The 136,320-nt window shown below is 44.7% G+C and overlaps 1 protein-coding gene across 2 annotated transcripts; it reads right to left on the bottom strand.

Annotated features, from left to right (window-relative positions):
• Positions 1 to 15,939: 15,939 nt before the first annotated feature.
• On the bottom strand, positions 15,940 to 68,255 carry FAM83A (family with sequence similarity 83 member A). 2 transcript variants are annotated; one of them, XM_068234939.1, is made up of 4 exons: positions 67,548 to 68,255; positions 31,543 to 31,710; positions 27,805 to 27,929; positions 15,940 to 15,992 (listed from the first exon to the last, which is right to left on the bottom strand). In XM_068234939.1, exons 1-4 carry the CDS (start codon positions 68,028 to 68,030, stop codon positions 15,974 to 15,976), a joined length of 795 nt encoding a protein of 264 aa, XP_068091040.1. In that variant the 5' UTR covers positions 68,031 to 68,255; the 3' UTR covers positions 15,940 to 15,973. The 2 variants fall into 2 exon arrangements, with proteins under 2 accessions (XP_068091040.1, XP_068091041.1); XM_068234940.1 differs by lacking the exon at positions 15,940 to 15,992 and having other exon boundaries at positions 27,801 to 27,929.
• Positions 68,256 to 136,320: the final 68,065 nt, after the last annotated feature.

Below are 136,320 nucleotides of genomic sequence, written 5' to 3'. Positions count from 1 at the left end.
TATATCTTGTTTGTTCCGCCACTAATTAGGCTTTCTTTGGGTGGTACATTTTGCTAAGAATTATTTTTTTATAAATGCATTTTAACAGGATTAATAAGAAAAAAATGGGAAAAATTCATTATTTCTCCGTTTTCGTCCATTATAGCTTTAAAATAATCCACGCTACCATAATTAAAACCTATGTATTTTATTTGCCTGTTTGTCTCGGTTTTGACACCATTTAAATTTTGTCCCTATCACAATGTATGGCGCCAATATTTTATTTGGAAATAAAGGTGCATTTTTTCCGTTTTGCGTCCATCACTATTTGCAAGCTTATAATTTAAAAAATGTTCGTAGTATACCCCCTTCTCCTTGTGCTCCTTGTGCTTCTCGCTAACCAGAAGCACAAGGGGGACGGGGAAATTTTTTTTTGCAGAAGGACTGAAGCCTCTAGTAAGAGCGCTTCGGTTTTTCTGCTGGTGACACGGATCGGTGATCAGGAACCATGTTCCCGTTCACTGATCCCAGGGCTACCCGGGGACAACACGTCCGGCGGCAGAAATGGTTAAAGGGAATCTGAAGCGTGTTAAAATACCTGTTTTTATGAAGCAGGCTGCTTCAACATTATAATCTAAACTAATTTGCTGCATCCCCATGGCAGAACAAGGTCTTTATACCTCCCAAATCCCGTGGCAAAATTCAACGACTTTCCAGGTCGTGGATTTTGCTGCCCGGGGGAGGCAGAGCTTTCGCTGTAGCTCTGCCTCCAGTCCAATCAATCTCAGCTGATCTCCACCTCTCCCTGCCCCTCTCAGTGAAAGAAGACTGAGAGGGATGGGGAGAGGCGGAGATTGACGTGAGTAGAGATGGAGCTACTGCGCAAAGCTCGGCCTCTACCAGGAAGGAGCCCCAAATCTTGCCCCGAGGATTTAAGGGCGATAAAAAAGACCTCGCTCTGCCACGGCAATGCGGCAAATCAGTTTGGATTACAATGCTGAAGCGGTCTGCACCATAAAAACAGGTATTTTAAAACACTTCACACTCTCTTTAACTATTACACCCTCCAGCCACAGCACTATGTATGTATATAAAACAACTGTACCGCTTGTTACCTTTACATTTCATTTGCATACCATATGTATCGATTACAATAACCCGCTATTTAACAAATATTTGTTTCTAATCTGTTCCCTATCCCTATGCTTTCTTATGGCCCATACTCACGGGCTACATAAGTGGCCTGTCGCCAGCACACGTGAGCGTGTGCGCGACAGGCCAGCGACAGCTCGTCGCCAGCTCCCTCCGCGTACACACGCGGAAGAGGGATCAGCTGTGCGACGGAAGCTGTCACCGATGTTCCTCCCCCCTCGCCGGAAGCGCCGTCTATTTGCAATTATGTTGCTGTCGCTAGTCCGCATACTCACGCGGACTAGCGACAGTTGCGGCGGCAACTGTCGCCAGGCGATTGACCGCGGTCAATCGCCTGGCGACATCAGGGACGAGCGATGGAGCAGGGTGCGCGCCCGTGCAACGCCTCATACTCACGGGCGACCTGTCGCCACAACACGCGCGCGCCACGTGTTGCGGTGACAATTGTAGCCCGTGAGTATGGGCCATTAGAAACAAATTGTTTACATTTCAACTTTTTGCACCACCACAAGCAGCTTTCACCTTTTTCAACTGTTACAAATATTGTTTTTCAACAAACCTACTTAAACTTATATACCAGGGAAGTTAAAGTTAGGCACCAACGGGGGGGTCTTAGGGTTAGGTATCACCAGGGAGGGTCTTAGGATTAGGCACCGCTGGGAGAGGGGTGTGTGACTTAGGGTTAGGCACCATCGGGGAGGTTAAGGTTTGGCCCAAATATCGTAAGGTTCTGTGTGAACGTAGGGAGAGCTTAGGTTAGTAAAATATTGGTAAGTATTAAAGATATTTTACTATATGAATGAAGTAGTACAATATCACTAAATTAACCAATATTTTATCACTTTTACTGGTGAACATTTTAGTAAACATAAAAATAGGGGTTACAGTGGGAAATAGTAAAGTATCGGTATTATAAACAATATTTTACAGCATATCCTGGGGCCCATTTCACTAAACAATAATTTCAATATTGTTAATCCTTTTTAACTGGAGCCTTTAATATTATTTCATTTTTATACATTGTACTAAAATATATTTTTAATTATATAACATTTTACAGGAGCTAAAGCTTGTGACCTGGCAACTAATACATAAGTCATTGTCTTTTGTGATGAAGATATCTTTTTTTTTTGTTACACAGCAGAAAAACAAGAACCTGTTTTATCCCATAACAGTTGCCAGTCTAACCGGCAGGAACAGCTAAAAATATAAAAATATTTATTTGTAATATTTCTGGTTGTCATATTAAAAAATACAAATATTTGTTTTATCATAACAAAAAAAAATAATACTATAAATTTTTTGTAAGCGAGCTACAAATATTTTGATATTTTGCGATAATTCTGAAATGTAATTGACTTTATGCATTGGGATCAATTATTAAATCTGAGTAACATGACAATGGTAAAATACTAATTTCTGTTAAAGCAACAAATAAGCAACACACACACACACACACACACACACACACACACACACACACACAGACACACACACAGACACACACACACACAGACACACAGACACACACAGACACACACACACACACACACACACACACACACACACACACACACACACACACACACACACACACACACACACACACACACACACACACACTAATTCATGAAGTATATGATGCCGAAATGTTAACTTATATTCATATCAAAAACATAAATAATATACAGGTGAGACTTGAAAAATTAGAATATCTTGCAAAAGTCCATTTATTTCAGTGATTCAACCTAAAAGGTGAAACTTATGTGAAATAGGAACCCTTTGCAGGCATTTTGGATTAATTAGCTGATTTGAGCTGAGAATATTGAACATTTTCACAATATTCTAATGGTCTGAGATTTTGATTTTGGGGTTCTCATAAGCTGTAAGCCATAACCATCAAAATTATAGAAAATAAAGCCTTGAAATATCTCACTTTGCATGGAATGAGTTAAAAGTTTCACCTTTTAAGATGAATTACTTAAATACATTAATCTTGTTCATACTATGTGAAAAAAGGTCTCTCTCTCTCTCTCTCTCTCTGCGCACACACACACACACACACACACACACACACACACACACACACACACACACACACACACACACACACACACACACACACCACACCACACACACACACACCACACACACACCACACACACATATACACACACACACACACACACACACACACACACACATATACACACACACACAGACACACACACATATACACACACACACACACACACACACACACACATATACACACATATACACACACACACACACACACACACACAAATACACACACAGACACACACAAATACACACACAGACACACACACACACACACACTAGTTGATGTTCCCTTATGATTTATGTAATTTTTACATTTTTTACAGTGCATTTATTTGTATTTGCAATTTGAACAACATGATTAATAAAGTAAAAAATGAACGTATTTAATATTGTAGCTTTATTTGTGTGTATCGTGGCTAATTTAGCCAGATCAGTGTAAATAAAGATGTACAGTATAAAGTGACTTGATACGTGCTCAAGCATGTGCGTACCTGTATGTGCAGAAACTTGCGCACAAGGCATTGCTGGATCCCCAGAGCCTATTTATTTATAATGAGTGCGATTGTGCTCACTGTGAAGCAATGCGAACCCTAACGATTCACATTTATACCTGAGGAATCAGGAACATGCATATGCGCTCCTTGTCCTTTCAGTGGAAAGAATCTCACAGTGATTTCACTGGTAATTTGTTACAAAAAAATATTTTTTTAATTATATTTTATGTTAGTGGATGATGTTGTTTCCCAGGACACGGGGGCTCATATGCAATTCACTTTTTTTCACCGGTTTCTCTTAGGAGATAATTTTCATCTTCTCTAAAAAACACAACTTTTCAGCATTTTACAATTTAAAAAAAAGTACCCAAAAGTCAGTGAAAAAGTACTACCAAATTTTTTTTGAGTGTTTCTTGCTTGCTGGCGATTTAAAAGGCATTTTATGGCAAGGTGCAAAAATATCACCTAGGAGAAAACTCAGGTAAAAAAGTTTATTGCATATGGGCCCTGGGCCTTTTCTCCTGGGTTTATTACTAGGTAATATATTCTAATAAAATGCCTTTTAAAACCACCAGCAAGCAAGAAAACACTTAAAATAGTTTTCTGCCTACTTTTTGGTACTTTTTCAATTGCAAAGTGCTAAAAACAATATTCTAAACAGAAGTAGAAAAATTATCTCCTTGGAGAAAAACACTGGAGATAATAAATAAGCGCTGCAACGGAGAAACAGAGGAGGATGGGGGAAATCTCACTAGGATCCAGAGACTTCCCCCTCCTGAGGAAAGTATCCCTCAGATGGGGATTTTTGTCATGACAGATTTTCTTTAAGGGCCTGAGCCCACTGCTGCGTTTTTAAAAAACACATTAAAATGCATGTGTTTTTCAAGCATTTTTGAAACGCGTTTGATGAGTTTTAATGCGTTAAAATGCTTGACAATGGATTAAACCGCCCGAAAACACATTTTAAAAATGCTTGAAAAACGCATGCTTTTTTATGCATTTTTAAAAACGCTGCAGAAAAGGGTAAAAACCAACCTCTTTTCCTGAGTCTTTTACACCAGTGTTTCTCAACATTTAATTGGTATGTACCCCTTTTCAAACCCTGTACTCATCAAGTACCCCCTAGCATAGTAAACATTATCACAAGTACCCTTTGACAAATATATATTTAATCGTAGTACATGATAATTGGTTCTAAACAATTTTCAAGCATTTGTTATTGCATTTAATTAGCTAAAATACTAATTTGGTGTTTAAATCTATATATATAAAATCGGATGTGTGTGTGTGTGTGTAGTGTGTGTGTGTGTGTGTGTGTGTGTGTGTGTGTGTGTGTGTGTGTGTGTGTGTGTGTGTGTGTGTGTGTGTGTGTGTGTGTAGTGTGTAGTGTGTGTGTGTGTGTGTGTGTGTGTGTGTGTGTGTGTGTGTGTGTGTGTGTGTGTGTGTGTGTGTGTGTGTGTGTGTGTGTGTGTGTGTGTGTGTGTGTGTGTGTGTGTGTGTGTGTGTGTGTGTGTGTGTGTGTGTGTGTGTGTGTGTGTGTGTGTGTGTGTGTGTGTGTGTGTGTGTGTGTGTGTGTGTGTGTGTGTGTGTGTGTGTGTGCCACGATCACTCGAAAACGGCTTGACCAATTTGAACGAAACTTGGTATATGGATCCCTTACTACCTGGGATGATATGTTCTGGGGGTCTCGCGGCCCCCCTGCACACCCGGGCGGAGCTACAAACAGCAAATCAGATTCCACCCATTCAAGTCAATGGAAAAAATGGAAAAGGCTGCCATTCTCACAGTAATCAAGCCAGAGTCCCCACACTTGGCACAGTTGGTCGCTTGGTGACCGAGGTTACAAATCCAGGAAAAGTGGGCGGAGCATAAAACAGCCAATCAAATTTCAGCCGTTCATTTTAAATGGGAAAATGTAAACTGCAGCCATTCTTACACTGTTACTGGCAGGGTTCTCAAACTTGCCACACTTGGTCACTGGGTGAATGTGATTAAGATTCAAGAAAATGGGTGGAGCCTACAACAGCCAATCAAAATTCACCTATTGATTTTCAAGGGGAATATTTGAACTGCTGCTATTCTTACACTTTTAATGGCAGAGGCTTCAAACTTGCTACAGTCGGTCATTGGGTGACTGGGGTCCAAATTCACTAAAGGGGCGGGGCCACATGCAGCCAATCAGATTTCCTTGGTGGATAAACTGCTTCCATTCACACATTTTTGATGCCAGGAACCTGACAGCTCACAAACTTGGTCATTGAGTGACTGTGTGTCAAGGTTACAAAAAGTGGGCAGAGCCAAAAAACGTTTACTGGGAAAATATAAACTGCAGCTATTCTTACACCGTTAATGGCAGGGTTCTCAAACTTTGCACAGTTGGTCATTGGGTGACAAATTAAGATTTTGGAAGGTGGGTGGAGCCTACAACAGCCAATAAAAATTCACCTTTTGATTTTCAAAGGGAATATTTCATCTGCTACCATTCTCTTATACTGGTAAAAGCAGATGCCTCAAACCTGGTACAGTTGGTCCCTGGGTGACTTGGGTCCAAATTCAGGAAGGGGGCGGAGCCACAAACAGCCAGATTTGTTTATTTTTCAATGGGAATATACAAAGTATTGATACCAAGGACCCCAAAGCTGATAAACTTGATAATTTAGTGACTGTATGTCAAGGTTAGAAAAAGTGGGCGGTGCCAACAACTTCATTTTTTACATTGCAGGGTTCCCAAACTTTACACAATTGGCCACTGGGTGACTGTAAAAAATATTCAGAAATGTGGGTGAAGCCTACAACAGCCAATCAAAATGTACCTATTGATTTTCAAGGGGAATATTCACGTTGCTACCATTCTTACACTGTTAGTGGCAGGGGCCTCAAACCTGATACAGTCAGTCATTGGGTGACTGGGGTCCAAATTCACTAAAGGGGTGGAGCCACAAACAGCCAATTAGATTTGTTAGATTGATTTCAGCCATTCTGTTATTGGCAGGGTTCTCAAACGTGACACAGTTGGCCACTGGGTGACTGGGACTAATATTCAGAAAAAGTGGGTGGAGCCTACAGCAGCCAATCAAAATTCACCTTTTGATTTTCAAGGGGAATATTTACATTGCTGCCATTCATGCTCTCTTAATGGCAAAGGCCTAACATCTGCTACAGTCAGTCACTGGGAGACTGGGGTTTAAATTCTGAAGGGAGCGGGCCAAAAACAGCCAATCACATTTGTTTAATTTCAATGGTAAAATGCAACTTATTGATGCCAAGGACCCCAAAGCTCATAAACTTGGTCATCAAGTGACTGTATGTCAAGATTAGAAATAGTGGGCGGAGCCAAAAACAACTAACTTTTTACATGGGGAAATATAAACTGCAGCTTTTCTTACACTGTTAAAGGCAGGGTTCTCAAACTTCACACAGTTGGTCACTGGGTGACTAGGATTAATATTCGGAAAAGTAGGTGGAGCCTACAAGACCCATTTAAAATTCACCTATTGATTTTCAAGGGGAATATTGAAACTGCAGCCATTCTCACACTGTTAACCCTCCTGGCGGTCTATTAAAAACCGCCAGGGGGCAGCGCAGCCGTTTTTTTGAATTTTTTCTTTTAAATCATGTAGCGAGCCTAGGGCTACATGCAGCGGCATCCCCCTACTCTCTTCGATCAGGAAATCCCGTTCAAAGAACGGGATTTCCTGGAGGGCTTCCCCCGTCGCCATAGCGACGAGGTGGGATGACGTCACCGACGTCATGGACGTCGTGACGTCTAAGGGAGTCCCGATCCACCCCTCAGCGCTGCCTGGCGCTGATAGGCCAGGCAGCGCACGGGGTCTAGGGGGGCTCTGCGGCGCGGCGGATAGCGGTGAATCGGCGCAGGGCGGCGGCGATCGGTGTGCTCACACAGCTAGCAAAGTGCTAGCTGCGTGCAGCAAAAAAAAAATACGCAAATCGGCCCAGCAGGGCCTGAGAAAACCTCCTGCGCGGCTTGCCAGGAAGGTTAATAGCAGAGGCCTCAAACCTGCTACAGTCGTTTGTTAAGTGTTTGGGGTTCAAATTCAGTAAAGGGGCGGAGCAAAAAAACTGCCAGATTTCTTTGCTGGATAAACTGCGTCCATTAGCACAATTTTGATGCCAGGAACCCAAAAGCTCACAAACTTGGTCATTGAGTAGTGACTGTGTTTCAAGGTTACAAAAAGTGGGTGGAGTTAAAAACAGATTTTTCTGGTAAATTGTAAACTGCAGCCTTTCTTCACTGTTAATGGCAGGGTTCTCAAACTTAGCATAGCTGCTTAATGGGTGACTGGGATTAATGTTCAGAAAAGTGGGTGGAGCCTAAAAATGCCAATCAAAAATCACATGTCGCTTTTCAAAGAGAATATTACAATTGCTGCCATTCTTGCACTGTTAATGGCACAAGCCTCAGACCTGGTACAGTTGGTCATTGTGTCACTGGGGATCAAATTCAGAAAAGGGGACAGAGCCACAAACAGTGAATCAGATTTGTTTCATTTCATGGGAAAATACAAATTATTGATGCCAAGGACCCCAAAACTCTCAAACTTGGGCATTGAGTAGTGACTTTGTGTCCAGGTTACAAAAAGTGGGCGGAGCCAAAAACAAATTACATTGGGAAAGTGTAAACTGCAGCTCTTCTTACACTGTTTATTTCAGGGTTCCCAATCTTTGCCCACATGGTCACTGAGTGACTGAGATTAATATTCAGGGAAGTGGGTGGAGCCTATAATAGCCAATCAAAATTCACCTGTTGATTTTCAAGTGTAATTTTTAAATTGCTGCCATTTTTACACTGTTAATAGCAGAGGCCTCAAACCTGCTACAGTTGGTCATTGGGTGACTGGGGTTCAAATGCTGGAGAGGGGTGGAGCCACAAACAGCCTATCTGATTTGTTTAATTTCTATGGGAATATACACATTATTGATGCCAAGGATCCCAAACTCACAAACTTGGTCATTGAGTGTTTGTGTGTTAGGGTTTGAAAGTGGGCGGAGCCAACACCAGTCAAATACATTCCCTGGCAACGCCGGATCATCAGTGGGTGGAGACAAATACAAATGTCACTGGGAAAATGTAAACTGCAGCCATCCTGTTAATGGCAGGGTTTTTAAACTGTGCACAGTTGGTCACTGGGTGACTGGGATTAATATTCAGAAAAGTGGGTGGAGCCTACAAAAGTGAATCAAACTTCACCTGTTGCTTTTCAAGGGGAATATTTAATTGCTACCATTCTTGAACTGTTAATGGCACAGGCCTCAAACCTGGTACAGTTGGTTATTGGGTGACTGGGGTTCAAATTCAGAAAAGGGGGTGGAGCTACACACAGCCAATCAGATTTGTTTCATTTCAAAGCAGATTATTGATACCAAAGACCGCAAAGCTCACAAACTTGGTCAGTGAGTAATTGTGTGTTAGAGTTAGAAAAAGTAGGCGGAGCCAACACCAGCCAAATACATACACGGGCAACGCCGGGCAATCAGCTAGTAAGATTTATAATTTTCTAAAACTCTACATTTCTTATTCTTGGTTAACCATTTTCGCTTTTTGGACGTGACTTTCACATCCAAAAGGATGCTGCTCTGCACGTTCGCCCACCCCCGCGCGCGATCGTGCGTGCTCCCATGCTGCCCCCCGATACCCTGGAGATCAATGAATGGAAACATTGTTCCCATTCATTAATCTAAGTCCCCGGTACAAAAACCGCTGTCTTTCGGGGAAAAAAATGACGTCCTCCTTGTAGTTCCTGTGAGTGAGCGTCCTCGCTCACAGGATAGAAAAACAAAAAAATCTCACTGTGGCCATCTTGTGGCCAAATAGTAAAACTACATGCACATACATTTTTATTACAAAAAGACACAATAAATTACATTTAAAATTAACTGTTTACCTCCCACACCCAAAAAATACCAAAATATAATGTTTAACTAAACAAAAAATAAAAAAATTACAATTTAAAAAAAAAAACATAAATAGTTACCTAAGGGTCTGAACTTTTTTTTTATATGCATGTGAAAAGGGTATACAAGTAATATTTTTTAAATTATAAGCTTGTAAATAGTGATGGACGCAAAACTAAAAAAAAATGCACCTTTATTTCTAAATAAAATATTGGCGCCATACATTGTGATAGGGACATAATTTAAATGGTGTAATAACTGGGACAAATGGGCAAATAAAATATGTGGGTTTTAATTATGGTAGCATGTATTATTTTACACCTGTAATGGCTGAAAGCTTAGAAATAATGATTTTTTTTCTATTTTTTTCTTAATATTCCTGTTAAAATGCATTTAGAAAAAAAATTTTTTTGCAAAATGTACCACCCAAAGAAAGCCTAATTGGTGGCAGAAAAAAATAAGATATAGATCAATTCACTGGCGATAAGTAGTGATAAAGTTATTGGTGAATGAGTTGGAGGTGAAAATTGCTCGGATGCATAAGATGAAAAACGACTGAAGGCTGAAGAGGTTAAGTATATCAAGCCTGATTACCCCCTGGAGCCATCAGAACCACACCACATGTTGAGAACCTAGGTTTTAGACTACAGAACGCAAGGTCACAGCACTTTGAGTCCCCAGGGAGAAAAGCGATATAAAAATGTTATTAATATTATTATTTGTAGCTACACGGCTGTGTGACACGTGACCGGTGGAGTTGTGTAAGCATGAATCTGACTTGCTAATAATGCATTGATCTGGATGTGTCTGAATCGCACACCTGTGTTTGTAAATTAGTTGAGGTTTTGTATGAGAACGATAGATCATGATCCCAGCTGTGATGGTAACACCCATCCCTGGCACAGATTCCTCCGCTGTGATCCAAAACACACTCTGTACAGAGGAGCTGCGGCCAAGGGGCGTTCCCCTAACCTGTGACTGCACCACTGTAAATCAAACTTATTTTACAGATGAATACTTCAAACATGGATGAGAACAAATTAAATACCTACTAAAGATCCACCGGAGACAAATTAAAAGCAATTATTGTTTTCTGCAGCTTAGCTTAGCATTAACCCATTGGCAACTTCAAACAAAATTTTTAGTTTGAAAGCTGCTGGTGCATTCTAAAGATAGCCATACATCTAGCGATGATGGGCAGATTCATCCAAGAGACAAATCTCTATCTAATAAAATCTGATTAGAGAGGGATCTGTCGACAGCCCATACACCGCAGGTCGATTCCTGATCAATTTCACGCTGAAATTGATCTGGATTCAAGCATGGTGTGCCGCATCCAACCGCCTCGCCGCCCCCTCTAATGTGTAATGAGCCCCCCGTCCCCGGGGCCCAGTGCTATATGTATGAAATATTTACCTGGGATCGAATGGGCCGTTGGAGAATTAGTTCTTGTTTGCAAAAAGTTGCACCACGCTCGTGTCCTGTGGACATAGATGGAACTCTTTATCGCCGCAATCGTGTGGATTTATGAGTGGCAGAAAAACCTACGTCACAATACCTTATTCTCTTAACACGCGCCCCTTGACTGTGAGGGATGTACAAAGGGGGTGCCTCAGACCAATGGTTGCTGACAGTCCTGAGCAAGCTACTGCTAGCCACACCTACTAGCCATCAAACGGAGAGCATGTCAGCAGGAGATGAGCATGCGCAGAAGACCCAGACTGGACTCGACTGAGAAAGTCACCAGGGTTGATTGCGGCTAAACGGCAGACCGTGGGAAGACGGCGAGGGACTCACACATGCTTATGGGGCTGGAGGATGCCGCGGGTAAGTAAAGAATCTTGCCTTTCAGAAATCTCGGGTACACTTTAAGTCTCTGTTGCAGCCTAGGCTTAGGGTCCCATGTCATCTTCATCCATCTCTGCTCTACCATTAGCCATTAAAGGCCTTCAGCGATGCTTCTACTTTTTTTTAACCAGAATCGCAACGATTTAACCCTTAAACAAAATAACTGGTCCCATATGCACTTTTTCTCCTGAGTTTTCTCCTAGGTGATAATTTTTCATCTTCTCTTTAAAATACGTTTTCAGCATTTCACAATTAAAAAAAGTACCAAAGTAGTAGAAAAAGTACTGTCAAAATGAATCAACTAAGGAGAAAAATGTGAATTGCATTTGGGTCAATGACCCGTATTCAATTAACTTTTTCCCTGAAGTTTCGTCCTAGGAGATCATTTTTCATCTTATGTTTAAAATATCTTTTCACCACTTAACAATTGAAAAAGTACCAAGAAGCAGGTGAAAAAGTGCGGTTAAGTGTTAAAATTATTCTGAGCATTATCTTGCTTGCTGTTGGCTCAAAGGGCATTCTATGGATAAAGGCCCTTATTCAATTCACCTTTTTTCTCCTAAGTTTTCTCCTAGGTCGAATTTTCACACCTAATCAATAAAATGCAATTTAAGCCAAATAATTAATATAATTTTTGATAGTACTTTTTCAGCTAATTTTTGGTAGTTTTTCAGTTGCCGAGTGACGTGGTTGTTTTACCACTTCGCATCCAGACCTTGTTTCCCACTTATGGACCAGAGCAGTTTTGACAGTTTAGCTATGTCCTTATTTAATCAGAAATAACTTTATCCCTACTTATGACACAGAAATGAAATATATATTGCTTTTTTCTAGACAAACTAGGCTTTCATTGTATGCCATTTTTCCCCTCAAACAATTTTGTTTTCTATTAATTTTAACCACTTGATGACCAGTGGATTTTCCTATGATCTGTGCTGCGTGGGCTCTCCAGCCCGCAGCACAGATCGGAAAAGAGCCAGGGCGATCAGACTTACCCCCTTTTTTCCCCACTAGGGGGATGTCCTCCTGGAGGGGTCTGATTGCCGCCGGCTTGCTGCGCTTTGCGAGGGGGGGGGCTCTTTAAAGCCCCCCTCCGCAGCGTTCTCGGCGCTCCGTCCCTCTCCCTTCCCCTCTGAGCTGCGCAGGACGGATATCCGTCCTGCGCATTGTAGGATAGGCTTCAGCCTATCATATTCCGGCGATCCCCGGCCAATCAGAGGCCGGGGATCGCCGATCTGCCTTACGGTGCTGCTGCGCAGCAGCGCCGTATGATGTAAACAGCGGGGATTTCTTCCCCGCGTGTTTACATTTTGCCGGGGAGCCGCGATCGGCGGCTCTCCGGCTGTTCACGGAGACACCCTCCGTGAACTGACATGGAAAGGCCGTTTCCATGGTAACCCGCAGACGACCAGTTTACGCCAATCGGCCTTAGCTGGTCGTCAAGAGGTTAATGGTAAAACAAAGAAAAAAATAGAAAAAACACATTATTTCTAAGTTTTTACCAATTCCAGTTTAAAAATAAAAAGTGCTACTGTAGATAAACAAAACAACACAAATGCTGTATGGCTATTCTTACTGCTTATCACAAAACTTAGATTATGTTCCTGTCACAATTTATGGTGAAGATATTTGATTCTGAAATAATGCTACAGAGTGTATTTTTCACTATGAACTGAGAAAATAAAAGTATTTTTAATGGTAAGCTCATTAGCTCAGGAAACATATATTCCCGTTCACCAATTAGTGGTGCATCAGATAGTGCCAGAAATGTGCACAGCAGCAAGCCCAATCCTGCACAGCACTGCTTCTGCTACAAGACGTATATCTACTGACTCGTGGCTTAGATGAAGTCACAGAGGATGTAGATATACCGTAGTGGTGGATAAAGTGGTTAAACAGAAGATTAAAAATTCTCTCCTGGGAGAAAACGTAGGAGAAAAAGTGAATTGAATAAAGACCAAGCTTGCCTTCCCAATAACCCAAACTGTCTTTGTATGCTGTACTTTGCTGTCTTTTTTGTTTGTTGCAGTGTAGTTATTTTTCATTACTCACACACGGATGGGGCCCTTCCCAACCTGACAAACTAATTGAGGTGTCAGGCTGCAGAAAAAAATGAAGCCACTAATTGGAACACCCTTTGTACTATAGTTTCTTGGTATGTTGATCTTTACGTGCTATTACAATCATTTTTCAGTGAGCCCGGCATATGATCTGACACGGGCTCTCTATCTTGTCTTACTAGTGACTTTCCAGCTGTCAGAGAGCTAGTAACCCCTGGGGCACAGGATCCATCACAGTCATTGTGCATGTGCACCAAAACATCTCAACCAAATCACAGCCTCTCCCTCTACGGGGAAATGCCGTGAGAACCTTATTTTGGTTGGCTGCACATCAAACTGAGTGGAAAACAAGGTAGTTCACCCCTTGTTCTTGTTCAGCATATGGGGCTGTGCCGACAGAGGCTGGGCTTCAAGTAGTTGATATAATATGGTGGGTACAAGAGATGATGATGGAGATTTATGAATGTTTCTTTTTTTAATAAATGTGTGTACAGGTAGTCACCGATAGGTAGTCACTAAGTAGTGGACTTTTTTAAAATCCAGTCGAGGCTTGCTGGGGCACAGAGTTCACTATTGTCCAGCCATGAAAAAGGTCTAGATCAGTTTTTGTTTTTTGGTGGGTTGGTTTTTGGAGCATGTACGAAATTTGAAATAAAATTGTATTTTCTCACTTTCCTCACCTTTTGAATTGATTGCTAATTTTTTTCTGATAAAATTGAATCTTGATTCTTCATAACATAAGCTGACTTTCTAACATTTCAAGCAGTGATGAACGAAAATGCAGATATTCTTTTTATCGAAAACCGTATAAAATTCAACTTTCAAGCGAAAATGGCGTTAAAAATCATTTTGTAATAAGTCTGAGATTTTTCGCATTTTCACAAATGTTTGTGCAAAAAATAAATGTTTTCAATCCTTTTCGCAAATGTTTGTGGTAAAAAAAAAATCAGGTTTTTTTTAATTAGAAAGAATTTTTTTTTTAGTACTGTATTGCGAATATACAATGTATTTTCAACAAATTAAACAGAAAATAAAAATAACTATTTACCTTCACTTGAATTTTTATAAAGATAAGTATCAAAGTGAATACATAATGTTACTCTTATATTAGTGTCTTTATTTATTATGGTTGGCACTAAAAATACATTTAATGTATGAAAAATTACAAATGTATGTTTTATTTGCTCCTTTAGCTGGTTTGAAGCTTTTGTAAAACATTTTACGGCTATTGCAGGCAAGCTTGTGACTTTACAGTAAGCAAACCTCATCATTTGGGGACTTATAATTAAACCAAGTTATTGAGTATACATTTTTTTTATACAGAGCAGTAAAACAAGAATTTCTTCTAGACACTGATGAATTTGTGTCAAAGCAGTCATTGGTCACACCAGCTCAAAGTAAAAAATTAATTTGACTGATTTAATAAAATATATAATAAAGTATATTACCCAAAGTGATAATAAAAAGGAAGCAATAACAAAATAAAAATGTAATATACATTTAATTAAAATAAATCCTATGATTATTTATATTAATATAATTTGTACTGAATAAAAATAAAACACATTTTTGGATAGTGAGAGATCAGATTAGGTTACAATCTATATATGTAAAATCGGATGTATGTATGTATGTATGTATGTATGTAAGTATGTATGTATGTATGTGCCGTGATCACTTGAAAAGACCTTGACCGATTTGAACGAAACTTGGTATACCAATCCTTTACTACCTGGGATGATATATTCTGGGGGTCTCATGTCCCCCCTGCACACCTGGGCGGAGCTACAAACAGCATATCAGATTTCACCTATTCATGTCAATGGAAAAAATGTAAAAGGCTGCCATTCTCACAGTAATCAAGCCAGAGTCCCCACACTTGGCACAGGCTACAAATCCAGGAAAAGTGGGTGGAGCATAAAACAGCCAATCAAATTTCACCGATTCATTTTCAATGGGAAAATGTAAACTGCAGCCATTCTTAGACTGTTAATCACAGGGTTCTCAAACTTTGCACACTTGGTCACTGGGTGACTGGGATTAATATTCAAGAAAATGGATGGAGCCTACAACAGCCAATCATTTACAAAGGGAATATTTAAATTTCTGCCATTCTTACACTATTAATAGCAGATTCCTCAAACCTGGTGCAGTTGGTCACTGGGTGATTAGGGGTCAAATTCAGAAAGGAGGCGGAGCCACAAACAGCCAATCAGATTTGTTTAATTTCAATAAGAATATACAAAGTATTGATACCAAGGAACCGAAAGCTCATAAAGCTCATAAACTTGAATGACTGCATATCAAGGTTAGAAAAAGTAGGCGGTGCCAACAACTACATTTTATACATGCAAAAATATAAACTAAAACCATTCTTACACTGTTAATGGCAGGTTTCTCAAACTCGACTCAGCTGGCCACTGGGTGACTGGGATTAATTTTTTAGAAATGTAGGTGGAACCTACAACAGCAAATCAAAATTCACCTATTGATTTTCAAGGGGAATATTTACATTATTACTATTCTTACACTATTAATGGCAGAGGGCTCAAACCTGATACAGTCAGTCATTGGGTGACTGGGATCCAAATTCACTAAAGGGTGAGGAGCCACAAACAGCCAATCAGATTTGTTAGATTGATTTCAGCCATTCTGTTATTGGGAGGGTTCTCAAACGTGACACATTTGGTCACTTGATGACTGGGATTAATATTCAGGAAAGTGGGTGGAGCCTACAACAGCCAATCAAAATTCACCTATTGATTTTCAAGGGGAATATTTACATTGTTACTATTCTTACACTGTTAATGGCAGAGGGCTCAAACCTGATACAGTCAGTCATTGGGTGACTGGGGTCCAAATTCACTAAAGGGTGAGGAGCCACAAACAGCCAATCAGATTTGTTAGATTGATTTCAGCCATTCTGTTATTGGGAGGGTTCTCAAACTTGACACCTTTGGTCACTTAATGACTGGGATTAATATTCAGGAAAGTGGGTGGAGCCTACAACAGCCAATGAAAATTCACCTATTGATTTTCAAGGGGGATATTTACATTGCTGCCATTCTTACACTCTCAATGGCAGTGGCCTCAAATCTGCTACAGTCAGTCACTGGGAGGCTGAGGTTTAAATTCTGAAAAGGAGGTGGGCCACAAATAGCCAATCACATTTGTTTAATTTCAGCTCTCTCTTAAACCTATTTATTTAATTTGTTAAATAGTTCAAACCTATTTTAGGATTTTATTCCGAAAACCAGGCATACATAGCACAATCTTTCAAACAGATGTTAGAATCAATCTACATGTTGAATAAAAAAAAAAAAATTAAGGAACATTTCAATCCCCATTCAACCATTTTATCAATTAAACATTGATCAGGCATGTTGGGGTGCAGTGGTGGGAGTAGATTTTAATCATTTACCTGAACAACTACAAATCTGCAGTGTTAGCATATGGGCAGCCTAATGCTGGGTAGGGTACACACTATGATATTTTCTGGCCGATTTACTGTCAGATCGGTTATTTCCAACATGTCCGATTTGCTTTCCGATCGATTTTTTAGCATTTTCCGAGCAATTTCCTAGTAAAGGGAACGGAAATTGATCAGAAAGCAAATCGCACATGTTGGAAATAATTGATCTGACAGTAAATCGGCCAGAAAATTTCATAGTGGGTACCCAGCATTAGTGTTATATATCTCACTAATATTATAAATCTGAAAGATTGGATGTTTGGACATTTGGATGTTTGTTACTCGATCACGCAACAATGGCTTAACGGATTTGAATGAAATTTGGCACACACATAGTCCATCACCTGGAATAACATATAGGATACTTTTTATCCCCATAACCAAAACGTGTGCAGAGAAAATACACGTTTCACTGGGAAAATATAAACTGCAGCCAATCTTGCACTGTTAATCACAGGGTTCTCAAACTTTGCCCAGACGGTCACTGAGTGACTGGGATTAATATTTAGAAAAAGTGGGTGGAGCCTACAAAAGCCAATCAAAATTAACCTATTAATTTTCAAGTGGAATATTTCATTGCTGCCATTCTTGCACTGCTAATGGCACAAGCCTCAATCCTGGTACAGTTGGCCTTTTAGTGACTGGGCTTCAAATTCAGAAAAGGGGGTGGAGCCAAAGCCAATCAGATTTGTTTCATTTCAATGCAAATTATTGATGTCAAGGACCGCAAAGCTCACAAACTTGGTCATTGAGTAATTGTGTGTTAGGGTTAGAAAAAGTGGGCGCAGCCAAAACCAGCCAAATACATACCCGGGCAATGCTGGGCCATTAGTGGGCTGAGACAAATACAAATTTCACTGTACCAGGTTTGAGGCTTCTGTCAGATTTCTACTAAATACTGTAAGTGACAACAACATAGGAGAAAAGTAATTTATGGCTCATTTTACTCTGGAAAAAACGTACTTCTTATTTGTTTACGTTTTCACATATTTTAAATTTTACAATTTTTCGCCACAGTGCCCCTTTAAACTCTGCATTTCCAACAGTGGGCCATATCCTATTGGCTTTCCTCCTGAGTTTTGTACAAGGAGACATTTTCTAAGCTTACCAATAAAATACTTTTAGGGCCCTTTTCCACTAGGGCGTTTGCGACTGCTTAATCGCAAAACCGCAAACCGCTAGTGATTTTAAAATCGCTACGGTTTGCTTTTTAACATAGGAATCGCGGTAGGTAATTTCCACTACCGCGATTCGTTTTTTACTTGATCGCGATCGCGCCACGGAGCGACTTTTGCCGCGATTTTGCTATGCAGTGCATAGCATAGCAAAATCGCGGCCGCAAACGTCGGGAAATCGCTGGTCATTTTTTACATTTTGCGATTCAGCAATCGCTAGCGTTCAGCGCGAACGCTAGCGATTGCTAGTGGAAAAGGGCCCTTAAAGTTTCTACCAAAACAAATTTACTCAAAATAACCTACATTTTAGTACATTCTCAGTTGCCAAGTTCTGAAAAGTTATTTCAGAGATGAAAACTTATCTCCTTGGAGAAAACTGAGGAGAAACTGAGGAGAAAAGTTAGTAGGACATGGCGCAGTATGTCCTATGTGTTGTGTATTGTATAACATGGATTTGGGAAGTATATAAATAAAAAAAATAATAATAAATAGAAGATAGTGTAAGTCTTTTCCCTCTTCTTCCCCAATGTTGATTTACATATCTTTGTTGTTTTTTTTTAAATAAGCAGTCATGGTGAAGGGGCCACATATGACCAGACATTGATTGATTGATCCTTTCACCTCCACCTGTCCTCACCTGTCCTCTCTCTCTCTCCTGCTCTGAAATGAAGCATGTACTGCCCTGAGCTTGTGCCTGTTCCAGTCCTACTAGCTCATTTCGAGATTCCATTTATCAATGTCAAGAATGAGTTCTCAGATATTCCGTTTTATAAACTTAGCCACAGCCCTAGGTTCCATACCAAAGAAGGAGGAAAAATGCAAGTGGCAGGTGCGCTACGTACGTCCCAGGCTCTGAGAGCAGCTCTGCTGACCAATGTGCGCCATGTGACGGGAAAACATTGCACCAGTTTATGTAACGTCATCCACAATGATGAAGATACAGCGAGACAGTTCCCTGAAGCTGCAGCAGATGGGAAAGCTGGATAGTTTCGGCAAGGGGTTCTAAAGTGAAAATTCAGCTTTGCTCTAAGAAATTGATCAGCTCCAAAAGAGGTGCCAAAATAGAGTAATAGACTATATATATATATATATATATATATATATATATATATATATTAGACAAGATTAGGTATTTAGATCAAGTGAAATGGTACTCACAAGGGCGGGTTACCACCAAGGTAACCACTGTGGATTTTAGCCGAAAATAGTGCCTCTGTTTTGGCTAAGAGCTTGGAAAAAGCTGCTCTTTCATTGTTTGAAGAAGCGGGTGAATACCCGCAAAACGTGTTGCTTGCTTGCAGCATACATCTTAAGTTTTATTTGAACAGATTCTTGACTTTCTGAGTCCTTTTGGGGTAAATCCACCAATACCTCCCTTTTTAAACTGCTTTGGTGCCTCTGTTCCAACCCATCAATTAACACCTCTCATGCTCAACAAAAGTCTTTTACTATAAACAACTTTACAAACAACTACAATTAAAAAAGTTGGAAAGATACGTCTTGGCGTGCAAACAACTGTTATACACACAGAATGGCTATCATTCATAAAGCATTTCCGCATGCGGAAATGCTTAAAACAGCTCACTTTACCGAACACTTAGCAAATTCGGCATTCATAAAGGTTCTTTCCGCATGAAAAGCTGACATTACCGAGCAGAGCAATAAATCACCGTGGTGATTACCGTAAAAAAATTAACAAAATGTTAATTCATAAAGATTACTGCAAGCGGTATGAGGTCGGGAAGTACCGCTCCCTCTGATGTGGTGATAACAATGTTAAGTTAATGAAGACACAGACCTCCCAGGCAGCTGCAGTAGAGCGGAACACGGAGAAATGTATCAACTTGGCAGCTTCCTGTGCTTCCGCAAGCCTACCGTCTGCCTACCGCCAGCCTAGTTCGGGGAATCTCCGCACTGCTATCGCAACTGGATACTTTTTTATGAATGAGCAGCCAGAAGTCTAAAATACCGCCAGCGGTGTTTTCCCGCATGGATTTACTTTACCGGCAACCCCTTTATGAATGATAGCCAATGACTTGACGGACAACTTGACAAACAACTACAAATTTACATATTGTTACTCAACTGGTGAGCGACTAATAATGGAAGTCATTGAAAAGTCATAGCAGACTTCTGTACACATTGCCATGTTGGACTGACTAGGCAAACAACTGAGAGAAGTTGTGTCCAACAGTTGGATTGACTTGAGCTTTGTCTTATCAGTTGTTGGTCACTTCTTACCAGTGATAATGCCTTGACAAAAGTTGTCCAACTTCTTCAAGTTGTTTGATAATTGTGCATTTAAAAGACTTTTGTTGAGTGTATGTATGAGCCTTAAATCAATTACTGCACTATCAGAAGCTCTCAATCGTCTCCCTGAAATCAGATTTATACAGGGATTCTCATTCTATGTGCTGAAAGTGTTGCCCAGTACCCAGAGCTAAAGCATTTCCCCAGTTTTGAGATTTCTTTATTGGTTGCTGGTAAAATGGAGAATCCAAGTCTCAGATTAATGGAGAAAACTTAACTCGGTACAAACGTTAACTAGATGATTCCCAGCTTGGATCCTTTTAAATAATGGATGGTGCACAAACTACCTCTCATCACACCAAATTTTTATCCCCCTGAATCTCAAAATAATTTTGACAATTTGGTACTTTTTTCAGTTGCAAAGTGCTAAAAGGTTATTATAAAGGGAAGATGTAAACTTAAAGTGAACCTCCGGACTAAAAATCTACTCAGCAGAACTGAAAAGGCTTGGCGGTTCTTTAACAGTTTCACAGCGTCAGAACTTTGTTTTTCTTACCAAAGCACCATTTTTAGCTGCATTTTTAGCTAAGCTCCACCCATCAAAGAAAAAAAGCCCGGGCTTTTTTTCCCTGATGCTGTGCAGAGCATGATGGAATTTCCTATGTTGTTATTCACATTGCCTAGCAACTGGGAGAGGTGTTCAGGACACAGGACAGTTGGAACTGTGTCTAATGCTCCCTGTCACCTCCTTTCAACCAAATAGATGGCTGCCATCATGAAATCAAACATTTGCCTGTTCTTTTAAAACAGGGTGGGTAAGAGATTATATTACCTATCTATTTTAATTAACATAACTAATGTAACTTAATGACAGTATGTTTGTTTAGGCTGAAGTTCCTCTTTAACTCCTAGGCGAAAACTCAGGAGAAAAAGTTAATTGCATATGGGCCTCTCTGTCCATTATGTTGGAGGTATTAAGATAAATGTTGGTCTTGCACCACCTTGGGCAGATTTTTGGATTACTTTGTATACAAAATTTTAGTACCGTTTTGGACATGATAAAATCATCATCTGATCTTTCCCTGTCCTCTTTTGGTACAGTCTGTTCTCATGAATATTTTCGATACGTTTTTTTCCAAACCTGCGTCAGCCCACCCCAGGCTTTTCCAAAAGAACAAGATAAAGTCACCGCAACAATGAAATTTTATAGCGTTTTCTAAATTACAGCCGAGCGCCGTAACATCACACCTATGCGGTAATTATACCATAATTGGATCCACGGCTCTGTCTCTAGGGCACAGGATCCTGTGATTATGGGATATGAAGGCATCAATTTACCGGATCAGAATAAAAACCTGTCTCCACTATTAGCCACATACCTGACTGGAGGACACTTTGAAAAGCTTCCAAACAGAAAAGATGATTTTATTACGTAACAAGCTGTTGTTGATTTGTTTTTCATAGTTTCAACAACACATTTATTCCATCGTTGTGCCTATTTGTCTCCAAGTCAGTCAACACATCTTCACACATGGCACACTCATGATTATAGCTCATCACCCCCAGAGTCTACCTCAAAACCTTTGGAGACAGATCCTTCAGTCATGCTGCCCCTACACTCTGGAACTCCATGCCACACCCAATCAGGACATCATCTTCATCCCTGGAAGCATTTAAATCCAAACTGAAAAGCCACCTGTTTAATCTGGCGTTTATAAACACCTGAATGTATACTCTGTAACACAGTCCAGCCTACAACCCTGTATTGACCTGAGACATATCTATGCGCTTTGAGTCCTACGGGAGAAAAGTGCTTTAAAATGTAATTGTATTGTATTATAGTGATCAAATCTGTTGTTAAAACATCGATGCATGCATGGTTTGTTATAATCTAATGTCCCTAACAATCTAAGACCAATTTAGGGAAATCTATTCATTCACCAATAATAATAAAGATTGTGAGCCCCTCTGAGGGACAGTTAAATGACAAGACACTATACTCTGTACAGCGCTGCGGAAGATGTCGGTGTTAATAAATACTAAATGTTAATATTTCAAACTATCTCAAAGAAAGTTTGAAAAGTCAAATTTTTTACTACACTTAATAAGTAAAACAAAAATGGTGAAAATGAAGGAAATGACTGTGGCCTCAATTCACGGAGCATTATCAAACGTTTATCAAACACTTTATCAAACGTTTGATAATTTACCTCATGGGTAAAATCTTATTTTGAATTCACTAAGGTGTTATATATTTGTTGAACGTTTTATCAGTAAAATATTCAATAAATATATTACACCTTAGTGAATTTAAAATGAGATTTTACCCATGAGGTAAATTATCAAACGTTTGATAAAGTGTTTGATAAACGTTTGATAATGCTCCGTGAATTGAGGCCTGTGTGTTGCCGTGACAGCAGGCGCTGTGACGACGGCTTGTGGCTGGTATAGGGTACACACACGGTTACACAGGGACAATGTGTGGCAGAAGTCTCACCCACTGCCTGCAGGGCTGCACTCCACACCTCTACCTGTCTCATTCATTATACATGCTTCCCAGCAATCAGCAGCTGCATAAAAGGCTCTTTATGTGCTTGTTAGTTCTAGATTACACGCTGGCTTTGAAGTCTCCAGTCACCACACACACGATAATACCTGTTTTTTCCTGATGTAATCAGCAATTTTTTTTTTTGCTATTTGCATCTATAAGATGGGAGATAAGCATATGATTGCTAGATGATTGCATATAATTTCCACTTGAAAAAGAACTATTATGGAGGCATGCAATGCGATAAAACACTTAAAAACAGTTTAAAGTGAAGCGAGGTGATGGTTATATGGAGGCTGTCATATTTATTTCCTTTTAAAGTGGACCTGAACTCTTGCACGGGACACCAGAAAAACATAACAGAAATGCACCTTGTATGTATTTAAGGAGGTTAGCCTGTGTAATTCCCCCTCATTTGTGTCTAATCACTAGTTGTAATCTGATCCCTCCCCTGTGTCACATGACTGCCTATGGTAGAGAAACCCATTTGAAAGCACAGGCTGTACACAATATGTCTGCTTCCATGAATCAGGAAGTAGAAACAGTGCAGATTTATTGTAGTATTTGTATCGGCTGTAACAAAGAAATGTTTTTCGTTTAAAGGTTGTTATGCTGTTCTGTTTCTTTTAGAGCAGAGAGGAGTTCTGAATTCAGGTCCCCTTTAAGTAATACCAGTTGCCTGGCTGTTCTGCTGCTCCTCTGCCTCTAATAACTTTAGCCATAGACCCTGAACAAGCATATGCAAATCTGGTGTTTCTGACAATATTGTCAGATCTGACAAGATTAGCTGCATGCTTGTTTCTGGTGTTATTCAGACACTATTGCAGCCAAATAGATCAGGACTACCAGGCAACTGGTATTTTTTAAAAGCAAATAAATATGACAGCCTCCATATCACTCTCACCCCGGGTTCACTTTAACATGTAGAGGTAGTGTTGGTGTTACCTCTCCTGAAGAATTAGGTCAGCATTATATGGGGAAAAAAAAGCAATATACCGAGCACTAAAATAGGGCAACGTGTTTTGCAAAACCTCGTCACTTATTTAGGTGAATGTAACAACAGCGCCTCATAACTTACTTGAAGTGGAATGATCAAAATTGCATTTTTGCTTTTAAACATTAACCATTTCATCCCGCAGGTATTTTTCACCTTATGGATGAGAGGAATTTTCCCATTTCAGCGCTCCTCCCTTTTATTCCCCAATAACTTTATCACTACTTATCACAAAGAAATGAGCTATACCTTATTTTATTTTCGCCACCAATTAGGCTTTCTTTGGGTGGTACATTATGTTAAGAATTATTTTATTCTAAATGCATTTTAACGGGAATAATTAAGAAAAAAGGAAAACAAAATCATTATTTCTCAGTTTTCGGCCATTACAGTTTTAAAATACCACATGCTACCATAATTAAAATCCACACATTTTAGTTGCCCATGTGTCCCTGTTATTGCAATGTTAAAATTATATACCTAGTATAATGTATGGTGACAATAGTTTATTTGGAAATAAAGGTAAATTTTTTTCAGTTTTACATCCATCGCTAATTTTTAGCCCATAAATTTATAATAATTTAATTTTTTTTTATTCCCTAAAGTCAGTAGGTGTAATTTTACTATTTGGGCACAAGAAGTCCCTGCTGAGCAAATCCTATTAGCGTATAAGTACGCTACACAGGAAACAATTTGTTGCTACATTGTAACTAGGGAAGTGACGCAGGCTTCAATTGAAGCCTGTGATCACGGGTGACCTGCGTGGAGGTTAATGATCGGCAGTGGAAAGAGGAGGCAGAAGGAAGCGCGGCGGCTCTATTTAAGAATAAACACTGTTTTTGAACAAAAACAGCGTTTATTCTCGGCGGACATGTACGGATTGGCACAGGGGACTTTTGTCACCTGCAGCCAATCCCCCCTGCTCCCGGCAACATCGGGATCGCTGGCATCTGCCTGCACGATCGTCCGCAAAGCACCCCAAACTGCAGGGACGTGACTAGCGCGCCCCTGCGGCTGTGGCAGGTCCACGCGGCATAAATGGTTAAAGAGGAATTTTAACCAAGAATTGAACTTCATCCCAATCAGTAGCTGATGCCCCATTTCCCACGTGACAACTTTACATTTTCTCAAATAGATCATTAGGGGGGTCTGTGTAGATGATATTGTAGTGAAACCCCTCCCTCAGTGTGATGTCAGGGCCATGGTCCTGACAGTTTGCTGTCTGTGAGCCTTGTTGCATTGTGGGAAATAACAGCTTTTTCCAACTGCCAAGCAAGCATATCTCCCTCTGTGCATAAAAGTAACGAACATTCTGCATAGGTGACTTGGCTGTACTAAAGATGTCACCAGCAGTGATAAATTTTAGAAAGTAAAATCGAGAGAAAAGATTTTACAATGGCAAACACAGTCTAGGAGTTGTCTAAATGAATATTGTTAAAAATACGCAATTTTATTCATTATGTTATTTTCACTATAGTTCCCCTTTAAACACCACAAAAAACAAACAAAAAATCAATAAAAACAAAAAAAAAAAGCACTACAAAAAAAAAAAAAAAAAAAAGAAACCTCATGGAAAGCCAAAAAAAGACTGGTATAATCACTGGAAGGAATAATCACTGGTAGGAATAGTTACACTGAAGCTCACTGATAACATTGCTGGTTGCGGGAAAAATTATCAGATTGATTTGTAATTAACTAATTGCTGAGCAATTACAGCAGAGAAAGTGCCTCCTACCTGGATACAGCAGAAGCTTTTCTGCATTGCTTACTAAGCTCACTACAGCTCAACACAATCTGATAACTTTGGAATGGCTATGGCAATCTTACCAATTACTTTCTGAGCAATTAGAAGTTTGAATTTTTAACCCTTCCAGTAATTTGAAAACCAAACATATTTTTCCCCCTTAGTTTTATGCTGTTTTGTATGGCCTGCTCTTAAAGTAGTATTTTATCTATGGTCTAGGGTTTAGACCATAGATGAAATATCACTTAATGTGGATCCGAGATAAAATTTTACTCATTGCATAATTGTGTCCCTTTCGTATAGCTTATAGGGCATTCCTTAAGCCAAATATTTTTTTTTTGTTTTAATACTCTAATTCGCTATAAACTAATCAAGCCTCGCCCACAGCTTCTCCAGAGAGCCTTGGCACTGTAGCAAGGGCTTATTGGAGATCAGTCTGGGCAGGAGGAGGAGGAGGTTACTAGCCAGAGATTTCAGAGACAGAGGGGAGGAGGAGAGGGGAGTGAATTTGTCACAAGTTGAGGGCAGGAGATGCTATCAGCTTGCCTGTGTGTAATGTGACAAACAGAACATGGCTGCTCTCATTGTATCACAGGAATATATCATCATAAACTGTTGAAGTTGTTTGCAGCTAGATTTGCTGTTTAAACTATCTAAACTTTAGATAAGATATATAGATAAGTTACTTGTTATAGTTGGTTTTTCATCTCGGATCCGCTTTAAAGAGTAACTGTCAGGCTGCAAAAGCTAATTTAAACCTCTATTCTCCTATGTTAAACAGTTTAGAAGGAAGCCAAAAAGGCAATACTGCAGTTAAAAATCTCTCTTACTTTAGATGTTTGCTGACAGCAAGGCTCTGTATTCCCAGGCTCCTAAGGAGGACGCAAGCCGAATAACAGATACTGCAAAGCATTCTGGGGCCCTCCCCTGGCTGCTAGTGAGGCTCAAGTTTCAACAGCATGTAACAGTCTAGCTCACAGCACTAATAAATCTCGGGCAGAGTACACTGCAGGAGTCCGCTATTGTTCCTAGCCACATGGCCAATTAATATTCACTGCACAGTAGTGTTATTCATTGCCAGGGTATTGTGAGAGTGGAATCATCAGGAAGCAGGCAGGACATGACGACACATTTGGCTTCATAGGAGACAGACAAACATGGAACCTGCCATGAGCTGTCAGGAGCATCATTCTCTGCAAATACTATATGAAAATTATGTGAAGTACAAACGTGGACAGTGAAATGCATATGTAATGTAAGTACAGCCAATCTTTAGCTACTGATATATGTGTTTATTTTCTCTTAGACCTTATACCTAACAGCTCCTCTTTTAAGACCAGACCATAATACCCAGTAAAAAGAAGCTGAGATGGCAACTCCGTACTCAAGACTTGATTTGAGATTTTCAAAATATAAGTTCAGAAGAGTTGGATTGTACGACTGCCTTCTTCGTTCAGCTTTATAAGCACGTAGCTTTGGGCAGAACAAGGAACAGGCACATACGGAGACAGTTTATTGAGCAACATACACTCGGATTTCTAGATCAGCGAGTGTTCAGAGAATTTATGGATTTCAGGCTGGCTACCTCCATATCCAGATGTGAAAAAGTTCATTATAGCCACAGAAGGGGGGGGGGAAAGGAATTATTTTGTACTGAATTTTTTTTATTTGTCTTAAGAATTTCCTTCTCTAAAAGGAGTGCAATTCTTTGAAAATGTTGGAGTGCCAGTATAGTGACCAGGGCCAGATTTCTTGCAAGGCCACAAAGGCCCAAGCCTTAGGTGGCTGCAGCCCAAGGGCGGACCTGGACCTGAAAGAGGGTATTTTACATATGAAAAAAGGGGAGGAACACATGAAAAATGGAAACTGATCCTCAAGGGAGCTGTTGATAAAAGAAAGGGACTGATGTACATGGATGTTACACATGGAAGAGGGGGCTGCACATGGAATGGGGTAGCGCAGCTGCACAAGAAAGGGGAACCACAACATACTTGGCCTAAGGGTACAAAAAGTATCAATCCCGCCTTGGTAGCAACTCATGCACAGCAAAGCAAGTTTGTATTCCACAGTGTCAGACCAGCACCACCTACCTGTACGTCCCCGAAAGGACACATCTCCAGTCCGATATGATGAACTTTTCATGGATCTGACCATAGAACTTCCTTCCAGACTTGGCACAGTAGACATCACCCGTTACACTCCTGATGGATATATTCTGGAAGGTCAACAAAGTGAAGCGTCAGGTTGGGTGTCATCATGAACATTAAAGTCACTCAAAAGTTATTAGTAGCGCTCAATAGCTTGATTTAACAGAGGGAATTGAAAACAGTCACCATCCAGCTGCTTGGCAACCATCAAACTGAATGTCCCAGGATTCAATAAGTTTCCTCACAGATCAGCCGACATGTTAAAGGAAAGAGACAAAAAGCACATAGCGTAATCCGGTAACAAAAGTGTTGCCCATCACCTACATTGAACAATCACCTTGTGCTGGAACACACTCCCCCTATGTGCCCGCACTCACCCAATCAGCCTCCAACAAATCCGGAGGTATGGATGTATAGCGTAGTCAGGGGATAGGATTCAGTTCACCATGATCAGGTTCTAAAACTCAAGAAAGCGCTGTATAGTGTAAAATCATTTAATGCTGTAAAGTTTTTTAAAATCATCAAACTCACAAGCGTAAGAGATCAATAGGCATGTAATCACACAAGTGGATGCAGTCCCGGGTAGCCGCTCACATGCACGCTGCCTCAGACCCTCACGTCCTGGACTTCCTGGTACTCTCGATCATGTGACGTGGCTCCGCCCTGATGGTTGCCAAGCAGCTGGATGGTGACTGTTTTCAATTCCCTCTGTTAAATCAAGCTATTGAGCGCTACTAATAACTTTTGAGTGACATTTGACAACAACATACAGTATTGTTTAGTTTAGAGCGCTCCATGTGATTTTGTGTTTCCATCAGCGCAGCTTTTTCTTGTTTTATGAACATTAAAGTGCCTGAAAAACTGTCATCATCAAAGGTAAACTGTAGAGTGGAGATGGTAAAGGAAATGCGCATAATTCCAGGTTGTTGCAGGATTATGCCATTTTTGTATGGAAATTTATGCAGCTTGAAAATGAACCTCAGTGGAACGGCACTGGTCTATTTTTTTAAGTTGCGTAGGTTTGTATTCATAATTTTCATAATCCTGCATCAACTTGGAATTATTTGTATCTCCGCTCAGGACCGGATTCTGGGAAGGCCACAACGGCCATGGCCTAGGGCGATAAAATCAGATAAGATAAGAAGGGCGGCAAGACTTGGAGAGAGAAGAGGTCATATGTTAAAGTAAAGCATCTCTTCTGGTCCTCAACGCAGCGCCCTGCTCTGCATTGATGTCTAAATTCCAGAGTTCCCGTACTCCCTGCATATCTGATGATTATCCCGTCCTTTGTAGGATGGACATACAGTACATGCTGCTGTGTGAAAAGTGCCAGTTTACAGTAATGCAGACAGAACTGCATTCAGTTTTAATGCACACATTCAGGGGAATTCAAGAAGTTTTGAATCAGGATGATACACCGTACAATGCTCTACTGCCACAGAGGAATTTCAGCTCTGCTAGTTACTTCTCCCCCTCTCCTACAGCTGTCAGAATGACTCCCGTTAAAGACTTTCTTTGATCTATCTTAAATTTATGACTGTTTAGCTAGCCAGACATGTTTATGGCAGCAGTGATCTCCGCTTCAGTTGACTCTTTCCTGACTCATTTTAAGATCTGTCTTTCTGTTTTAAGCACTATATTGTCACTGTTTAAAGGACATCTACATCTATGCCATTGTATGTAGTTTAGGATCCTTCTAATTACCTGTAGTAGTAGAGTATTGTACTAGGTTAGCCCTTAGTGAAGGCAGAAAGTTTTCAATCAGGTTTTGATCATTTACTGGCTATTATGGTTACCTTAAATCTGCAACTGGTGCAAAGACAATCTCGTCCTCAATGCGGCAAAGACTGTTGAACTGATTGTGGACTATAGGAAGCGTCCGCCCCCCCTCCTTCCAGTTCACATTGGGGAGACCGAGGTTTCCAGGGTTCCATGCGTTAGATTCCTCGGCACAACCATTACTAATGACCTAAGATGGTGGGAGACCTCCACTAAAACCGTGCGTTAGATTCCTCGGCACAACCATTACTAATGACCTAAGATGGTGGGAGAACTCCACTAAAATCCAAAAGAAGGCACAGCAGCGGCTATTTTTCTTGCGCCAGCTAAAAAAATTCGGCATCCCGCGTGAACTGCTTAAGAGCTTTTACACGGCTACCGTGGAATCCATCCTGTGCTCCTCTCTCAGCGTCTGGCATGCAGGGGCATCTGCCAGGGACAAGTACAAACTGCATAGAGTAATCAGCACCGCAGAAAAGATCATCGGAGTACCCCTGCCACCCCTTGATCTTCTCCACACTACCAGAATGAGGACAAGAGCCATCAAGATCTCGCAGGACCCCTCCCACCCCGGCAACCGCTTCTTCAAGCTTCTCCCACTGGGCCGCCGTTTCAGAGCCATCCCCTCCAGAACCACCAGATGCTGGAATACCTTCTTCCCTCAGGCGGTACACCTTCTGAACTCAAACTCGAGCCCCCCATGACCAGTTCAGCCATCCCCTGGCCCTTGCCCTGAATGCATGTCCCCTAGGCTCACTCCATGTGTGTTATGTTATTCTTGATGTAGTGCAATGCTATGTTGTATATATGTTTGCTATGTTTGTATATGTTCGACTGCCATGCCATGCGTACCAAAAACAATTCCGGGTACGTCATTCCGCGTACTTGGCGAATAAAGCTGATTCTGATTCTGATTCTTAAAAGTAAAAGAAAAAGCTTTCTGCTACTAAGCCGCCTTCTTCCTGTATACTGACAAGATGTTATTTGTTACTTACCTGTTCTCTGTTTTGGGTGGGCTTCTCTCCATTGCGCTGCATTGGCACCTGTCTGTGGCTCTGACTGACAAAGAAGCAGCACATGCTCTGTCCACTCGCGCTCCTTATATTTTGGCGCTCCTGTCTGGATGTGCACAGGAGGCAAGTGTTATGGGTATGTGTACTTGACAAATACTGCTCATACACGAGCGTCATTTCTGAAGGATGCATGCCCAGAACAGTATTGGCTGCTGTGCACATTCTGGCAGAAGCGCGGAATTGCAGGGAGCACGAGTGGACAGAGCATGTGCTGCTTTTTTGTTGAATAGAGGGCAGAGCAGCGCAATGGACAGGACCCCATTCAAATGGGTGATTACTAGTAAGGTTTTTGGACAGAATAGTGTTGGGGAGGGGCGGTTGGGGGGGGGGGGCGGTCTAGTGACACTTGGCCTTGGTTGATGGAGAGTACAAATCCAGATATGTCTCCGCTTGCTGATCGCACCACTACTGTACCTACTGCTGGCCTGTTCAATAAGACAAACAAACCATTTACTGTGTCTTTAAACACCTATTTTAATAGATCCAAGTTGGCATCACATACAGCAGGTAGCAGTGGGGGTTAGGTAGATGACAGCCGTTTCGCGTTCTAACGCGTCATCAGAGGCAGTAACAGGTTAGTATGCGAAACGGCTGTCAGGCCATCTACCTAACCTCCGCTGCATGTGATGCCAACTTGGATCGATTAAAATAGGTTTTTAAAGGCACAGTGCCTCTTCATCTTTTCTTCGCCCTCCATCGCTAGATCTATGGGCACCTTTAGGGATGACGCTCCCCTTGCTTTGCGCTACCTGCGTACACCAAATTTCATGCATTGGTCTCAGTGCCTTCCACTGATCATAGGGATGTACATGGCAGTCAAGTTCCATACCTTGAGATGCACGTCCTTCACCTGCAGCTTGTCACACATGTCGGTGAAACTCTGTATTTTGGAGACGTCCAGGAGAAGATAGACGAATACATTCCGTTTATTAGCAGCCTCCAGAATATCACAGAATATCTCTGCATCTGAGAACTCATCCATCATTATAGCGAGGACCTAAAGGCAAACATAGCACAGAGGTATCAGCAGAGAGACAGCAAGGGAGAGACTTAAAGTCAAATGAAACTCAGCATTTCTTCTTCACTCTAAAACATACATGTCAAACTCTGGCCCGCGGGCCAAATCTGGCCCCTGGAGCCATCAAATTTGGCCTCCAAGTGGTTTCTCCACTTTGCAGTTATGTTTGGCTCTCTCTAGACTACCAGGTAAGCTATATTGGAGGTGAACCCCTAGAACACCAGGGAAGCCATATGGGGGAGGGGAAAGCACTAGACCCCAGTGAACTGTACAGGGAAGGGGGCTTCTAGAAACCAGGGAAGTGTATAGAGGGGGGAGGGGGCTTTGAGACAACAGGAAACTGTATAGGGGAGAGAGGGCCACTAGACACCAGGGAACTGGATAGGGGATGAAGGAGGCCACTAGACACCATGGATCTACATAGGGGAGGGTGGGGGCCACTAGACACCAGGGAATTGTATAGGGGAGGGAGGGAGCACTTGACACCAGGGAACTGTATATGGGAGAAAGGGGGGCCACTAGACACCAGGGAACTGTATGGGGGTAATTAGACACCAGAGGAATTTATAAAGGAAGAAGGTGGCCAATAGACATTAAGGTTGGCCCGCGACTAGGTCCCACTGTTCACTGTCGTCCCACTTTGTATTTGAGTTTGACACCCCTGCTCTAAAAGATTATTTACAGCATAAAATCCACACAGAAAAACTTGTAGCTGAACAGCATTCAAACAGTTAAACACAGCACTTTGTTCTTCAGTGGGAAGCTCCTTGCTTCAGTGGGCAGCTTCTGGGCACATCCAAAGATGTGATAACCTTATCTTTTGTTTACATTCCTTTGTCAGTTACAATTAGTAAACAGCCAGCAGATTGCTGAAACTGAACTGCACTGAGCTGAGAAACAGAGAGTTGAGAAGTGATCACTTTATAGATATTAATTTATTAATACAGCAGCTATGCAATAAAATGCAATGGCAGCTTTAAGAGCAGATAAACTGTACTTTGGGATATTGTAATTTGTAAACAAGCAATATATCTTGTGCACAAAAGCAAATATGACAACTGTATGGGTAATATAAAGTAGGAAAAGACATTTTTATCAAATGTTAAATTGAAGTTTTATCCCACTTTAAAGAGGCCCTGTAGTGACGTATATTAGAATGCAATACATTATTCAGGATACCCACTTTTATGGGCATTTCCCTGGTTTCAGCATCAGAAACACTTCTTATATCTATACATTTCTGTACAGTATTTTGGTATGTAGCCCCAGCCTCCCAGTGATCCTTAAGGCTAGTACACACTAGCAATTTTGATTGACCAATGATTGCTCAATTTTACCACCTCCATGTAGTATGAGGGCCAAACAGATTTTCAATTCTATGCAGCTTATATAGGTAAATGGTCATACTACATGGAGGTGGTAAAATTGAGCAATCATTGGTCAATCAAAATTGCTAGTTTGTACTAGCCTTTAGCCTAGGCTGTTTAGATATGCGGGATTCTCCTTCCAGAGCATTCTGGGAGACCAGGCATATTTTCTACTGGCTTCAGAACTCTCAGTAAACAAACATTCCGCATAGATCACCTGGCAGGACTAAAGATGTCACCACCTTTGATACATTTCAGAATGTAAATCAGGGAGAGGAAAGAATTTACAATGGGCAAACACTGACTAAATCATTTATACAAGAAATTAAAACAATTGGCCGTATGCAATTCACTTTTTCACAGCTTTCTACCAGGAGATATTATTAAACTTGTCAATAAAGTGCCTTTTAAGGAGCCAATTTGACAACCCAGGTCCAGGAACAGCAGATCGATCAGGTTTTGATCATAAAGCTGGCCATACATACGCATCAATCTATACTGGCAGATTCAATGATTTTGATAGAATCTGCTGGTTATCTGTAACAAAACGAGCAGCATTGTTTGCAAATTCGATTGATTTGCGGTAAAAATCGATCTGAATTATGTTCAGATTCTGATCGGAGAGGGATTGATCTGTTTGAGACATTTGGTCAGATATGTATACGTGTATGGAGAGTGGAATGGCATAAACACGTGCAGATCTGCTTTTATGAAATAAAATGTCATTCAGCTGAAATTCATAGGATCACTATCACAAGAAACTGTAAAATTTTAAATGCATTGAAACACATACAATTAGCATGTTTCTTTCAGAGAAAAATGAGCTATAAATGACCTTTCTCCTATGTTGCTGTCACTTACAGTAGTTAGTGGAAATCTGATGGAACTGACAGGTTTTTCACTAGCCCATCTCCTCATGGGGATTCTCAGTATTTTATTTATTCCTTACAAATGCACTCCCTGCAAAAGCTATACAAATGTGCAATATGCCATTCAATTTGGAGGTCAGTCAATGTGTATGCATATAGTGCAGTTCCCATTGCTGTTTTAGTGGAGTTCCTATTCAAGCTGTGTAATAGAAAAGAATAGTAGAAATAAAACTCCAAATATTTACTGGATTTTTTTTACAAGGGATGCCTATAAATATACTTTTCATAGGTTGCTACATAATCAAATACACCTTCCCCCTCCAAACAAACAAAAAAAACAAACAAACAAAACAAAAACAAAACATCTTCCAAAGACTATCCTAACTTAAAAGACAATTATTTATTTACTGCATGCTTACCACTGAAATACTTCACGTTTTACCGCACTTTATGCATGTTTTACTGCATGTTCTGAAATGCAGAAAAATCTTTCAGAATTGCTAAAAAAGAGAAAAATATCGTATGAGGTATTTTACCGACAAAAAAATATTTACCTCACATAGCTTCCAGAAATGAGGCCAATGAGAATCCCCCATGATGAGATGAGCTGGTCCAAATTATGTCAGTTCTGTCAGATTTCTACTACCTACCGTATATGACAGCATCATAGGGGAAAATACATTTATGGCTCGTTTTACTCTGGAAGAAACTTACTTTTTATTTATGTGTTTTTATGTATTTTAAATTTTTGCAATTTTTCACGATACTGGCCCTTTAAAATCAGAGGTGGCCGTTTGCTAAAACAATCAATATTAAGATTTTTTCACACAAAATTGGCCATATACACCTAGTACCTCTCAGTTGTATAAATGATTCTTTATTGAACATAGAAAGCTGCCGGTATACACCTTGCACAACCAATACCACAGACAGAATTAACCACTTCGCATCCAGACCTTGTTTTCCCCTTATTGACCAGAGCAGTTTTGACGCTTTAGCGGTGTCCCTTTTTAACCACCCTGGCGTTCTGATTAAATCGCCAGGGTGGCTGCGGGAGGGTTTTTTTTAAATAAAAAAAAAACTATTTCATGCAGCCAACTGAAAGTTGGCTGCATGAAAGCCCACTAGAGGGCGCTCCGGAGGCGATCTTCCGATCGCCTCCGGCGCCCAGAATAAACAAGGAAGGCCGCAATGAGCGGCCTTCCTTGTTTTGCTTATATCGTCGCCATAGCGACGAGCGGAGTGACGTCATCGACGTCAGCCGACGTCCTGACGTCAGCCGCCTCCGATCCAGCCCTTAGCGCTGGCCGGAACTTTTTGTTCCGGCTACGCTGGGCTCAGGCGGCTGGGGGGACCCTCTTTCGCCGCTGCTCGCGGCGAATCGCCGCAGAGCGGCGGCGATCAGGCAGCACACGCGGCTGGCAAAGTGCCGGCTGCGTGTGCTGCTTTTTATTTCATTAAAATCGGCCCAGCAGGGCCTGAGCGGCAGCCGCTGGCGGTGTTGGACGAGCTGAGCTCGTCCAGACCGCTCAGCTGGTTAATCAGCAAATACTTCATCTCTACTCCTGCCACTTAAATGATCTATATATCGTTTTTTTCAAGACAAACTAAGCTTTCATTGGGGGGTATTTAGTACGAAGTGAAATGTTCCTTTCTATGCATTTTAATGGGACAAAGTGGGAAAATTTTAAAAAATGCATTATTTCTACATTTTGACCAATTCTATTTGGAAATAAAAAGTGTGATTTGACATAAAAACTGTGCCGCCAGTTAAAGTTGCCCCAGTATAGATATCCAGATATGTCCCCAGTATCACCGCCTCCCCCAGTATAGCCAGATGTGTCCCCAATATCAGCCCCCCTAGCATAGCCACATATGTCCCCTGCGTTTGAAAGCCCCAGAAAAGATTGACAGACGCACCCCCAGGAATAGTGCCCCTCTTCATGGCCATATGTGTCCCCGGAACAGGATTACCCCCATTATGGCCAGATGTACCCCCAGGATTAGTACTGCCCCCCATTATAGCCAAATATGCCCCCAGTATATGATTATTGCCCCCCCAGGTGCCCAGATGCACCAAATTAGTAAATCCCCCCTCCTCTTAGTCAATTAGATGCCCCCCAGCAAACATGAACCCCCCCTTTTATATATCCTGTCCCCACTCCCCAGGATCGATAGCCAGATGCCCCCCCCCCTATAAGGGCAGCCCCCTCCGTGCAGAAACAGTAAAAAAAAAATGCACAAGCAGGCAGTCTCACTCACCTTACCTCGGTCCTGCGACTGTCCTGAAGTCTGATCCTCCGATCCCCGCTCTGCAGTCAGCCGCATATTGCCGGTAACCCGGGTCCCGGCTTGATGACGTCATCAAGCTGGGACCCGGGTTTCCGGCAATATGCGGCTGACTGCAGAGCGGGGATCGGAGGATCAGACTTCAGGACAGTCGCAAGAACGAAGTAGGTGAGTGTGACTGCCTGCTTGTGCATTTTTTTTTACTATTTGTGCGCCGAGGGGGACAGATGAAGGATCGCTGCAGTTCACTACTGCAGCGATCGTTCATGGGAGGGGGGTGGACTAATTAGCCAAAAGGGAACATGTTCCCTTCCGCCAATTAGTATTGCAGCTGACAGTGCCGGAGGGTGCGCTCTGAAGTGCACCCGACGGTGCACAGCAGGGCTGCAGCCAGGTCAGTATATCTACGTCGCTGTGGCTTGGAGGATGCCACAGCTGACGTAGATATACTGTAGTGGTGGGGAAAGTGGTTAAAAACCTATTTCTGCGCAGAAATCAAAACATAAAAACCAAGGAGCCTACCCACTTGTTCCCTAGTTCAATACTCTGGGCTTATCTGCATGGAGTCCGTCCATTGACTCTCTGCTCCATGCACGCAAGCCCAGCCCACCCACAACTCACACACCGCCTTGGACCATGCATACAGCAGCTGCCTCCCCCTAATGGGGATAGGTCCTGTGTTTTCTTGGCAATAGCAAGCAAGCGTTAGTCTGGGTAAAGGGATGCAAGCCAATATGCTGTTAGTTGGAGCAATGTCACTCAAGCATCATTCTCCCAAATACATGCGACAGTTTGTTATACTTGCAGTGCCCCACGATCTGAAGTAGTTAAGGTTCACCGTTCCACTCCACTCCTCTCCAATTGTCCGCAGGCTAGTCCACCGCTATAGTGACCTGTCAAGCTATTGTCACTCTCTAGTCCACTCCACTCCAGCTATCATTTGTATGTTGCCCGGAGGGGTAGTGTGTAGGGCATTCCCATTCACAGTCCTAGGGCGGACAGCTAGGCAGAACTCGGATTTCCGCATGCAAGAGTCTCCAGACACTGACTGCACGCTATCTCACCATGTCAGCCATGAGTATTGCGGATGTAGGTGCGCATGGTATGCGCCTCTGCTTCGCCTTAACAGGATGCGGCTAGCGGGCGCTTTGCCGGCTGCGATGTTGTGGGCAGCGGGGAACGCTGGATGCGCGTGGTGTGGCGATAGGCTCCTCCCACCGACGTTTTGCGTCGCATGACGCTTATTCAGCGTCATATTCCCTGTTAGGTGTGTTGACTGGAAAGTGTTAAATCGTCAGTTGGAGAGCTAATCCCAGAGCTAATAAAAAGGCCAGTTTAAATACACTTAAATTGGTTTGGATAAACAGGACCAAGGCTAATTTGACTGTCAAATCTTCAGCCTAAGATAAGAAAGATGAACAACTTCTGGCACGAAACATCTGAGGCTAAGGACACGCCCCCTGCAAAACCTCCAATTATGCTGATCTTTAATAATTCATGAGCAAAGTTCAAACTTTAATTGGTCCTTAGATGTCTCAGCAAAAGGCTGTGAGCCAGAAAAGGCACCAGAAAGTGACCTAGGTGTGCCACACTGCTGTAAAAGTTGGAAAACATTGTCCACCCCACGAGTTAGTTACGTGGGAGCTGCGGAAGGTGTTGGAATGGGACCATTTTGCTTCCCCAGCCTTGCAAGGACATCACACCATACAGGAACTATCTTCATATTTATGCTGTGCACAAACTATGTATGTATCTATGCAGGCCCGGATTTACAGGAACCTATAGGCATAGATGCCTTGGCACCCTAGACTTCACCGTCCATGAAAGGACAAACACTCGCTAAACTACTCCGTAAGTGTGCTGACTGTCCCAGCTGTAACTTCTCCCCTAGTTCCCTTGCCCGTCATAGGTACCTACAGGTACACCATAGTATTAGGTAGCCAGAGCTATCCTCAGTATTAAGAAGCTAGAGGTGCCCCTGACTGCAGGGAGATCTGGTCAGTGGAATGCAGAGAGCAGGGTAAGTAACCTCAGATTTAACTCCACTCGGGACTCTGCATATGGAAGGTGGGAGGGAAGCATTTGGGGAGGGGAGTGAGCCCTACATGCCTACAGTGCCTTATGGTAAATGCGGCACTGTATTTCTGGTATCCACTGTTGTCTATACTGTACACTCTACAGTGCCATGAAAGGTGATGTCACTATATAAATAAAGACTAATAGCAAATATGAAAATGTGAGGATAACAAGCTAGGAATGAATGAATGGACCAAAATGGACAGCTGACCCAAGGCAAAGCTAACTAAGGTGTTCATGCTGGTCCCAGGTGGTGGCTGGATAGTGTAGGTGGTGGCTGAATGGAGTAATGGTTAAGGGCTCTGCCTCTGACACAGGAGACCTGGGTTTGAATCTCAGCTCTGCCTGTTCAGTAAGCCAGCACCTATTCAGTAAGGAGTTCTTTGGGCGAGATTCCCTAACACTGCTACTGCCTACTGAGTGCACTGTAGTGGCTGCCTCGAAAGCGCTTTGAGTCCGACAGGAGAAAGGCGCTATACAAAAAAAGGAACTATTATTATTACCTCAGAGAGATCTGTTCCTTTCCTATTACGGGGAGTGAATGGGGCAGGGAAGAGGAGGGAAAGAACTAGGGGCAAGGAGAGGCGGCGATCGACGGTGATTGAATGGACTGGAAGCAGAGCTCTGCCTCCCCCAGGCAGCGACTTTGAAATTCGTCAAATTTTGCCCTGGGATTTGATGGGATAAAGCCCTCGTACGGCCGCGGGGATGCGGCGAATCATCTTTGCTCTTAAAGAGAACCAGAGATGAAGCACCCTCATGTATTTTATTACATTTATCAGTGGGAACATGACAGTAAACACCTACCCTGCTTTTAGTTTTATTCTTCTCAGTCTAATCTATCTGTTATCAACTGTGATAAGAATCCACCGACTATTCAGTCGAGGTTTGACCTGGAATCATTATAGCTGAGTCACTCTTCTGTGGAGTCTTTTCAAGCCCAAGCCTGCCCCCTCCTGGCTCAGATTTCCTTACTCAGAGCTGTTGACATGGGAGGGTCTGCTGCTGCCGAGAAAGAAGCTCTGACACACACAAGTGTATCTGTGTGCAGTGTGCAGCCAGTCATTATCTACTGTATGCAGTTTCATTTCTATGAGAGACACTTCCTACAAGCAGCCACACAGCATACCAGAATAATAAAGTTGAAAGCAGACAGATGAAAGCCTGATGCAGCCCTGCTTGTCTATAGTCTATAGACAGCACATCCAGAACAGCTTATAACCTGGAAGCAGAAGAGATATGAGCCGGCAACCATATTGGATATTTCCTGGAGCAATAATGGATAAAAAACACTCAAAAAGGCACACCAGAGTGGCGAAATTATCAGGTAGAGCATTTATTCTTTACAAGCTATCAACTGATATGTTTATTTTGTGTGAATCGTTCATCTCTGGTTCCCTTTAAGGCTAAAGACCATTCTGCAATAAAAACAGGTAATTTATAAGGCTTCAGACTATCTTTAATCATTTATATTTAATTGCACTAAGGCTTTTAATTAAGGCTGGTACACATATCTAATTTCTATTGGCCAATTTTACCACGTATGTGTAGTATGAGAGCTTCCCTACACAATCTGTTCATAACATTCATAATCAATCGGCTCACATGCTACAGGGAGGGGGTAGAATTGGCCAGCGATTAGCCAATCAAAATGAGATGTGTGTACCAGGCTTAAGGCTAACTCCTGGAGCTTCTAGACCACAAGTGTCAAACACAAGGGCCACGGGCCAAATGCGGCCCTCCTTGCCAATATATGTGGCCCTCCAGAGCTTCCAATGTTCATCATTGTAAGCAGTAAAAGACTGCACCCTACCTTGCAGTCCAAAGGAGCACACCAGTGACAGGGTTTCTGATGGAAACATTGTCAGTTTGCCTCCTTGGATCCACACCCCCCTTGTAACTGCTAAATCAGACACACACCTACACACCTCCCCCCCCCATCTTCTCCCATCTCCCCATATAGCAGAGTAGCACAGTGGAGCAGTGTAATGTTTGCCTGCTCCAGCGATACATTATCTCTTCTGTCCTTTCTAGCAGCCATATGCTCTGTGCTTCCATACTTCCTTCTCTCAATCATGGGACATGCATTCGGAGCGAGAGGTATACAGCGCAGAGTGTTTGCCTGTCAGGAAGAACAGAGGATACGCAAAGCAGTACAGGAGCAGGTCAATGGTAAGCTGCTCCACTGCGCTACTCTGCAGAAGGGGAGGAGCAAGCCATTCACAGTCAATATAGTTACCGGTAAATCACTTAGTTTTAGATTGTTCAATTATCTTAATATACAGTTTGGCCCGCAACTTAGACTTTGTTGTAGATTATGGCCCCTCACGTGATTGAGTTTGACACCCTTGTTCTACAGTAAATAGACAGCTTGAGGGTAACTGAAAGATTTAGCAGTTAATCATTTTTGAAGGGCAAACTTTTTGTTTAAGAAAGTATAATTTACAAATGAACTTCTTCTTTGGTGCTCAGTCTCAAGAAACTTCTCTTTGCTGCTTTTTTTGCCTCATTAGACAAGAGATATTGGTGTTTATTTATAGGACGCGCACATCTAATATGTTGGAATGTGGCGGACAGGAATTCCTGTGCAGAAAACACCCAGGAGGTGTCAATCTGCACCTCATAACCTCTGATCATGAATTTAAAGGGTAAATCAACATAAATGAGCTAAATCATAACTTGTCAACATGGTGTACATGTACCTCTGGGGTCCTTCAGCTGGTTTCAGTGGGTTCCTGGGCTTGATCCTCCACCAAACACCATATGATGATGACATGGGTGGTAGTACATGTGAGATGAATACTCCCCTTTTTGCCTTTAGTTGTGGAAACACCAGTGCGTTATAGCACACATGTGGGCCCATTAGTGTTGATCCGAAATTTGCGTAATTTTCTGTAAGAGAAATTTCCATCACGTAATTTCGCGTTTCGCCACAAATTCGTGTTTAATGCGAAATTTCATAATGTTGTGTTTTCTGGCCGAGCGGGGGGGCTCTTCAAAGCCCCCCTCCACAGCATTTTCTGCGCTCCCTCCCTCTCCCTCCCTACCTCTTCCTCTGTGGGCTGCTATCCGTCCTGCGCAATGTAGGACAGGCTTCAGCCTATCATATGCCGGTGATACCCGGCCAATCAGAGACCGGAGATCGCTGATCTGCCTTACGGTGCTGCTGCGCAGCAGCGCCGTATTGATGTAAACAGCGGGGATTTCTTCCGGCTGCTCGCACACTGTTCACGGAGACACCCTCCGTGAACTAGCATGGAAAGGCCGCTCGAACGAGTGGCCGTTTCCATGCAAAACCACAAACGACCAGCCGCCGCCAATCGGCGTTAGCTGGTCGTTAAGTAGTTTAAATAACAAAAATGGGAAACTTTTTAATTATAGAAATCACAGGTTCTGCCAAAGAAGGTGGCACTTTAGTGAAAAGTTTTCTAAGCGCCGAACTGTCAGTTTTGCAGCTCTTTTACCTCGACTGTATAACACTAGTTACATTATGGTAGTTTGTGCCATTTTGTGCCGTTTTAAAACTGTTTAAGTTGGAAATTTTCAAGGCCATTAGTGAGAATACCATAAAGGAATATAATCAGGTAATTGCCTGTACATCTACTGTCATTAGTTGTCAGAAAAGACCATAAATATGTTTTCAAAGGCCTTTTGAATGGGTCGCCAGAAGGCAGAAACCGCTCCGAGCGCCGCCCGCCTGATTTGTTTAATGGAAAAGCAGCGAAGGACACGTCCAGCAATTTTCAGCATTCCAGGAAGAGGCTCTTTTGTATATAATTGCTGCAGATTACCTGTTGTGTTACTTTGGTTCAGCAGGTAGCTGTTACAACACAGCTGTGAGTCACAACTACAAACCGAGGATGTGTTTACCCAACATCAAGGGGTCTGACAATACCGGGCTGCTGGGGGTGTATGTATTGTGTGTGTGTGTGTGTGTGTGTGTGTGTGTGTGTGTGTATGTGTGTGTGTGTGTGTGTGTGTGTGTGTGTGTGTGTATAGTGTGTGTGTGTGTGTGTATAGTGTGTGTGTGTGTGTATAGTGTGTGTGTGTGTGTGTGTGTGTGTGTGTGTGTGTGCGTGCGTGCGTGCGTGCGTGCGTGCGTGCGTGCGTGCGTGTGTGCGTGTGTGTGTGTGGTGTGTGTGTTGGTGTGTGTGTGTAGTGTGTGTGTGTGTGTGTGTGTGTGTGTGTGTGTGTGTAGTGTGTGTGTGTGTGTGTGTGTGTGTGTGTGTGTGTGTGTGTGTGTGTGTGTGTGTGTGTGTGTGTGTGTGTGTGTGTGTGTGTGTGTGTGTGTGTGTGTGTGTGTGTGTGTGTGTGTGTGTGTGTGTGTGTGTGTGTGTGTGTGTGTGTGTTTGCGCACAGTTTGTATATGTGTGTGTTTCTCTGTCAAAGTGTGGCTTTGCCAGGGTGTTTGTATGCCATTGCCAGTGTGTTTGTCAATGTGTGTTCATATGTGTGTATTTCTGTGTATAGAGAGCAGGGTCGTTTCAGTCCACAGACAATCCAGGCATAATCCTGGAGCGCCATTCAGTACGAAGGGTGCCATTGTACAGTACACAGAGGTATAGTAGAGACAACTAGCAGCAGGTGACAGTTCAGAACTTCAGACATCTGGGTTTGGCCAAGTGGCATGTATTGTCCTATAGAAAGGGAAATGAAAGGAGAAACTTGACAACCCCCAGCAACACAGCAGAGACAAGGCACCTGGGTGAAAATAATCCACCAGGGCTGCTTGCTTGTTGGCTCTGTTGTGATGGGTGCAGAATATGGAGGATGCCTGTCCTGACATTAGATTTATGGCTGAAACGGTCACAATGGTTTCAGGTGTCAAAAGTATAATGTTTTCATGAACCTTTAGTAGCTGCACATACCTTTATTATGTGTCACTAAGCATACTCTAGTCTCTTATTAAATAGCGTAAATGACATCCTTTCTGCGACTCCGATTATGACACATTCTCCACTGGAGGACAGAGGAAGGCAGAGAACCAGATTCGTGAAGAACATATAATAACAGGAAATAGAATATGAGAAGATAACATAGGACTGGATTGTCCTCGTCACCATGGATTGCTACATATTCTCCCCATCAAAGGTGTGAAATGTGGTACCACAGGAAGTGGTTAAAGAGACTCCGTAACAAAAATTGCATCCTGTTTTTTATCATCCTACATGTTCCAAAAGCTATTCTAATGTGTTCTGGCTTACTGCAGCACTTTCTACTATGACAGTCTCTGTAATAAATCAATGTATCTTTCCCCTGTCAGACTTGTCAGCATGTGTCTGGAAGGCTGCCAAGTTCTTCAGTGTTGTGGTTCTGCTATGAACTCACCCTTTCTGGCCCCTCTCTGCACACTGCCTGTGTATTATTTAGATAAGAGAGAAGAGAGAAGCTGCTCTAATCAGCTGGATAAATCATCCTCTGAGCTGGCTGGGCTTTCACATACTGAGGAATTACAAACAAGGGCAAAGCTGTTTGCAGGAAGAAAAGAGCAGCCTGAAACTTCAGTGCATGAGAACAGGGGGAAAGAAACACACAAATGATCTCTTGAGATACAAAAGGAAGGCTGTATACAGCCTGCTTGTGTATGGATGTATTTTCTATGTGTGGACATACTGTACATCAACCTACTTCCTGTTTTGGTGGCCATTTTGTTTGTTTATAAACAAACTTTTTAAAACTGTTTTTAACCACTTTTAATGCGGCGAGGAGCGGCGAAATTGTGACAGAGGGTAATAGGAGATGTCCCCTAACGCACTGGTATGTTTACTTTTGTGCGATTTTAACAATACAGATTCTCTTTAAGTAATTCTATATCTGCAATTAAAAGAACATTAAGCCGTTTTCAATTGCAGTTGTAGAAAATACTTAAAGTAAATCTGTGATGAACACAACATAAGGATTTATACTTACCTGGGGCTTCCTGCAGCCTGTGAGCTACCTCGGTGTCTGTCTGGTCCGGTCTGTTCCACCGCTGTCCACACAGGTAAAGTAATGCACATGCGGGGCCCTGGCTATGCGCCTGCTTGGTTGCACTCCTATGGCCAGGTATTCTGTGCCTTTGCAGTTACTTAGGGCTCTTTCACATCAGACAACGCGAACAGGAGCCTTTCTCCTGCACGCGTTGTCTGCCTGCGGCGTGTCGTCGGGTATCTGCGGTGCGACGCAATCAGCGGCGGTAGCTGGTAATTAAACCCGATGGAAAAAGCCGGCTTGCGGGTTCGTTGGAGGAAAAACTGCGCCCGGGTGCGTCGGAACCGCAATGCATCGAAACGCAGCGTCGAGTGTGAAAGGTAAAATGAAAGTCTATGGACTTTCATCTTACCTTGGTTAACGCAAACGGCTGCCGTTTGCATTAACGCACAAAGCCTGCCCTAATGTGAAAGAGCCCTTAACCACTTGCCGACCGCACACTCATACCGCGCGTCGGCAAAGTGGCAGCTGCAGGACCAGCGACGCAGTATTGCATCGCCAGCTGCAGGCTGATTAATCAGGAAGCAGCCGCTCGCGCGAGCGGCTGCTTCCTGTCAATTCACGGCGGGGGGCTAAATGTAAACACAAGCGGAAATAATCCGCTTTGTTTACATTGTACGGCGCTGCTGCGCAGCAGCGCCGTAAGGCAGATCGGCGATCCCCGGCCAATCAGCGGCCGGGGATCGCCGCCATGTGACAGGGGACGTCCCGTCACTGGCTGCACAGGACGGATAGCGTCCTGTGCAGCCCCGATCACCTAGGATGAGCAGATAGGAGAGGGAGGGGGGAATTTCGCAGCGGAGGGGGGCTTTGAGGTTCCCCCCCCGCAACATGCCAGACAGGAGGAGCGATCAGACCCCCCTGCACATCATCCCCATAGGGGGGGAAAAAGGGGGGCGGTCTGATCGCTCTGTGTGCCAGCTGATCTGTGCTGGGGGCTGCAGAGCCCACCCAGCACAGATCACAAAAAATAACGCTGGTCCTTAAGGGGGGGTAAAGGGTGGGTCCTCAAGTGGTTAAAGGACACCCGAGGTGAAAATAAAGTGATGAGAAAAACAATCGTGTCTATCCTCCTTCTCCTAAAATGACTTTTTTAGACATCCCACAGTTTTATTTTATATTTCAATCTAGTTTTTAAGTTTTTTCTGTTTCATTGTCTCTGCACAATGACACTTTCAGTGAAGTATGCTAAAGCTCAAATCTATGAATTATTTCCCTGTAGTAGCAGTAGGGTATTGTACTGTTTTACCCTATTCATCTCTTTCCTGCTATCAGAAGCCATTTACTGATAGGAAAATATTGTATGGCTGCAATTACTTATCAGTGAGGGTTATGCTATAGTGTGACCCGGTCCCGAACCAGGCAAAAACTGTCACTTGCATACCTGTTGTTTAAGGCTACGTTAACACTGCACGCATTTCCGTCCACGTTTCGGCAACGTGTGCAGGAGGCTGACACGCACGACATCAGACAGTGCATAGACTGCACTGTCTGATGTTCACACTGCATGCGTTGCGGACCAGTGCGGTCCGGGAATGCATGCTGCACGCATTTTTTCCCGAAACGCGCAGCTGACTCATTCACTTCAGTAAATAGGATCAGCCACGCAACGGATACAAACGCGGATGACGGCCATCCGCGTTTGCTGATGTGAACAGGGCCTGACTCTTTCAGGCAGTGCTGCTCGGATACCACTTTTCACTATCTGGATCTAATTCGGATCCGGATACCCAGATATCCAATCCACATCGGATATCCGAGTTTAAAAATGTCCAATCCATGGCATCCCAGTAGAATACTATAAATTATATAGAGAGGATCTTAGCTCTCAGCTGGCTGATCTCTTTAACTACATGCAGACCCGTCGCCTCATCCCAGACTCCATGAGAACTGCTCTTATTGTGTTGATCCCCAAGAAAGACAGAGACCCCAGGTACTGCGCCTCCTATCGACCGATCTCCCTACTGAATGTAGATATTAAAATTCTCGCCAAAATATTAGCTAGAAGACTGGCCCGGGTGGTTGGGGTTCTTATCCATCCTGATCAGACTGGGTTCATGCCGAACAGAGGTACGGACATCAATCTGAGGCGTTTATACACCAATCTGCTGGTTTCTCATGACAATGCTGGCACAAGAGCCATTGCCACGCTTGACGCTGAAAAAGCGTTCGATTCGGTTGAATGGCCGTACCTCTGGGAGGTGCTACGTCTGTTTGGGCTGGTTGACAAGTTCATCTCCTGGGTTAAGCTCATGTATTTATCCCCTCTGGCCAGAATCAGAACCAATGACGAAATTTCAGATCCATTTCCACTGGAGAGAGGCACCCGGCAGGGCTGCCCACTCTCCCCTCTCCTTTTCGCATTAGCAATCGAGCCGGCGGCTGCTTTGCTTCGCACAGCACCCGAGGTTGTTGGGCTCTCGGTGGGGAGATTGGTCGAGAGGGTGGCGCTCTACGCAGACGATATGCTGTTATTCCTAGGTGACACGGGACCCTCACTTACAGCAGCACTCCGCATTCTAGACCAGTTTGGTGGCTACTCAGGTATCCGCATAAACTGGGATAAATCCCTACTCTACCCAATTGATAGTGCAGGTTCACCCTTACTTCCACATACCCAACTGAAATGGGTCTCAAGCTTCAAATACTTGGGAATTCTGATTGATAAAGATATTAGCCAATATATTTCTATGAACCTTCAACCTGTTATTGACCACTTTTCTCGTAGAGCTACCTCATGGAAGTCTCTTCCGCTCTCAGTCGTGGGGCGGGTGAATCTCTTCAAGATGTTATTTCTTCCCAGGTTCAATTATGTTTTCCGCCAATCACCAGTGTGGATCCCACAGTCCGTTTTTCGGAAGGTGGACTCGATACTCTCCAGCTTTATCTGGGGCGAGGGGGCACCGCGGCTGTCGCTTGCCACACTGCAACTCCCCATTGATAGTGGTGGGCTGGCTCTTCCCAATCTACAAAGGTATTTCTTAGCCTCGGTTCTCGTGACCACAAGATGGTGGTTCAGTCAGGACGAACGTAACACTGCAGCATTATTGGAAGCGGCAATTGTCGGTTCTCAAGAATCTCTTACCAACCTTCCCTTTAGGGGAATCAACAAATTCTCCACTACTACAGCCCCAATGAAAACCACTGTCAGGGCATGGGAGAACAGCAGGTCTGGCCTGCGGAAGCCGTGCACCCTCTCCCCCTTCACACCACTCTGGGGCAACCCTAAGCTGGCAAACTTTATCTCCATTCCAGACGCACAACTATGGGCCTCTAAGGGTATCAAACAGGTGGTCCATTTGGCTCCAGCTGGAACGCTGCTAACTTTCCCACAATTGAAAGCTAAATATCACCTGCCGAACAGAATGCTCTTTCGGTACCTTCAGGTCCGACATGCATGGCAGACCCAGTTCCCAGGCTCTTGGACGTGGGAATCTGACCCAATAGAGAGTATCCTCCTGCGGGAACACCTGGACAGACCCCTTTCTGAGGTCTATGCTAGACTGAACCCGCTATCCACCCCTAGACTTGACAAAGCCAGAATTAGGTGGGAGGCTGACGTGGGTCCCCTGTCCGATCAAGAATGGGGGGATTTCCTTAGCTGCATGGATGGGGTCTCGATCTCTGCCGTAGATAAATTTTTGCATCTTAAACTAATTTACAGAACCTATCGCACCCCACTTCAGTTACGAGCCATTTATGCAGATAGATCGGAACTCTGCCCCAAATGTAAAAGGGAACCTGGATCCTTCTTTCATATGACCTGGTCTTGTGACGTAATTTATGATTACTGGACACAGGTGGCCGCCCTGCTGACCGAGGTTCTGGGGGAGAGGATTGTGGTGGACCCCAGGAGCCTACTCTTAGGCTTGTATACTGATGCTACCCTATCCACACACTACATCACTCTATTCAATATTCTGTGTATGTATGCTAGGAAGGAAGTTTTCCATAAATGGTTTTCTGACGATCCTCCCTCTAAGACTTTATGGATTAAGAAAATTAATAGGGCAATGACATGGTATAAATTAACATACTTAAACAGAAATTGCCCCCAGAAATTTGATTTGATTTGGCTACCCTGGTCGGATTATATTACCTCTCATGATGTTCTCAGTGATGCCTAAGGTTTTAAAGAATAGTCCTAGCCTGAACTTTCCCTCTGTTTTCTATTATACTGCTATTAATTTAGAATTGTGTCCCTCTAAAGTGTATCTAATGCTGACAGCCTTTACCTGCACACTTTTATCGCTGGAATGTCCAACCGGCCCATGGGTTCTACCTTGATATTTAAGATATGATCCTTGCGATGCACACCTGGGAAGGGGGTGGGGGGGAGGGAGTCGGGATAGGGTGGGATGGGGAATGTATGTTATGTTTGTATGTTAACAAAACTCAATAAAATACGTCTATAAAAAAAAAAAAAAATGTCCAATCCGGATCCGAATCGGATATCCAACCTCAGTGTCCGGCCGGATTCGGATATCCGGATAGAAAACCGGAAGTGACCTGAAAATGGCAAAAAAAAAAACTTTCGAAGGTCTCTCTCTCTCTCTCTCTCTGTCTCTTTCTCTCTCTCTCTCTCTCTCTCTCGGCCTGGATGCCTTCCAAAGGGATTTTTGGCATTGAAGGTGATTTTGGCTTCTGCTCGGATATCTGAACTAACTATCCACCCAGATTTCAGATGAGAAATCCAAGTTATAGTCTATTCAGATTTTAAAAAATATCCGAATTGCTATTCAAAGTTCGGATACTGGAAAAAGTTCGGATTATCTGGGTAGTTCGGATATCCGGAATCCGGGTGAGCACCACTGCTTTCAAGCAGATAAAGAAAAAAAGGAACACAGCCTAGTTATTTGTGTGCTAGGCACTGTACATACACATGTCTGTCTCATCATGTCACTTCGGGTATCCTTTAAGGCATGTAACTGGGCAAACAAAAGTGTGGCCAGGGGCGCACATGCGCAGTACTTTACCTGGGTGGACAGCGGCGGAACAGACTGGATTGGATGGACACTGAGGGAGTCCACTACAGGGTTCTGGAGGAAGCCCAAGGTAAGTATAAATCCATATGTTGTGTTCATCATAGGTTCCCTTTAACTACTGCCTGTGGTAAGATAATTCACAACTTGACCACTCTTGCTGTAAGGAACTACTCTCTAAACAGGCAGTAAAATCACCTTTCCTCCATATGCAGTTGTCTACTTGTCTTTTTTGTGTTTTGTACAGACCAGGGCAAAAAAAAGCCAATTTGTCAAGCTTTCATACCCCACCTTATGTTTACTAGATGACTTTTATGTTGACTCTTTTCCAAACTAAATAAACCCAGTTTATCCGACCTTTCTTGGTAAGTGAGACCTTCTATCCCTCCGGTTTATTTAGTTGCCCACTTTTATACCTTTTCAAAAACTCCAGTGTCTTCTCTGAAGTGCGGTGCCAAAAACTGTATCCCATTACTCCAGATGTGGCCTCACGAGTGAATTACACAGAGGCACCATTACTCTAGAAACTTGTGTTTTTGTGACCTTTTTTTTACACATCCGAAAATGTAATTTGCTTTTGCAGTTGCTGTCTGGCATTGAATACAGTTGCTTTACTAATTGGAGTTGATTCAATTTTCTACAGTATAATGGATGGCTTTACATGTGTTATTAAGGAACAGTTCAGACAGGCGGCTTCCGGGTTCTCGCCTCGTCTGGCTCGCGGCGTCTCGTTCAGGGGCTTTTCTACAGCGATCGTTGGCGTCCCGTACCGATCAGCGGTTTTCATGAAGATGCGGCAGTGAATCGACTCTAGATGCCGCATGAGGCTATTAGGGTCTGCTGAAAAGAAGGGGAAATCGGGAACGCCGACCGATGGTAATTGACGGTAACCGTGCAATGTTAAACGCTTGGGAATCAGACCCCACCAGCAGAGAGCTCTGTTGGTGGGGAGAAAAGGAGGGGGGAATCACTTGTGTGCTGTGTTGTGCGGTCCTGCAGCTTGGCCTTAAAGCTGCAGTGGCCATTTTCACAAAAATTAGCCTGGTCTTTAGGGGGGGTTTCCACTGTGGTCCTCAAGTGGTTAATGTGGAGTGAATAAATAGTGGTTAATGCACTATAGAGCGCTCCTGTTTTCCATCTACAGATCCTTGACTTGCCCAGAAGTTTGGGAGCAGCAGATATAGTGACATTGGACTATTGATCCCGGTTGTTGAAGCAGGAGAACTACTGGAGCTTCTGTGCATGTGCGCCTGTCTTCAGAGTCCTTCCAAGGTGTCCTGAAGGTGCTAGCTTTGAACATGGGACATCGGGGGAAGCGGACCAGGATGGCTCTATGGGACCAGGAGCCATCCCTCTTCTTAGGTGAGTGTCTAAAGGTGGCCATACAACAGATGACTTGGCGGCTGATCGACCATCTGGTTTGATTATTATAATCAGAATCGGATTAAAACTGGTGCCGACAAGTGCATGCCCGGCGCAACTAATTTCGGGCTAAAATTGGTCCCACTAATTGGTTGGACATGCTGCAAGATGCAGGGTCCACTTGCTCGATCAGGTGCATGTCGGTAATGGTGAGCGATATCGAGACGAATGATAAATGTGACAAAACTCTGCTCCTCATTCCCGCAATGTATAAATGTACTGCAAGTGTGCATTTTTTACTTTACCGCAGAGGTGGCGTGCTTGGCAGGCGTGGCACAAAGAGACCATCAGGGGGCGCTGTATGACTGATATTGTGGTGAAACCCCTCCCACAAGAAACTCTGAGGACCGTGGTACTCCTGGCAGTTTCCGGTCTGTGAATCTTGTTGCATTGTGGGAAATAGCTGTTTCCAGCTGTTTACAACTGCCAAAAACCACGCAGCAGCTACATCACCTGCCAACAGTAAAAATGTCACCATGTAATAAATGTCAGAATGTAAATCAGGGATTTAAAAGATTTTACAATGGGAAAACACTGACTAAATCATTTATATATAATTATTGTAAAAATGAAGCACTTTTTTATTACATTATGTTCACTGGAGTTCCTCTTTAAGTCTTTTTTATTCAGGTTGCTTCAGGATTGCTTTAAGTTTTGAATGGTAAGACTTGCACAAAAGCTGTTATGCACACAGAGCGCAAAAACACCATGCCGATCTGGGACGAGGTCCTCCAGCACCCAAGGCTGAGACACCAAAGTGCGCCCCTCCATCCCTGCCACCCAAGCCGTCACACACTGATTATTAGACTAAGAGGCGCCCCAGGGCCCCCAACACCTTAATTTCTAGTTATCTGCCTTGCAGTCACTGCCATGTATCCCTTTTCTTATTTCTTTTTGCTTGGAACACAATTGGGCTTGATTCACAAAGCGGTGCAAAGTGTTTGCACGCCTGTGAAAAGCCCTTTATCACGCCTAAACTCAGTTTAGGCGTGATAAGAAGAAACTCGCGCGATCTCCCGCGCGCAAAGTTTTGCGCGCGTAGCGCACCGCGCTGCGCGCGCAGTGTACCGTGCTTCGCGCAGCGTCCATTGAGCCCTATGGGACTTTGCGCGCGCAGCGCGGTGCGCTACGCACGCAAAACTTTGCGCGCGGGAGCTTCGCGCGAAGAGCAGCACAAATCGGTGATAACTCAGCTTTGCACGGCTTATCACGCCTAAAGTCTTTTAGGCGTGATAACTGAGTTATCACCGCTTTGTGAATCAGGGCCAATATGGGAATGATAGCTGAGTGAGTTGTGCACTGCGCTCTGAGGCTGGAGCCTCACTTGCCTCTGCCCGGCCCTGACACCATGCATAAATCTATGCGTTACAGCACAACATTGCTGTGTCAGTCCACCTCATAGTTACCCAGTTCTTCCAAGTCTTTCTCCAAATCCGACGCCAACATATGTTGAAAGACTAACACATGCTTAATTAAACTCTGTGTTTAATTAAGCATGTTTTTATTGAAGTGAATTCATAGGTGTCATGAGAGGACTGTGATGTCACACAGACAGCGGCATTCACAAACCACTGCGGTAATCCGGTGGATGTGGTCGGGACACAGCGGCATTGTGTTGTGCCGGATGGTTGATGAGTGACGGGATTATCAGTGCCAGGTGAATAAAGAATTGCAACATTTTACATTAAGTACAGGAAGAACAATCATGGATGAGTGTTGGGTATTGCGCAAGAGAGCAGACAGAGGTCAGCGAGTTACACATGACTCTGCTACTGTATGATTTCCCACGCCATGTACGGAACAAGCACTGCAAACTGATTCCAGTCACATCTAATGGATGAACAGTTGTTCACCCATAAGAGGGGGCTGTATGTGGAATGGGAGGGACTGCTGTACATGGATGCTACACATGGAAGAGGGGGCTGCACATAGAATGGGAGGGGGGCTGCTGTACATGGATGTTACACATGGAAGAGGGGGCTGCACATGGAATGGGAAGGGGGCTGTTGTACATGGATGATACACATGGAAGAGGAAGCTGCACATGGAATAGGAAGGGGGCTGCTGTACATGGATGTTACACATGGAAGAGAGGGCTGCACATAGAATGGGAGGGGGGCTGCTGTACATGTATGATACACATGGAGGAGAGGGCTGCACATGGAATGGGAAGGGGGCTGCTGTACATGGATGATACACATGGAAGAGGGGGCTGCACATGGAATGGGAAGGGGGCTGCTGTACATGGATGTTACACATGGAAGATGAAGCTGCACATGAAATGGGAGGGGCTGCTGTACATGGATGTTACACATGGAAGAGGGGGCTGCACATGGAATGGGAAGGGGGCTGCTGTACATGGATGTTACACATGGAAGAGGGGGCTGCACATGGAATGGGAGGAGGCTGCTGTACATGGATGTTACACATGGAAGAGGAAGCTGCACATGGAATGGGAGGAGCTGCTGTACATGGATGATACACATGGAAGAGGAAGCTGCACATGGAATGGGAGGAGGCTGCTGTACATGGATGTTACACATGGAAGAGGGGGCTGCACATGGAATGGGAGGGGCTGCAGTACATGAATGTTACACGTGGAAGAGGGGGCTGCACATGGAATGGGAAGGGGGCTGCTGTACATGGATGTTACACATGGAAGAGGAAGCTGCACATAGAATGGGAGAGGGGCTGCTGTACATGGATGTTACACATGGAAGAGGGGGCTGCACAAGGAATGGGATGAGCTGCTGTACATGGATGTTACACGTGGAAGAGGGGGCTGCACATATAATGGGAGGGGGCTGCTGCACATGGATGTTACACATGGAAGAGGGGGCTGCACAAGGAATGGGATGAGCTGCTGTACATGGATGCTACAGATGGAAGAGGGGGCTGCACATGGAATGGGAGGGGGGCACTGTACATGGATGTTACACATGGACAAAAGGGCTGCACATGGAATGGGAGGGGGGCACTGTACATGGATGTTACACATGGAAGAGGGGGCTGCACAAGGAATGGGGGAGGGGCTGCTGTACATGGATGTTACACATGGAAGAGGGGGCTGCACATGGAATGGGATAGGAGCTGCTGTACATGGATGTTACACACGGAAGAGGGGGCTGCACATGGAATGGGAGGGGCTGCTGTACATGGATGTTACACATGGCAGAGGGGGCTGCACATGGAATTGGAGGGTGCTGCTGTACATGGTTGTTACACAAGGGGGCTGGTGTACATGAAAGAGGAGCCACAATAATTTTGCCTAGTGGAGTAAAAACTGTATAGTGATTGTTCCTGAACCGTCACCAAAACAATTACTAACAACCATTTTGGGTGACAGTTACTGCAAACGTGTATGTGGTGGGAGTCCTTCTTCTGGTTGAACGTAGCCTAGAAACCAGCATGATCACCAGGTCAGCAGTGGTTGCCTCCATATTTTTTGATTGACAGGTTTACAGCCATTGTCAGAAGTTTTTACCAGCTGCATCCCCAAACAACAGTGTGATAGTATCTGTCAGATATGGTGGCCGGTTAGACATCTTGCTGGGACTTGTCTGGTAGCTTCGCCTGGCCTCAGCCTGGGGTCATAACGCTGACCTGCACATTTTAGTGACCTGGAGTTCATAAGCAAAGTTCATGTTCCCCTCCAGACATCAGAGCTGAGCTGAAGGATGGTCACTGCCTGAAGTCAGATGGGGGAATGACTCAGATCTCCCCACATGAGGGCTCCTGTCCGCCTCTCCTCAGTACATCCTGTTCTGTGGGATTTCAATGCTAAAGTCATCTTCTCACTGAGGCATGAGGGCTCCTGTCCGCCTCTCCTCAGTGTAGCCTGGTTTTCAATGCTAATTATTCCCCCATCGCTTAGCAAGCCTGAGGACAGCTAACTTTTACCCTCTAACAGCAGAGAGTGGGTCTAATTATCAAAGGGAACCTGAAGTGCGAAGTAGTGATGAGCACAAATTTCGCATAGATGTAATTTTGCATTCATAATTATGATGCAGAATTTCAGGAAAAATGGTCATTTTGTCTTTGATTGTAATTATTCGTAATTTCACGTAATTTTTGCGTAAATTTGTGCCGACTAGAGGTTAATAGCAAAGCTCCCATACACGCTACTACCACCAAACTATCTACACACGTTAAGGAGAACAGTGGGTACAAGTCAAAAAAATGTTTTCAAAAAGACCTTGTAGTTTAAAAGAAAATCGATTTTAAAAACGCCAAGGAAAAATGGTTTTTAAACTGTAATTTTTCTATATTTAAAAACCATCGTAATACTGATAAGGAGCCCCCTTGGTGGGTATTTGAATTGAAATATTGAACTTTCCACCTGGGGACTTATTTAATTTTACCAATGGGCTCCGCAATCCCTGGTTTTTACCAGCCTGCATGCGAGAGAATAATTTAAAGGACCTCTGTCGCGAAAATCTTTACATTTAAAATATATGTAAACATATACAATTAAAAAGTACATTTCTTCCAGAGTAAAATGTGCCATAAATTACTTTTCTCCTATGTTGCTGTCACTTATAGTAGGTAGTAGAAATCTGACACTACCGACAGATTTTGGACCATTTCATCTTCTCATGTGGGGTTCTCAGGGTTTTCTAAAAAGCAGTTAGTGAATGGCAGTTACTCCGTCCAGCTGCCAAAAAAGTGTGTAGCAAGCAGGGAAGGTGGTCAGCATCTCTATATAAATCTACTACTTACTCTAAGTGACAGCAACATAGGAGAGAAGTAATTTATGGCTCATTTTACTCTGGAAGAAACGTACTTCTTATTTCTATGTGTTTTAAATTTTAGGATTTTCGCGACAGTTCCTCTTTAAAGGACAACTATCACAAAAAATTGTAAAATGTAACATTCATACATAAAAAATGTGCAGTTATCCTAGTGTAAAATGCACAAAAAAATAAATGTTTTCCTATGTTGCTGCCACTTACAGTAAGTAGTAAAAAGCTGACAGATCTGACGGATGTTAGACTGGTCCATCTCCTCATAGGGGATTCTCCAATATTCCCTTTATTCTTTACAAAAACGCTCCCTGGAAAGGATCTATATAAAGATGCCAGCAGGCCTCCCTACTCATTTGCACACTATTTTGGCAGTTGGACTGAGCAACTGCCATTTAGTACTTTCGTAAATAAAGAAATAACTGGAAATACCTACAGATGTGGTCTTACGAGAAATACCTACAGACGTGGTCTTACGAGAAATACCTACAGACGTGGTCTTACTAGAAATACCTACAGACGTTGTCTTACTAGAAATACCTACAGATGTGGTTTTATGAGAAATACCTACAGACGTGGTCTTACGAGAAATACCTACAGACGTGGTCTTACTAGATATACCTACAGACGTGGTCTTACTAGATATACCTACAGACGTGGTCTTACTAGATATACCTACAGACGTGGTCTTACTAGATATACCTACAGACGTGGTCTTACTAGATATACCTACAGACGTGGTCTTACTAGATATACCTACAGACGTGGTCTTACTAGATATACCTACAGACGTGGTCTTACTAGATATACCTACAGACGTGGTCTTACTAGATATACCTACAGACGTGGTCTTACTAGATATACCTACAGACGTGGTCTTACTAGATATACCTACAGACGTGGTCTTACTAGATATACCTACAGACGTGGTCTTACTAGATAGACCTACAGACGTGGTCTTACTAGATAGACCTACAGACGTGGTCTTACTAGATATACCTACAGACGTGGTCTTACTAGATATACCTACATACGTGGTCTTACTAGAAATACCTACAGACGTGGTCTTACTAGATATACCTACAGACGTGGTCTTACTAGATATACCTACAGACGTGGTCTTACTAGATATACCTACAGACGTGGTCTTACTAGATATACCTACAGACGTGGTCTTACTAGATATACCTACAGACGTGGTCTTACTAGATATACCTACAGACGTGGTCTTACTAGATATACCTACAGACGTGGTCTTACTAGATATACCTACAGACGTGGTCTTACTAGATATACCTACAGACGTGGTCTTACTAGATATACCTACAGACGTGGTCTTACTAGATATACCTACAGACGTGGTCTTACTAGATATACCTACAGACGTGGTCTTACTAGATATACCTACAGACGTGGTCTTACTAGATATACCTACAGACGTGGTCTTACTAGATATACCTACAGACGTGGTCTTACTAGATATACCTACAGACGTGGTCTTACTAGATATACCTACAGACGTGGTCTTACTAGATATACCTACAGACGTGGTCTTACTAGATATACCTACAGACGTGGTCTTACTAGATATACCTACAGACGTGGTCTTACTAGATATACCTACAGACGTGGTCTTACTAGATATACCTACAGACGTGGTCTTACTAGATATACCTACATACGTGGTCTTACTAGATATACCTACATACGTGGTCTTACTAGATATACCTACAGACGTGGTCTTACTAGATATACCTACATACGTGGTCTTACTAGATATACCTACATACGTGGTCTTACTAGATATACCTACAGACGTGGTCTTACTAGATATACCTACAGACGTGGTCTTACTAGATATACCTACATACATGGTCTTACTAGATATACCTACAGACGTGGTCTTACTAGATATACCTACATACGTGGTCTTACTAGATATACCTACAGACGTGGTCTTACTAGATATACCTACAGACGTGGTCTTACTAGATATACCTACATACATGGTCTTACTAGATATACCTACAGACGTGGTCTTACTAGATATACCTACAGACGTGGTCTTACTAGATAGACCTACAGACGTGGTCTTACTAGATATACCTACAGACGTGGTCTTACTAGATATACCTACAGACGTGGTCTTACTAGATATACCTACATACATGGTCTTACTAGATATACCTACAGACGTGGTCTTACTAGATATACCTACAGACGTGGTCTTACTAGATATACCTACAGACGTGGTCTTACTAGATATACCTACAGACGTGGTCTTACTAGATATACCTACAGACGTGGTCTTACTAGATATACCTACAGACGTGGTCTTACTAGATATACCTACATACGTGGTCTTACTAGATATACCTACAGACGTGGTCTTACTAGATATACCTACAGACGTGGTCTTACTAGATATACCTACATACGTGGTCTTACTAGATATACCTACATACGTGGTCTTACTAGATATACCTACAGACGTGGTCTTACTAGATATACCTACATACGTGGTCTTACTAGATATACCTACATACGTGGTCTTACTAGATATACCTACAGACGTGGTCTTACTAGATATACCTACAGACGTGGTCTTACTAGATATACCTACATACATGGTCTTACTAGATATACCTACAGACGTGGTCTTACTAGATATACCTACATACGTGGTCTTACTAGATATACCTACAGACGTGGTCTTACTAGATATACCTACAGACGTGGTCTTACTAGATATACCTACATACATGGTCTTACTAGATATACCTACAGACGTGGTCTTACTAGATATACCTACATACGTGGTCTTACTAGATATACCTACAGACGTGGTCTTACTAGATATACCTACAGACGTGGTCTTACTAGATAGACCTACAGACGTGGTCTTACTAGATATACCTACAGACGTGGTCTTACTAGATAGACCTACAGACGTGGTCTTACTAGATATACCTACAGACGTGGTCTTACTAGATATACCTACAGACGTGGTCTTACTAGATATACCTACAGACGTGGTCTTACTAGATAGACCTACAGACGTGGTCTTACTAGATATACCTACAGACGTGGTCTTACTAGATATACCTACAGACGTGGTCTTACTAGATATACCTACAGACGTGGTCTTACTAGATATACCTACAGACGTGGTCTTACTAGATATACCTACATACGTGGTCTTACTAGATATACCTACAGACGTGGTCTTACTAGATATACCTACAGACGTGGTCTTACTAGATATACCTACATACGTGGTCTTACTAGATAGACCTACAGACGTGGTCTTACTAGATATACCTACAGACGTGGTCTTGCGATTGAAAAATCTCGGTGACACTAGAACATAGTGCACTATTCTAAATGCAATTCCCATTGGGAATAATTCCCAAAAAACACTTTATCAATGGTTTATCACGCCCAGGAAAATGGCTTTCCCTTTTGCCTGGTACACACTATGCAATTTCCCATCAGAGAGATGGGTCGATAGATAATTCCTGACAGATCCAATCGGATCACCAATTGTTTTTCTGATGGATTTTCTGATCACTTCTGTGCAAATCGATCAGAAAAACGATCGGAAATCAGATCGGACCTGTCGGAAATTATCTATGAGACCCATCAATTTGACGGGAAATTACATGGTGTGTACCAGGCAGGGGCCTAGCAATAGGGGTTGCAGAGCTTGCGATCGCAGTTAAGGCCCTCCCTTAACTACAGTATTAGCTCTTTATTGGTCCTGTGCTCATAATAATCACTTCTATAGATGCTTTGAATGGTAGTGATCATTAACAGGATTCCTAAAATGATCAAATGCAAAACATAGCGGGTAACTTCCAACAACAGTATACCCTGTGCTCTAAACACACACTGTGTCGGGGTTAACTCCACCACATGCAGGAATGGGGCACACACTCCCCCGTCAGTCCCCTGCTCACCTAATAGTTTATTGTAGCAAAGCGTATCACAAATCACTTGGAGCACTAAAGGTAAACACAAAGACCGCTTCTCACAGCGTAAAAAGTTTCATTTATTATGGCTCACAAGCCCTGCTAAAAAAGTTCTGCGTACCAAATAGTCATAAAAAAAACAGCATATCTCACATAACCGGCGACTGGCAGGTCACTCCACGACTCGTCTTGTAAACCCTCCGTCTGGCAAGTGTATTGGGGAGAGATGTAACAGGCAGCGTACGTGTCTCAGGCTCCGCCCAACGCGTTTCGTCACTTGGGGGTTTGACTCATCACTTTTACACTATGAGAAGCGGTCTTTGGGCTTGATTCACAAAAGAGTGCTAACTGTTAGCACGGCCGTTTCCACGCGAATTTTCACGTTTGCGCGCGATCGTGATTTTTTGCGCGCAATTAAATGGTTTCACGCACAAACGCGAATTTTCGCGTGAAATCGTTATCGTTTTCGTGCGCAAACGCGAATTTTCATGCGAAAACGATATCGATTGTGCGTGAAATTTCGCGTCTGCGCACAAACGTGAACATTTGCACGAAAACGACCGTGCTAACTCTTTTGTGAATCAAGCCCAGTGTGTGTTTAGAGCACAGGGTGTACTGTTGTTGGAAGTTACCCGCTATGTTTTGCATTTGATCATTTTAGGAATCTTATTATGTGCCAGAAAGTTCTAGACTTTTTGCTTCCTGGGGCAAACTTGTGAGGATGCACCCCCCCCCCCTCACGGGGGGCCCCCACCTGATTTGGAATGATCACACAGCACTCTGCTGCAATTTACTCTGCCTCATTTAAATGTTCTCACATGCTGCAGCTCAACACAATAGCACACTGGCTGGCTGTGAGTCTGTGACAAACAAATTGCTCATCCTCAGCCACTCCATTCCTCCTCCGTCAGGACAGCAGTGCCACCTCCTCCCTTCTGCTGTGCAAGTCATATGAAACACTGCTGCTCTCCTGCCTCCCCCCTCCTCACTCACTGTCAGACTCCTCACACAGCACAACAAGCTGCTTTTCCCTAATGATGACCTCTTCACCTCGCTCTCCTCTCGCTTCTCCTTCGAGAATTTAAATGTCAGTACATCAGTTTTTTGCATACTCGTATTTCCAGCTCTTTTGCAAATTACACTCTTCCTGTGTCTGTAGTCCGTCTGTAGTCCGTTGCAGTATATTGTATGTAAAGACGGGTCGATAGAAGGTCACCTTCTGCCAGCGATAAATGACTCTCTGTTAGAGAATGAGTTGAAAAGCAGAGCTGCGTACACCACGTTGCACTGCAGGATCTTGGTGATCAGGTTTCAGAGAAAATTGCTTGAAAATTGATATCACTGCTACTCTGACACTACTCAGCCAACTACAGAAGTAGGCAGCTACTGACTGATTGTCACTCTCATCATCCTCTATAATAAAACCCAAGTGTGTCTGCGTCCCATGTCCCTGTGTGTGTTTTGTTGTACTGCGCATGTGCAGGAAGGGATGCAGAGACACTGAAGGGGCGGGCGTGTGTGCGGGTGAGAGCGCGGTGGGTGGGTGCGCGCGAGGCGGGCGGGAGCGCACATGCGCGCGTCAGGTGCGCGCTGACAGACCTAGCCTGTTTTTAAACGGGCTAAGGTCACTAGTTCAACTATAATTGCCAACCACACTTTCAATTATAACTATCAGGCACAGAGTTTGTGTGTTCTCCATGTCTGGACCATACAGATAAGCTAATTGGCTTCATCCCTAAATTGGCCCTAGACTACAATGAACATGACTATGGGTTCGATTGTGAGCCCCTCTGAGGACAGTCAGTGACATGACAATGTACTCTGTAAAGTGCTGCAGAAAATGTCAGTGCTATATAAATACATAATAATAATATGGTAGGAATATATAATAATAATATGGCAGGACATTACACTATGACTATAGTAGGATTAGACTGTGAGCTCCTCTGAGGACAGTCAGTGACATGAATATGTACTCTGAAAAGTGCTGCAGAAGATGTCAGTGCTATATAAATACATAATAATAATATGGTAGGATGTTAGGTTATGACTATGGTGGAGAATAGATAGTGAGCTCCTCTGAGGACAGTCAGTGACATGGCTACTGTATGTACTCTGTAAAGTGTTGCAGAAGAAATCAGCGCTGTGTAAATACTAAATAATAATAACCTGTCCGAAATCAACCAGGAGTTTAGAGAGAGTCAGTGTGATTGGTCAATAGATCACTGGCAAATAATATCAAATTATAAATTCATCTCAAACTATTAAAGCAAACCTGGGAGGTTTGCAATGTCCCAAATTGGATACTTACCTTTGGAGAGGGAGGCTTCCCCCTAAAGAGGAACAAGCGGCATATATTAAAAACGGTAGATTACCTTTATAAATAAGACTTTATGGTTTTCTTGGATGACCATAAACCATTGCAAATGACTCAGGAAGAGAAACATGGGATCCGCTCAAAAACAAGGGGTACAGTTCCTAAATAGTTCATCAGTTAACCTGGTGACTTGACTTAAAGTGGTCTGAAAGCCAGCATTTCTACTTTGCTCTAAAAGTTTCCTCACGGCTTCAAAGTTACTATCCCAGAACAAAAATTCTAGCAGAACATCACTGAAACAAAGCACTTTGTCCTGCCATTCAGCTTCAAATCTGCATCCAAACTGGAGATAACAGTATCTTTTTTACTTGTTAAACACAAATGTATCAACACTGGATGTAAACAAACACTGAGAAACTGTCTCTAAGAACACACAGTGTTCAGAATAGCTTATTAGAAGATTTTCATATATAATAAAAAGCAGTTACAATAGAAAAACAATAAAATGCAATGCCAGCTTTCAGGGTAAGAAAAACTACACTTTGGAAACTTGTAATTTGTAAACAGACAATATTATGTGTGCACAAAAGCAAATATGATAACTGTATGAGTAATACAAAGCAGGAAAACACATTTTTATTGAATGTTATGTCAGAGTTTCAGACCACTTTAAAGTGGCAGCATAATAACCTTTAAAGATAAACCTTTCTGTGCTACAGCTGATACAACAAATCCTACAATCAATTTCTGGTTGAACTCGATGGACGTATTTCTTTTTTCAACCCAAATAATGATATAACTATGTAAATCTGCAGTACGTCTATTTCCTGTTTTTATGGAAGCAGACATAGGGTTGACATCCTGTGTTTACAAATTAGCTTCTCTGCCAAGGCAGCCTGCTGACTCAGCTGAGATAAAATCACAGTTGTGATTAGTCACAGACGAGGGGGAATTACATAGGCTAAACTCTCTAAATACATACAGGGTGTATTTCTCTATGTTTTCCTTCTGTCCTGGGCAAGAGTTCAGGTCCATTTTAACAAAGTCCTTGAGGTCTGAAAATATTGAACTACATTGTCCATGACTCATGAGACCATAATGTAAGGAGGATATAGAAATATGACAGTGTCTCATAGAAAGAGTAGGGATAGCCTTTGGTCTAATTGATAGCACAGGATGGTATAATGATCACTTTTAAAAACCATCTCTTATTTTACTACCATTGGCAATTTTGGAAAGTTACTGCCATGGCTATATACTTTGTACAGCATACTCACTATTTTAACAGTTGGACTGAGCAATTGCCATTCAGTAGGTGTTTTTAGCTTCAAAAGGTTCTTGTTTTTTTTTATAACTGAATACAAAGATAAACTGCATTAAAGCATATAGATACCCACACACGGATCAGTGAATAATGGCGCACAGCGCATATGCATAAAAATGGCACCGCATAAAAAACATATGCTTATTGCTATTAGTACTGCATAATAATGGCGCACAGGGGAAAAAAAAGAAAAACAGCACACAGTAACGTTATTTATCAATAGTGCCCTACATAAGCCAAACTGCAGACGTTATTTAACTGCAAAATGGTGAATGGATTTAATGTAACACTGTCAAGGTTAGGGTTAGGCACCACCAGGGAAGATTTAGGGTTAGGCACCACCAGGGGGGTGGTTAGGGTTAGGCACCATCAGGGGAGATTTAGGGTTAGGCACCACCAGGGGAGATTTAGGGTTAGGCACCACCAGGGGAGATTTAGGGTTAGGCACCACCAGGGGGGTGGTTAGGGTTAGGCACCATCAGGGGAGATTTAGGGTTAGGCACCACCAGGGGAGATTTAGGGTTAGGCACCACCAGGGGGGTGGTTAGGGTCAGGCACCATCAGGGGAGATTTAGGGTTAGGCACCACCAGGGGGGTGGTTAGGGTTAGGCACCACCAGGGTAGATTTAGGGTTAGGCACCACCAGGGAGGTTTTAGGGTTAGGCACCACCAGGGAGGTGGTTAGGGTTAGGCACCACCAGGGGGTCTTAGGGTTAGGCACCACCAGGGAAGTGGTTAGGTTTAGGCACCACCAGGGAAGTGGTTAGGGTTAGGCACCACCAGTGGGGGTCTTAGGGTTAGGCACCTCCAGGGAAGTGGTTAGGGTTAGGCACCACCAGGGGGGGTCTAGGGGTTAGGGATAGGTACAGAGAGGGTTCTGTGTGTTAACGCTAATTTTCAATAAAATAAACAGAGCCAAATAACGATAAGGATTTAACGCTAAATAGCGATAAGCGACAAACTGATTAGTGGCAACACCGTGCGCCATTATTCGCAGCCTCGCAGGTGCCATTTTCAAATGGATCCACCCACACAGGCGTTCCAAAAATTATCTGCATGAAATTCATTAATTTGAAAAAATTAATTTGAAAATGAAGGAAATCTTGAGAATCCCCCATGAGAGATGGAGGAGTCCAAAACCTGTCAAATATGTCAGATTTTGACTGCCTACTGTTTAGTGACAGCAAGACAGGAAAGAAAGTTAATTATACTGTGCTTTATTCTGGAACAAATGTACTTTTTATACATATGCATAAACATGGACTTTAACCACTTTCCGACCGCCCATAGGCTGCGTAAAGTGGCCGTGCATGTGTGCGTAGGCTTGCTTGCCCCCCCCCCCCCCATTGCTGCACCCACCAGTGTATCGTGATCATCTCTCCTGCATTTGAAAATGTCTGTTTTGCACTGAAAAGTGCAAAAAAACTGACATTTTAAAACCTCGGTTTTGCCGGAAGTGGTTAAATGCTACTATTTTTTTTTTTTTTTACTATAGTGGTCCTTTAAGTCAAAGCATGAACAAAATATTTTGTCCAAAGGTTGTTCCCATCACATTCCTGTCCACATCATTGGAACACATCCTGCCAAGTTACCAACATACTTTAAACGCAATACCTTGGTAAGTCAGTGCGTACATTAACCATGAAATCTGCCTGAAACATCAGCAATTACTTTCACTCCTCATGGTTGTAAGACGGAACACTGAACGATAACTCGTGATTGGTTACTCTGTTGCTGCACTCTTTATACCGCATGATATACACTACAAGACATTTTCAACAGATCAGAAGATCAATTCCATATAAACATCAAATCTAACAAAAATCTAACAAAAATGTGATGCCCTCTTGATCATCGTTCAATTATCATATGTTCCTTATCAGACAGATGGGGAAGAGAAATGCAAACAGATGTGAGTGATGTTAGCTTTGTACAGCGCAAAGTGTGCATGGTGGTATCCATTACAATTACTGATATTGACTATTTAAAGGACGACTGTAATAAGAGGGATATGGAGGCTGCCATATTTATTTCCTTTTAAATAATGCCAGTTGCCTGGCTGTCCTGCTGATCCTCTGCCTCTAATACTTTTAGCCATAGACCTTGAACAAGCATTTATCAGATCAAGTGTTTCTGACATTATTGTCAGATCTGACAGGATAAGCTGCATGCTTGTTTCTGGTGTTATTCAGACACTACTGCAGCCAAATAGACCAGCAGGGCTGCCAGGGAACTGGTGTTGTTTAAAAGGAAATAAATATGGCAGCCTCCGTACGTATACCTCTCACTTGACATTTAAGGCCTCAATTAACTGAGCTTTATCAAACACTTTATCAAACGTTTGATAATTTACCTCATGAGTAAAATCTAAATTTGAATTCATGAAGGTGTTATAGATTTATTGAACATTTTATCGGTAAAACATTCGATAAATATATAACACCTTAGTGAATTCAAAATTAGGTTTTACCCATGAGGTAAATTATCAAACGTTTGATAAAGTGTTTGATAAAGCTCCGTGAATTGAGGCCTGTGTCATCAGCGCTGGGTAATATGTTGGTGCTTTATAAATTCAATAAATACTGTAAATAAATAATAATAAAAATAAAACTAAGCTTTGATCTAATAATGTATGGTGGACTTTATTATACATTCTTTTGTGTACTGTGATGAGGTGATAACTCTACAAGTACCGAAAATCTCCACCAGTCATTTTTTTTTTTTTACAAATTCAATAGTACAGCAGTTTTTGACTGTGTTTACGAAGAAATTGATTGGAGGTCAGTGTTAGTAAAGCTGATAGTAAATCTGTTTTCGATGGATATTGCGATTGATATTATGATTGATATAATGATGATCAATTATTTTATAACCAACTTAAGACCAAAATTGCAGATCAGTCTTTAGATATATTTTAGCCGTTAAGATGTTCCCGGGGTGACATGTAACATGGGGCCTGATTCACAAAGCTTTTCTTTTAAATTATCTCACCTAATTTATTAACTCACAATTTATCTCTCCTTAAATGATTTAACTTATGGGTTAGCTCTCCTTATTGGACATATTTCATGGTTTAGCTCACCTTATTTGACATAACTCATGGTTTAGCTCTCCTTATTTGACATAACTCATGGCTTAGCTCTCCTTATCTATTTATCTCATGAATGATCTCTCCTTATTTGTTTATCTCATGCATAAGCACTCCTTACAGTTAAAGGGAAGATTCAGGGAGGGATAAAAAAAAATAAAAATCCGCATCCACTTACCTGGGGCTTCCTCCAGCCCGTGGCAGGCAGGAGGTGCCCTCGGCGCCGCTCCGCAGGCTCCCGGTGGTCTCCGGTGGCCGACCCGACCTGGCCAGGCCGGCGGCCAGGTTGGGCTTCTTCTGCATTCCAAAATGCGCCTTACGGCGGCGCGCTGACGTCATCGGACGTCCTCTGGGCTTTACTGCGCAGGCTCAGAACTACTGAGGCGCATTTTGGAACACAGAACAAGCCCGACCTGGCTGCCGGCCTGGCCAGGTCGGGTCGGCCACCGGAGACCACCGGGAGCCTGCGGAGCGGCGCCGAGGGCACCCCCTGCCTGCCACGGGCTGGAGGAAGCCCCAGGTAAGTGGATGCGGATTTTTTTTTTTTTTAACAGTCCCTGAACCTTCCCTTTAAGGTGAACAATAAGTAACCTTTGCGAATCAACCCCATGATGAGATAGGCATTTGTATGTACAGTGCCAAATATAGTAGTAACTAGGCTGTGTTTCTTTTTTTCTTTTGCTACCTGAAAGGGTTAACCTTCAGGCATGCAAGAGACAGCTCCTTTCTTGTCGGACCCTTGTAAGATTATAGCAGAACCCTCACTGATAAGGAATTACATCTATAAAACTATTCCGTAGCAGAGAACAACTTCTGAGAACAGGGGATAGACAAAAATGGGTCAATAGTTCATGGATTTTAGCTCTGGGACACTTTATTGACTGAGATTTAGCAGAAACAATAAAACATTAAATGTACTTTGTAAACGTTTAAACATAAAATTTAACCATGAGATATCTAGAAAAAGGGGTCATTTTTAGGAGTAGGAGGATAGATACAATTGTTTATCCCATCAGCTTATTTTCGCTTTGGGCTCACATTAATATTGATTGCAATATTAGTAGCAAATGTGCACTTCAATTCACGACCAGATATCTTTGTTTGATCGAATATCTAAATGGGCAAAAGCATTGTACAGTGTATGGCCAGCACTTAAGAGCAGCGTGTTCCTGCCTTTTGCTTGCTGTCATATTGTACTGTAATCAATGGATGTTTACTTTGTACAGTTCCATGGAATATGATGACTCCGTATGAGAAGTTCGTAAGAATGCTAACCTAGTGCCTGAAGGCCAAAGCTTTTAATGTACATCGTAACACTATATGGTACCTGTAAAATCTACTAGCAGGGATCTGGTACAGCATGTGTGGACACATTCTAACAGCACCATTTCTCTCCTACCTGCGTTGTTCGGTGAATGCTCCTCCGAATGGTCTCCCTGATGACGTTGGCTTTGTCAGACTGGAAGTAGACCGTGGCACTGGACTTGTCCTTCAGGTATGGCTTCTCGTCTGACTTCCAGTTGTGCAAGGGCGTCGTGGGCTCGCTGGCGTCCGAATCACTCGGGTATAGACTCTCAGACTTGTGAGAGAAGTTCCCGTTCTGCTCTGGCCCATTTTCATCTTCGTTATGATCTCCATTGGCGTAGTAAGGCTCCTTAACATTGTCCAAAATGTACTGGACCTCCGTCTTAGAGAGAAAGTCCACCTCACCTTCATCAGTCAGGACTTTTTGGTAGGCGTCCTGACCATTGTCCAGGAGGGCATCTGTGGCCAAGCGGGCACTCTCGTTGTAGCTGTATTCCGCCTTGCCCAGTCTTGACCATTTGTTTTTGGCCTCTTCGAGACGCTTCTTGATTTTGCCAAGTGCTTTACACCTGTTCATGGTGACTTGAGGGAATCCAGAAAAGTTCTTTCAAATTGCCCAAACGTTCCCAGTTTGATGGTCACCGATATGTGAAGGTTATCCTAGTTCGTGCTGTTTGGAGTGGTGAGTTGTCCTTTCTCTGTGTTCTGTAGAAGCATGGAGCCTTGCAGCTACATGCCCACTAGAACACTCAGCTTCACCTGAACTGCAGTGTGACAATGCTTCTTGGATAGGCAGCGGAACTGGCCTCTGAGGGGAAGTGAAAGCTGTCTCATCTAGCTTATCTAAGAACAGACACGCCTTACCTGTAAGCTACACCTGTGGTTGAGCAACTCCCCATAGAGAGCTGTCAGTGACTGTCATGTCCCTCACACATCACACGGTGAATGAACCTGTCACAGGAGCAGCTCATGGTGCCGGTACGAGTACAAGGATAAGTCGGCTTAAGGCAAACACAATTTTAAAAATAGTTTTGCTTCAAGTAGCAGCATTAGATCACCTCTTTTCTAGCAGTTTTCACATGTGGGCTTAAATATAACAAGGAAAGTAGCAATTTACGGAATGCAATGCAACTTAATCCGCAGCAGCCAGTGAGCAATCAGTATAATTTTTCTGACATGTACTGACCAACCGGAAATTGAAATTGGTTGTGTGTAGCAGAACAGGGAAGCATGTGATCAGCTTGATCAGCTGATACATTTGAAAGGTTCTAATTTGCCGGTCACCGTCATGTGTTGCTTTTGTTTCCTGTGGTGGAAGAAGGAAATATTTGCAAATTAGAGCCTAAATAAAATAGTCCATCACATGACCAACGTGATCACATGCTTCTTCACGTTTTCTGCTGCACACAAGTAACTATATAACTGGGATCACCCTATTGGAGACATATTATTATTATGTATTTATATAACACTGACATCTTCTGCAGCACACTACAGAGTACATAGTCATGTCACTGATTGTTCTTGGGGGAGCTCACAACCTAATCCTACCATAGTCATAGTCTAATACCCTACTATATTATTATTATGTATTTATATAGCACTGACATCTTCTGCAGCACTTTAGAGACAGACACAGAACATTTATATCACACTTTTCTCCTGGCGGACTCAAAGCACCAGAGCTGCAGCCACTAGGATGCGCTCTATAGGCAGTAGTAGTGTTAGGGAGACTTGCCCAAGGTCTCCTACTGAATAGGTGCTGGCTTACTGAACAGGCAGAGCCGAGATTCGAACCCTGATCTCCTGTGTCAGAGGCAGAGCCATTAAAGAGAACCCGAGGTGTGTTTAAAGAATGTTATCTGCATACAGAGGCTGGATCTGCCTGTACAGCCCAGCCTCTGTTGCTATCCCAAACCCCCCTAAGGTCCCCCTGCACTCTGCAATCCCCCATAAATTACAGCTGTGCTGTGAGGCTGTGTTTACATCTGTAGTGTCAGTCTCGGCTGCTCCCTCGCCTCCTGTATAGTTCCGGTCCCTGCCCTCGTCCCTTCCCTCCAATCAGCAGGGAGGGAAGGGATGCAGGCGGGGACTGGAGTTCTGCAGGAGGCGGGGAGAGCAGCAGACTGACACTATAGAGATAAACACAGCCAGCTCTGACAAGCTGTTTGTCAGCAGCGTGGCTGTGATTTATGAGGGATTGCAGAGTGCAGGGGGACCTTAGTGGGGTTTGGGATAGCAGCAGAGGCTGGGCTGTATAGGCAGATCCAGCCTCTGTATGCAGATAACATTTTTCAAACCCACCTCGGGTTCTCTTTAACCATTACACTATCCAGCAACAGAGTACATAGTCATGTCACTGACTGTCCTCAGAGGAGCTCACAATTCCCTACCATAGTCATAGTCTAATGTCCTCCCATATTATTATGATCAGGTATTTAACCACTTGTGGACCACAGACTTACAACCCCCAACCCCCCCCCCCCCCTCCCTTCCAGTGACCAGGTGATTTTTTACAGTCCTGCACTGCGCAGCTTTGCCGATTTATTGCGCAGTCGTACAACTTAGCACCCAAATTAAGTTTACTCCCTTTTCTTCCCACCAACCGAGTGTTCTCTTGGTGGTATCTGATTGCTGCTGCAACGTATATATATATTTTTTAATCAATTTTTTTTTTTTTTTTTTTTTAAATAAATAAAGCTATTTTTCTTTAACTCCCCCCCCCCCAGAGATCCACCATTACGATCACCTCTTATAGGCATCAGCTGATGAGAGGGATTTGATTGTGAGCCACTCCAGGGGACAGCCAAGTGACAAAGCTAGATCGCAGTGCTGTACAAATGAGAAAAAAAATAAATTTTCTTTTCCTAATGGCCTGCCAGCTCCGATCACAGCTGGCAGGCTGTTTACTGAGCGCCGCTCTGTAACTCAGCGTGGAATGCACACGCATTCCTTGCTAATCTCCACCTACAGGACCTGAAGCCAATCGGTGTTAGGCGGTTCTGTAGCTGCCACCCTCCTAGTCCGATTGGCGTTAGGTGACCTGTGTTGCCACAACTCACCCCCAGCTCAGCAGCCGCTGCCTTATTGGTGGCCGCCAAGTTAGGGGTGGGCTGTGGCAACTCAGGCAAGGGTTTCCAAAGAGCTTCGTCAGTCTTTGGGAACATGGCCGTGACTGCACTCCTGAGGAGAGGGGGGAGAGTCACCTGTGACCCCAAAGATGCCAAGATGGCAGGACAGGTGAGTATACCCCACGATTCCCCCCCCCCCCCCCCCCTCCATCTTTCCTCATTATGACACAGCCTGTCATTGACAAGCTCTGTCATTTTTACCTTAGGTACTCTGACATCTGCAGCAATTTACAGAGTACGTAGTCATGTCCCTGATTGATATGTGAGGTGAGCTCACAACTTAATCCCAACCATAGTCCTAGTCTAATGTAATATATACAGTATATGAATACATATATTACGTATGAAAATATAATATTGCAAAATTCACAAAAATGATAACTTTCTTGAAAATGTGTTTACACGTGTCCAATGGCTTCAGTGGGTTTGGGGAAAATGTGTTTTCGCATGCATGCCCCTAATTTTTTGCAAACATTCTTATCTGTAAGAAAATTGTACTTTGTTTTGCAAAATTGATGGCGAAACAAAATTCAGCTGAGACAGTAAAACATTAAACCTACTTTTTTAGCTTTTAAACACAAAATAAAACTGTAAGATTCTAATTTATTATATTATTTATATAGCGCCGATATCTTCCGCAGCGCAGTACAGAGTTCATATTGTCTTGTCACTTTACTGTCCCTCAGAGGGGCTCACAATCTAGTTCAGGGGTAGGGAACATTGGCTCTCCAGCTGTTAAGGAACTACAAGTCCCACAATGCACTGCAGAAGTCTGACAGCCACGCTCATGATTAACCTCCCTAGCGTTCTGGACGAGCTAGGCTCGTCCAGAGACACCGGGGGTGACCGCTCAGGCCCCGCTGGGCCGATTTGAATATTTTTTTTTTTTAAAACACACAGCAAGCACTTTGCTTGCTGCGTGCCTTACCCGATCGCCGCCGCCGATCCGCCGCGATGCAGGGCCCCCCCAGGCGAGACCCCGTGCGCTGCCTGGCCAATCAGTGCCAGGCAGCGCTGAGGGGTGGATCGGGTCTCCCTGTGACGTCACGACGCCGCCGACGTCGATGACGTCACGATGTGTGTCGCCATGGCGACGGGGTAAGCCCTCCAGGAAATCCCGTTCAGAACGGGATTTCTGGACGGGCCATTGCGCCGATCGGAGGGGTGGGAGGGACGCCGCAGGGAGGGGGGAATCATGTAGCTAGTGCTAGGCTAGCTACATGAAAAAGAAAAAAAAATATGTGCAAAAAACGTTCCCGCGGCCGCAGGGCCGTGGGAATCAGAACGCCAGGCAGGTTTTAATAAAGGCAAATGCATGCTGGGATTTGTAGTTTTATCACAGCTGGAGAGCCAAGGTTCCCTACCCCTGATCTAGTCCCTACCATAGTCCTATGTCTATGTATGTATCGTGTAATGTATGTATCATAGTCTAGAGCCAATTTAGAGGGAAGCCAATTAACATATCTGTATTTTTGGGGATGTAGGAGGAAACCAGAGTGCCCGGAGGAAACCCACACAGACATCGGGAGAACATACAAAACATACAAGCTCTGTGCAGACAGTGCCTTGGCTGGGATTCAAACCGGGGACCCAGTGCTGCGAGGTGAGAGCGGTAAAGGCCTGAGCCCACTTACGCAGTTATGTCCGCTTGTGTCCACTTTTCAGCATCTGTAACATTGATGTGTGACTGAAAAGCAGACACAACTGCGTCAGTGGGCTCAGGCGCTAACCACTACGCCACGGTGCTGCCCACAATTTAGAAATATAATTCTGGCCATACACGCATTCATTTTTACAGGCAGATTTGATCACCATCATTGTAGCTGCCAATTATCTGTGGCCCAACGAGCCGCATTGATCGTAATTTCGACCGATTCATGGCAAAAATTTACTGAAATTACAATCAGACTGGATGGTAAATTTAGGTCGATCAGACACAGTGGTGGAGAGGCGAAAGACCGACGGCCCATATCGAACGGCCTGTATTGAACATTGCAATGCTGCAGTTCGATTTTACAGTGAAATCTACTGAAAATCTGCGTGCAGTGTATGGGGGGAATCGATCAGATTTGAGCGCATTGGTGATCATCGGCGATCAGAAAAGTGATGCAATAGTGGAACCCTCTGGAGTGGTCCCACTTGTAGCGTTGCTATGATCGTAGAGCAAACGCAAAGCGATGCAGGCAACATTTTGAGAGAGATCGCACCAATGGCTGCAGAGCCAAATCGCAAATCACAGACTATATCCCGCAGCACACCGCCAGTGGATCCCGTCAGGAAGTGAAAAAACAAATTGCTCTGCTAAAGCGCTTTGAAAAGCACTTTACAAAAAAATTAAGTGCGCTGGTAAGCGCCAGGAGGGGGAAAAAAAAAATCGGCACCAGCGATTTCGAGTTTCGATGTGAACAAAGCCTTAATGGTGACGTAGCGACTGGACATGCTGCAAGATGTAGGGCTGACATGCTTGTTCGGCGGTAACTGGTTTCGATATCGGGACGAGTGATGAACACGACAGAACCCCCAGCGCTTCCCCCACTAGTGTAAAATGTGCCCCCCTGGCGTCCCGTGCATGAATACTTTACCTGTCTGTGTCCGCCGCTGGCTCCAGGCTCCACCCTTAGTACACATACAAGTGCCCCATGTGGTTGCCAGCGTATACATGAGCGTGTGTGATGTCACAAATGCGCCCATGTTAAGCCGCCACCTACATGGGGCGTAGTTATGAGGATGGAGCCCAGAGCCAGCCATGGACACCGAAAGGTAAACTATACTGAACGGGGCACAGCAGGGTGGGGGCACATTTTACATTGGGGGACAGTGGAAAGGGCGGCGAGGCAGCGGATGCAGCACCACAAGGTCGATTTCTGAGAGATTTCATGCTCAAATCAATCAGAAATTGGCCTGCGGTGTGTGGGCAAACAACAGATGTCTCTCCGATCAGATTCGATCAGAAACAGATCTGTCTCTTGGTCGATCTGCCCATACATTATCTGATGTATGGACACCTTAATCCGCCAGGTGGATTGCTGGCCGGGCGGCCGAGAGGCGTTGATGGCTGCTGTACACATGCTGGTTTCTTGGCAGAGGTGGTCGGTATTGTCTGCCTCAGAAGAGTTTCATCTAGTGTGTGTACGGAGCTTTAAAGGACAACTGAAGTGAGAGGGATATGACGGCTGCCATATTTATTTCCTTTCAAACAATACCAGTTCCCTGGCAGCCCTGTTGATCTATTTGTCTGTAGTAGTGACTGAATCACACACCTGAAACAAGCATGCAGATAATCTTGTCAGATTTGACAATGAAGTCAGAATCTGTTCAGGGTCTATGGCTAAAAGTATTAAAGGCTGAGGATTAGCAGGGCAGCCTTACAACTGGTATTGCTTATAATGAAATAAATATGGCAGCCATCATATCCCTCTCACTACAGTTGTCCTTTAAAGCTCTGTACACACACTAGATGAAACTCTTCAGAGGCAGACAATACCGACCACCTGTGCCAAGAAACAAGCATGTGTACAGCAGCCATCAACTCCACACGGCCGCCCGGCCAGCGATCCACCTGGCGGATTACTCTCTCCACTTACCCTGCATGGTGCATGACGTCAGGCCTGCGTCACTCCTTCCCCCATATAGGAACAGAACACGTTGCAAAGCTGCAGGCTAACAACGCGTCTTTCAGCCTCAGCCCAACCATATTGCCCAAGGGATCGAGTACTGATACCCGACGGGCAACATGCCTCATGTGTCCAAAGCTTAAGATTGCCTCTGACCCCTCTCACCGTGCCCACTCCATATTCCAACTTCTGCCTTCAAGCGTCATATACCGGTCAGTTGTAACTAAAACTTCTAGGAACAGCTTCTTCCCCCAGGAGGTAGCTCTGCTTAATTCAGAACCACGCTAATTCTGAATCTGCTAGGACTTGAAACATTATTGCACAGAACCGGGAAATTAATGCTTCATGCCGTTTTTGAATTATTCGAACTTCTATACTGTCATTGATTTATAATTGTCTATAATATCTGTCCTTGTACCGTATTCAGGGCCGGTTCTCTCATGAAACAAGGTGAAACACTTGCATCAGGCGCAGATGTTTGTACTGTTTTTACACTTACAGCATGCAGTCAAAGTAGGAGGAGAAGGGAGAGGAGAGCGAGGGGAAGAGGTCATCATTGGGGAAATGCAGATTGTTGTGCTGTGTCAGGAGTCTGACAGTGAGTGAGAAGGGAGGAGGCAGGAGAGCAGCAGTGCTTGATTTGACTTGTACAGCAGAAGGGAAGAGGGGGCATTGCTGTCCTGACTGCGGAGGCATAGAGGATAGCCGAGTAGCTAAGGGTGAGCAGTTTGTCACAGACCCACAGCCAGCCAGTGTGCTATTTTGTTTAGCTGCAGCATGTCATGTGAGAACATGAAATGAAGCAGAGTAAATCGTCGGGTGCAGTGCGATCATTCCGAATTGGGGGGTGGGGACGCAACCTCATAAGTTTGCCTCAGACAGCAAAAAGTCTAGAATCGGCCCTGACCGTAAATTTGTTTGTGTCCGTTAAAGAGAAACCGTGACCAAGAAATGAACTTCATCCCAATCAGTAGCTGATACCCCCTTTTACATGAGAAGTCTATCTCTTTTCACAAACGGATCATCAGGGGGCGCTGTATGGCTGATATTGTGGTGAAACCCCTCCCACAGGAAACTCTGAGGACCGTGGTCCTGGCAGTTTCCTGTCTGTGAACCTTGCTGCATTGTGGGAAATAGCTGTTTACAGCTGTTTCCAACTGCCAAAAAAGCAAGCAGCAGCTACATCACCTGCCAGCAGTAAAAATGTCACCATGTGATAAATGTCAGAATGTAAATCAGGGAGAGGAAAGATTTTACAATTGGGCAAACACTGACTAAATTATTTATACATAATTATTGTAAAAATGAAGCACTTTTTTATTACATTATTTTCACTGGAGTTCCTCTTTAAGTGCTGCCAAATTCCTAGCAACTTTGCAAGTGTAAACTTAGCTGGCCAAATAAAACGACTGATTCTGGAGGGATCCAGTTTGTGACGGATAATATTTTCGTGATCTGATGACACTTGATGCGATCTCCCGGCTACCATTGTGCGAGATCGTAGTGAAGATGCTGAAGGCGGAGGAGGGGCGGCCCAATTATCGTTATTACCGGATTAGCATTCTTACGAATCTTCTCTGTTCTACAAATCTGACATTAACAGCTGGTGTTATGGGATTAAAGTTCTGCTGTCACCTAGGCTTATTCACAGGAAGTGAGAGTGACACGGGACAGACATGGTGTTGCTTTTCACAATTGCCACAGTTGCTTGGCTGTCCTATCCCACGGTGAGAACAAGCATGCAGCCAATGGAGTCAGAGCGTCGCACCTGCATACAGGTTCTGGATTAGCAATTCCGATAATTCCACCTCTATTTTTAATTCACTTTTGCTTCCTGCCACTGACCATCACTTGAACCCTAGTGTGTTATATTAAAACAAAATCTACTAAATACTTGCATTGCTTTCTAAGGGCCTGTGGTCATGTGATAGAAGGGCTGCCAGGCTTTCCAGTTTTACAGAACAGGGATGGATTAAAGAGGAATTTTAACCAAGGATTGAACTTCATCCCAATCAGTAGCTGATACCCCCTTTCCCATGAGAAATCTATTCCTTTTCTCAAATAGATCATCAGGGGGCGCTGTATAACTGATATTGTGGTGAAACCCCTCCCACAGTGTGATGTCATGACCATGGTCCTGACAGTTTGCTGTCTGTGAACCTTGTTGCATTGTGGGAAATAACAGCTTTTTCCAACTGCCAAGCAAGCAGTCTCTCCCTCTGTGCATAGAACTCTCAGTAAATTACATTCCGTACCATTCCGTGGTGAAACCCATCCGACAGTGTGATGTCATTGTCATGACCATGGTTATGACAGTTTCCTTTCTAGTATGTTCCTCAGTGCACATGTATATCCATAAAAACAACCCTTTAGCCTATCACATTGTAAGTGGGTGTGGTTAAATATAATGGCAGTTGGTACTGTCTAGTTTTTCTTGTCTGCCAGTAGTAAAGATGCTGAATTACAGGCTCATGAACTACATGAACAAATGACATGGTGAATATCAAACACTTCTTGATTTCTCTTTTATTTTCTTAAAGTGGACCCAAACCAAATATTTTTTTTAATTAAAAACATTTAGTTGCACCACTCTGACACATACAAAGATAAATAAACACTCCTTTAAGCCTATGAGCATTTCAGTACATGCTTTTCACCCTCCTCTTTGCATAACTAGGGTTATACAGGTGGCAGCCATTAGCAATTCCTCCTTTGCCGGACACCACCTACTCCACCAGTTTGCCGGATTTTGTCCCGGCAATATGAAAGGAAGGGAGGGGTTCCTCCAATAAATGTAAAATATTTTATATTTGTCATCATGCAGCTGAAAAAAGGCTGCTATTTATTATTATAATTTAGAAAATAGATTTTATTTCTGAAATCTTGTATTTTTAATTTGGGTCCACTTTAACTTCTCACTTTGCAATGTATTGATTTATTCTTCTACTATTTTTCTGTAAAGTTCCTCTTTAACCTCTACAGCACTGCACCATGGGAATTGCCGTGGACGCGGCAGCAGCCCCAGGACCGCCTAACGCTGATTGGCGCACAGTCTTGGGGGTGTGCTTTGAAGGGAGATTGCGCGCGCATCTCCGCTTGAATGGCGGCTGCCTATGACAGCCGATTATAGTGACTGGCTGGCGGGGGGAGGGAGAAAGGGAATGTAAAGAAAATCATTATTATGTATTTATGTAGCATTAGCATCTTCTGCAGCACTTTACAGAGTACATAGTCATGTCATGGACTGACATCCATGATGCAAATCTCCCATTTCACCACACCATTGTGGGAACACTGCTTTCTTATGTGTTTGGGAAACATTGCCTAATCTTTGTCTGTGTTTTGGGAGGAAACTCTGGCCCATTGCCTCAGATCTACCTTACAGTTTGCTCCGCCCCCACCATATCATGGACACGCCCATTTTCCCTCCACATCATGGACACGCCCATTTCCCCTCCACGTCATGGACACACCCATTTTTCAGAGCGGCACTAGCACCCCCCTCCCGTCCCAGGTTGAGCCAAGAAAAATCTGGTCACTGTACTTTAGGGTCACGTGACCCTAATTTCCAAACACATGGTGTAATTGCACTTGTGTACGCACCTTAAAGGGAACCTTAACTGGCGAGGAAAAATAAATTCACTTACCTGGGGGCTTTCCCAAGCCTCTTGCAGCCGTCCGGTGCCCGCGCCGGTCCTTCGGTGCCCTCCGGTCTCCCTCCGCCGCTAAGTTTCGTTTTCGGACGACTGCCAGTCGTCCTCGGGCCACTTCCGCATTCCTAGTCGTAAACTGCAGTAAAGCGCGTCCGCATGACGCCAAACGTGTCATGTGCATGACGCCAAACGCGTCATGCGGACACGCTTTACTGCAGTTTACGACTAGGAATGCGGAAGTGGCCCGAGGACGACTGGCAGTCGTCCGAAAACGTAACTTAGCGGCGGAGGGAGACCGGAGGGCACCGAAGGACCGGCGCGGGCACCGGACGGCTGCAGGAGGCTTGGGAAAGCCCCCAGGTAAGTGAATTTATTTTTCCTCACCAGTTAAGGTTCCCTTTAAAGAGAAACCGTAACCAAGGATTGAACTTCATTCCAATCAGTAGCTGATACCCCCTTTCCCACGAGAAATCTTTACCTTTTCTCTAATAGATCATCAGGGGGGTCTGTATGACTGATATTGTGGTGAAACCCCTCCCACAGTGTGATGTCATGACCATGGTCCTGACAGTTTGCTGTCTGTGAACCTCGTTGCATTGTGGGAAGTAAAAGCTTTTTCCAACTGCCAAGCAAGCATATCTCCCTCTGTGCATAGAACTCTCAGTAAATTACATTCCATAGTTACATAGTTACATAGTTACTTTGGTTGAAAAAAGACATACGTCCATCGAGTTCAACCAGTACAAAGTACAACTCCAGCCTGCTCCCTCACATATCCGTGTTGATCCAGAGGAAGGCGAAAAAACCCTTACAAGGTAAAAATTCCTTCCCGACTCCAGATGGCAATCAGATAAAATCCCTGGATCAACATCATTGGCATTACCTAGTAATTGTAGCCATGGATGTCATTCAACGCAAGGAAAGCATCTAAGCCCCCTTTAAATGCAGGTATAGAGTTTGCCATAACGACTTCCTGTGGCAATGCATTCCACATCTTAATCACTCTTACTGTAAAGAACCCTTTCCTAAATAATGGCTAAAACGTTTTTCCTCCATGCGCAGATCATGTCCTCTAGTCCTTTGAGAAGGCCTAGGGACAAAAAGCTCATCCGCCAAGCTATTATATTGCCCTCTGATGTATTTATACATGTTAATTAGATCTCCTCTAAGGCGTCTTTTCTCTAGACTAAATAAACCCAGTTTATCTAACCTTTCTTGGTAAGTGAGACCTTCCATCCCACGTATCAATTTTGTTGCTCGTCTCTGCACCTGCTCTAGAACTGCAATATCTTTTTTGTAATGTGGTGCCCAGAACTGAATTCCATATTCCAGATGTGGCCTTACTAGAGAGTTAAACAGGGGCAATATTATGCTAGCATCTCGAGTTTTTATTTCCCTTTTAATGCATCCCAAAATTTTGTTAGCTTTAGCTGCAGCGGCTTGGCATTGAGTACGATTATTTAACTTGTTGTCGATGAGTACTCCTAAGTCCTTCTCCAAGTTTGATGTCCCCAACTGTATCCCATTTATTTTGTATGGTGTTAGACCATTGGTACGACCAAAATGCATGACTTTACATTTGTCAACATTGAATTTCATCTGCCATGTATGTGCCCATATAGCCATCCTATCCAGATCCTGTTGCAATATAACACTATCTTCCTTAGAGTTGATGATTCTGCACAATTTTGTATCATCTGCAAAAATAGCAACATTGCTCACTACTGTATCCACTAGGTCATTAATAAATAAATTGAAGAGCACTGGACCCAGTACAGACCCCTGTGGGACCCCACTGCTAACAGTCTCCCATTTTGAGTATGATCCATTGACCACAACTCTTTGTTTTCTGTCCATTAGCCAGTTCCCTATCCAAGCACACAGACTCTTCCCCAGTCCTTGCATCCTCATCTTTTGCACCAGACTTTTGTGGGGAACAGTGTCGAAGGCCTTAGCAAAGTCTAAGTATATCACATCTACAGCATTCCCAATATCCATATTAGCATTCACTACCTCATAAAAGCTGAGCATGTTAGTCAAACAGGACCTGTCTTTAGTAAACCCATGTTGATGCTGAGAAATAAGATTATTTTCTACTATGAAGTCATGTATAGTATCTCTTAGTAACCCCTCAAATAGTTTGCATACAACTGATGTTAAGCTTACAGGTCTATAATTTCCTGGATTCCGTACCAATTACCTGGCAGAACTAAAGATGTCAGCACCAGTGATACATTTCAGAATGTAAATCAGGAACATGAAAGATTTTACAATGGGCAAACCCTGACTAAATAATCTATAAATGAAGACATTGGCCTCAATTCACTAAGCTTATCTCCTGTCTTTAATAACGTTTCTAGAGTTATCACCATGGTGATAAGGCATGAGGTAAAATGTTTCCTGAATACTACATGCCTTATCACCATGGTGATAACTCTAGAAACATTATTAAAGAAAGGAGATAAGCTTAGTGAATTGAGGCCATTGTATTCATTTTGTTATTTTCTCTACAGTTCTTCTATAGATTCAAGCTCTGCTTCTCTATTCAAAGACCAGGGAAGGAATCGATGTCCACTCAAAATCGTGACTATCAAGTAGCTGGAAAGTGTACTGGTTAAGGGCTCTGCCTCTGACACAGGAGACCAGGGTTTGAATCTTGGTTCAGTAAGCCAGGACCTAGTCAGTGAGGAGACCTTGGGCAAGACTCCCTAACACAGCTACTGCCTATAAAGCACCCTAGTGACTACAGCTCTGGTGCTTTGAGACTGCCAGGAGAAAAGCACAATACACACTCACCTAAAGGATTATTAGAAACACCATGATGTTTGATCCCCTTTCACCTTCAGAACTGCCTTAATTCTACTTGGCATTGATTCAACAAGGTGCTGAAAGCATTGTTTAGAAATGTTGTCCCATATTGATAGGATAGCATCTTGCAGTTGATGGAGATTTGTGGGATGCACATCCAGGGCACGAAGCTACCGTTGCATCACATACCAAAGATGCTCTATTGGGTTGAGATCTGGTGACTGTGGGGGCCATTTTAGTACAGTGAACTCATTGTCATCTTCAAGAAACCAATTTGAAATGATTTGAACTTTGTGACATGGAGCATTATCCTGCTGGAAGTAGCCATCAGAGGATGGGTACATGATGGTCATGAAGGGATGGACATGGTCAGAAACAATGTTCAGGTAGCCCTTAAACAATTCCCAACTGGCACTAAGGGGCCTAAAGTGTGCCAAGAAAACATTCTCCACACCATTACACCACCAGCCTGCACAGTGGTAAAAAAAATGATGGATCCATGTTCTCATTCTGGTTACGCCAAATTCTGACTCTATCGAGACTCTTCGGACCAGGCAACATTTTTCCAGTCTTCAACTGTCCAATTTTGGTGAGCTTGTGCAAATTGTAGCCTCTTTTTCCTATTTGTAGTGGAGATGAGTGGTACCTAGTGGGGTCCTCTGCTGTTGTAGCCCATCCGCCTCAAGGTTGTGTGTGTTGTGGCTTCACAAATGCTTTGCTGCATACCTCGGTTGTAAAGAGTGGTTATTTCAGTCAGCCTTGCTCTTCTATCAGCTTGAATCAGTCGGCCCATTCTTCTGTGACCTCTAGCATCAACAAGGCATTTTCGCCTACAGGACTGCCGCATACTGGATGTTTTTCCCTTTTCACACCATTCTTTGTAAACCCTAGAAATGGTTGTGCGTGAAAATCCCAGTAACTGAGCAGATTGTGAAATACTCAGACCGGCCCCTCTGGCACCAACAACCATGGCAAGCTCAAAATTGCTTAAATCATCTTTCTTTCCCATTCTGACATTCAGTTTAGAGTTCAGGAGATTGTTTTGACCAGGACCACACCCCTAAATACCTTGAAGCAACTGCCATGTGATTGGTTGATTAGATAATTGCATTAATGAGAAATTGAACAGGTGTTCCTAATAATCTTTTAGGTGAGTGTAAATGTTCTGTGTCTTGTCAAGTACCTATGAGAGATGCTACCTCAAGTTGTTCAGGATCACAGTCCCTGCATGGTTATGTTTTATGATGCTATTATTGCGTTGATGGCACTTGTAGATAAGCATGTGATCACAGCACACCACAACACAGATAGCGAAGATAAAGAAGACGTCTCAAGGACTAAACAGGAGGATGAATGTGATGTTTGCAAACAAAAAAGGACAAGTCGAGGCCAAACAGCGCACATTATGGATGCTTCAAAAGATCCAGTATCCGCATAATCCAGCCACAAGTGGGGAGAGGCACATTGCACAACGCAGAGACTTATCCAGATAGAATCCAACATGAGTGTTTACAGAAGGGAGGAACTTCACTGTGTTCTGCAAGCCTCACATTAACAAGTCAACCTCCTCTCCTCACACATTCCATGATCTCCTATGGGCCGGGCAAGGGACCAAATAATAGGGGGGGGGGGGGGGGACGCAGCATTTGCAGGAACAGCGGTAAGCAACGGTATTGGCACAACAAGAGCAACAGCTGGCAGTAAATGTCGTAAAAGCATACATGCGAACAGACCCTAATGCTAGTACTGCCCTCAGCATATCCCATCTGGACTATTGCCATAGATAGCCTCTGCTGTGTGGTCTATTAATAAGCTGGCATCATACACCGTGCTGCTGGATTCAACCATTTCTCCTCAGACCTGTGGGGTACCTAGGGCATTTAACACCTGGTACTGGGTATTAAGACACCCCCAAAAAAGGAAAGGAGCGAATGTGGCATGTTAAGTGCGCCACGGTGGGTAATGCCAGGTGTAGGTTCCCCCCGTAAAGTTGGCCTCAGTATAGGTAGCTACTATAGTTGCCCCCAGTATAGGTAACATAGTTGCCTCCAGTATAGTTGCTCCAGTGTAGGTAGTATAGTAGCCCCCAGTGTAGGTAGTATAGTTGCCCCCAGAGTAGGTAATATAGTAGCCCCCAGTGTAGGTAGTATAGTTGCCCCCAGAGTAGGTAATATAGTAGCCCCCAGTGTAGGTAATATAGTTGCCCCCAGCATAGCTAGTATTGTTCTTTGCCCCCAGTATAGCTAGTATAGTTGCCCCCAGTATTAGTATAGTTGTCCCCAGTATAGCTAGTATAGTGCCCCCCTGTATAGCTTCCCCCAGTATAGCTAGTATAGTGGCCCCAGTATTAGTGTAGTTGCCCCCAGTATAGCTAGTATAGTGGCCCCCAGCATAGCTGCCTCCAGTATAGCTGGTATAGTTGCCCCCAGTATTAGTATAGTTGCCCCCAGTATAGCTAGTATAGTGGCCCCCAGCATCGCTGCCTCCAGTATAGCTAGTATAGTTGCCCCCAGTATAGCTAGTATAGTTGCCCACAGTATTAGTATAGTTATAGCTAGTATAGTTGCCCACAGTATTAGTATAGTTGCCCCCAGTATTAGTATAGTTGCCCCCAGTATAGCTAGTATAGTTGCCCCCAGTATTAGTATAGTTTCCCCCAGTATAGCTAGTATAGTTGCCCACAGTATTAGTATAGTTGCCCCCAGTGTAGCGCCAGTGGCGGCTCCAGCTTCAGATTTCTGGAGGGGCTCAAAAGGGGCACAATGGCTGGCCGGCGGGGCTCATGGGGGAAGTTTGCGCTGTGTGAAAAAATGAGCGTAGTCATGATGTCATGTGGGCGGGGCTAACTGTAATGTAGTTGTACCAGCTAATGTAGTTACATAAAAAAATATGAAGTAAATGCACATAATGACAGACAGCGGTTTCCCCAGTAAATGCATGTAATGACAGACATTGTTTCCCCAGTAAATGCACATCATGAGAGACAGAGTTTCCCCAGTAAATGCATGTAATGAGAGACAGCGTTTCACCAGTAAATGCATGTAATGAGAGACAGCGTTTCACCAGTAAATGCACGTAATGACAGACAGCATTTCCCCAGTAATTGCACGTAATGACAGACAGTGTTTCCCCAGTAAATGTACGTAATTACAGACAACGCTTCCCCAGTAAATGCACATAATGACAGACAGTGTTTCCCCAGTAAATGTACGTAATTACAGACAACGTTTCCCCAGTAAATGCACATAATGACCGACAGCGTTTCCCCAGTAAATGCACGTAATGACAGACAGCGTTTCACCACTAAATGCACATAATGAGAGACAGCGTTTCACCAGTAAATGCACGTAATAAGAGACATCGTTTCACCACTAAATGCACGTAATGACAGACAGCCTTTCACCAGTAAATGCATGTAATGAGAGACAGCATTTTACTAGTTAATGCACATAATGACAGACAGCATTTCCCCAGTAAATGCACTAAATGAGAAACAGCCTTTCACCAGTAAATGCACATAATGACCGACAGCGTTTCCCCAGTAACTGCACGTAATGACAGACAGCGTTTCACCACTAAATGCACATAATGAGAGACAGCGTTTCACCAGTAAATGCACGTAATAAGAGACAGCGTTTCACCACTAAATGCACGTAATGACAGACAGCCTTTCACCAGTAAATGCATGTAATGAGAGACAGCATTTCACTAGTTAATGCACATAATGACAGACAGCAATTCCCCAGTAAATGCACTAAATGAGAAACAGCCTTTCACCAGTAAATGCACGTAATGAGAGACAGCGTTTCTCCAGTAAATGCACATAAGAGACATTGATGGACTGGGAGGAAGGACTCAGGCTCAGGCCTGGCTGACGGTGGTGGGCTGGGGGCCCCAGGGCAGCTCAGGCTCTGCTGGTGGTGGTGGGCTGGGGGACCCTGGGCAGCTCAGGCCTGGCTAGTGAACCCAGGTAAGCATAGGCCTGGCTGGTGGTGGTGGGCTGGGCGGAAGGAGTCAAGCTCAGGCTGGGCTGGGGGCCCCAGGGCAGCTCAGGCTCTGCTGGTGGTGGTGGGCTGGGGGCCCCAGGGCAGCTCAGGCCTGGCTGGTGGTGGTGGGCTGGGGGCCCCAGGGCAGCTCAGGCCCTGCTGGGGGTGGTGGGGTGGGGGACCCAGGGCAGCTCAGGCCTGGCTGGTGCCAGCATCACATCACGTGTAAAAAAACCAAGAACTAAAATAAAAAATCATTCAAGTAGGCAATGGCAGTTGGCTTGACTGCCCACCCCACCCACCTTGAGTGATAATGACCACCTCAGCCAATAATCGGGCATGTGTACTGCTGCTGGCCACCCCTCAATCCCAGAGACACCCATGCCTGCCAATTCCATTGTTCGTGCCGCTCCCCCGCCATGACACGCCACTCGTGTCCCTCTGTCGCCCCCCCGCATAGCAACACAGCGCATCGGTAGCTTTGTAGCTGACACACGTGTGTGCAGCCCGGCCCAGCGATGCCGCAAAAAGGGGAACAGGTACTGATCTCTGACAGGCAACTTCCGTCAAAAGTGTGTATGTACTTTCGGTCCCTTGAAGAGATTTTCTGACACAAGCTATCCCTGTACCTGGTATTTTTAATAGTGTGCCCTTTTATTTATTGAGCCCTTTTAGCTTGTCATTTCAATTATAATTTAATTTAAAGTGATCCTCCAGACTAAAAATCGACTCAGCAGCACTGAAAAGGCCTGGTGTTTCTTTAACAGTTTCACAGCATCAGAACTTTGTTTCTCTTATACAAGTCTCATTTTTAGCTGCACAGAAGAAAACTGCCCGGGCAGTTTTCCCCTTATGCTGTGCAAAGCATGATGGGATTTCTGATGTTGTTCTCGTTCTGCTGTTTTGGTGCAATTTTTTTTTTCATTTTGAATTTGACATTTGAAGCCTAATGTGTGTAGATGGGAGGGGTTATCAGGACACAGGACAGTTGGAACTGTGTTTCATGCTCCCTGTCACCTCCTTTCAACCAAAAAGATGGCTGCCCCCATGACAAAGATGGCAGCCCCCATGAATCACAAACATTTGCCTGTTCTTTTAAAACAGGGTGGGTAAAAGATTATATTACCTATCTATTCTAATTAACATAACTAATGTAACTTAATAACAGTATGTTTGTTTAGGCTGAAGTTCCCCTTTAAGTTGCGTTTTGTTTTATTCTGCAGATAGGGCCTCATACAGCTGGGATTGTGAAAGACCTTCTGTGAGTCCCTTTGAAGGGTAATTTCAGCCTAAACAAACATACTGTCATGAAGTTACATTAGTTATGTTCATTAAAATCGATAGGTAATATAATCTCTTACCCACCCTGTTTTAAAAGAACTGTCAAACGTTTGTGATTTCATGGGGGCAGCCATCTTTTTCATGGGGGCAGCCATCTTTTTTGTTGAAAGGAGATGACGGAGCATGAGACACAGTTCCAACTGTCCTGTGTCCTGATCACCCCCCTGCATGCGCCGTGCTTCAAATCTCAAAATCAAAATAGAAAAAACGAATTTGCGCCAAAACAGCAGAAGGAGAACAACATCAGAAATCCCATCATGCTTTGCACAGCATCAGGGGAAAAATGCCCGGGCAGTTTTCTTCTGTGCAGCTAAAAATAAGGCTTGAGTAAGAAAAACAAAGTTCTGATGCTGTGAAACTGTTAAAGAAGCACCAAGCCTTTTCAGTGCTGCCCAGTAGATTTTTAGTCTGGAGGTTCACTTTAATCTCAAATCTTCTGGAGCTAAAAGAATATTGTTTTCAGCAATCTTATAAAACACTCCAGTAATTATATACAACAAGAATGAACAGAGATTTCATAGGAGATGTGAGCAGGCAAGTATTCTGTGTCCCCATGTAAAAGGAACACACAACAATAATGACATAACACACATACACCATTCCCAAGTGCAAATATTAGTATGGATTTCAACATACATTGTGCAATAAAAGTCTGTCTGATAAATACAATATACTGACTTGTGTGAAGTCTTATATTAGTCCAGCCAGTCTGATACTCTAATTATACATTTGTTTCCCCTCTAGGTCTCTGCAAATTATTATTTTTATGTATTTACAGTGGCTTGCAAAAGTATTCGGCCCCCTTGAAGTTTTCCACATTTTGTCACATTACTGCCACAAACATGAATCAATTTCATTGGAATTCCACATGAAAGACCAATACAAAGTGGTGTACATGTGAGAAGTGGATCGAAAATCATACATGATTCCAAACATTTTTTACAAATAAATAACTGCAAAGTGGGGTGTACGTAATTATTCGGCCCCCTGAGTCAATACTTTGTAGATCCACCTTTTGCTGCAATTACAGCTGCCAGTCTTTTAGGGTAGGTCTCTACCAGCTTTGCACATATAGAGACTGAAATCCTTGCCCATTCTTCTTTGCAAAACAGCTCCAGCTCAGTCAGATTAGATGGACAGCGTTTGTGAACAGCAGTTTTCAGATCTTGCCACAGACTGTCGGTTGGATTTAGATCTGGACTTTGACTGGACCATTCTAACACATGGATATGTTTTGTTTTAAACCATTCCATTGTTGCCTTGGCTTTATGTTTAGGGTCATTGTCCTGCTGGAAGGTGAACCTCCGCCCCAGTCTCAAGTCTTTTGCAGTCTCCAAGAGGTTTTCTTCCAAGATTGCCTTGTATTTGGCTCCATCCATCTTCCTATCAACTCTGACCAGCTTCCCTGTCCCTGCTGAAGAGATGCACCCCCGAGCATGATGCTGCCACCAGCATATATGACAGTGGGGATGGTGTGTTCAGAGTGATGTGCAGTGTTAGTTTTCCGCCACACATAGTGTTTTGCATTTTGGCCAAAAAGTTCCATTTTGGTCTCATCTGACCAGAGCACCTTCTTCCACATGATTGCTGTGTCCCCCACATGGCTTGTGGCAAACTGCAAACGGGACTTCTTACGCTTTTCTGTTAACAATGCCTTTCTTCTTGCCACTCTTCCATAAAGGCCAACTTTGTGCAGTGCATGACTAATAGTTGTCCTATGGACAGAGTCTCCCACCTGAGCTGTAGATCTCTGCAGCTCATCCAGAGTCACCATGGGCCTCTTGACTGCATTTCTGATCAGCGCTCACCTTGTTTGGCCTGTGAGTTTAGGTGGATGGCCTTGTCTTGGTAGGTTTACAGTTGTGCCATACTCCTTCCATTTCTGAATGATCGCTTGAACAGTGCTCCGTAGAATGTTCAAGGCTTTGGAAATCTTTTTTTGTAGCCTAAGCCTGCTTTGCATTTCTCAATAACTTTATCCCTGACTTGTCTGGTGTGTTCTTTGGACTTCACGGTGTTGTTGCTCCCAATATTCTCTGAGACAACCTCTGAGCCCTTCACAGAGCAGCTGTATTTGTACTGACATTAATTACACACAGGTGCACTCTGTTTAGTCATTAGCACTCATCAGGCAATGTCTATGACTGACTGCACTCAGATCAATGGGGGCTGAATAATTACGCACAGTCAACTTTGCAGTTATTTATTTGTAAAAACTGTTTGGAATCATGTATGATTTTCGTTCCACTTCTCACGTGTACGCCACTTTATATTGTTTTTTATGTGGAACTCCAATAAAATTGATGCATGTTTGTGGCAGTAATATGACAAAATGTGGAAAACTTCAAGGGGGCCGAATACTTTTGCAACCCACTATATATAGAACTGACATCTTCTGCAGTACTTTATAGAGTACACAGTCATGTCACTGACTGTCCTCAGAGGAGTTCACAATTTAATCCCTACCATAGTCATAGTCTAATGTCCTACCATATTATTATTATTATGTATTTATATAGCACTGCAGGGCCAGATTTACCATAAGGCACTGTAGGCACTTGCCTACAGGCGCCTGAGGTGGGAAGGCAGCTCACTCCCCTCCCTGAGCGCCTCCCTCCTTCCTTCCCTTGCAGAGTCCTGCTGAGAGTGTAAGTGAGAGGTTACTCACCCTGCTTCCTGCATTCCACTGATGAGATCTCCCTTCAGTCAGGGACACCTCTAGCTTTTTATACTGAGTTTCCTCTAGCTACATAATATTGAGGGTACTTCTGGCTACCTAATACTAAGGGACACCTGTAGCTGACCTATGACAAGCAAGGAAAGTAAGGGAGAGGTGGCAGCTGGGACAGCCAGCACAGGACAGCCAGCACACTTGCGGTACGATTTGGTGGGAGCAGGCACGGTTTTACATCACAGGAGCCTATAGGCACCGATGTTCTGGCACCCTAGACTCCGCCCTCCATTAACCTAAAAAACCCTGACCCAACTGCACCACAAGTGTGCTGACTGGCCCAGCTGTCATTTCTCCCTTACTTCCCTTGCCCATCATACTTAACAACAGGTGCCCCTTCATATTAGGTAGCCAGAAGTACCCTCAAAATGAAGTAGCTAGAGGTGCCCCCAAGTAGCAGGTAGGTAGTAGTGCCCCTGACTGAAGGGAGATCTGGTCAGTGGAATGCTGAGAGCAGGGTGAGTAACCTCTCATTTACACTCTCATCAGTACTCTGTATAGGGGAGGAGGGAGTGAGCCGCCTTTCCATCATCAGGCGCCTGTAGGCATGTGCCTACAGTGCCTTATGGTAAATCCGGCCCTGGGTGGGAGTTTGTAGGTTCATGAAGGGCAAAATCTAGGGTGCCAGGACATCTGTGCCTATAGGCTCCTGTGAGGTAAATCCGGGCCTGTAGCACTGACATCCTCTGCAGTACATTACAGAGTACATAGTCATGTCACTGGCTGTCCTTGGAGGAGCTCACAATCTAATCCTACCATAGTTATAGTGTAATGTCCTACCATATTAATATTGTGTTTAAATAGCACTGACATCTTCTGCTGCACATTACAGAGCACATAGTGCTCTGTCCTCAGAGGAGCTCACAATCTAAGGTTAAATCCTAAATTTGAAAATGAAACAGTCTCACTGGCATATGTTCCTGCGCTTTACGTTTATTCTGCCCCCGTACAAAGTAATCATAACTTATAGAACTTTTTTTCCTTTCTCTCCCTTTGAGAAATGATCATCACAATGAAACGCACGTTTTATGACATGTTTTAAGTTACAGTGCAGACGAAGAAGAATATGCGTGGACTGGGCCGCACAGGAGCAGTGGCCTGCTGACTCCGTCGGCAAAACTGAAACTCAGCCGCAGCGGGGGAAGTGGAGGATGATTGAGGACCGGCGTGGGCAAGTGACGGCTGCAGGGAGCTAGTAGAAGCCTCAGGCAAGTGAAACTCTTTTTCTTTATTTGGCTTTAGGTTTCTTTTAAAGGAGTCATCAGGCAAACCCAGGTCCTCCTAGCTCTCCTTACTAAGGCCAGGCCTTCCTCCAGCCCCTTGCAGCTGACACGTCCCACGCCACAGCTTCGCTCTCAGTCGCTGGCCAGGGGATCCCCACTGGTGCAGAGGGTGACCTTGAGGTCATCTCTACTGCGCCTGGGCAAGGACCACTGTCAAGCCCACGTTGTCTACAGTGTACAGCGCAGGCACAGAACTACTGTACCTGCACAATACACTGCATAAACGTGGACTTGATTGACAGCGGTACTCGCGCATGCGCACTAGAGGAAGTCGCCCTCTTCACAGGCAGGGATCCCGGACCACGGCTGTGAGCCGAGCTGCGGCGTGGGACGTGTCAGCTGCAAGGGGCTGGAGGAAGCCCTGGATAAGTAGAGCGGGGAGGACCTGGTTTTGCCTGATGACTCCTTTAAGTTGGTAGGTTTTGGGGCTCCATATCAATAGAGTGCTTGGCGCCCCATGATAGACTCGCACTGGGGCCACAAGCTCCTTAGCTCTGCCACTATTCGGTAATATGAATATTACATTATTCAGGAATTCCAGGAAGTTACAGAACATACATCGCCCTGGCCTCTCCTTCACAGATTAGCTGCCATGCAGATGAGGGCATTCCTCGCCTTTCAACCCCTTAGAGCGGCAGATTTCCTAAGAATTCCTAATGCACAGCCAGCTGGCAGCTAATCCTCTCATTTCGCTCATGTTAATTGGGAAACATGATCAAATGCACAAGAACAATATAGGGAATTTCTAGAAGTTATTTTTTTTCTGTTTGTTTGTTACAGTAGGTGCCTGGGCAGGCGATCAAAGACAAACCACAAGTAGAGTTGATAAGTCCTCAGCCCAGCCTGATTCCAAAACCAGAGACAAATGTTGCCACTGTAGCTGGAAAGAATGTAAATTTTTATTGAGAAGTACTCATTTGTAGGATCACAGCATTAAAGGGATTTTTAAAGAGGAACGCCAGTGAAAATAATGTAATAAAAAAAGTGCTTCATTTTTACAATAATTATTAATAAATGACTTAGTCAGTGTTTGCCCATTGTGAAATATTTTCTCTCCCTGATTTACATTCTGACATTTATCACATGGGGACATTTTTTACTGTTGGCAGGTGGTGTCAGTGGAAGGAGATGCTGCTTGCTTTTTTGGCAGTTGGAAACAGCTGTTATTTCCCACAATGCAATGAGGTTCACAGAAAAGATTTCTCATGGGAAAGAGGGTATCAGCTACTGATTGGGATGAAGTTCAATTCTTGGTTACGGTTTCTCTTGAAGCCAGGGGAAAAAAAATCAGTTTTACTCACTTGGGGCTTCTACCAGCCCCCTGCAGCTGTCCCGTGCCCTCGCAGTCACTCGCGGATCATCCTCAGGGCCGGCGCTACCATAGAGGCAATTGCCCGAGGGCCCCAGAGCTTGTAGGGGCCCCCAGTGGCTACAAGAGGAAAAAAAATTCAAATCGACCTTATAGTTTTTGAGAAAATCGATTTTAAAGTTTCAAAGGAAAAAAAATACACATTTAAAAACCTGCCGACTTTAATGGTTAATAGCAAATCCATCTTAAATGCTAGAAACCCTAAATTTGCAGGATATGTTAAGGAGATCATTGGGAATAAGAGGAAAAAACAATTTTTCAAAAAGACCTTATAGTTTTTGAGAAAATCGATTTTAAAGTTTCGAAGAAAAAAAAGTATACTTTTAAATGTGGTAAATGTCACTTTTAGTAGCAAACCTAACGGTAGTGTAATTTTACAGGCATCAAAAGAAAGAGCAATACATTTCCTGACGGGGTTTCCAGGGGGTCTATACGCAGCCGTAGCGCTTTGGCCAGGGATCGCTATACAGCCGCAATATGGCTGTATGAAGATCACTGGCATTTTTTTCCTATTTTCCCAATTTTTTTTAATGTTTAGAGTGCGGGAATTTTTTAAAAAAAAATTATGTGGGGTCCCCCCTCCTGAAACTTTTTAACCCCTTGTCCACCATCTAGGCTGGAGTAGACACAATGTAGAGCTCCGACCGATTGGGACTTCACACCCTGCGTAATATGTTGGCGCTTTATAAATACAATAAATAAGTAAATAATAATAAATAAATATACCAGCTGCAAAAAAGGTCCCTTAATGCCGATTTTTTTCCGGGGTATCTGTTGGGGGGCCCCCCAGGTTTATTTTGCCCTGGGGCCCCATTGTTGCTTAACCTCTTGAGGACTGCAGGGCTAAACTCCCCTAGTGACCAGGTCATTTTTAGCAAAATGTGCCACTGCAGCTTTAAGACTAAGCTGCAGATCCGCACAACACAGCACACAAGTGATTTTCCCACCCTTTTCTCCCCACCAACAGAGCTCTCTGTTGGTGGGGTCTGATCGCCCCCAGATTGTTTATTTTTTTAGGTGCAAATATTTTTGTTGTTGTTTTTATTAAAAAAAAGTGTGTTACTTTAAGAATATTCCCTCCCTCCCTCCCTCCCCACAGCCAGCCAATTGTGGCGATCGGCTGTCATAGGCTTCTGCCTATGAGAGCCGATCGCTCTCCAGTGTCCCAGGCAGGGCCGGATTTGTACTTTTTACCGCCCAAGGCCAACTATACCGTCTGTATGGTTGTTACCTCTGTGTGCCCCAATGAGAATTCAACTTACTTTCCATCATTGCTGTCACAGACAATAGCTATTTTAGTAATATGCGTATAGAGTATATGTTATGTTTTGAACTTTTATGGTATGTTTGCCATCTCGTTGATGATGGACCCAATGTGTCACCATGAGAGTGAGGCTGATGTGTACCTGCAGGATAGAGCTTACAGGTCTTGCAGGGACAGCACAAGTACAGGACAGAGAGTTCAAAGGTTAAAGCTGTCCTTGTAGATAGAGATCGATGCATAGAACAGCATTACTGCCACTCACTGAGCCGCCCGTAAACTTCTGGTGCCCTAGGGACAGCCGTGTCACACGGCTGTCCCTTGTACAGCGCTGCTGCCGATCGCAGCGCTGTACGGGTAAATAGACGGCGATCGCGCCGTCTAACAGTCTCCCGAGCGGCAATAGCCGCTCGGAGACTGAAGAGGGGGCGGAGCTACGCCCTCCGAGAATGAGCGTGCGCGCGATCTCATTCAAAACAGAGCCCCAGGACTTTACACCAATTGGCGTTAGGCGGTCCTGGGGCTGCCGCCGCGGCCACGCCCATCGGTGTGACGCGGTCGGCAAGAGGTTAAACCGGCCCTGATCTTCCTTGCCCACCGCCGCCAGCTAGTATAGATTTCGGCTGACAGGCGCACTGCCCCTACGCAGGCCTGGCCACGCGTCTCCTTCGCGTTCCTGTCTGCAATAGCGCTATTGAGGACAGAAACGCAAAGAAGACGCGTCACCAGGCCTGTCGATGAATCGAAAATAGCTGGCGGCGGGGTACTGGAGGATCTGTGAGTGACTGCGAGGGCAGGGGACGGCTGCAGGGGGCTGGTAGAAGCCCCAGGTGAGTAAAACTGATTTTTTTCCTCAGGCTTGTGTCACTTTAATTCTTGATATTTTTTTCAGATCACTGACAGAACCAAGTGAACAGTCAGTGTGGAATTGTGGAATGTTGAACTCTGGGCGGAAATGAACTTCTTGACCATGTAGAAGAAAATTAAGAAGGAAATCCATGAGTATGGGGCAAACATTATGGCAAGTGCCTGTCATACGACATGAAGAAGTGCTCTGCCAATGTTCAGCATGGGGAAGAAACAGCAAGGTCCAGGAGGCCACCAGCAGTGCCATCTACTGAAATTGTTCATCATGTTCACCACCTGGTTTTGGTGAATTACCTCATAGGTTTACTACCACTTAAGGACCAGGGGTGGTTTGCCTGATCTGTGCTGCGTGGACTCTCCAGCCCGCAGCACCGATCAGGATAGAGCCAGGGTGATCAGACTTACCCCCTTTTTCCCCCACTAGGGGGATGTCCTCCTGGGGGGGTCTGATCGCTGCTGGCTTGCTGCGCTTTGCAGGGTGGGGGCTCTTCAAAGCCCCCCTCCGCAGCGTTTTCGGCGCTCCGTCCCTCTCCCTCCCTCCCCCTGTGAGCGGCGCAGGACGGATATCCGTCCTGCGCATTGTAGGATAGGCTTCAGTCTATCATATGCCGGCGATCACCGGCCAATCAGAGGCCAGGGATCGCCGATTTGCCTTACAGCGCTGCTGCGAAGCAGCGCCGTATGATGTAAACAGCGGGGATTTCTTCCCCGCGTGTTTACATTTTGCCGGCGAGCCGCGATCGGCTGCTTTCCGGCTGTTCACGGAGACACCCTCCGTGAACTAACATGGAAAGGCCGCTCGATCGAGTGGCCGTTTCCATGGTAACCCACTTAAGACCTGCTGACGCCTATGGGCGTTAGCTGGTCCTTAAGTGCTCATTAGGGACAGCAGGTTCTGGCCCCTTTAACCTCCCTGGCAGTACGATTATTTCCAGATTTTAGGGTCTTTTCAGCACGTTTCAGACCCTAAAAATCAGGAAAAAATCATGCCGCCAGAGTCTCTGCAGCAGCTCCTGCACTCACTCTGCTCCCTGGGCTCCAGTGCTGCAATTTTCCCTCCATCCTCCGGGCGGCGCTGTAACTCTGTGGTGAGATCACTGACAGCGATCTCACCAGGGTGATTCAGAGCCTCGGAGGACAGAAAGGAGAACAGCTACCGACATCTGGATCCCCTGGGAGGTGAGTAAAAACGCCCGCTGCGCGCTATACTCTGCTTAGAGTTCCTGGCGGCTAGCCCGAGTGTAGCTCTGACTAGCCGCCAGAGCCTTTTTTTTTTCATTTTGCCTTCCGTGATCACGGTTATTGGCTCACAGTGATCGCCTTATCCATAGGAGGAAGTTTCGCTGCCACATGGCAGCCGAGTCTGTATCAGCTTTCCACTCGGGACCGTGGAAAGTCACGTCTTAGAATCACATTACGTCAGAGTTGGAGAGCTGAAGATACGGCGTAGATTCTAACTACCTCAGCCCCGGTTAAAGGACATCTCATTGGAACCTACAGGAAGCATTTAGAGGCTGTAATTTCTGCCAAAGGAGGATCTACTAAATATTGATTTCATTTCTTTTTTGTGGTGCCCAAATTTATGCACCTGTCTAATTTTGTTTAAAAAATTATTATACGCTTTCTGTAAATCCAATAAACTTCATTTCACTTCTCAAATATTACTGCGTGTGTCTCCTATATATTTAACTGACATTTTTTATCCTAACAACCAACGATTTATACAGGAAAATCATGACAATTAAGGTTGCCCAAACTTTTGCATCCCACTGTATTTGTTTTCTTTTAAATGGTGCAAATTGCCTGGCCATCCTGCTGATCCTTTGCCTCCAATAATTTTAGCCTTAGACTAAATTTAGCTTTTAGATACAGTTTCTATGTTCAATGGAAGTTGCTTATGGTTTCGGCACTACCATGGTAGGTCCCACATTTTTGGCCACCCTCACTATGGCTCGTTGTCAGTGTGCTCTGGATCCAGTGTAGTGTACTTGTAGTAAGAGAGAGGCAAGGTCCGGCACGGCTATGTGTGGAATACTGCCCAGAAGAAGCCTTCCTTCACAGGGAAATGGCCATCGGGCAAACAGTGTCCCTGCACCCATCGCCACACCACCCACCAGGTTTGTGCACTTGGATGACACGAGTGGTACGCATCTTTCTACAATAAATTGCAGTAGTACCGGACTTTGCCTCTCTCTAAGTCAGCCTTTCTCAACCTTTTTACCTTGGAGGAACCCTGTAAATAACTTTTGGATCTCAAGGAACCCCTGCAAATAATTTTTTGGTCTCAAGGAACCCCTACATTTATTTTTTCAGGAGGCATGGTCTTTAAATAGGTTAGGCTGCTAATTTCACTATCTCCTATTACACTGCCACTCATTATACTGTCTCCCGACCTCCCAATTTAGTGCTTCTTGTTACAGTACCACCTATTATAGTGTGCTCTATTATACTTCCCCCACGATGGGGTAAAATGCCAAGGAACCCCTGCAAAGTCCTCAAGGAACCCTGGTTGAGAAAGTCTCTCTAAGTACTTGTAAAGATGGGTGTCTGCACACAGAGAGTGTCTGATTAATGGTGATCTGCAATATCACCAATAATACAGACATATACCTGATTATTAATGATCTGCAGAATCACCAATAATACAAGTATGACTAACCTCTGGACACCTAACAAGTGTAAGTGTTTGGGTGCAACTGTAACTTTATTAGTTTGGCCAGACCTCACCAGAGGAGCTGGGGAGGTACTAACAGTACACTAACCTAGTGTTGGGCGAACATCTAGATGTTCGGGTTCGGGCCGAACAGGCCGAACATGGCCGCGATGTTCGGGTGTTCGACCCGAACTCCGAACATAATGGAAGTCAATGGGGACCCGAACTTTTGTGGTTTGTAAAGCCTCCTTGCATGCTACATACCCCAAATTTACAGGGTATGTGCACCTTGGGAGTGGGTACAAGAGGAAAAAAAAATTAGCAAAAAGAGCTTATAGTTTTTGAGAAAATCGATTTTAAAGTTTCAAAGGGAAAACTGTCTTTTAAATGCGGGAAATGTCTGTTTTCTTTGCACAGGTAACATGTTTTTTGTCGGCATGCAGTCATAAATGTAATACATATAAGAGGTTCCAGGAAAAGGGACCGGTAACGCTAACCCAGCAGCAGCACACGTGATGGAACAGGAGGAGGGTGGCGCAGGAGGAGAAGAAGGCCACGCTTTGTGAGACACAACAACCCCGGCCTTGCATGAGGGCAAGAAGCGTGCGGATAGCAGGCTTTGTACCGCCATGCAGTCATAAATGTAATAAAGATAAGTGGTTCAATAAACAGGGACCACGCGGCAACGCTAACCCAGCAGCAGCAGACGTGATGGAACAGGAGCAGGCGCAGGAGGAGAAGGCCACGCTTTGTGAGACACAACAACCCAGGCCTTGCATGAGGGCAAGAAGCGTGCGGATAGCATGCTTTGTACCGCCATGCAGTCATAAATGTAATAAAGATAAGTGGTTCAATAAACAGGGACCACGCGGCAACGCTAACCCAGCAGCAGCAGACGTGATGGAACAGGAGGAGGCGCAGGAGGAGAAGGCCACGCTTTGTGAGACACAACAACCCAGGCCTTGCATGAGGGCAAGAAGCGTGCGGATAGCATGCTTTGTACCGCCATGCAGTCATAAATGTAATAAAGATAAGTGGTTCAATAAACAGGGACCACGCGGCAACGCTAACCCAGCAGCAGCAGACGTGATGGAACAGGAGCAGGCGCAGGAGGAGAAGGCCACGCTTTGTGAGACACAACAACCCAGGCCTTGCATGAGGGCAAGAAGCGTGCGGATAGCATGCTTTGTACCGCCATGCAGTCATAAATGTAATAAAGATAAGTGGTTCAATAAACAGGGACCACGCGGCAACGCTAACCCAGCAGCAGCAGACGTGATGGAACAGGAGGAGGCGCAGGAGGAGAAGGCCACGCTTTGTGAGACACAACAACCCAGGCCTTGCATGAGGGCAAGAAGCGTGCGGATAGCATGCTTTGTACCGCCATGCAGTCATAAATGTAATAAAGATAAGTGGTTCAATAAACAGGGACCACGCGGCAACGCTAACCCAGCAGCAGCAGACGTGATGGAACAGGAGCAGGCGCAGGAGGAGAAGGCCACGCTTTGTGAGACACAACAACCCAGGCCTTGCATGAGGGCAAGAAGCGTGCGGATAGCATGCTTTGTACCGCCATGCAGTCATAAATGTAATAAAGATAAGTGGTTCAATAAACAGGGACCACGCGGCAACGCTAACCCAGCAGCAGCAGACGTGATGGAACAGGAGCAGGCGCAGGAGGAGAAGGCCACGCTTTGTGAGACACAACAACCCAGGCCTTGCATGTGGACAAAAAGCGTGCGGATATAGCAGCAATGCTTTTTGCCGCCATGCAGTCATAAATGTAATACAGATGAGAGGTTCAATAAACAGGGCCCGGAAACGCAACACCATCCCAGATGTTCATTGGTCATGTTACTTGGTTGGGGTCCTGGAGTGTTGCGTAGTCATTTCCAATCCAGGATTGATTCATTTTAATTTGAGTCAGACGGTCTGCATTTTCTGTAGAGAGGCGGATACGCCGATCTGTGACGATGCCTCCGGCAGCACTGAAACAGCGTTCCGACATAACGCTGGCTGCCGGGCAAGCCAGCACCTCTATTGCGTACATTGCCAGTTCGTGCCAGGTGTCTAGCTTCGATACCCAATAGTTGAAGGGTGCAGATGGATGGTTCGACACAGCTACGCCATCTGACATGTAGTCCTTGACCATCTTCTCCAGGCGATCGGTGTTGGAGGTGGATCTGCACGCTTGCTGTTCAGTGGGCTGCGGCTGCATGGGTGTCAGAAAATTTTCCCACTCCAAGGACACTGCCGATACCATTCCCTTTTGGGTACTAGCTGCGGCTTGCGTTGTTTGCTGCCCTCCTGGTCGTCCTGGGTTTGCGGAAGTCAGTCTGTCTGCGTACAACTGGCTAGAGGAGGGGGAGGATGTCAATCTCCTCTCTAAAGTCTCCACAAGGGCCTGCTGGTATTCTTCCATTTTGACCTGTCTGACTCTTTCTTCAAGCAGTTTTGGAACATTGTGTTTGTACCGTGGATCCAGAAGGGTATAAACCCAGTAATTGGTGTTGTCCAGAATGCGCACAATGCGTGGGTCACGTTCAATGCAGTCTAGCATGAATTGAGCCATGTGTGCCAGAGTCCTACCAGAATCCTCATCATCCTCTTGTGAGCGTTGTGATAGTTGTTGTGATGCATCATAGTCGTCACCTTCCTCCTGGTCTGCTTCTGCTGACCATTCGCGTTGAATTGTGGAAGTCCAACGTGCACCGCTCTGGCCCTCGTCAGTGGTGGCATGAAATTCCTGCTCCAACTCCAGCTGTTCCTCCTCCTCTTCTTCGTCATAGCTGCTGGGGCCAGCGTTCCCTGAGGCGGATGGCCTGATGTTGGTACCATCACGCTGATCGTTTTCTCCTTCAGATTCCCCCAGTTGCATCATGACAGCTGTTTCCTTGATTTTTAACATCGACCTCTTCAGTAAACACAGCAGTGGTATGGTAATGCTGACTGAAGAGTTGTCACTGCTCACAAGCAACGTGGATTGCTCAAAATTTTGGAGGACTTGGCAGAGGTCCAACATGTTGGCCCAATCGGATCCACAGAAGCTTGGCAGCTGGCCGGATGCGCCTCGGTACTGCGCCGTCATGTACTGGACCACTGCACTCTTCTGCTCGCAAAAGCGGGCTAGCATGTGCAGCGTAGAATTCCAGCGCGTAGGGACATCACACAGCAAGCGATGGTGGGGGAGATTGAAGCGCTCCTGCATCTTGGCGAGTGCCCCCGAAGCAGTACTGGAATTTCTACAATGTTTGGACACTCGACGCACCTTCAACAGCAGATCGGGCACGCCTGGGTATGTCCTCAGGAACCGCTGAACTACTAGGTTCATCACGTGCGCCAGGCAAGGGATGTGTGTCAGCTTAGCCAACCTTAAAGCGCGAATGAGATTACTCCCATTATCACACACAACCATGCCCGGTTTCAGGTCCAGCGGTGCCAGCCACAAATCCGTCTGTTCCTTTATTCCCCTCCAAATTTCCTCCCCTGTGTGCTGCTTATCCCCAAGGCAGATTAGCTTCAGCAACGCTTGCTGACGCATGCCAACAGCTGTGCTGCACTGCTTCCACGATCCTACTGCTGCTGGGTTAGCGTTTCCGGATGAGGTACAGCTTTGAGATGCGTTGGAGGAGAAGGAGTCAGAGAGGTAGGTGCTGCTGTTATCCAGTGGGAGGGACGGCGGTGCAGCTGTTTGTGGCGTGGGCAACACCCGTGCCGTAGCAGGTGAGGAATCGCTGCCAGGCTCCACAAGGTTCACCCAGTGCGCGGTAAGGGAGATGTATCGACCCTGGCCGAACGCACTCGTCCAGGTGTCAGTGGTGAGGTGAACCTTGCAGGCAACGGCATTCTTCAAGCTTCGGGTTATTTTGCTGACCACGTGCTCATGCAACTCAGGCACTGCAGAGCGTGCAAAGTGGTAGCGGCTGGGAACCACGTAACGTGGGATGGCCACTGACATCATGCCCTTGAAGCTGTTTGTCTCCACCAATCGATATGGCAGCATTTCGCAGGCCAGAAGCTTGGCTATGCTGGCTGTTACTGCCACGGCCCGGGGGTCATTTGCTGGCAATTTCCTCTTGCGCTCAAACATCTCCGACACAGACAACTGAACCGTAGCGCTGCACACGGAAGGGCTGTTGGTTGTTGTGTTTGATGAACACTGGGAGACCTCAAGAGCACTACTCCGGAAAGTGACAGTGTCAGCGTCGTCTGATGTTTGTGAATGTTGTGAACCACGCAATGGCTGGGCTACTGCTGCTGCTGAGGCGGGTCTGGTGGTGAGTCTGGTGAACCCAAGGGAGGCAGTGTTGTTTCTGGTACCCTGTCCTGACGCGTTTGCCCAAAGAGTGGGATGTTTGGATAGCATGTGACGGCTCATGCTGGTGGTGGAGAGGTTGTTAATATTTTTCCCCCTGCTCAGGCGGGTCTTGCACACCTTGCAAATCGCCATGGTAACATCCTCAGTGCAGTCTTCAAAGAAAGCCCAGACTTTGGAGCACCTGCCTCCTTGCTGGCGATTTCTGTTTGCTCCTCTTTTGCCTCTCACTTGAACTTCCACGCTTGTGGTGCCTGAAATTGCGCGCCGCCTACCTTGTGGCACAAGGCGAACTCGTGCAGCAGTGTGTTCTTCAACAGACTCATCTGTGCTGCTGCTACGACGGCGATGTTCTCGTTCACAAACAAAATCTGGGTCTCTGTCCACATTGTCCATACCCTCCTCTTCCATCTCCTCAAACTCGTCATATGTCATTGTGGGCCACCGCCGTGGAGTAGAGCTCCCCACAACAACCTCTGCGCAGCACACTCCAACGTCGTCTTCCAGATCTTGTCGGCCGACCTCCTGCAATTGCAACCCCTCCTGCCCAAATTGCTCTGGGATTTGGGTTTCCGAGTCCTCTTCGGACTCGCCTTGTATTTCAGTGCGCGGTGCATTTCCCACAGTTAACGGTTGTGAATCCAGGCACAACATTTCTGGCTGTTCCTCCATTGACCTTTGAAAGGTGGAAGTTTGTTGGGCTGGGAATAGCTCCTGCGAATACCCCATTGTGTCCTGAGGTAATTCATCGGACTGGTTATCTGGCAGTTGTGTGCGTGGTGTCGCTGCCGGTTGTGTCAGCTTTGTGCCCACTGGCTCCTTGTAACTGGCTGAGGACTCGGACCTCGTGCGTGATGTGCTGGTGCTGCTTAACCCACTGCTGGACGCTTGAGAGGTCATCCAAGTAATTATCTGGTCCTGTTCTTTTGGATTTGTGAGGGTTGTTGTCCTGGACAACATGGGCGGTATTGAGTGGGTTTTCTTGGGTGCTCCCCTGTGGCCTGTACGTGAACCGTCAGGGGAAACACCTCTTCCCTTGCCCCTCCCTCTTTCACCGGATTTCTTCCTCATTTCACTTATCCTTACAGTACACGCTGACTGGCAGCAGTACAGTGGCAGTACAGAAATGCTATACAGTACCACTATTCCCAGCAGCGACACAGAGCACAATGCTATACAGTGACGGGTGAGCGGTGTACCACTATTCCCAGCAGCGACACAGAGCACAATGCTATACAGTGACGGGTGAGCGGTGTACCACTATTCCCAGCAGCGACACAGAGCACAATGCTATACAGTGGCGAACGAGCGGTGTACCACTATTCCCAGCAGACACAGAACAGTACACAGAATGCTATATAGTGTGGCTGAACGAGCGGTGTACCACTATTCCCAGCAGACACAGAACAGTACACAGAATGCTATATAGTGTGGCTGAACGAGCGGTGTACTACTGTTCCCAGCAGACACAGAACAGTACACAGAATGCTATATAGTGTGGCTGAACGAGCGGTGTACTACTGTTCCCAGCAGACACAGAACAGTACACAGAATGCTATATAGTGTGGCTGAACGAGCGGTGTACTACTGTTCCCAGCAGACACAGAACAGTACACAGAATGCTATATAGTGTGGCTGAACGAGCGGTGTACCACTGTTCCCAGCAGACACAGAACAGTACACAGAATGCTATATAGTGTGGCTGAACGAGCGGTGTACCACTGTTCCCAGCAGACACAGAACAGTACACAGAATGCTATATAGTGTGGCTGAACGAGCGGTGTACCACTATTCCCAGCAGACACAGAACAGTACACAGAATGCTATATAGTGTGGCTGAACGAGCGGTGTACTACTGTTCCCAGCAGACACAGAACAGTACACAGAATGCTATATAGTGTGGCTGAACGAGCGGTGTACTACTGTTCCCAGCAGACACAGAACAGTACACAGAATGCTATATAGTGTGGCTGAACGAGCGGTGTACCACTATTCCCAGCAGACACAGAACAGTACACAGAATGCTATATAGTGTGGCTGAACGAGCGGTGTACTACTGTTCCCAGCAGACACAGAACAGTACACAGAATGCTATATAGTGTGGCTGAACGAGCGGTGTACTACTGTTCCCAGCAGACACAGAACAGTACACAGAATGCTATATAGTGTGGCTGAACGAGCGGTGTACTACTGTTCCCAGCAGACACAGAACAGTACACAGAATGCTATATAGTGTGGCTGAACGAGCGGTGTACTACTGTTCCCAGCAGACACAGAACAGTACACAGAATGCTATATAGTGTGGCTGAACGAGCGGTGTACCACTATTCCCAGCAGACACAGAACAGTACACAGAATGCTATATAGTGTGGCTGAACGAGCGGTGTACTACTGTTCCCAGCAGACACAGAACAGTACACAGAATGCTATATAGTGTGGCTGAACGAGCGGTGTACTACTGTTCCCAGCAGACACAGAACAGTACACAGAATGCTATATAGTGTGGCTGAACGAGCGGTGTACTACTGTTCCCAGCAGACACAGAACAGTACACAGAATGCTATATAGTGTGGCTGAACGAGCGGTGTACCACTGTTCCCAGCAGACACAGAACAGTACACAGAATGCTATATAGTGTGGCTGAACGAGCGGTGTACCACTGTTCCCAGCAGACACAGAACAGTACACAGAATGCTATATAGTGTGGCTGAACGAGCGGTGTACTACTGTTCCCAGCAGTGACACACAATGACTGGGGGGGACCCTGGCTAGCGTGGCTGGAGCGCGAACTACCCTGCCTGCCTACCCAAAGCTAAACCCACAGACAAATGGCGGAGATATGACGTGGTTCGGGTATTTATTTACCCGAACCACGTGACAGTTCGGCCAATCAGAGCGCGTTCGGGTCCGAACCACGTGACCCGTTCGGCCAATCACAGCGCTAGCCGAACGTTCGGGGAACGTTCGGCCATGCGCTCTTAGTTCGGCCATATGGCCGAACGGTTTGGCCGAGCACCGTCAGGTGTTCGGCCGAACTCGAACATCACCCGAACAGGGTGATGTTCTGCAGAACCCGAACAGTGGCGAACACTGTTCGCCCAACACTACACTAACCGTGCACTAGCGTACAAGTTCCAGCAGGCTGGAGAGTACAATAACGAAGAGGCTGAATCTCCCGGGGAGCGGGTGATTCAGATACTACTGCAGGCACGAGGACACCCGTGGGGCGGGTGACCCAGACTGAACAGCAGTCAAGGAGACAATACAACTTTAATGACAGATGCCCTATTAGAGCAGGTAATTGGGGCTGTACAACAGCTTAGCAAAACTGTTCCACCAGAGGAGCTGGTGTAAGCAGTACCTCACCAGTGGCGAGGGCCCACTGGTGAGTAGAATGGTCAGGCAGGCAAGGTTCGGCAACAGAGAGGTAAGTATATACAAAATCGTGAGGCAAAAGAGTAATCGGTAATCAGGCAGAGGTTCAGCAACAGGAAGGTACGTATCGGTATAGAATCGTGAGGCAAGAGAGTAATCGGTAATCAGGCAGAGGTTCAGCAACAGGTAGACAGATGGGCAGAAGTACAGGATCAGAAGACAGGTACAAAGTCAGAGTGCTAGCCAGAGTCAAATAGGAGATCAATATAATAGTAATATCCTAGCCTGGGTGTGACGTCCTTGGTATCAACACCCCGGATCTAGTCTATACAATAACGATAACAAGAGTAATTCCTAACTTGGTGTGAAATCCGTAGCATCAACACCAGGGAAGCTATCTAAGGTCTGTGCGCTAACACGCAAGTATTCACGACGACAGACAAAGTATCAATGCAGCCCGGCTGCTTAAGAAGCAGAGGAGACCTCACTGGCACGCACTCCTCATCAGCCAATCCTGGGCGGCGTGGGTCTCCTCTGACGTCAGCTGACCAGCCAGTCAGCTGACGCCTCTCCTCCTGGAATAAAGGTCCTGTCTATGCGCGCGCCCGCGCAAGACAGCGACACTATGAGCTGCAGAGAGCCCTGTCCTCGGCGTCCTACACGCCGAGGACACGGGCAGGAACGCCGAGACGGCTGCGGCGGCGGAAACGTTCGCCGCAGCCGATACCCCCCAGGTCCCTACCGAGGAGGCAGCTGCAGCGGAGGCACCGCTCGCCGCTGCTGCTATTACAGTACTGTACAGATACAATTTCTAAATGTTTGTTTGATTTTCTCTGAATTACAAATATGAATGTTTTGTTCATGAGACTGTTCTCTACTCACGTTCTCCTTCATGTAGATATGAAACATTAATAACATTAAAATCATTTTGGGTTCCTGTGAAATTGTTATTTCTCCTTACTCCTTTTGTCAGAATTAATAAAACACTCCAGCAGCTGCTGGAGAGATACGTAGAGGGCGCCCTTCTCTTGCGCAGACTGGCCGCGACTTGCTGAAATTACGGGACCCGGTACCGAAGGGGGAGAAGGCTGAGGACAGCTGCGTGGGAGTGATTCATGAGCATGGCGCTGGAGGAAGCTCCCGGTATTTATAAAACTTTTATATTATCTCAGCTCTGGTTTCCTTTAAATCAAGTTACTCTCAATCCAAGGTTTTACTGTACACTGAATCGTTGCTGTCTTAAAGAGACACTGAAGCGAAAAAAAAAATATGATATAGTGAATTGGTTGTGTACTATGAATAATTACTAGAAGATTAGCAGCAAAGAAAATATTCTCATATTTTTATTTTCAGGTATGTAGTGTTTTTTCTAACATTGCATCATTCTATAATATGTGCAGATTACACAACACTCAGCATTCAAAATGAGTCTTTCAGAGCAGTCTGTGAACTAATGACCTCTCCTCTAGCAGAGGAAAAGTAAATAGTCCAGGAACAGTTGAGATACTAAAAGTCAGATAACAGCCCTCTCCACGACTAAGACTAAAGGTGGCCATACACTGGTCGATTTGCCATTAGATCGACCAGCTGACAGATCCCTATCTGATCGAATCTGATCAGGGAGGGATCGTATGGCTGCCTTTACTGCAAACAGATTGTGAATCGATTTCAGCCTGAAACCGATCACAATCTGTGGAGCCGCCGCTGCCGCCTGTCCCCCCCCCCCCCCCGCGCATACATTACCTGACGTTGGCTCCCGGGCGTCTTCTCCGCATCTTCTCCACGCTGCACCCGCTCCATCCCGGCGCTTCCTGTGTCACTCCGTGACCAGGAAGTTCAAATAGAGTGCCCTCTATTTGAACTTCCTGGTCACTGCGGTGACAGGAAGCGCCGGGATGGAGCGGGTGCAGCGTGGAGAAGATGCGGAGAAGACGCCCGGGAGCCAGTGTCAGGTAATGTATACCTGATCGGATCGGCCGCCGCTAGCGACGCGCTCCCTACCCGCGGGCGATCGAGGGTAATTTCCCGCACGGCGCGATCGACGGACCGATCCGATTTCGGGAGGAAATCGGATCGGCGGGTGCGTTTAGCGCGAACGATTGGCAGCAGATTCGATCCCAGGATCGAATCTGCTGTCGAAACGGCCGCAAATCGGGCCAGTGTATGGCCACCTTAAAAGTCAGATAACAGCCCTCTCCACGACTAACTTAGTCAGAGAGCTTAATGGCTTGTTTGCATAGAGATAACAACTGGAGTTTCTCAACTCTTCCTGTACTGGAAACAATTACACTGATGTATCTGATCTTAATGTTTTATTTCTTAGCTGTGCTACACATACAAATCATAATATCATCATTTTTTTTTTCGCTTCAGTGTCTCTTTAATAGGCGTTTTATTGATAAGGGGTTGCATGCATCACCTAGAGCAGTGTTTCTCAACATTTTATTGGTATGTACCCCTTTTAAAACCCTGTAATCACTAAGTACCCCATAGTATAGTAAACATTATCACAAGTACCCTTTGGCAAATATATATTTAATGGTAGGAGCTAGTAAAAAAAGGGCGGTGGGGATGGTTAGGTTTAGGCATTACCAGGGTGGTCTAGGAGTTAGGGATAGGTACAGGGAGGGTTAGGTATAGTTACAGTATAATATACGCAATCAGGGGGTGGTTAGGGTTAGGCACCACCAGGGGGTGGTTAGGGTTAGGCACCACCAGGGGGTGGTTAGGGTTAGGCACCACCAGGGGGGTCTTAGGGTTAGGCACCACCAGGGGGGTCTAGGGGTTAGGGATGGGTACAGGGAGGGCTCTGTGTGAGAGTAAGGTTAGGTATAGTTACAGCACAATATATGTAATATATACAATTTATTAAATTATATATATTTAAACAAAGAGGGGTCTAGGGGTTAGGGATAGGGAGAGATCTGTGTGAGCCTACAGTTTGGTATAATTACAGTAAAATATCTGTAAAACCTACCATTGCATTGCTATGCTTAATACAAGTGTAAATATCGTTTTTGTTATAGACGATATTTGAGGTTTCTTTTCAGAATTCGTTTGTTGTTATAGATGGTATTTTGCCATTTCATTTCCGTTTATTTAACCTATTTAGCACTAAATTTTCATTTACAACCCCTTAAAAGAAAAATATGGTTTTGCATTAAAACTTAAAAAATTTCGGCTATACCCTGCGCCCTTTTTTCCAGGCGCCCTTTTTTGATACACGCTTAATGGTAGTACATAATAATTGGTTCTAAACTATTTCCAAGCATTTACTATTGCTTTTAATTGTCCAAAACACTAATTTGGTGTTGTTAAATAAGATTTATCATTTTCTAAAACTCTAAATTTGTTATTCTTAGTTAAGTATATCAAGCCCGAGTACCCCCTGCAACCATCAGAAGTACCTCCTGGGGTACACGTACCACACGCTGAGAACCTAGGACCCAGGAGAAAACCGCCCATTGCTTCTACGTTTAGTGCATTTTTACAAACTTTATAAACAAGTCCTGGAATGTTTTAGGATAATAATGCTGAAGCATTGCTGAACACGGTCGGGTCTTTCCTCAGATCTCCCAGGAACAAAGAGAGCTCAGCTCCTTCATGGGGATATTACTGTGGAGGAGGTGCCATTAGCCATAAAATCCTTTAAAATTGCTGGAACAACGGGGCAAAACGGATTTTCCGCCTCTTTTTACAAACCTTTAAAGAGACTCTTGTACCTCATTTTGTTGATTTTTTAAATTCTTTAAAGGGACTTTGAGCACCTCTCATGGGTATGCCTTTAAGACTCCAACTAGTACTGCAAAGTACTTCGAGATGCACACCTTTCTGTAGCTTGTGCTCTCCTCTTTAATTTGATGCCTGAATCGACGTTCTACACCAAATAGTTTTCGTTCGATTTCAATTTAAAATCGCGGCTGCCATCTTGGCTGTTATAACTTCCGGGTCACCCCTGTCTTCTATGTTAGAGAAGTGCATCACTGAATGAAGCAGGAAGAGGAAGTGACACGCATGGCCATTGCAAGAGGCTCCTCCACAGGGGTCATAGCATGACTTTGTTGGAAGTCGTCTGGCTTAAAGGCATGCCCATAAGAGGTGCTCAGAGTCCCTTTAAAAGCAGGACAGAGACCTAACCCTGCTTCTTTGCAAGCTACAGTTGTTATGTTACCTAAATCTGATGAAGACCCGCTAATGCCTGCCCAGTTCAGATCAATTTTTATATTCTCCTATGTTTCTTTTTAGTTATCAAGGAGAATTACAATGCAGACTGATTTATAGCCCTGGTTTATTAATCATTGTAGTGAAAAAAAAGGAAAAAGGAACACAGGCAAGTTCTAAGCAGAACCGATACTACCTGTATACCGTTATTCTCATCGATTATCATCAATTCAAGTTCATTTGAAGTACAAATGACTGGGGGGACCTGGGCCCCTGACCACTTCTGGAACCTATAGCAGTTGCAATGGCTGTTACAGTTATTGTTATTCTCCTATGTATCATAATATGATAATCACATGGAGCGGAGATTCCAGGAACTTAGAGAACATACATCGCCCTGGCCTCTCCTTCACAGATTATCTGCCATGCAGATAAGGACATTCCACGCCTTTCAATCCCCTAAGAGCGGCAGGTTTCCTAAAAAATCATAATGTACAATCAGCTGGCAGCTAATCCTCTCATTTCATGTTAATTGGGAAACGTGATGAAATGCACAAGTTCCATATAGGGAATTTCTAGAAGTGATTTTTTTTCTGTTTGTTTGTTAGGTGCCCAGGCAGGCGAACAAAGACAAACCACAAGTGGGGTTGAAAAATCCCCAGCACAGCCTGATTCCAAAAAAATGAGAAAAATTGTAGCTGGAAAGAATGGTAACTTTTATTGTGAAGTACCAGTTTGCAGGATCACTGCATTAATCCTTGACTTTTTTTTCCCAAATCATTGACAGAAACAAGTCGACTCAACAAGAAGTGTGGAATTTTTGAATGTTGAACTCTGTGTTGAAGTGAACGTTTTGGCCCTGTAGAAGAAATTTACAAAGGAAATACATGAGTTTATGGTGTTATGCAGGAGAACAGAGGCGCCAAAAGGATAAAAGGAAGCTAAATGAGCTTAAAAACCAAATTCTTGGTAAATAGAGGAGGTAGTGGTGGACTTACCTCCTCCAAGTAGACACACAACGACTGCAGTAAAGACAGTCAATATATTTTATTTATGAACTCCAAATATGCAACGCGTTTCGCAGGTTTGATCCCACTTCATCAGGCAATAACAACGGAGCAATAGCATATGTGGTCAGTAGAAGAGCCAGGCACCTCTGTGATTTTTATTTTTTAGGTTTGCTTTAAGGATTGACTTGAACTCACAGAGGTGTGTGGTCCCCAAGTATTAGGTGGCTAGAAGAACCTCAGAATTAAGTAGCTAGAGGTGCCCCTGACTGAATGGAGAGCTTGTCAGTGGAATGCTGAAAGCAGGGCGAGTAACTTCTCACTTACACTCTCATCAAGACTCTGCACAGGGAAGGAGGGAGGGAGGCACCTTTCCATCATCAGTCGCCTGTAGGCATGTGTCTACAGTGCCTTATGGTAATTCCAGCCCTGGACATGAAGAAGTAGTGTGCCGAGGTTCAGCATGGGGAAGATGCAGCAAAGGTCTTGGAGGCCACCAGCAGTGCCAGCTACGGAAACTGTTCATCATGTTCACCACCTGATTTTGGTATATTGGTGAATAATGGCCTAAACAATTGCTGAGACATTAGTGCTATCCAGGGAACCCACTTATTTTTTAAAATCATGAGCAAATGGACAAGCAGCAATTCAAGGCCAATTGGGAGCAAACACTGGGAGCAAAAATGTTTGAAGATCAGCAAAAACTCGGTATACAGAGGCGCCAGAGTAGAGTAAAACGTTTTAAAAACCGCTTAAAAGGAGAGGGGGATGTTAAGGTGGACTCACCTCCCTCTTACAAAAAAAGAAAACTCACTTGAGTCTCAATAAAATAGAATTGTCAAGTAATTTATTCAACTCCACAAATGCAACGCGTTTCGCGGGCGTGACCCCGCTTCCTCAGGCAAAAATGGGAGCACAACTCAGTGGGTCAAGCAATAAGTTTGAGCGCCTCTGTAAAAAAAAAAAAAAAAAATGTTTGAAGGTTTATTACAAACAAAATTGAGGGGACTCCTCTGAGGGTGTAACTGCAATACAAAGCAACCCCAGAAAAAAACTTTTAATGGGCCCTCCGAAGGTTCATGTCCCTTTTCCAATCTCCCTTTGGTGACCCCTACAGCCTGGCCCCCATCTGCAAAAAGGTCATAGAAAAAGTGTTGTCATCATGACCTTTCCCACCATAACAAGTGAGGCCACAACAAAGAAGATGGAAGATGGAGCTAGGGAAGTAACTCCCCCTCCCAGCTTTGCCCCCCCCCCCAGTAGTTGCAAAAGCTGCTCCACTGTAGTTATGCCCCTGGACACCTCCAATATGGTTTTGCTGAATTTTGAGAGATAGTGGTAGACAAAACAAAGGGGTTGTGGATCTTGGGTTCTTCTTGGGTAAAAAAGTAAAGACTTGAGGATAAGGAAAGGTGTTTTGATAACAGACTCTCTTCAGAAGATCAGACAGAGCAAAGTACTACTGTAACTTACTGTCACTGGCGTAGCTAAGGAGCTGTGGGCCCCGATGCAAGATTTACATTGGGGCCCCCCCAAGCACTCTATACATAACAATTGATACAGCTGTACCAAAACCTGCCAATGGCAACTGCAGTGTCAGAGGTATAAGAAGGGGATGGGGAACAGTGTGTTAATGATTACCACTATTCAAAGTATCTATAGAAGTGATTATTATGAGCACAGGACCAATAAAGAGCTAATACTGTAGTTTAGGGAAGGCTTACAGGGGGAGAAATATTACAGTACAGATTCTCTTTAAGACTCTCAAAATTCATAAAGCAATTTCATCGCTCTACCCCCCCCCCCCCCCAACATCTTTCCCATTCCTACACCTCAACTGCCCTCTAATTAAATTGGTATAATTGGTATGATCGGCGGCTTTCCCCATGGGCATATATTTCCTATTTACCTATAGGAATAAGAGTTTGCTAGGCTGAGCAGAGATCAAATCAGTTTATTCCACACACTGAATTATTAGATATTTAAACTAAAATTCACGAATTTTTATTTTTTTATTCAGTGTTTCCGCTTCTTCCTTTGTAAGATAGTTTTTTCCAGAATGTAAATATGACAGCTATGAATGAGGAGATCGTTAAAGGGGTGAATTTACGAGCAGCATGATTGTCTGACAGCACGTCACAGGAGGATATAGGGCTCCATGCTGACGGTATACAGGACATGCGTATCTGCAGAGCGGTAGAGCCGGGCGAACAAGTTGGGGTCAGAAACAAGTCACAGCAGTTACTGAGATCATAAAGTTACTGCAGTTCATTCTCGTGTACAAAGACCGTCACCGCACACAGAAAAACATCAAACTAAACTCACATAAAAGACACAAAAGTCAGTTCAAACTGGACTAAGCTTTAGAAAATACTAGCGCCACCTTATTATTGATATTGTTATGCATTTTCCCTCTTCTGCGGGACAGGTCCTCTTCAGTGGGACAAAATAGTCCCACTCGTCCTCTGATGTGACCGTCAAATTGATTCAATCCGTGGCCGATCACTCCTCTCTCTTACAGGACAGTTTTCACGCCCTTTAGTGTTGTGCGCCCTTTAGTGTTGCGTAAGAGAGCGAGCGTGGTGGACGTAAGGAGGCACCGCACACAGCTGTTTGTGTAGTGACGGACTGGTGCGCACCATGGCGAGAGTGTAGGCCATGGCGGTTTTCCAGCCCATATGGTCGCCGGGCTGAGGTAGCTCAATGACAGAACAACAGTGACTGTCCAGCTGATCGAATTTGGTCTGTCCACAATGAAGCAACGACCTTATTATCTTTGGTGTGCCACCACCCGAGACACTCATACAGCCGGCGGTCATTGCTTCATTGTGATACGCAAGCCCCTTCACCGTGGCAAGGTAACGATCACGAAGGGGAATTGACACGTACATGCCTTTTGTTTTCTGGTTGCAGCTGCAGTGCAGCCAGAAAAATTAGGCAGGCATGTACACGCACCAGAAAAATTATTATAGCGGCCGCTGCCAGCAGTGGCCTTAAAAATTCAGGAATCCGCCTGGAGTCCTGGACCCTGTTGGTGGTGGCGGAGAAGGCAGTCAAGCGGCCTGCAGGCAGAGATGCTGTGTGTTGGAACTGACTTAGTCTTCGAGCGGGCAGTAGCCCTCTGGGATCCATGCCTCATTCATTTTGATAAAGGTGGGGTACTGAACACTTTTGTGATTTAGGCGACTTCTCTTCTTGGTGTCAATGCCTCCAGCTGCGCTGAAGGTCCTTACTGACAGGACACTTGAGGCAGGGCAAGACAGAAATTGTATGGCAAATTGTGACAGCTCTGGCCACAGGTCAAGCCTGCGCACCCAGTAGTCCAGGGGTTCATCGCTGCTCACAGTGTCTACATTCAGACTTAAGGCCAGGTAGTCGGCTACCTGCCGGTCGAGGCGTTGGTGGAGGGTGGATCCGGAAGGGTGATGCTGTGACATCACCCTTAAACGCACTGTAAAGCATAGTTGCCAGCTAGTTCTGTATGTGCAGCATCCTTTCTGCCTTCAGGTGAGTTGGTAACATCTCCGCCACTTTGTGCCTATACCGAGGGTCTAGTAGCATTGCCACCCAGTAATTGTCATTCCCCTTGAGTTTTTTTATACGGGGGTCCCGACCTCACCAAGCTGGACAGCATGAAAGATGCCATCTGCACAAATTTGGATCCAGACGTACCATCCATCTCCTCTTGCTCTTCCTCAGTGATGTCAGGTGAGTTCTCCTCCTCCCCCCAGCCACGAACAATACCACGGGAATGTTGAGCAGCCCCCTGCGACGCCTGCTGCGGTTGTTCTTCTGCCGCCTCCTCCTCCCAAAAAAAAAAAAAAAAAAAAAACACCTTCCTCATCATCATCTGACTCCTCTTCCCCACACGACTCTTCCTCCTCCTCCTGCTCCTCCCACCTCTGTGCTGCCGCAGGTGTTGAGGAAACATCTGGTTCTGATGAGAATTGATCCCACAACTCTTCCTCCTGTAACTGTTCCTGTTCACGCTCCTCCACAGCTTGATCCACCACTCTACGCATGACACGCTCCAGGAAGAAAGCGTAAGGGATCAAGTCGTTGATGGCGCCTTCACTGCGACTCATCATGTTTGTTACCTCCTCAAATGGCCGCATAAGCCTGCAGGCATTTTGCATGAGTGTCCAGTTCCTTGGCCAGAACATCCCCATCTCCCCAGAGTGTGTCCTTCTACTGTAGTTGTAGAGATACTGGGTGATGGCTTTCTCCTATTGTAGCAGGCGGTCGAACATCAGGAGGGTCGAGTTCCAGCGAGCCGGGCTATCGCAAATCAAGCGCTTCACCGGCAAATTGTTTCTCCGAAGAATATCGGCAAAGCGTGCCATGGCCGTGTATCCTGTAAGCCTGGGTACTTAGACACAAATCTCTGAATTATGAGATTCAGCACATGTGCCATGCAGGGTACATGTGTCAACTTTCCCAAATTCGAAGCCGAAATGAGATTGCTGCCGTTGTCACACACCACGTTGCCGATCTCCAGTTGGTGCGGGGTCAGCCACTGATCCACCTGTTTGTTAAGAGCAGCCAGGAGAGTTGCTCCAGTGTGACTCTCCGCTTTAAGGCAAGACATGTCTAAGATGGCGTGACACTGTCGTACCAGGCATGCAGCATAGGCCCTGGGGAGCTGGGGCTGTGTAGCTGGAGAGGAGATCGCAGCACCAGTAGAGTTGAACTGCCACTCAGCCAAGGAGGAGGATGACAGCAAAGAGGATGTAGCAGGAGGAGAGGAGGTGGCAGCAGGCCTGCCTGCAAGCCGGGGAGGTGTCACAACTAGGTCTGCTGCACAGCCACGTACTCCCCGCTTGCCAGCGGTCACCAGGTTGACCCAATGGGCTGTGTAAGTAATGTATCTGCCCTAACCGTGCTTGGCAGACCAGGCATCCATGGTCAGATGGACCCTTGACCCAACGCTGTGTGCCAGAGATGACACCACTCGCCTTTCAATTTCATGGTACAGTTTGGGTATCGCCTTTTTGGAGAAATAATTGCGGCCTGGTATCTTCCACTGCGGTGTCCCAATGGCCACACATTTTCGGAATGCCTCAGAGTCCACCAGCTGGTATGGTAACAGCTGGCGAGCTAACAGTTCCGCCAAGCTAGCTGTCAGACACCGGGCAAGGGGGTGACTGGCAGACATTGGCTTCTTCCGCTCAAAGATTTCCCTCATGGACACCTGGCTGCTGCTGTGTGCAGAGGAGCAGGAACCGCTCAAGGTGAGAGGCGGAGTGGAGGAGGGTGGCTGTGATTGTGATGGTGCAAGGGAGAAAGCGGCTGAAGATGCTGCACCTGAAGGAGGAAGAGGAGAAGGAGGGTGGCTTTGCTTTTGTGTGTTGCTTTTCCTCTGGTGCTCTTCCCATTGCAGTTTGTGCTTTTTCTCCATATGCCTTCGTAAGGCAGTTGTCCCTACGTGGCTGTTGGCCTTTCCATGGCTCAATTTTTGGTTGCAAAGAGAACAGATGACATTGCTCTGATCTGAGGCAGACACACTAAAAAATTTCCAAACTGCTGAGCCCCCCTGGGGTGATGGCACTATGGTGGCATCAGCAGCTGACGTTGAAGGGCATGTTGGCTGGCTGTCCATAGGTGGCAATACATGGTGCCGGACATTGCCACCAGCTGTTTGAGAAGACGAGCTCCACCTGCTTCTTTCATCAATTTGTCTCCTCCTACTCCTCTCTGACTCCCCCTCTGAACTGTCCCCTTGGTCATCTTGTCTCTTAGGATCCCACTTGGCATGCGTATCATCATAATCATCATAACCATCCTCCCCAGCTTTGCTTGCCTCAGACACCTCATAAACTGCACCAACAGCAGGTACTTCATCATCCTCCTCCTCACACGTTATGTCCAGTGTCGCCTAACACTGAGGTGGTGTAACTTAGTGTTAGGTGGTGTAACTTGCTTAGCGCCTTCATCTGGTTGTAACAATAATGGCTGTGAATCAGTTAATTCCACACCAAATAACCCCTGCGAAGTGTCAAATGCAGTGGATGTGTTGCTTGTAGTAGCGCTGGTGGCTGCGGAAGATGAGGTGTTCTGTGTTAAATAGTCAACCACGTCCTGACAATCTTGGGAGTTGATGGGACGTGCCTTCTTCTGAGCACCGTACTTTGGTCCAGGGCCGCACGAAATCACGTCAGCACGACCTCGAACAGACCTGCCGGGTGGCCTGCCTCTGCCTGTTTTGTCCATATCGGGGGGGATGAAGTGAAAGGTATGCACTGACTTGACTAATACAATGTGCAGTCACACAGGTGCAGTGAAACGTATGCAGTGACTGGTATTACAATACAATGTGCAGCTGTCACACAGGTGCAGTTAACAGGTATGCACGGACTGGTATATTGCACAGCGTGCGGTCACACAGGTACTGTGAACAATTATGCAATGACTGGTATTACAAATTTGCAGCTGTCACACACACAGGTACCGTGAATAGGTGCAGTGGCTGGTGGTATTAACAATGCGTGCGCTCACGTAGGTAGGTAGGTAGGTGTACTGAACAGGTGGATGCAGTGATTGGTATTACAAATGTGCAGCTGTCACACACACACACACACACACACACACACACACACACACACACACACACACACACACACACACACAGTGAACAGGTGCAGTGACTGGTGGTATATAACACAGTGTGCGCTCACGTAGGTAGGTAGGTAGGTGCACTAAACAGGTGGATGCAGTGATTGGTATTACAAATGTGCAGCTGTCTCTCTCTCTCACACACACACAGGTACCGTGAACAGGTGCAGTGACTGGTGGTATATAACACTGCATGCGCTAACGTAGGTAGGTAGGTGCACTGAACAGGTGGGTATGCAGTGATTGATATTACAAATGTGCAGCTGTCACACACACAGGCACTGTGAACAGGTCCAGTGACGCTGCGTGCGCTCATGTAGGTAGGTAGGTAGGTGCACTGAACAACAGGTGGGTATGCAGTGATTGGTATTACAAATGTGCAGCTGCCTGTCACACACACACAGGTAGTCACTGAATGTGCTGGGCCTGGCAGTGGCACAGTAGGAATTGCCAAGGCTGTATATGCAACACAAGTGTCTGTGGGACACACACAAAAAAAAAAAATAGATCACAAGAACAACATTAGCTCTCAAAACAGCTGTTGAGGATGAGGAGTTCTTTTTTAGCAATAAGATCAACAAGAAGGAGCAACCTAACAAGCCTAACACAATAGCCTAACTAAGCTTTCCCTATATCAGCAACAAGGTTCTCTCCCTTCTCTAGCCACACGAGTGAGTGAAATGGCTGATGCTGCCTGCGTTTTATAAGGGGGGGGGGGGGGGAGGCTCCAGGAGGGAGTGTAGCCTGATTGGCTACCCTGTGCCTGCTGACTGTAATGTAGAGGGTCAAAGTTGACCCAAATGATGTAGTATAGGGGGCGGGTTGAACTCGCATAAAGTTTGCGTTCGATCGCGAAGCACCGATGTTCGCATGCGAACCATTCGGGCCATCTCTAGTAGTGTGTCAGCACATAGGATGGCTGATAGGCTGAGGCTGCACAGGACTCCGGGGGCCATTTGTTACTCCCCCCCCCCCCCCCCCGACACACACACACACACTGACTCCTGGAGACTGGGGGCTCCTATTACTGCCTACCTTTACTGGGGCCCCTATTCCTGCCTACCTATACTGGTAACACCTATGCTTAGTTACCTATACTGGGGGCCACTGTTCTTGTCTACCTATACTGGTAACACCTATGCTTAGTTACCTATACTGGGGGCCACTATTCCTGCCTACCTATACTGGGAACACACTCGGCCCCGGTGTCGCCGGTAATGAAGACAGCAGCGGAACCTGGAGGAGCCAGGAGGACACCGGGGGACCTGGTGGCCTACGGTGGGCTGGAGGAAGCCCCAGGTAAGTACAGATTTCATTTATTTCTACTGCTCAGGGTCCCTTTAACGTAACCCTGCTCTCACACAGAACCCTCCCCGCTGCGATGCTTAACCCTAAAACACCCCTTTCTGATGCCTAACCTTAACCCCCACCTCCCCCTCCTCTGATGCAAATAATGTAAATACAAAAAAACAATACACTTCCACTTTCCTATAAGTGTCTTTGCGATTCCACCTTTTTTCTGATTTCCGCATAATGTTTATTTTCTTTTTTTGGTCAATAAAGTTAGTCAATTGTAAAAAAAAATATGGAATACGCTATTTTTGGGAATGTACGCTATTGTGCCAAGTTGTACTCCTTACTGGACAACCAAAAAACACGCTGCCTCTAGGTATCAATATTGTATACCACTCCCCCCCCCCCCCCATTCCTTTACACTGGGAAGGGCTCTCTCACTCGTTTGAGTCTTGGAATTTGTTATTCATTTTGGGTCTTGCATTGTGTTCTATATTTTATTCATCATGTTACATTTGTCACCGTCACTGTATAGACCAGTGTCTATATCTGGTGTACACCATAATCTGTATTGCTAAAGCATATACCCCATGTTCATAGGCAAAACGCAGGGGGGGGATTACAGCTGCCTAGAATCCCCCCTCAGACCAGGGTGGTGCAGTGTATGGGGACTGAGACTGGGATCGGCTATTTCCGCCTGATCCTGAGCTGAGAGCCACTACTGCGCCTGCGCTGGAGCCGTGGAAGGTAAATATTTACATGGCCGCCGTTTGGAGGGGCCCAGCAAGACCAAAATGGGACGGAGGACGACGGGAAAAGCCTCGATAGGATCCAGAGGCTTTCCCCTCCCAAGGCAAGTACCCCAGGGCATGGGCGTCCGCAGAAAATTTTCCAGGGGGGGCAAAAAGGGGGGGGGAGGAAGAAGCGTTCGGTGCATGTTGTGTGGCACGCGTAGTGCGCCAAAATAAGGGGCTACGTTACGCAGCGCCGTGCCGAAAAATGGGTGTGGGGCAATGGGTGCGATGATGGACCAGAATGTGGGTGTGGTTGCGGGTGGAGACAAGTATACATGAACCTAGCAATGGTGGGACATTAGATTAGGACAGGGGTGGCGAACCTTTTGGAGGCCGAGTGCCAAACTGCAACCCAAAAGTCAAATATCTATCAAAAAAGTGGCAACAGCAAATTTAAACTAAATACTGTACAAACGTTTTAACTCATACATGAACATTATGGAAAATCCAAGTTGAAAATAAACTGTGAAGATAAACAATTTCATCCATCCTACGCCTGAAAAAATGTATTCATTTTTTAGAACCTCCCAGTATCATTTTCTGTTTTAAAAAGCTGAAAGTACCGTAGATTTAATGCTATTGTCTCATATGATGATGATTCAGCTTTTTCCATAGTCCCGCAGTTAGCAATCATGTGACCCCCATCAAGACAAATTCAGCAATCATGAGGCCCCATCAAGACAAATTCAGCAATCATGAGGCCCCCACAAGAAAAACTCAGCAATCATGAGGCCCCCCAAGACAAATTCAGCAATCATGAGGCCCCCAACAAGACAAATTCAGCAGCTATGAGGCACATAAATAGACAGCATTTCACATAAATAGGCAGAATGCCCCCTTAATACGGTAGACACCTCTCACCTGGCTTCTGAATTCTCCTCTACTGGCTGCTGTGCCTGGCTGGCCTGGCAATACGGTTTGTGGCTGGATTGGGGATGATGTGTGGGCCGAAAGGCCACGGCGCACAGAGTGCACAAGTGTCCCGTCCCGCCACTGCCGCCCGCATCACTTTATTGTAAAGGGGGGAGCGAGAGCGAGGCCCAAAGGTGAGGGAAGGGGGTGGGACACCCCCCCCCCCCCTTCTCCACCGCTGCCACATGCTCCCTTTTCTCTTCTCCGTTGCCACCCCAGGGTGACACTTCCGTGTTCAGGTGGCCAGGGGAGAGCAGCAGCTGGCCGGGGGGGGGGCAATGCCCAGTTTTGCCGTATGTGCGGACTCCCATGCCCCAGGGGCACTTTTTTTCTGTTACAGGTTTGCTTTAAGGTTCCCTTTAAAAAAAAATAAAAATGTAACTTTGGCAACACATCACATGCTGTCACGTGTTTCCAAACAGGACTGAAGAGAGTGATCTGACAGCGATGATACTGAAAGCTAATTTAATTTTGCTGCTCTCAATACTACATTTCTGCTGTCAGATGTAAGCGATGTGATTTTCTGATCACAATGAAATTAATTATTGGTCCGATAAACGTGTGAAGTTGATGAACCAGTTTTGCTTAGAAGGAGGTTTGTTTTTTTCGTAGTTCTCTCTGTTTGAATTTTTCACAGTTTTTCGCCTTGAGCTCTAACAGATTTGTCACAGAGGAGCTCAGGGGGATGGAGCTGAATTTCCAAAGAAATCTGATATTTGACTTTTACAGAAGTATCTGAGCGTGTTCTTATACGCAATGAATCACTGAGCAGAGTTGCCAAATCATACTTTAATTACTGACACAACAAAGTTATACATGTCTTGTGGTTGGTGAGGTGCACTTTAGGCACTGGTGATGTTTTGCAATTAACAACCGAACCATTATGACTTACACATGTTAGTAATTAAAGGGATAAGCTAGCAAGATTGCCACAGGGAAACCCAATCTGTTCTTAAAGGGACTCCGAGCAGTGCAGTAACTATGGAAAGATAGATATCATTTTAAAGCTCTCTTTCTCCTCTTTCCAACGATATATAAACCGCCGCCCTACGCCTTTTAGTTTTCGCTATTTTTGCGATTAAAGTTGCCGCGGCCGCAATTTCAATCGCGAAGATATAGAAAACTAAAAAGGCGTAGGGCGACTATTTATGTGTCGTCAGAAAGAGGAGAAAGAGAGCTTTAAAATGATATCCATCTTCCCATAGTTACATTGTATTACACAGGGCGACTTTTTCCTAAAGTCAGCAGCTTCATTCTGCTGAATGGAGCTGCTGACACTGGGGAAAGTGTCATTGGAAAGAGGAGAAAGAGAGGAGAAAGAGCGCTTTAAAATGATATGCATCTTTCCATAGTTTCGGCACTGCTCGGAGTCCTTTTAAAGGCCAACTGTAACGAGAAGGATGTGTAGGCTGCCATATTTATTTCCTTTTAAGCAATACCAGTTACCTGGCTGTCCTTCTGATCCTCTGCCTCTAATACTATTAGCCACAGACCATGAACAAGCATGCAGCAGATCAGGTGTTTCTGACATTATTGTCAGATCTGGCAAGATTAGCTGCATGCTTGTTTCTGGTATGATTCAGACCCTGCTGCAGCCAAATAGATCAGCAGGACAACCAAGCAACTGGTATTGTTTAAAAGGAAATAAATATGGCAGCCTTAATATCCCTCTCACTACAGTTGTCCTTACAAGCAACCTTGAAGAGACTGTATTAAAATCCTTCAAGGATAACTTTAGTGAGAAGCAAGTAGAGGATGCCATATTTGCCATGACAAGCTGATCCGCATTGGGCACCCTTAAGTCCAGGCTATCGCATGGTTAGTACAGATGAGCGTGTCTTCAGAAGACTTAACCCTTTGCCGAATGCTCCACGTGTGAAGTCCTGGGGCGGGGTTTTGCAGGTGATCACGCACGCATCTCCGTTGAATGACAGAGCTCTGCTCCGCTATCAGTCTCCCAGCAGCGAAACTGCCGTCTATTTACTCTGTACAGCGCTGCGATCTAAGGCAGCGATGTACTGGGGACAGCCGCATGACATGACTGTCTCCCTGGGAGGCAAGAGGATGATCGGCTGTTACAGGCTCATGCCTATGACAGCCGATTGCACTGATTGGCTGGCGGGGGGAGGGAGGGAGGGCTGAGGAAAAAAATAATTAAATAGTAGAAAGTATGTAAAAAATAAACAAATAAATAATAAAAAAAAACAAACAAACATGCCGGCAAGGATCAAAGCCCACCAACAGAAAGCTCTGATGGTGGGCAGAAAAGGGGGGGAATCACTTGTGTGCAGAGTTGTACGGCCCTTCAGCGGGTCCTTACAGCTGCAGTGGCCTAATAGCGTGGTCACTAGGGGGGTTTAAGCCCGTGGTCCTTAAGTGGTTAGGCCTGATTTCCACTTGTGCGTTTTGTGTCAGATTTTTGTCTCAGAAAATTTGCATTGATTTTGCAACTAATGGTAGTGAATAGGGCTGTTTCCATTCAATGCGAATTTTCGTAAGTGTTCGTACGCGTGGAAAAATCTGAGGTCCTGTATCATTTTGTCGGACATCGCGTACGATTCATGTACAATGCTTTGTATAGGCAATGTGATTTTTTGCGTTATTTGCCTAAAAATTCTCATTAGATCCATGGTTACAGGAAGTTGTCAGCAGTCATGACTAAGCTGTTACTGGGCAGATTATATTTAAGTAATGCGAATTTTCGCGTACGAAAATTCGCATTAAAAAACGAGTAAAAATTTACATGCAAATTTTCACCAATCAGAAAAATCTTATGATTTTTTTGCAGGCGAAAATGTCACGCTTCAGTGGAAATGTAGCCTTAAACTGCACATGCACAGAATGCTCTCAGCCATGGCAGCGTGTTCCAGGAGGCGCACAGACGGGCACGCGCATGTGCTGTACTCAAATCTTTTGGATGGGACATCGCCACCCTGTAGGGAATCCAAACTACAGCGAGGGACCTGACAGACTGCTGGGGGCTGGAAGAAGCCCCAAGTAAAGGTGTGCATACATCTATCGATGTACAGGCAGATGGACCAAGAGACAGACCTCTCTGTGATCAAAACTGATCAGAGACAGAACTGTTGCGTGCCCGCACACCGCAGGATGATTCCCAATTGATTTCAGCATGAAATCTTTTGGGAATCGGCCTTGTGATGCCACCTACCCAGCCTCCACAGCCTGGCCGCTGTCAATGGCGCCCTTGTGCTCGTGCATTCAAATCACACATGCTTTTGCATCAGCATTATACCATTTTTTGGCTGCTTTAAAAGAAAAACAGTAAGCTTTCAGCTGGTTAGTCTTTTTCAGACTCTGTTCCTGTTGACTGACAATCTTAGAACATACATTCAGAAGGAGGTAGAGAGATTTTTTTTTTTGCAAATATAAGTGTCATCCAGATAGATTAACCACTTCAGGACCACAGGATTACACCCCTCTAGTGACCAGGCTATTTTTTACGATTCAGTGCTTTGCAGCTTTAAGAGCTCGCTGCAGAGCCATACAACTTAGCACACATATGAATCTCTCCCTTTTCTGCCCACCAACAGAGCTTTCTGTTGGTGGGCTCTGATCACTGCTGTGATGTTTATTTGTTTATTTATTTGTTCTTTTATTTGTGATAAATGTGTATTTTTTTTTCTTTATTTTGTTGCCCGCCCCCCCCTCCCCTCCGACAGCCAATCCCAGCGATCATCTCCCATAGGCATTAGCCTATGAGAGCCGATCGCTCTTGAGCCTCCCCAGGGGACAGCTGAGTGACACGGCTGTCCCCAGTACAGCGCTGCTGTAGATCGCAGTGTTGTACAATGTAAATAGATGGCGGATTTGGCATCTGACAGTCTAAAAGCAGCGACTGCCACTGTTAGACTGATAACAGAGCGGAGGGTGCGCGCACGATCCCCTGAAAAACCTGCCCCGACCCCCCTCCCGACGTCAATTGGCGTTAGGCATTTGGGAGTCGGTTAATTACAAGGGATCTTGCAAGGACTGTAAGGTATTTATGGCAAATAGATAAGACCCTTGCTTTACTTAATGCTTATTGATTCCCAGGGGGGCCAGTACCCCCGTGTAGCACCACCACAGGTCCAGAGGCTTCCGGGATGCTTCTCAAGCCCACTGTTCCAAAGCAGGGTCCTTCTATACCCAATTGACTCAAGCAAGTCAAATAGGTTGCAGCGTGTGAGCGCAGCCAAGGACAAATATGTCCAGACTGAGCATACAGTTGTGTTCAACATTATTCAACCCCCAATGCTGTAAAGGGTTTTAGGGAATTTAGTGTACATTTGTAATTGTGTTCAGAATGAAATCTTACAAGGACTTTTTAAAGGACCAAATGCAACTAAAATGACATCAATTGTTTTTGTAATACAGTATTAAATGTTTTTTTGTGATTTCTTCATTGACACAATTATTCAACCCCTTAAAGACTACCACTCTTAAAGAGAAACTCCAACCAAAAATTGAACTTTATCCCAATCAGTAGCTGATACCCCCTTTTACATGAGAAATCTATTCCTTTTAACAAACAGACCATCAGGGGACGCTGTATGACTGATATTGTGGTGAAACCCCTCCCACAAGAAAAGTACATACTTTTTTTGGGCAGTTTCCAGTCTGTGAACCTTGTTGCATTGTGGGAAATAGCTGTTCCAGGTGTTTCCAACTGCCAAAAACCATGCAGCAGCTACATCACCTGCCAACACTAAAATGTTCACTGGAGATCCTCTTTAAAGAGGAACTCCAGCCTAAACAAACATACTGTCACTAAGTTACATTAGTTATGCTAATTAAAATAGATAGGTAATATAATCTCTTACCCACACGGTTTTAAAAGAACAGGCAAATGTTTGATTTCATGATGGCAGACATCTTTTTGGTTGAAAGGAGGCGATAGGGAGCATGAGACACAGTTCCAACTGTCCTGTGTCCTGAGCACCTCTCTCAGTTGCTAGGCAACGTGAACAACAACATAGGAAATCCCATGATGCTCTGCACAGCATCAGGGAAAAAAAGCCCGGGCTTTTTTTCTTTGATGGGTGGAGCTTAGATAAAAATGCAGCTAAAAATGATGCTTTGGTAAGAAAAACAAAGTTCTGATGCTGTGAAACTGTTAAAGAAACACCAAGCCTTTTCAGTGCTGCTGAGTAGATTTTTAGTCCGGAGGTTCACTTTAAGAACAGAGGTTCATTCAAGTGTTTTCGATCAGGTATTGAAAACACCTGTGGATGTTAACGAGCAGCAATCAAGCATAACAAGCACTAATTAGGCAGATTTAAAATGACTGTTAGGCCTGGAACCCACTGAAATCCGCAAACGCAAAACGCAACCGCTAGCGTTTTGCATGAGCGGTTTGCAAGCGGATTCATGCGAGTTTTCGGTCCCGTTTTGCAACAGTGTATTTTTTTCCTCAGCGGTTGTGTAGCGTTTTGCGTTTCGCGTTTTTATCCTGATTGGTCCTGTGAATTATTTTTAATTTTGTTACAGTGTGCTGAACCGCAAAACGCTAGCAAAACTGCTCAGTTTAGGTTTTGCTGAGAGTTTCTGCTAGCGTTTCAATACTTTACATTGAAGCGCTAACGCTCCCAAAATGCTGCAGGTCCTGCGTTTGCGTTTCTGGGAAACGCAAACGCTCCTGTGGAAGTTGCCCCATCCATTAACATCAGCTGAGCGTTTTGGCAAAACGCTAGCGTATCGCAGCGCTGCCAAAATGCTCAAAAAAACGCTCTTGTGGGTTCCAGCCCTGATACTCAGCTCCTTCTAGACATTTACTGGTGTGTTTGCAAACATGGTGAAGTCAAGAGAATGGTCCAGGAAGACAAGAGCAGAGGTGATTTCTCTTCACAGGAAGGGCAATGGCTATAAGAAGATTGCAAAGATGTTAAACATACCAAGAGACACCATAGGAAGCATCATTCGCAAATTCAAGGCAAAGGACACTGTTGAAACACTACCCAGTTGTGGCAGAAAGAAGATGCCGACTTCGACTGCTGTGCGCTACCTGAAGCGCAAAGTGGAGAAAAGTCCCCGTGTGACTGCTGAGGAACTGAAAAAAAAAAAAGATTTGTCAGATGCGGGTACTGAAGTTTCAGCTCAGACAATAAGGCGCACTCTGCGTAATGAAGGCCTCCATGCCAGAACGCCCAGGCGCACCCTTTTGGTGTCTCCAAAGATTAAGAAGAGTCGACTGCAGTATGCCAAAAGTCATGTGGACAAACCACAAAAGTTTTGGGATAGTGTTCTGTGTGGACTGATGAAACCAAATTAGAACTTTTTGGGCCCATGGATCAACGCTATGTTTGGAGGAAGAACAAGGCCTATGAAGAATAGAACACCTTGCCTACTGTGAAGCATGGCGGGGGATCAATCATGCTTTGGGGCTGTTTTGCTTCTGCAGGTACAGGGAAGCTTCAGCGTGTGCAAGGTACCATGAATTCTCTTCAGTACCAGGAGATATTGGATGAAAATGTGATGCAGTCCATCACAAACCTGAGGCTTGGGAGACGTTGGACCTTTCAACAGGACAATGATCCCATGCATACCTCCAAGTCCACTAGACCATGGTTGCAGATTAAAGGCTCTTTGGGTAAGGCAAAAATAGCCAAACCTGATCGTACCTGCTCTACTGCGCAAGTGCAAAGGACTTGCGCATTATATGCAGTAGAGCGGATCGATCTGCCTTAGCTCGACCAAGGAGCCGCTAGTGTGCCTGCGCAGGATTACGGTAGGTAAATATTTACCTTGCCGCAGTTCGGGGGTTCCCGGTACTCTAATAAAGAGACGAAGGAGGACGGGGGAAGCCTCATTAGGATCCAGAGGCTTCCCCCTCCCAAGGTAAGTATCCCCCAGAGGGTGTTTTTTTTTTTATTTTTTATTACAGATTCTCTTTAAAGTGTACCCAAGCTGAAGCTCAGGTACACAATTATTTACCTGCTCACAGATGAACTATTAGATTCAGGATATTTTTAGCAACTGACCTACACGGAAGTGAATGACTTGAAAACTTAGAGGACTAGAACAAGAAAAACCTGATTCTACTGTCCAAATTAGTAAGATCAAATTTTCCCCAAAACATCCCAAAAGAGCTTGTTGGATATGTTACGTGTGTAACATATCCAACAAGCTTTTTTGGCATGTTTTGGGGGTTTGCAAGCGACAATGCTGGGGGCTAGGACGACGTGCAAGTCCCCTGCAGGATCCAGAGACCTCCCACTTCTGAGGTATGTTTTTGCTTTTTACACCTTGGTTACACTTTAAAGAACAACTGAACTGAGAAGACTATGGAGACTGCCATATTTATTACTTCTTAAACAATACCAGTTGCCTGGCAGCCCTGCTGATCTATTTGGCTGCAGTAGTGTCTGAATTACACCCAAAACAAGCATGCAGCTAATCTTGTCATATATGACAATGTCAGAAACACTTGATATCTATGCATTAGAAACAAAATCCGCACTCCATAATATAACGGTGTGCAAAAATACAGGTTGATAAAGTCGACAAGAAAGAAGCAAAGCAACCTGTATATAAACACTGCACCACCAGATAAAGATGTAGAAATAGTAATTTTATTATTATAAATCGCAGGAAAAATACAAATTAAAATCAATTAATTAAAAGAAACACCTGATCTGCTGCATGCTTGTTCAGGGTCTATGGCTAAAAGTATTAGAGGCAGAGGATCAGCAGGATAGCCAGGCAACTGGTATTGTTTGCCTAGGATAACCTCCTCTCATTCAGGTATACAAGACTCCTCATGTGCCTCACCCCTCCTCTGGAATGCCCTTCCTCAGCACATCCGTCACTCTCCAACCTTTGAAATCGTTAAATGCTCCCTCAAAATTTATTTTTTTCCGCCAAGCATACAGTGTAAGGCCATTCCCGCTTCGACCTCTCGTCAAGTTCAGGCATGGTCGGAAGAGCCAATTTCCGATTCCGCGGTAATTCCGCATACCGCCACTACCGAAATTCCGCTTCCGCTACATTCCGCTACATTCAGCGGAATTCCGCCACGTGCACTTTCCGTATTTTGAAACGGACTTCCGTAATTTTTAAACGGATTTCCGTAAATTTAGGAGGAAATACTCAATCGCTCATTTGAAATATCTATTGTTAATAAAGTTGATTTGTATTTTGTAAATTTGGATAAAAAAAAATGTTGAAACCGTTATTTTAGCGCGGTAACTTTCCGCTGATTATGATTGGTCAACTCATTCCGCATCTCCTGATTGGTCAATTCATTCCGATTCCGATTTTGCCGGAATTCCGAATTGCAAATTCCGAATTCCGCGGAACCATGAGGAAACCCCAATTCCGGCGGAATTTCAGAATTTTAGCTTCCGCGGAATTCGGAAGCCCATGCCTGGTCAAGTTTTACTCCTTACTAGATAACCTAAACACACTGCCAGTATGTATACTTCATACTACCCCTCCTCTTCTTTCCCCCCATTCCTTTAGATTGTAAGCTTGCAAGGTCAGGGACCTCTCACCCTTTCTTGGAACTGGTTATTCATTTCACAGTTTGCACTTTGTTATACATTTTATTCATCATGCTACATATATTATAATCACCAGTTCTGTATTTTGTACCAGTGTCCATATTTGATGCATATTGTCTGTATCATTTTGTACCGCTTGATGTTTTCCTACTTTGCACAGCGCCACAGAGTAAGTTGGCGCTTTATAAAGCAATAATAATTGTTTAAAAGGAAATGCATATGGCAGCCTTCATAGCACTCTTGCTGTAGTTTGCCTTTAACTCACCCAGGCTGCCGCCTCCTCCCCTCTGATGCGTTCCACGCTGCTCTTTATCTTCTGGCACCTTCACAGAGGAAGTTCCGGTTTAGGAGGTAGTTTCGGAACATGAATAGCGCATCATGGAGTGCATTGGAAGAGAGGCGGCGGCCTAGGTGAGGCAACCCCTTCCTACAGAGCCCCCCCCACCCCAGGACGATATCACTTTTGGCGACATTGATCTCGGTCTATGCAGGGCCGGTTCTCTCATGAAGCAAGGTGAAACATTTGCATCAGAGATTACAGTGACAGCATACTTGTACTGTGTTTACACTAACAGCATGCAGTCAGCGTAGTGAGAGGAGAGCGAGTGAGGTGAAGAGGTCATCAATGGGGAAAAGCAGCTTGTTGTGCTGTGTGAAGAGTCTGACAGTGAGTGAGTGACTTGTACAGCAGAAGGGAGGAGGTGGTACTGCTGTCCTGACTCAGGAGGAATGGAGTGACTGAGGGTGAGCAGTTTGTCACAGACTCACAGCCAGCTATTGTGTTGAGCTGCAGCATGTCACGTGAGAACATTATATGAAGAAGAGTAAATTTTTGGGTGCTGTGCAGCGATCATTCCAAATCAGGGGGGGTCATTCTCACAAGCTTGAATCAGGCAGCAAAAAGTCTACAACTAGTACTGGGTCTATGAGTATAAGACTACTTTTAACCCAGGAAAATCTTCTCAAAAGTCGGGGGTTGTCTTACACGCCGGGTGTCTTATAGGGTGGGTGCTGAAACTTCCGAGCCGGACTGGAGAATCTGCGGTTGCCGTATACGGTGGGGGGAGCTCAAGACCGTCCGCGGCCGCATCCCCACTGTATGTGGCGACCGTATGAATGCAGCAACGGCGGTGCCAAGTATGGTATAAGAAAATCCACTTACCAGGATTCCTGGATAAAAGTGACTTAACGCAGTTCCGATGATGAGATGAGGGGGCACCTCACTAGGAAGGCTTCATATACAACAACCAGCCAATCACCGGTAAGGTACATCACTTGCCATGATTGGTTGGTTGTTGTATACTGGGTACCAGATACAGCACCAGTATCTGTTTATACAGTATGCAAATGTCCAGGAGTCAAGAGGGGTAGTCTTATAGGGCAAGTATATCCCAAAATGTATATTTTAACTGGAAAAGATGGGGGGGGGGGGGGGGGGGATTGTCTTATATGCCAGAATAAACGGTCAAAGAATGGCTAACAAATGGCAGGAAGATTTCTTTGCATGATCTGCTGCCATCTAGAGGAGATATTGGAGATTTTCTGCTTAATGGATAAACACTTGAGTTGAATTACCACTCTAAGTACAGCAGCAGCAGCCTACTAAACCCTGCCTGGATTTCATAAACTGTATTTGTAAGACTTGTCATATCACAATATATAAGTTGTTCTTACAACAGTTGCTGTTCGAGACTATTCACAAGTACTATTCTAAATTCAGCGTCCCGCCTCATTCACCTCTCCACAAGCTCTTCCGATGCAGCCGCACTGTGCCGTTCTCTCCATTGGTTACCTATTACCCAGAGGATCCAGTTCAAACTCCTGACTAACATGCAAAGCCCTCCACGAGTTGTGCCCTCCATACATCTCATCACTAATCTCAAGATATTGTCCCTCCCGCAACCATCGCTCCTCCCAAGAAATTCTCCTGGCCTCTAAGCTGATCACCTCCTCTCATGCTCGCATCCAGGACTTTACACGAGCATCACCCCTTATCTGGAACTCTCTTCCACAGCCTGTACGTCATGCTCCAAACCTGGACATCTTCAAACGCACTCTTAAAACACACCTTTTCAGACAAGCTTATAACTTTCTATAGCCCTTATTTACTTCTCTGTCACAGTGTAATCAGAGGCAAAGAATCACTGCCTCATCCATCCTCCACCCCCTTACCTAGTGTGTCCCCCACTACCCACTACATTGTAAGCTTGCAAGGGCAGGGTCCTCCTTCTAATGTTTACTGTTTTTGTCACAATATTTGTGCTGCTTGGAACTCTGCTGTACATTTGTTAGTTGTATCTATGTTCCCCTTGTCGTCTTATTGTGCTTTGTAAAGCGCTGCGGAATATGTTGGCGCTATATAAATAAAAAAAAAAGACAACTTTACTTACGGTAACGTCTTTTCCGGTAGTCACGAGGACAGCACCCCTGGATGAGACTTGTCTCCCTCCCCACCGTGGACAGGAACTGCAAAAGAACAAATTTGCATAAGCAACAGGCAGCCTGCTATATAAGCCACTTACTTTGCTGCTATACCTCAGTTAATATAAAAGATAATACGGACACTAAAATGCTTATACAAACCTCTGATGCTCCACCCAAAAAGGGCGGGTTGTAGGGGTGCTGTCCTCCTGACTACCGGAAAAGACGTTACCGTAAGTAAAGTTGTCTTTCCCGGATCGTCACTCGGACAGCACCCCTGGATGAGACGATATACTAGAGATCAGGTTTAGGGCGGGACTACTGCTTGCAGAACCTTCCTTCCAAAGGATAAATCTGTGCTTGCAGATACATTGAGTCGATAATGTTTTACAAAGGTGTTATGACTCGACCATGTTGCAGCTCTGCATATCTGCTCAATGGAGGCCCCTGCCCTCTCTGCCCATGAAGTAGAAATGCCTCTCGTAGAATGAGCTCTGACCGAGGATGTTAATGTCTTCCCCTGCACCTGGTATGCTGCTACAATTGCCTGTTTGATCCAGCGTGCTAAGGTTGTCTTGGAAGCTCTATTTCCTTTTGTCTTCCCAGCAAATAGGACAAACATTGCGTCTGACTTTCTCCAAGAATTAGACCTTTCCAAAAACTGTAATAGACTCCTTCTTACATCCAGTAGATGTAGTCTCTTCTCTTTATCATTTGTTGGATTTTCACAAAATGATGGGATATATATTTCTTGGTTCCTGTGGAAAGAAGAAACAACTTTCGGTAGAAATGCTGCGTCCGGACGTAATGTTACTCTATCCTCTGAAATAACACAGTACGGCTCTTTTATGGATAGCGCTTGTAGCTCTCCTATCCTTCTTGCTGTAGTAATAGCTATAAGAAATATGGTCTTTAATGTCAGGAATCTGTCCGATACCTGAGATAAAGGTTCAAATGGAGGCTCACATAATCCCTGTAATACCACATTAAGATCCCAAGCAGGTATTCTTGATCTTACAGATGGCTTTAGTCTCTTTAACGCCTGAAAAAAACGGATAATATAGTCTTCCTGTGCTAATTTTCTTTCCAGAAACACACTTAATGCTGAAACCTGAACCTTCAGAGTACTAATACTGAGGCCCTTCTTATAGCCACACTGTAAGAATTCCAAAACTGATCTAAGTGATCTATTGTTGAAAGATCCGTTAGTGCACCAGTCATTAAAGACTCTACATGCCTTCTGGTAAATTACTCTAGTTACCTTCTTTCTACTATTGAGCAATGTCTCTGCAAGACCATCTGAGAACGCCTTGGATTTCAGTATTACCCACTCAGGTTCCAGGCTGATAGGTGAAGTAGACTCAGATCTGGATGCAACACTGGGCCCTGCGATAACAAGTCCTGCATCAGCGGTAGGACTATTGGCTCTGATATCGCTAGAGATTGAAGTAATGTGAACCAAGGACGTTTGGGCCACAATGGGGCAATCAATATGACCCTTGCTTTGTCCTGAATGATCTTCTTCAATACTCTTGAAAGTAATGGAATTGGCGGAAAGGCATACATCATCATGTTGCCCCAACTTATCGAGAACGCATCCACTGCCCAAGGAGAATCCTCCTGATACAGGGCACAAAATCTTTGACATTTTGAGTTCTTTTTCCTGGCGAATAGATCCAGTTCTGGACATCCCCATTGAGAACTTATCATCTGAAAAGCCCTTGGGTTGAGTGACCATTCGTTCTGGTCTAACTTCTCCCTGCTTAGATAATCCGCCACCTGGTTTGATGTCCCCTTTAGATGACGTGCCTGTAACGATCTGACATTGTTCTCTGACCAAAACATAATTTTTGATGTTTGCTTCCATAACATCTGACTCTTCGTGCCTCCCTGTCTGTTTAAAAAGGCTACTACCGCTCTGTTGTCGGATTTTATCATCACATGCGTTCCTTTGATCTGATCCCTGAAGTGTAACAGTGCCCTCCATACTGCTTCGAGCTCTCTGCTGTTCGATGACCTTGAGCTCATCTGTACAGACCATTGTCCCTGAGCCGGAAGAGCATCCAAATGTGCTCCCCAACCCCATAAACTGGCATCTGTTGTGATTATGCTTTGATCTGGGTACTTCCATAAACGACCTGTCGAAAGATGAACTTGATGCTGCCACCAAAGCAGGGATACTTTTATGTTGTGAGGGATAGGGATCCTCTTGTCCAATACTGTAAGGCTCCTGTTCCATGATCTGAGTTTCCATAACTGCAGAACCCTTGCGTGGAATTGTCCCCACTGTACTGCGGGAAATGAGGCTGTTAGAAGCCCGAGTATTGCCATTGCTCTTCTCAGTGATATTGTCTTTGCATTCTGAAAGGAAAAAATAGCGTTTAGAATTACAGTAATTTTTCTATCAGGCATGAAGATCTTCTCTTTCCTAGTATCAATGTTGAAACCTAGAAATTCTATGACCTGGGATGGAACTAAGGAAGACTTCTCCCAATTAATGAGCCAACCCAACTGCTGAAGATAATCTAACGTAGATTCTGTCTGCAATCTTACCCCTTCTGCTGAAGGTCCCCAAATCAGAAAATCATCTAAATATCCGAGGATATTGACTCCCTTTAATCTAAGGTCAGCTAGAACTTCAGACATGACCTTGGTAAACAGCCAAGGGGCAGATGAGAGTCCAAAAGGAAGAGCAATAAACTGAAAATGTCTTACCTCTTCCTCCATGTGGACTGCAAATCTTAGATACTGTTGAGATGACGGATGGATGGGTAGGTGAAGGTATGCATCCTTGAGATCTAGGGAGGCAAGAAAATCGTTTTTCTGCAAGAGATGAATCACAGATTTTATATTGTCCATTCTGAACTTTCTGTATTTTACATTTAGATTTAAGCTCTTCAGGTTCAGAATGAACCGGTAAGATCCCTGCGGCTTTTTCACCAGAAACACTGTAGAATAGAACCCTTTTTCTTTCTGACAACTTGGGACATATCTTATTACCCCCTTGTCTAGTAGGGATAGGACCTCGTTCTGTAATGCCTGACACCTTGTTTGGTCTTGTGGTTGGGGAGTAATGCAAAACCTCAGAGGAGGATGCTGATTGAATTCGATACGGTATCCCTCTGATACAATCTTTAGCAGCCACTGACTTGTAAACCGAGGCTGCCATTCCTCTAAAAAATTTGCAACCCTCCCCCCCACTGGGATTCTGGCGTCATTGCTTATCCTGCCTTTTGGCCGGATTAAAGTTGGGTTTTGATTTCTGTGGTCTGTATGGAGCCCAACGCTTACCCTTGGAGGACTTGGAGTCCTGCTCTGACCTGTTAGGGGGACGAAATGGCCGCTTATACTGAAATGGTCTTTTCTTCTCTGGAAAATTTTTCTTTCTATCTGAAGTTCTATCTAGTGTATCATCCAACTTGGATCCAAACAGAAGCCCACCTTCACATGGTATTCCGCACAATTTTGATTTTGAGGCATTATCACCACTCCAAGTTTTAACCCATATGCCTCTTCTAGCTGAGTTAACCAAGGCAGTTGTTCTAGCCGTAAGCTTAACAGTGTCATCCGATGCATCCACCATATAATTGGAGGCATTTAAAACCTTAGGAAAGTCATTAAGAATTTCGTCTCGAGGAACCCCAGAAGCAATTTTATCTTGCATTTCTATCAGCCATGACCTTAATGATCTGCTCACTGCAGTGGAGGCTACTGCGGGTTTAAAAGTCAAGGAAGAGGATTCCCATGCTCTACGCAGAAGGTTGTCCATCTTTTTGTCAATGGGGTCTTTCAGACTACCAAAGTCTTCAAATAATAAATCCGTTTTCTTTGACACCCTTGAAAAAGATGGGTCCAACCTAGGCGGAGGGCCCCAAAATCCCTGGTCCTCCGGAGAGAAAGGATAACGATTGGATAAGGATCTAGGCCAAAAGGCTCGCTTCTCAGGGTTATCCCATTCCTTCTTAATCATACCCTTTAGGGTGGAATGAACTGGGATAAACTGAGGCTGGGGATCCGCCAAAGTTTTGTACATCTCATCCAAAGGTGTCAAAGACTTTTTCTCTGTCTTGATACCCATTGTATCATACATAGCCCCCAATAAATCTTTCATTAAATCAGTTGAGAAAGCAAATTTTGATCTGTCAACATTAGAGACCTCCTCTTCCATATCTGATGGCTGATCTAACTCAGAAATCTCTCCCTCAGATAATTCAGAACCTTCTATTTCACTCTCTCTTCTACGCTTAGATCCGGAGGGACCCGGCTGGGGCAAATTCAAAACAGGGGATGCCGGAACAACAACTGTAGGCACTGAATCCATATTTCCACTAGTTCCTGGAACATCAGAAGGAACTATAGACTGTGAAGCAATGGCAGAGTCTTTAATCTCTTTAATTGCTGAAGACATCTCAGATCTCATCCAGCCCATTAAATCTTTAAATATGACAGGTGATTCATCCTTAACAACCTTCTCTGTACAATTCTGACATAACTTCTTAGAGGATGATGAAGAAAAACGATTGTTACAAATTGCACACTTCTTCTCAGACCTGCTTGACCCATGCTGACCGGATTGAGCAGCAGATTTGTCAGTTTTATCACTTTTATCAGATTTGTCCGACTTGTCATGTTTTTTAGGCTACAAAAAAACACAAACAAGGAACAAATATTACTAGAGGTTCCATAGTAAATAATAATAACAAGCAGGAGTATTTCAGATACCACATCTACTTGCCAGAAAGGGGTCTTGTCCAGACTTAGCAGACTGCAAAGGAGCTGAACCTGAAGCGTCCTCCATGACTTCCAGTAACATCTGAGTCATGGACTCACCTCCAAATAAATACCTCTAACAGACCCAGCTGATAACACTTAATGCCGCCCCTGCTGCATAAATTATGCAAATCAGCTCACATACCTTCAATAATCAGCCTAGGCTGATTCCCTCTCACCGCCGCGGCCCTGCCGCCTGATTGGCCCGGCGTCTTGATGTAATTACAATCAGCTGTTCCGCTGATTCACCTTTCTCCGCCGCGGTCCCTGCCGCTCTGCAGACCTCAGATCACGCTGGACGCCAGCGCGTGACTACTTCCGGGTAAAGCGGAAGTGACCCCTTCATGCGCGCGCCTGCGTGCATAACACCGCTGCCTTCCTTGGAGAAGCCTCCCATTCGCTGCAGGACTCCCCACTGATCACTGCTCAGCTCTAATGGGAGTCCTGCTACACGCTGCCCCTGCCGACTGACATGGATGGCACCCTGGAGACCTCTCCCTCCGTTCCGTCCGGGACAGGAAACTATACTGAGGTATAGCAGCAAAGTAAGTGGCTTATATAGCAGGCTGCCTGTTGCTTATGCAAATTTGTTCTTTTGCAGTTCCTGTCCACGGTGGGGAGGGAGACAAGTCTCATCCAGGGGTGCTGTCCGAGTGACGATCCGGGAAAATAATAATAATAATAATAATAATAATAATAATTCACACAGCCACTTATTTGTCATCAACCCCACCACACTGCAGTGTAACACAGGCAAGAGAGGAGTACAATTTAGCAAAGTTTAGTGTCTGCCAAGTTTCTGTGCCGACACAGCTGAGAGATCAGATTACACTTGTGATTACTTGAAGATTAGTGGGAATTAGACAGGCTCTTCTCTCTAAAAAACATACAGGGTGCATTCCTTTCCGTTTTGTGTCCTGTGCAAGAGTTCAGGTTCACTTCACTTTAAATTAAAACTATCAAAGTTAAACTAAACTAAACTAAATGCCACATATTAAATTTTTACCAATTACTAGGAAATAGCAATACAAACCAGGGTGTAACTACAAGGTGGCAGCCTGTTGGGGGGGGGGGGGGGGGGGGGGGGGGGGGGCAGAGAACGGAGAAGGCCCTAAATGTGACTTCACTCCCTCCAATAAAAGAGTCCGTCCTTCAGAACAGGCGTTTTTGTGGGTACGCCGGTTATGGATGTGAGGATTATGATGTTCACACTTTTTAGGACCCTTGCAAGATGGGGCCCCAGGGGTAGGCAAGGGAAAAGGTGCGACTATTGGGAGCCCCATCAATGTTTTGCTGGGGGGGGGGGGGGGGCATGATTTGTAGTTCTGTCCCTTAGGATTTTTTTCATCTTTCCACTTCTTATGTGAAAAAAATATGACACTTGCAGAGAACCGTTTTCACTGTGGGCATTACTATGGAGGACTGTGCCCAGCACACCCAGCATACAGAAACAGTCCTCACTGACTGTAATCCTGTTACTGAAATGCCTTCAGAAAGACAGGAAAGCAGAGATATAGCATCAACACAGTGTGTAAATAACTCAGCAGCTGCAGCTCTGCGTGCCTTGTTACTGTGCCCCTGCTTCATCAGAAGATTACAGCCAGGAAGAGCTCATTGTAAATGGTGGGTGTAAACATCCAGGAACAGGAATAAAGGTGATGGTCCTTCTCTATAGATCCTTTCTCTGTAGTGTGAAAAATCTCCCAGCTGTTCTCATATGATGTGAGAAAGCAGTATGTGTTGGCAGGGCAGCAACAGACAGTAAGGACTGGTCCACACTGCAAGAGCTTTTTAAGTGCGAGTGATCTGAAAACCTCTTAAAGGGACACTTAAGTCAAAAAAAAAAAAATGAGTTTTACTCACCTGTGGCTTCAAATAGCCCCCTGCAGCTGTCCGGTGCCATCGCCGTCTCCCTCCGATCCTCCTGGCCCCACCGGCAGCCACTTCCTGTTTCGGTGACAGGAGCTGACAGGCTGGGGATGCGAGTGATTCTTCGCATTCCTGGCCACAAT

Source organism: Hyperolius riggenbachi, chromosome 5 (genome assembly GCF_040937935.1).
Source record: "Hyperolius riggenbachi isolate aHypRig1 chromosome 5, aHypRig1.pri, whole genome shotgun sequence".
NCBI classification, from domain to species: domain Eukaryota; kingdom Metazoa; phylum Chordata; class Amphibia; order Anura; family Hyperoliidae; genus Hyperolius; species Hyperolius riggenbachi.
The sequence above is the reverse complement of the archived record's forward strand: the minus strand, read 5'-3'. Positions and strand labels throughout refer to the sequence as shown.

Bases quoted from the DNA above. Each gene is read 5' to 3' on its own strand.
- FAM83A (XM_068234939.1), bottom strand. From the start codon at position 68,030: ATGAACAGGTGTAAAGCACTTGGCAAAATCAAGAAGCGTCTCGAAGAG. The intron at 31,711-67,547 runs GTAGGAGAGAAA...GTTTGCCTTTAG, and splicing joins GCATTCACCGAACAACGCAG to GTCCTCGCTATAATGATGGA. The intron at 27,930-31,542 runs GTATGGAACTTG...TTGACCTTCCAG, and splicing joins TGAAGGACGTGCATCTCAAG to AATATATCCATCAGGAGTGT.